The sequence below is a fragment of the Notothenia rossii genome (genome assembly GCF_949606895.1).
Source record: "Notothenia rossii genome assembly, chromosome: 1".
In the NCBI taxonomy this organism is placed as follows: domain Eukaryota; kingdom Metazoa; phylum Chordata; class Actinopteri; order Perciformes; family Nototheniidae; genus Notothenia; species Notothenia rossii.
Window position 1 is genome coordinate 9400469 of NC_136912.1, and position 118626 is coordinate 9519094.

The 118626-nt window shown below is 40.3% G+C and overlaps 8 protein-coding genes across 14 annotated transcripts in view; 5 read left to right on the forward strand and 3 right to left on the reverse strand.

The window, feature by feature from the left end:
• LOC307028421 (heterogeneous nuclear ribonucleoprotein L-like) overlaps positions 1 to 3727 on the forward strand; it is a gene marked incomplete at its 5' end in the record, with an annotated part of 23109 nt that extends 19382 nt beyond the window's left edge. Inside the window, 3 exon segments of the mRNA XM_079663418.1 lie at positions 179 to 277; positions 1705 to 1715; positions 1717 to 3727. Coding sequence (XP_079519544.1) covers positions 179 to 277; positions 1705 to 1715; positions 1717 to 1761 — 155 coding nt within the window. The 3' untranslated portion in view covers positions 1762 to 3727.
• Positions 3728 to 4991: 1264 nt separating this feature from the next.
• Positions 4992 to 26957, forward strand: LOC307028302 (atlastin-2-like). Of its 3 annotated transcripts, XR_013804927.1 has the most exons (15): positions 4992 to 5125; positions 13068 to 13345; positions 17014 to 17145; positions 18066 to 18170; positions 18290 to 18340; positions 19493 to 19549; positions 20366 to 20458; positions 21494 to 21632; positions 21716 to 21843; positions 22533 to 22589; positions 22990 to 23061; positions 23151 to 23582; positions 24019 to 24033; positions 24560 to 24738; positions 24769 to 26957. XR_013804927.1 is itself a non-coding variant. In XM_079663222.1 (14 exons), exons 1-14 carry the CDS (start codon positions 5065 to 5067, stop codon positions 24671 to 24673), a joined length of 1734 nt encoding a protein of 577 aa, XP_079519348.1. In that variant the 5' UTR covers positions 4992 to 5064; the 3' UTR covers positions 24674 to 26957. The 3 variants fall into 3 exon arrangements, 2 of the variants coding, with proteins under 2 accessions (XP_079519348.1, XP_079519349.1); XM_079663222.1 differs by having other exon boundaries at positions 24560 to 26957; XM_079663223.1 differs by lacking the exon at positions 24019 to 24033 and having other exon boundaries at positions 24560 to 26957.
• Positions 26958 to 33123: 6166 nt separating this feature from the next.
• Positions 33124 to 65304, forward strand: mark1 (MAP/microtubule affinity-regulating kinase 1). Its single transcript, XM_079668515.1, has 18 exons — positions 33124 to 33581; positions 45134 to 45337; positions 49403 to 49456; positions 50712 to 50760; positions 51223 to 51288; positions 51568 to 51638; positions 53127 to 53183; positions 53899 to 54033; positions 54760 to 54861; positions 55411 to 55530; positions 55988 to 56087; positions 56707 to 56819; positions 57234 to 57372; positions 58989 to 59122; positions 60337 to 60422; positions 61300 to 61446; positions 62952 to 63221; positions 64078 to 65304. Exons 1-18 carry the CDS (start codon positions 33528 to 33530, stop codon positions 64418 to 64420), a joined length of 2244 nt encoding a protein of 747 aa, XP_079524641.1. The 5' UTR covers positions 33124 to 33527; the 3' UTR covers positions 64421 to 65304.
• Positions 65305 to 68248: 2944 nt separating this feature from the next.
• Positions 68249 to 78833, reverse strand: LOC307031423 (creatine kinase, testis isozyme). Its single transcript, XM_079668525.1, has 9 exons — positions 78529 to 78833; positions 78127 to 78173; positions 77455 to 77653; positions 76499 to 76656; positions 75997 to 76129; positions 74985 to 75138; positions 73553 to 73676; positions 72826 to 73015; positions 68249 to 68642 (listed from the first exon to the last, which is right to left on the reverse strand). The coding sequence occupies exons 1-9, from the start codon at positions 78542 to 78544 to the stop codon at positions 68482 to 68484; spliced, it is 1182 nt and encodes a 393-aa protein (XP_079524651.1). The 5' UTR covers positions 78545 to 78833; the 3' UTR covers positions 68249 to 68481.
• Positions 78834 to 83201: 4368 nt separating this feature from the next.
• On the forward strand, positions 83202 to 88380 carry LOC307045539 (NACHT, LRR and PYD domains-containing protein 3-like; the record flags this gene model as incomplete). Its single annotated transcript, XM_079691249.1, has 4 exons — positions 83202 to 84644; positions 84763 to 84936; positions 87753 to 87926; positions 88206 to 88380. Exons 1-4 carry the CDS (start codon positions 83302 to 83304, stop codon positions 88378 to 88380), a joined length of 1866 nt encoding a protein of 621 aa, XP_079547375.1. The 5' UTR covers positions 83202 to 83301.
• A 128-nt stretch (positions 88381 to 88508) lies between these two features.
• LOC307038991 (NACHT, LRR and PYD domains-containing protein 12-like) lies at positions 88509 to 94424 on the forward strand. Of its 2 annotated transcripts, XM_079680684.1 has the most exons (6): positions 88509 to 88757; positions 89037 to 89207; positions 89415 to 89588; positions 89968 to 90138; positions 90403 to 90560; positions 93461 to 94424. In XM_079680684.1, exons 2-5 carry the CDS (start codon positions 89053 to 89055, stop codon positions 90551 to 90553), a joined length of 651 nt encoding a protein of 216 aa, XP_079536810.1. In that variant the 5' UTR covers positions 88509 to 88757; positions 89037 to 89052; the 3' UTR covers positions 90554 to 90560; positions 93461 to 94424. The 2 variants fall into 2 exon arrangements, with proteins under 2 accessions (XP_079536810.1, XP_079536811.1); XM_079680685.1 differs by lacking the exon at positions 90403 to 90560.
• Positions 94425 to 95191: 767 nt separating this feature from the next.
• On the reverse strand, positions 95192 to 104853 carry traf5 (Tnf receptor-associated factor 5). The gene is made up of 11 exons (XM_079640399.1): positions 104722 to 104853; positions 103014 to 103259; positions 102261 to 102324; positions 101982 to 102083; positions 100891 to 101055; positions 100455 to 100532; positions 99707 to 99781; positions 99013 to 99105; positions 97695 to 97835; positions 96938 to 97103; positions 95192 to 96428 (listed from the first exon to the last, which is right to left on the reverse strand). The coding sequence occupies exons 2-11, from the start codon at positions 103253 to 103255 to the stop codon at positions 95842 to 95844; spliced, it is 1713 nt and encodes a 570-aa protein (XP_079496525.1). The 5' UTR covers positions 103256 to 103259; positions 104722 to 104853; the 3' UTR covers positions 95192 to 95841.
• A 594-nt stretch (positions 104854 to 105447) lies between these two features.
• On the reverse strand, positions 105448 to 117110 carry rcor3 (REST corepressor 3). 4 transcript variants are annotated; one of them, XM_079679691.1, is made up of 12 exons: positions 116796 to 117110; positions 116641 to 116697; positions 115451 to 115528; positions 115319 to 115371; positions 114619 to 114780; positions 114184 to 114317; positions 113778 to 113856; positions 113174 to 113389; positions 112056 to 112133; positions 111871 to 111928; positions 108991 to 109235; positions 105448 to 108229 (listed from the first exon to the last, which is right to left on the reverse strand). In XM_079679691.1, the coding sequence occupies exons 1-12, from the start codon at positions 116917 to 116919 to the stop codon at positions 107846 to 107848; spliced, it is 1668 nt and encodes a 555-aa protein (XP_079535817.1). In that variant the 5' UTR covers positions 116920 to 117110; the 3' UTR covers positions 105448 to 107845. The 4 variants fall into 4 exon arrangements, with proteins under 4 accessions (XP_079535817.1, XP_079535819.1, XP_079535818.1 ...); XM_079679693.1 differs by having other exon boundaries at positions 114193 to 114317; positions 116796 to 117109; XM_079679692.1 differs by having other exon boundaries at positions 113174 to 113392; positions 114193 to 114317; positions 116796 to 117095.
• Between the last annotated feature and the right edge of the window lie 1516 nt (positions 117111 to 118626).

The following is a 118626-nucleotide window of genomic DNA, read 5'->3' on the forward strand; positions in this document are numbered from 1 at the left end:
GAAGCATAAATCTCAATAATGTTTTATAGATAAACACAGGTATTGTAAAATAGAGATCTTTCAACTGAGACATATTTTCTTCTGTTCCAATTTTTCCTGCTTCCTCATTGTTTTCCCCCTCCTCCTCCTCCTCCTCCTCCTCCTCTTCCTCCTCTTCTTATTCCCAGCATCCCAGCAGCCAGCTCTAAGACTCTATCTGGTCTGCTGGAGTTTGACAATAAAACTGAAGCTGTGGAGGCTCTGACCGTCCTCAACCATCATCAGATCAGAATACCAAGTAAGTTCTCGACTGACACATTCTGGTTAAACAGTAGGTTATGTTCTAGGCGTGGTGATCAATACAAACTAGTTATCCAAAAACGTTTTATTACTGAATCACCTTGACAAACACTAAACAATCGGTCTGCTCAGCAAATTCCACCTCACTGACAACAGGAACGATCTGCAGTCACTGCTGTTCTTTGAGAAATCTTTTTCAAATTGTTATTTTCTATCAGACAGAAAGAGAAGAGGCACATTTCCTAAAATATCAACTGTGGGTGTGATGATGCATTCAAATAATCTCTATTATCTTCTTGACCTTGGAGTCACTGCAATTATATACTTAGTGTGTTGACAACGAGTGAAATGATTGCATGCTAACATGTATTAGTATACTTTGCTGTATTTAGTAAATTAGTATGCTCACACAAGCATTCATCTTGACACACAGTTGGCCGTTGTTTTGAAGGATGAAGTGAAATGTTTTTTTACTTGGAGGACACTCAGAGCACATACTTCCATCAAAGCCACAATGCCCTTTGTTGAATATACACAAAAGTGAATATTAATTTGTGCATCAGAAATACTGTGCGCTCCGATATTTAATGGGCTGTTCCTCGGCACCTGCTACAACCTTTCACCTTGTCTAAAACAAATGCATTATCCAGCATACAAACAGACAACAAACTTAAACATGACCTCCACCAACAGTGAGAGTTCATATGATCACATGACCAAAACATATCTCATACTGGTGGAAAAAAAACATGTTATGAACTTTAGCTGCTGGCTGGACTCAGGAGGTGACGTCAACCAGCATCAAGCAGCACTACCTGTATTCAGCACTAGATGTCAGGCTCAAACAGACCTGGTATAAAACAAACAACAACAACAGGAACAGAGGGGGGCAACCTCTCTGCTGGGATGAAGGTTGAGCATGTTACATGATGTTTGCCTGTAAAATAGACTCATTGTGTTGATTGTATCTGACAAAAACATTTCACACAGGCACAATGAGCAGTTTTTTCCTTAAAAACATTGTATAGACTTGTGCAGAAACAAACCCACCCACCCAATCATCACCTTTGACCCACTAGACGTTTAAGGCTGTACTGTATCTGGATTTTCTAATTTCTTACATTTTATTCAATATAGATGTAGCTATAAGATGCCTTGTCCTAAGCAACAATCTGTATATTCAAAAAGCATAAACAAATGTAGAAGATACATATAGAGCACAATGGACAAACCGGTTACAAAGTGAATCTGGAGTTTTCTTTCACCTTTTGTCGAGCACCATAACACTTTTTGAGCCAGGAATAAGGGGCCAACTATTGAACATTTTGTATACAGCAACAGAAAATCCCTTCTCAATGTGCTTTTAACAGTGTTTTTTTTTTTTAATATGTATTTTTGTATACTCTCTCTCTCTATAACCTACAGACAGCTCAAACCCCCTTCACCCTGAAACTCTGCTTCTCCACCTCCTCCCATCTGTGAGCCCGAAACAAGATGGCCGCCACCGTTCAGCCGAGCCCTCTTTGACGAATCAGAGAGGAAGTTTAATTATTTCGAAAAAAAGAAAAAAAATGAGGGACAGAACATTTGAGATGTTGCTGTGAACTGTTTGAATGGTTGATATATGTGTGTGTTTATCATTTATTTGGGCAGGAAGTGATCTAGTTGTGACGATGCAGTTTTGAAAAAGAAAGCACCTTAATGACTGTGCAGTAGTAACAGTGTGATAAGCCTCCTTTGAAGCATGAGTGCTGTAAGTCACCTGGAGAAAAGAAATATTCTGCGAGGGCTATAATGTAAACAGACTTGTATGTCACTTTAACAGTTTGATTGAATCACAATCAAATCAATCAAATAACTTTATCATCCACAAACTGGCCCTTTCATATCATTGAGATTGTTATAAATAGATGAGTAAACACATTAATACTTAGTCACAGTGAGCAAGCTTTTAGACGGCGTTGTATTTGTTGTAGCAGGATGTTGAACAAAACTCAGGGAGGTATCAGTAAAAAGTGAAAATCCATCCGATATCAGAGTAACATTTGGCAATCCTGAAATATTTGTAATATTTTTTATCATGTCATTTTGGTTTTGCACTGCTGTGTGTTTATTTTATTGAACTTAAAGTTATTTTATTAACTAGGTTGTGTTACTGGTATATCAGTGCATTTAAGACAAAATGAGCTCAACGATTATTTATAGTTTTGTTTGATTTATTCAACTTCAGTGTTTATGTATGTTTTTATTTGTAGTAAAGGCAAAAGAAATGGAGGCCAAAAAAAAGGCCAAAAAAAACATGTGTTCAGGAAAGTGTTTTTTAATTGTTATTAACTGACAGTGTTAGAGAGGGTTGATTCTTGCTTTATTTTAATTTAATTTTTGTTATCAGTGGAGATGTCAATAGACAAGAAAACACAACATTATTTATTGAATTTATGTTTACAGATAAAATCCATTATGAGTATAAAATCATTGTTTTATTTTTGGTTGCTTAAACTGTGAATTTTTAAGTAACACTACTTTTCGTGTATATACTTATTCGTTGCATTCGATTCTCATATAGATGTGGAGAACATGTGTTATTGCAGTATAGCGAACTGTTTCTGCAACAAATAAACACAATGATATCTGACATATTTAAACCTTGACAGTAAGTAGCTGGTGAACAAACAACGTTCCAATGTGATGATCATGTCGTTCTGCGTCTTCTGGATGTTCACCAGGTCAGATGTTTGATATGAAGTTAGCCACAACTACTTAATAAGTTTGTATTTTCAGCTGCAAGCAAGTTTCCTTTAAAGATAAAAGCAATTAAATGCTGTTTTTAAAACATGCTGCTGGGGTTTACCATGACAGCAATTAGTGTAAATGACGTGTGTTGGAGAAGGTTTTGGCCTCACATGGCTAACAGCTAGCATTACACTAAAATGCAAGAACTGTATAACTGCTCAAAGCATTGACAGACTCACTGAAACCAATTTAGTTTAACAACAATTTCTTTGAATATAGGACCTTGAGGTCAATGCATAATAAGAATGACATGCTAAACATTCTAACAATGCAGCATGCTGTTAGCATGCTACCATGTTAGCATAAATCCATTTGAACGTTGCTAACTACAGGAATCCATTTCTTCTGCAGTCATCTGGGAAATTAGTTGTAAATGTAGTTCTTCGACGTTGTTAGTAGCACATACTAAATTTTGTAGATAAAACTTAACATTATGGACTGACACCACTAAAGAGAAGGGAGACTTTATTTGTGTGTAATTTGGGGTAAACAGCCCCTTTAAAATATATTAAAGCACAGATTTGTAATGGTGAATGATGCCGTAAACAGAAATATGTCCTTGTCTATGATTTTAATGAAAAAGAGAGACAATCACAAACTACTTGTCTGTATCTATTGATGTTGATCCTATTAAAAGTTGTTTATTTGTTGATCATGCAAGAGTCTGTAGCATTAATGTTTTCATCAATAATTCAGAGATTAAATAACTCCGGATCTAGATCCTAAGTGAAATTCCACCCTGCTTCGCTTTGCCCCAAAAGCATAGGAAATGTGCAGATGCAACACACTGCAAACTGCCTCATATGTCTTAAACTTTAATAACAGGGTTCTTTTCTTCGTTTCAACTCTAGCCTGAGATGCAACAGGCAGGTTGCAATAAAAATAAAAGTGTAAGTTGAATACTTACAAGTGTATTTCAACTGCAAATGTCTGCATGTTCAATAATAGCTGCTTTGCTTATTATCAGCCCGTTCTTTATAACAGCAGAATACAGACAGCAGAGAGCCAGTCTGAGCAGCATGTCATCACATAACACTCAACAACACTAACAACAAGAGTGTAGTTTGATCGAACCACCTGCAGGAGAAAACAAAGGAAACAAGGTAAAAGTTGGAAACAGCAGCATCCTGTGTCTTAAACAACTATAAATAATGACATGTTGCTGAAATGCCAGCATGCACAGGGTGAGAATGGATTCACTGAAACATTTCCCCACAGGAATCAGCTGACCGTCTCAACTCAAATCCATTTTCTACAGCTATATCACGAGATTTCAAAAACTATTTCTGACATTGAGGCTGAATTAGGTCTGGTTTGGTTTTTTTACATCAATTTAGATTCAGCAGAACTATTTCCTCTAAAAAATGTATTGAAGGAAAGTTGTTTAGTGAACTAGTATTGTGTAGTATAGATTACATAAAAAAACATGTCAACTATAATATAATCATACGGTTGGATTAGTGTCCGGATGACATACTGTCAAGTGATGCAGCTGCATTACTTGACAATGCCCAACAGAATTGATTTTACTGTCAATATATGTTTGATTTATGCACAAATTGCACCTTCTATATATTTGGGTCACAGAACAACTGATTCATCTCTGTTAAAATGGCAGTGTGTTAGAAAATGGTGAGTTAAACATTAGTCTTATGTTTTATATTTCATAAGGTAAGAAACAATATTCCGATTTGCTAGGCTACTTAAGTAAAAAGTATGCACTTAAGCAAAAGTATGTCCTAGTAAAATGAACAAGTAGATTTAAAAAGTGTGAAAGTGTATGTGTTCTAAAATCTTTGAACCCCCTGTGTCCTAACCACTTTTCAACACAGAGGGACGCCCTTGAGTACAAGTACCTCGCATGGGTGTACTCAGTACTTGAGTAAATGAACTGACAGGGGGTGGGGCTTCAGCTCTGTATTTAGGACCCCTCCACAGCTTCAAATACTGTGACGTCAACGCAGTCTGCTGCTATCAGCGGGTCAAAGAAAGATGGCGGCGGAGGAGAGCAGGTTGAAGCAGCGGAATCACAAAAACAGCATCTTCAAAGAAGGTAAATTCATATCGACAGTTAAAAAAAAATGATGATAGCGACGGGATAGATGACAGCAAACGTGGTCTATAAAGCCGTGTGTTTTTGTACACGGTTATGAAATGACACTGCAGGTTCGCCTCGTCGAATAATCGCATCTCATCCCGCTGGAATTAACGCGTTTTTATTGTTAAAAATGTCACTCAAAACATGGCACTCCCACTATTGACAGTGACCACGAAGAGTGCCTGGAGCGACTCCGACTCATTCCCGCTATGCACTTGTGTATTATCGTGGAAAAGCCTGTTTTTGTTAAGCCGCCCAGCTGTCATCACCTTCACCTGAATGTGTTTGTTGTTAGCGGACAAGCTAACATAGCTGCTAGCCTATTCGAGCCACTTCTTCATTGTTCTAATGTTAACATGGTTGTTACTAATAACGGTCGGTTGACGGCTGTTAGCTTCTGTTAACTACCATAGTTACAGAGGTGGGAAGTACCTAAGGACATTTACTCAAGTACTGTGCTTAAGTGCAATTTTAAAATGCTTGGACATTTCCACGTTGTGCTTTTACTCCACTACATTTATTTAATACATTTTTTAGTAACCTTGCAGATCTGGATGAATGATTTGAAATATAATCAACTCTTAAATCAGACTTTAGTTCCACCTGGAGTAAATCCACAAGCTACCCTGCAGTATACAAAGTCATTCAAACTAGCTGCACCTTCACCAGCTTTGATAACGCTTTAATGCATCAATACTTATAACACATATCATATATATTATTTTGAAATAGACCAAACTGCACAATGACTACTTTTACTTTTGGTACTTTAAGTATATTTTGATGCATGTTCTTGTACTTTTATTTGACTAACATTTTGATTGCTGGACATTTACTTGTAACAGAGTATTCCTACACTCTGGTACTTCTACTTTTACTTGAGATCAAGATCTGAGTACTTCTTCCACCCCTGAGCTCCTGTTCCCTCCTGTAGCTGATTTGAGTTGCCATGTTATCTGGGATAGGATAGTGCACTTTGCAAGGGCATAACGGGGTGGTTTAACACAACAGGCTTACACAATTGGCTCTGAGCTTCTCCTGCAGTCAACTTTACACTGAATTCTGTTTATAAATCGATAAGGTAAACCACTTTCCTCTCCTTTTTGGCAAGGATTAATAATGCTACCCTTTTCCCTCTCCATATTATTCAATATCAGTGGTGGAAAGTATCTAAGTTCATTTACTCAAGTACTGTTCTTAAGTACACATTTGAGGTACTTTACTCTACTCTTAGTATTTTAGTTTTTTACTTCTTTTCTACTACATTTTGGAAGCAAATACTGTTCTCTTAATCCACTACATTTATTTTAAAGATGTATTTACTAGTTACTTGGATACATTTAGATCTTGACTAACGATAATAAAAACGTTTTTTCGTTGTATAGATTATACCATCCAACATTATATTTGAGTAACTAAAACAAATGATTTGGAAGCTATTTTGCTAATAAGATTGTTGTTCAAAAATATTTTCACAGATCCAGCTTCTTAAACGTGAAGATATTTTTACTACTAATACTTTGAGTACATGTTATTAATCAGACTTAAATACTTTTACTTAAGTACCATTCTCGATGCCGTAATTTTACTTGTGTGGTATTAGTGCTTCTACTAAAGTTAAGAATTTGTTCAAGATTGTGGTTTCTCTGATAACCAGGTACCTGCTCTGAAGTCAAGCTAGCTGATGGTGAAATACCTAGCGTGCTGTTTTTCTTATCAGTCCTTTGTCAACGTGACGGCTGCTAAAATATTATCCACGGTCAAGTTTGAACTGTATTACAGTCAATATTGGAATATGTTTGACTGGGTCCCAAAAGCTGTTTATCAAATGTAAACTAACTTCACAATGTATTTATATCATTGGATACAAAGAGCGTGTGTCGCCTGTTTCTTTAACTGCAAAAACTCTGTTGACCTCGTGTGTGGAGAACTGCACACTGTGTGCTAAGACCCAAGTGGGGCAAACATTGAGCCATCTACCATGTGATGTGTATACATAGTTGCACTGGTGGGGTTATCCTCTTATTCCACATTCCCTTTTTGAGCTAAGTCTTCGGTTTCCCAAACTGCACAATGAAATACTTAAGGCTTAAGATTTGTTATTAGCCGCTTTCACACCGCAGGACTTGCCGTACTTTAGTGCCGGCACTAAAGTACCACGGCACTGAATCCGCCAGGGGGCTAGTGCCCATCGCATTCACACCGCAGTACTTTCCCTGAGGCAAGATTACGCTGACGTCACTTCGTCTTCTTCTTCTCTGGGTTTACTGGCAGGCCGCAAAACCACTTCACGGCGAGTACAAAAAAAAACTAGAGAAGAAGAATTACCCGGGGGAGGGGGTATAAAGCCCACCCGCTGTACATGATATATATATGTATATATGTATATATGTGTGTATGTTGGCTCAGCAGACAGACCGTAGTGCAAAGATAAAGTGTCACATGATTATCTACTAAATAGTGAATTCAGGATCAACTTCACCAAGATGAAGTTCATTCTTCCTAAGATACTTGTTACTTGATGTCCCTACTAGAATCCGAGCTCAAATGACTCAAACCAACAAAATGTCCAAGCAAAGAATCATGTGCACCATGAGGCTGGGTTATAAGGGTAATTTACAAATAGAATACCCCATTATAACAATGGACTTTATCTTTATGTATTTATTATATATTACCCCCTCAGGCTGATTTTGGAAAAGGGCATTAACCGTTGTTTGCTGTTTTTCCCTTATTTATCTAAAACAGATGACATGATAAATTACTTGTGTTTATGTGAGTAAGACTTGTGTTTTTGCCCCTGCCATTGCTGCACAAGGTTGCAACATTGTAGATAAATTCAACCACCGACACCTGTCTGCTCTCACATTCTTCTATTCTGCAAATTTGGGGTGGGACCATAGGGTGGGACACAATAAATAAAGCTTCGCCAGTTTGTTTGTTTTATTGCACATTCAACACATAACAATAACGGCATCACGCCGCTCAAGTAGCTTTTGCGAACATCGCTCAAAACATTTGGAGTTGGGAACTGCTTTCTGTAGAAGCTGCTGCATCCCGTCCTCAGAGTAAATTGCCAGAAGCGCCGACACTTCCTCATCATTCCACCGCTCCGGTGTTGTAGTACGTGTGGTCATAACTGCTTTAAAGTACAAAAAAACGACTCGCTCAGGTGTGGATGTGGTTTTGTAGCGAGGAAAAAAATGGCTGCCTAACAAAAACAATTCAGTCTAACGGGGCGTGGTTTGCTATTCGCCCAGCCAATAGAAATAGAATAGAAACTGGCACTCTCTTATCACCAGGTTCGTACCACCTCTCTAGCAGGGACTGAAAATGGCCAAAAGAGTTCCCGGCACTAAGTAGTCCCGGCGGTGTGAACGCGACATTATTGGTACTAACGGAACTAAAGTACCAGGGAATGTCCCGCGGTGTGACTGCGGCTATAGTAGAACTCTGACAAGGAAATTGCCTTTTCAATAAACTAGCAGCAGTGAATGGTGTAGAATATATTTTTCTTACACAAGGATAGCTAGCAATGGGACTGGTTGTCAGATACAGTTCAGGGGTGACCTGACAACTTTTATTCAGTAAGAAGAGTAAGTTATGTGTCTGAAACTGTTCTTGGATAGTTTTGCCTAGGTGAAAGTTGTGATAAATGTTGCTTAGTGTGAGCTTTAACATGTAATCATTTAGTTATGTATACTCTAGGTCAGGGGTGTCAAACTCAAGGCCCGGGGGCCAGATCCGGCCCGCGACTTCATTTTATGCGGCCCCACAAGAGCTTTCAAAGAATATAATATGTTTATTATACGATTACATACCGATTTACAGAAGCAACCATAAACTACATGTCCCACAATGCATCTCAAATATGCCTTTTTTTCTCAGAATTTGACTTTTTTTTCTTCAAAATATGACTTTTCTTTTTAAATCATTTTGTGACATTATCACTGAAGAGACTTGCAATTATTTGCTCTAGACTTCTGCTTTCAGACGTAGTTAATTATGAAGTTATTACCCTATCTGATAATAATCCAACGCAGAGGCAATAATGTAATATAATACATTATTTTTTATATATTAAATATTTATATATGTCTTTTTATATAGTCTTAAAGTTACAACCGGCCCTTTAAGTGTAACCATAATGCGAATGTGGCCCGCGACGAAATTGAGTTTGACACCCCTGCTCTAGGTACTACTTATGACTGACTCATGTGTGTAGCAAAAATCCCCAGGGCAGTAAGTCAGCAGTGCATGCCGGGTATGCTGTCTGTTGTGAATGCAGCCAGACCAGTCTATTCTGAATACTCCGACACTTTTAATGACAAATATTTCCTCATAACTCTCTGACCACGTTCCTCTGTTGAGCTGACAGGGGTGTAATGATGATCATAGGGGACATCATCTGCTATGAGGAAGTTTAAAATGAGGAAATGACCCGTCTGATTGGCGGAAACATATGAATATTCATTCCTGTGGTGTCGTAATGCAAGAGGTCACTTAAGGAGGCCGAAGATGAGCAGATGATCCATCCAATTTAAGTTGCTACTCAAAAGCCAGCCACATATTTGCTCCTGTCAGTGTTCACACTAGCTGCCACAATTGCTTGACAGAAAAATAGTCGGCAAATAATTAATTTGTAAAGTAATTTCTCTTCTTTTTTTTTACTGAATATCTTTGGGTTTTGGAAAGATGCAACAAGACATCTTGAACTTCGAGTAAACTGTAAAGTACACATTTCAAATTGTTCTGAATATCTACAGAAGTATCTGTCACCTTTTTCTCACTGTAAAATGACTATCTGATAAATACATTGGTTGGTACACAATGCATTAACAGTATTTATAAAAAATAAAAATAATCTTTGAATTCATCGCTGTTCAAGGCTTCGTCTTCTAATTTAATAATTTCACCTGACAAACCGTACAATATTCAGTTTTCAATAAATAAACCAGAGATAGTGTTCACATCCTTGCACAGGAGAAGTTGGAACAAGATCATATTTATCATTGATGAATAACTTGCTTGTTTCAGCTTCACACTGTAGAAGTATTTCCCCCCCAGGCGCCTCATGTCCTGTACAGAGAGAACAGTAGGAGACAGAGTTTACCGGATCACTGCTCTTTAAAGCACACATCGTTGTCAGTAAAAACATCCCAAAACTGTTTTTAATGTCGACCTGCGAATGAGTTACGTCTTACCCGGGGATGTGGTAACTGTGCATGTTACCCAGCGAGCTGTCTGCTGGATGTGTCGGAGGCAGATCATCATCATCATCGTGGTTGTTGTGTTGCTGCCTGCAGAGTGCTCACATGGCCCAGCAGCTCCACACTGACCTGAATGAAGGCTCCTCTTCCCATGAGGCCGCAGGCTGCTCAGTTAGCTGTGTAATCACAAGACAGTGTCTCAATAAGAGCTGCCACGTACTCACAAGGTCAACAGCCATTTTTCAGCATTGAAAACTTTGCATATAGGAACTCAAAGTGATATCGACACGTCATTTGTATTGGCAGATGAAAGCTTTAATATCGTCACCATCCAATAATGAATATTTCCTCCGATCTGACACCCCAATAAGATGATGCATTTGAGCACTTGAGCTGACGTCTCAGACGGCAAAGATGCTTTCTGCAATGATTGCTCAGCGTCATTTGGGGACGAGACAAATTGCGTTTCCTCACGATACAAGATTTCACAACAGAGATGACATTGTTTTGCAACTTGTGAAATGGGTCAAATTCCCCTGGTTGGGCCTATTCTAAGCAGCGACACTGTGACCGCACCATCCAGGCTTTTGAAAGTAGGGTGAATATTTCACTTAGTTAGAACATTTTTGCTTAAAAATAAATATGGCACCTTTTTTACGTTTAACCTTCGTTGAAGGGCCTTATTATCTTGAGCTGTGTACATTTTGGAAAGCATTGTGTTTTGTCTCCCAGTGGGCCATCATGATAACAATATGCATAGCATCATGCTAATGTAGTTGGTGTTAATTAAATGCCACTACAGAATTTAAAATATGTCTGGGTATTGGCTAGTACACAGTGTCATACATCCTTGGTTACAGTATTTACACACATCGTTACTTGCATCATCTGATTTTACAGGAAGAGATGACAAAAGGCTCGATTCTGACATTCGTTTGTTTGGCAAAAAGCATCCAAAATGAGTCGAATATGTCTCCTCCAGATGGCTGTAGATCAGTGAAGTGTAAACGCTGCCATACAAGGAGAGCTGAAGGCTTTACTAGTCCCAGAGACTGACTCTGTAGAAGAACACTGACTGATGGCTCTGTGTTTACTGTAAACCTGCAGCCAGTTCTCCCATCCTATAATGGCAGCAATTCCCCCCAGCCTTCCTATTGGCTGAGCTCCTTTGAAGCTGCACTAACTAGAGGAGGTCGGGAAAGTTTTTCATTCTAGAAGCCGCTATCGCTTCAGAGTTGATTGATTCCTGTGAGGAAACTGCCATGTAGTCAGACAGCAGATGGGAAAGAAAATAACATCTATTCTAAAGCGCCACCACTTTCTTTAGTGTTCAGTTTAAGCTGATAACACAATCCAGGTGTCAATGGCATGTGTTTCTTTCTGTTGTCATCTCACTTCAGTGTTTCCCCTAGGATGGAGTCATAGCAGCGGTGCTAAGGCACGCGGGCCCAGCAAAATGTGAGCGCGGCGCGCGTGGACATTTTAAGTGTGTGCGCGTGCGAAGTGCTTCCCGCCATTATGTTTCTATTTGTCTGCCAGCACAAGAAAGACACATACATCATTAAAGGTTTCAAATGTATTCAGTATTGTATGAACATAATTGGTGGTTGGACATCACATCCTCTAGGGGGGTCCGGGGGTATGCCCCCCCGGGAAGATTTGTTTTTACATTTTAATATAAAATGCTTCAATCTGGTGCACTTTGAGCACACAATGACTAGAGACTAGATCTAACTCGAAACACCCATATGAAAAAGATTGTTTTACATTTTAATAATCAAATAATTGAACATACCAATAAACTACCATAGCCAATAACACATATGTAATTTATTTTATTTTTGTTGTTCATTTACATCACTTTCATCAGGCAATTTTTTAGTTTAATATCAGGTGTCAAAAGAGCATGGCACCTAGTAATGAATGTGCCAAATGTCTCCACTTCGTTCCACTGCCCCAGTGACTTGAATATCTTGGGTTCTGCCACCCTTCATGCAGATCTAGATCCCTCCGCTTCGCGTCGGGATCCTGATCAGCCTGTCGGGTGTTCTTTTCCCCATAATGACCGCGTCGCTGCACATTATCCCTTACAAACTAGCTAAGTTAGCTAGATGTAATTCATTCTTAACTGTAGGCTTTTATCAAAGTATTAATTTACTTAATCTAAATGTAACAACATTTTAAATTATAATAACTTACATTTATGGCGTTATGACCTTCTTCTTGAGGTGATTGTGTCCAAATAAAGTTATGTCTGCTTCAACTTGCTGTTGTCTGTCTTGTCAGGCAGTTTTCCTTCAGCTCTGAAAATGACAGCTTTCCCGCGTATCGGTGGCTCGAAGTTGCCGCGAGCGCTAGGGGGCAGCACTTATAATTATTTTAATAAAAAAAAAAAATTTTTTTTTTTTTTTTTTTTAATCTGCTTGGGGGCTTGCGCCCCCTAGCAGCGGCGCGCATATTTCAGCAGCGGCGCAGCGCCGCTGCTGAAAACATATAGGGGAAACACTGCACTTCATTAACATTTTAGTTGAGGTAAGGAGAAGTCTGACATTTCAAATACAGATGTTGTGTTTTTCCAGATTGAAACAATGAATGCCCAAAGCTCGGCTGTTTCATCATCCCCGTTGAGACGGGTTAGTTGTGATTCTTGTAGTCCGTCAGACATTAAACACTGCTTTCCCTCTCAGGTGACCACGGTTTTAAATCTGACACGTCCCCGATGAGGTGTGAGGAGGAAGAGGAGGACCTGCTGAAGGGGGACGAGCCGGACGTAGCCAGGCCGGTGCAGATCGTGGTGGCGGACGAGGAGGAGCACTCGTTCTCGCTGCAGGAGGAGGCGCTGGAGCGGCTGCTGCTGAAGGAGGAGGTGCAGGACCTCAACGTGGTCGTGGTCTCCGTGGCCGGAGCGTTCCGCAAGGGGAAGTCCTTCCTGCTGGACTTCATGCTGCGCTACATGTACACACAGGTACACTGTCCACTGAACTCTGCTGAAACGTGTCTCTGCAGAGGCTTATCGGCTGTCTCAATATATTTATAAATGGAGCCCTATTATGTTTATTTTGTATCTTTTACTATGACATAGAAAAAGCATCATTTATAAATATCTTTTTAAGTGAGATTTGGGGTGCTAGTGGAGCACGCGCGTGAACTGTGAGCCCCGGAGCCTCGCAGCGGTTAAACTGAGGCTCCGTGGTAAACTGTGGAAACATGAAGAGCCGTTTGGGAGCCGGAATTCCCATCACTAATACGTGAAGAGATAGTATCGATAAGGGATGACTCAATTCAAGTCACGTGACACACCGTGGCGTCACACAACCCCCTCCCCCGTCCTCTCAGCCCTGGTCTGGCGGAAACACTGAGTACTATGGCATGTGGTGCAGTGGGTTGAGCGTTGGTATTCGGATCACAGGTTCAAACCCCACTGCAGTCAGCATGTCGTTGTGTCCCTGAGACACTTCACCCCAAATTGCTCCTGTGGGGATTGCCCACAGTATTGAGTATGTAAGCCGCTTTGGATAAAAGTGTCTAACATAGCCGTCATTGAACTGGTGTAGCAACATATGAAACATCCTGCCTACTGAGCAAAGTCCAGTTCAAATCTCTTGAAACGTATATCTTTTTTAATACTATATTTAGAGGTTGTAACTTTAAAAGAAAAGTAATGCTGCCAGACGATTATGTCTACTGAATGTTTTTGGGACGGTAGAGAGATGGACGTCCAAGTCTGAGATGAAAGTTTCTCAGCGACTGCAATTTCCAAGTGCAGAGCAATCTGTGTGACATATGGCAGTATGAAAGTCTCTGCAGCGCATTAAACATTGCCAGGTCGTTTTTCTAAATATCTGTGGAATTTAGAGCTACTAAAAAATTGCAATCCAAAAGTTATATAACGTAAGGCAGAACTTATTTTTCGTACTTGTGATCCTTCAGCAGAGCCGTCACATTTAGGGGATTTAACGGTTTTGTTATTGAGTGATGCTTCAACTTCTGAAATTACCTGTAGCGTTACTGTGGAAACGATCCCACCTCAAGGTGCTAGTGTATATACTTCTCTCAAACACTTGTCAGATTTCTTTAGTGCTTTATAGAATCGTAAAGGTCTAAAAGGTTGCATTTATTATTTGACAGACTGATACCACTGTGTTGTTTGTCTGCAGTGTTTCAGGTACTACAAACAAATAGCATTATATTGGTTTCAGTGTTAATTATACTTATTTGCCAAATTTAGGTTTTAATTGGAAGTGGTAGAAGTGTGTCACTGCAAAATTAAATAATATTCACAATGTTAAACTGTAAAACACTGGATAACAGTATTCATTCTCCCACTGGTACTCCTTTGATTGAAACAAACATCAGTGAACTTCCTTTAAAGGGGACCTATCATGCAAAATGCACTTTTTGATGTCTTTTATACATAAAGATGTCCCCGGTGCGTCGGGGAACTCACGCAGCGTTAGAAACTAAAACACTCTCTCTTTTCTTCCGTACCCACATCTTTTAAAAACGGGGGTACAACGAGCGGATACAGATTTGCTGCCGATATGAAGTAATTTCGGATGGTGGACCCACAGAAAGTTGCTATCAGAAACAATGCCTGACGTGTTTTGGACGTGATATGTGACCCGCTCTATCCAAATCAGTCGGAAGCCGCAACGGCTCATTTCAAAATAAACGTGGATTTGCGTAAAAAACTATTTTTCCGGGGTTCGGGTGTTTTGTTTGATTTTAAACAAACAAAGTCTTGGCTTTCAGAATATTAAACTTTTATTTCCAAACTCACACGATAAATACATTCTTTAAGCTTGTAAAGGGAAGATGACTGGCAATCTGCTTTTCCGCAGCGCCGCCCCCCTTCCCTCCGGCTGACATTATGAATGTAAGGCGTATAGTAATCATAAATAACACGGCAGGGTCCGTTACAGTTTGTTTTCATTTGATTTAAATTAAACAAAGTCTTGGCTTTCAGAATATTAAACTTGTTTCGGCAAATTCAGATGATAAATACAACTTTGAAGCTTGTGACGGCATAATTACAATCAGAGAACGGAGTAACTTGACGTCACAGCAGGCATAACAACAGCCGGTGTTTCTCGTGAGGGTTTTCCCCGGGAAACAAACGCAATACACACAAACGCAAAAACACACAAACACACACACGTATACACACACTCGCGAGCTTCTCCCAGACCAGTAATCCAAACGAAAATATCTTCCCTCTGTAGTATTTTTTGATCATTTGCTAATAACCAGTCAGATCGATGGATTCCAGAGAAGAGAAAACTTTAAAGGCCTTTTTCTCAAAATGATGACTCGGTGACAGTCATTATATAATGTGACATATTTTGCTTAATATTTGGAGCACAACAACAACCCTGATATCATTAGAAAGCTAGGACTCTCCTCTTTCCAACAGTGTATACAACTCAAAATGTGTCTTCGGGTCAACGCGACTGATTTCGATAGAGCAGGTCACATACGGTCTGTGTTTACATTAGCAAGCCTCGCTAACACTCAGCGCTAACCTGTACTGGAGAGCACTCAAAAAGCATTTGAGCTCCATACTGTTTCAGAAATAATCCTTGATGAGGTTTAGAACAGGATGGCGTTTTATCACAGCGGAATTTAACTTTATCTCCGGTAGAATTCTGATCAGGCATTAGCTCCGCCTAATTTTTTTTTTGAAAGCTAAGGACCCAAAATCTGCATTTCTCTAAACAGGGCTGGAATAGAGGGGTATGAGGGATGTCTAAAATGCATGATACATTTGTATTTTGAGAAACACATCAGACACATAATATAGGCCTTAAAATGGCATGATAGGTGCACCTTAAGCTATTTAAAAGCCTGCAGCAGGAATCCACTCCCTTTACCATGTTTCAGTTTGATAGTGTGACCCGGTTCAAAGGAAACTGAGTGTACCTTTTTGATTTGTGACTCGACCTTTGGCCGGGTTAATCTACGGTAAGCAGTGAGGTACATTCTGGAGGGTTTCACGATGCTGTAGAGGATTTTAGGGTCGACACAATGCCGGCTCTGTGGCTGGGCCCCTGCAGAGCTCGCTGCTGCTTATTCCACACATAAAAGCCATCTTTATGCTTTGAATAAGCCCTGCACGCACGTCGGGTTATAGTAGGGCTGCTGTTTCACACACCTCCTGCACAGGACTCAAAAAGGGAGTCTAGAAAATGGGTTTGGATCATACAGAAGCTTTTTCATGTTTAAGCTGAGAATGTATACCACGATGCGTTGAATTCAGCATCACTGTGATTGGTGTGAATTTGCTGTAATGTTACTGAACTAAAATAACCGTTTCTCTTTTAAAGAAATGTTACATCAAAGTAAGCTCATCTAAAAACAATAACAATGATCTTTGTGTCATAACAACTGATCTTACTAGCTGATGCATTTTCAGCCCACCACCCTTTTAACAGAGCATTTCAAGCAGCTCTGGTTTCCAACTGTTTCCTGTGGTTATAAACAAGTTGTGTCTCTCACCACATCCTCTGGTTCCACAGTAAATCTTCATCTATCAAATGAGGTCAATAACACACTTTCCTCATGTGATTTGTGTATCTAATATCAAAGTGGAGCAGGATCACTGATGTCCTCTCATCTCCTCTTGTCTCTGTGCAGTCGGAGTCGTGGGTCGGCACCGAGGAGGAGCCTCTGACCGGTTTCTCCTGGCGGGGGGGCTGCGAGCGTGAGACCACCGGCATCCTGGCCTGGAGCGAGGTGTTCGTGGTGAAGAAACCAGACGGCTGCAAGGTCAGTCAGTCAGTCAGTCAGTCAGTCAGTCAGTCAGCAGATAACCAGCCAGCATCTTCTTAACCTTTTTTAAATCAGGGGTGTCCAAACTTTTTTCACAGAGGGCCACATACAGACACGAAGGGCTGGGCCGCTCACTAGAGGAGAGATATTTTGTCTCATATGCCAAGTTCAATCAAATGTAGGTAAATTAAGCGTGATACTTGACAAAGCTGTTAGAAACACAACAGCCTTCATCCCAGCTCTCTATAGCAGTGGTTCCCAACCTGGGGGGTGCGCCCCCCCTTGCAGCCAAAGATTGCATGGGGGGTGCCAGGCCTCAGATGATTTGAGGCCAAATATCATATTTAGACTTTTTATAAAAAATAAATAAAAACAATTTAATTTTTTTTTACATATTATTGTAAAGCAATACATAATTGTCACTAAAAGCCTTGTCTCTACATTACAATAAAACAACTTCCAACCGGAGTCATTTGAGGGGGCTCCTGGGAAAATAGGTTGGGAACCACTGCTCTTTAGGGTTTCATTTATTTAGTTTGCAGCTCATGCCTTAAGACAGAAGCTTCAGATTACTTATAAATATGTGTTATGGAAAAAAGTGATTGGGCTTTTTATATCAACTAAGATTAGTTTGAAAACGTTTCCAACTTTAATTGAATTTATTTGAAAAGTGGGCACACATGAATACTGTGATGTATATTTAATTAGTACAATATATGAAAAGCACAAGTTTAATTTGCGGGCCATATTTCATTATACGATTTGAGTTAGCTGAGTTTCAAAATGGGCCGCATTTTGCCCCCGGGCCATAGTTTGGACACCCCTGCTTTTAAATCCTCCTATTAAAAACATGTTTAAGTTTTCTTCAGTGCCGTGTGCTTTCATCCCAACTAATTTGTGTTTTGATGTTGTTGCAGGTCGCAGTTTTACTAATCGACACACAGGGGGCGTTTGACAGCCAGTCCACCATCAAAGACTGTGCCACACTGTTCGCTCTCAGCACCATGACCAGCTCTGTGATGGTCAGCCGGATTTCATTGCCCCAACTGTTTTTTTTTTTATTAGTCCTGTGTTTGTAAAGCAATTGGTGTGATCGCATTAGCTGACTAACCGGTTGAGGTGTTTGCTTGTTTGCTTTTAGGTCTACAACCTGTCCCAGAATGTCCAGGAGGACGACCTCCAGCACCTCCAGGTCAGTGATCAGCCTGCACACAGTTTTACAAAAGACAAATATTACATTTTAAAGATTAAACATTTCAGAGCACCTTTTGGGTTTTTTTTTCCTGAGTGATTGAGACAAACAGCTTTCCTTGTGTTTGATCTGCAGACACTTCGGTCAGTTTGCACCATTTGACCACTGTGATAACAAAGCAACCAACCCCCAAAATGCTTCCTAGTCAAATTAGCTACCCACTGCTCCTAAAACTAGGATGGGTGAAATGCGGAGTCTACATTTTACGGAGTGTGCATTGCCGGTACATGTGTTTCTTTCAAAAAAAGTCAAGCGTAACCTAGAGCTGCTCAATTAATCACAACTACGATTTTGGCTTGCAACGATTATGAAAACGACATAATCAAAATAAAACAAATATTTTTATTTTTTTTAATTTTGTATTTGTTTTTCAGTTGAATTATACTTAAAGTTCAGGGTAATCAACTGTTAAAAACATACTTTTCAAATATTTTTTTTCAATAAATAGATGTTTTCAAAGTAAATGGATAATCGTCTTTTATAATCGTGATATCAATTATTGACCCAAATAATCAAATTATGATTTTTGCCCTAATCGAGCAGCCCTAGCAGAACCCTCCATTAACCATTTACGTTGTTTTTAATCCGTCAGATTTACAGCAGCATTTCTATTAAAGCTTTTCATTCTTGTGAGTGAGGATCTCCATATCAGGCGCTCTGTGGTGCGTTCAGGTCACGAATCACTGTCAACTAAACCCAGGCACCTTATGAGGCTGTAGGCAGCTCCAACTGAAAGTCTCTCACAGCGGAAACTTTTCTTCCATCTTTGGTGCCGACTGCTCATCACTGCACCTCACAAATCAGCTGTCAATCAAACCGTAAAGATGGGTTTTTTTCATTGTTCTATTATTGCATTAAGTTTGAATAATGCCCACATGGTCCTGCACACCTCTTCATTAAATGTAATCAGCTGAAATGAGGCAACCAACCTCAACCAATTCACACAAAACATCTCCTGCTGCAGCAGAAAAATATTATTTTAACGAGTCCTTTTAGAGCAGCGAATGGGAAAGCTTTCATGGACCGGATAATCAGATATGCACTCATTTGTTCCAACACTAATTGAGCCTAATGACTGTCTTCTCTCCTCAGCTCTTCACTGAGTACGGGCGACTGGCCATGGAGGAAGTTTATGAGAAACCATTTCAGGTGTGATCTGTTAACCACCCTTACTGTCTTCACAATTATATGTAGTTTGATTTTTAGAGACTTTGTTTACAGTCTAAGATATAAACAACATTTTGACTTAATCATCTAACGACTAAATTAGACTTTTGTTATGACTGGAATTCCACTCAGTTTAAAGAAATGTTCCCGTAGCTTTATTATTGATAGTTAAAAAGATCAGATATCCTTTAACTTGTCCCGCAGAGGGGGAATTTAGATAGATCTAATGGTTGATGGATAAATAAGATGTTTTTGTAAAACCTGGAAATAATCATTAACCTGTTAAACACAAGAGCCCTCGGTACAGGGGTCTGCAGGTTTTTTTCTTCACAAAACTGTGTCCCAGGGCTTCTTAACATTTAAAAACCTATTAATGTGTCATACGCACTTAACGGGAAGAAACTCAGCTAACTGACGATACGAACCATTTTTACCGAAACAAAACCCAAGTCTCACAAGAAGCGTCTAAATGAGCCCTGAGCGAAAAAATGCCATCGCACTTAGCACAGAACTCACTGCTTAAATACCCTTATTACTTATCGTATCTGCAAAAACAAGATATCGATTAGCAAACTGAGATTCCACAGATTCCAGAAATATTAGTATCATCGCTGAGCGATCCGAACTCGCGATAGGGGAAGTGAAAACACACATCACAAAACGTAGCTTCACGGCAGAAACAAAGAGATATTCTTACCTTTTTATTTATAATAAGATGATTTTGTAATACCTGGAAATAATCATTAATAACATTTTGAAATGTGTAATCACTAAACCTGAATTTGTCCGTCTGTTCAGAGTCTGATGTTCCTGATCAGAGACTGGAGTTACCCATACGAGCATCCGTACGGCCTGGAGGGAGGACGGAGCTTCCTGGAGAAGCGTCTGCAGGTCAGTGACAGCAGCCAGGCAGAAGTCTCTGGTTTGAAAAAAGAATTGATCGTACAAGTATTGGGATCTCAACCCGAAAATATCTGCAGCATCTTTGTCCCTGGGAAACTTAATGCCAGGTTTATAAGGCCCTGATCACAATGTTGTATTGAGTCCTTGGTCAGTTTGTATTCAATCTGTTGGATTACATCTCTCAAGGTCAAACAAAGAAATGTATTCACTTGGACGGCCAATGTCTGCAGCAAGATAACTGGCACTGCACTTTACATTCTGCAGGATCTTTACATCCATCAGAATCATTCCTCACTGTTCCCATCTTTAATGAACAGTTTCTGGTACCTTCCTCAGAGTTGGGCTCGCTAAAAACCTGTACATTCAAAAACTCCTTGAACCCTTAGGTGCACGAGTGACTGGACCCTACACTCTTCCATAAGTGGGTAAAAAGGACCCGTATTAGAATAATGTGTTTTTATGCCATTTTTGTCATTTTGGTTTAGAAACATCACTTGTATAATATTTAGTATTATACTTTGGTTCACACTAGAAATATTTTATATTTAATTTTTCACTATTAATAATTTTAGACATTCTTTTTATATTTTGAAAAAAACGTTTTCCCATAGGATTCCATAGAAAATGCATGCGGGTCATTTTTGACCCACTTATGGAAGCTTGGTGTAGTAATACAAAAAGTACAATTTCTTAAAATGTAAATTAAAAATTTGAATGGCATGATATCCTAAACTTTGTTGTTTTTTGATAAATAGCTGGAATGTGAAATGATAAAAAAAAATGTAATTACAAAGATACTTCAAGAAAACCACCTCACCGGGTCAAAAAAACTCACTTATGCATCTAAGGGTTAACCATTTCCCTCTTAAGTCTAGGAAAAAGCTATTTTCATAACCGTTAATTTGTACCCTGTGTTCTCGGTTTCCTCATAGTTTTCCCCCCCCCCCCCCATTTCTGCATAACCTTGTCCCCCCGCTAAGGAGAAATAAAGCAAGAAATGAATGCGTTGTCGTCTGTGTTCAGGTGAAACAGAACCAACACGAGGAGCTGCAGAACGTCAGGAAACACATCCACTCCTGCTTCTCCAACATCGGCTGCTTCCTGCTGCCTCACCCCGGCCTCAAGGTCGCCACCAACCCTCACTTTGACGGTCGGCTCAGAGGTAACGTCCACGGGCTCAGCAGCTCCTCAGACATCGTGAACAGTCAGGATTAATGACGTGTGTGTGTGTGTTGTGTGTGTCAGATATCGATGATGAGTTTAAGAAGGAGCTGGTGAACCTCGTCCCCACGCTGCTCTCTCCAGAGAACCTGGTGGAGAAGGAGATCGGAGGAGTCAAGATCACCTGCAGAGACCTGTTGCAATACTTCAAAGTGAGTTAATATTCCATCTGCCCATCATGGCCTTTCATTGGTTTACGGTCAGTAGGAGGAATGACTTGTTTACCAAATTACACAGGGGGGATATTTATTTGTTTAGGTCCATGATTTAAAAATACATTTCAAATGTCCCAAACGACAAAGCTTCTTAGTTTTAGGGGACAGAATGATATTGTTTTCATTCAAATTAAAGCATATATTTTTCCTCTATCTTCCCATTTTAAAATCCTGTTAGAAAGTTTGGGGTTTTGTGAATCCCCTGCTGTCGTTTTTAGTGAATTTATTGTTATAGTTTTAAGCCTTCAGAAAGAAAATGTTTGTTTATTAAGGATCCCCATTAGCTTTTGCTCTTGACAAAAGCTACTCTTCCTGGGGTCCGACACTTAAAACAATACAACAACATTCAAGACATCATTCCTGACATCATTAACAACATCACCAATATCATCAACAATCTCATCCACTTTCAATATCAACCTCAGCCAAGGATGAGTGCACTAGACACCCACCAGTACAAAGCATGAGATGAAATGAGGGTCCACAGCTCACAAGGGTACATGGTCATTAGTAGATGGCCCTTCAATCTGTTCTTGAAAGAGGCTCTGGACTCTATTTCAGCAATGAGTGAGACATGCTCCTGATTATCCTCCTTTCTCACCTACTCTTATGATTCTGTGTTTCAGGCTTACATGAAGATCTATCAGGGAGAGGAGCTGCCTCACCCCAAGTCCATGCTGCAGGTCAGCTCTGCTCAGACACATTATCATTCATGTATTGTGTTACTGTGAAACAGCGCCACCTACTGGACTGTCCAAAAACCAGATCATTCATTTTTAACTGAATAATAATCAGCTAATATGAATAGTTTCCTTTTCACTATAGAAAAAACCTTTTGAATGGTTCAGATGTTGTAGTTGATAAAGCATTATAATTGTTATAGTGCTTTTCCTGGTGCTCAAAGACACTTTATTTATGAATGGTTAACTTAAATATTATTATATATATTTATGAATGTCGTAAATCTTAGCTATCAGACCAGGCTGGGGCAGATCTTCGACTCGTAAATAGGACTCTCTGTTGATTTGTCATGTGTTGACTCAAATTCTACATCTTTAACCTGTTTTGTCATTTGTTACCTAGGCAACAGCTGAAGCTAATAACCTTGCAGCTGTTGCAGGAGCCAAAGGCTTGTACAACAAAGGCATGGAGCAGGTAACGCACCACAAACCTGTCGTTACTGGACATTACAGATCCAGGTTTTGGTCAATAACATAGATCCAATGAGCCTGTCCTCTGCACAGGTCTGCGGCGGAGACAAACCCTACATCAACCCGGCGGAGCTGGAGCGCCGGCACCTGGAGTTCAGGCAGGCGTCGGTGAAACACTTCCGAGGCGTTAAGAAAATGGGCGGCGAGGAATTCTGCCGGCGCTACCAGGAGCAGCTGGAGGCGGAGCTGGACCAGACGTACAGCAACTTCAGCAAGCACAACGACGGCAAGAACATCTTCTTCGCCGCGCGGACCCCCGCCACGCTGTTCGTCGTCATGTTTGTGATGTACGTGGTGTCGATGGTCACGGGCTTCGTGGGCATCAACTCCGTGGCAACGCTGTGTAACCTGCTGATGGGCGTCGCTCTGACGGCACTCTGCGTCTGGGCGTACGTGAAATACTCCGGAGAGTTCCGTGAGGTGGGAGGAGTCATCGACCAGGTGGCTGAAACCCTCTGGGAACAGGTGAGAGGACGATCAATATTTATTTTATTTATTCATTTTATATTTTTTAAACTGAAACGAGCAATAAAACCAACGCACTCATAAAGCCAATTAGTTAAAAGACAATATCTTGTAGGGTAGTTTTTATTACCTTGTTGGTACCACTTGTTGTTTATCAGCTTTAATTTGAGACATCAAAACGTGTATTGTATGTGATGGACGTGTTCTATAACAAACTAATAAGTGAGTCAGTTATCATTTGGAGTTAAAGAACAGACATTTAGATATTACGCTTAACCCTGAATTAAAATAAATATTTGAATAAAATGACATTGTGTAAAACAACTCTTAGTTTTTCCTCAAACGTTTAACTTGTCAAGATTTCTGTCATCCGTTGCTTTCTTTTGAACCTTTCTCTTCCTCCTTCCACTTTTACTTTGTGTCTTAATGCTTCCAGAGGACTCCACGAAAGGTATGTTTTCACTTCCTGTATAGGACGTGAGACTATTTTAGATTTGCCTCATGTTATCAGATGTAGCTTTCTGAATGTTAGCAAAATGCATACTGCTTCTTTACTTCTTAGTACTTCTTAGTTCTTTCACACCTGATGTTTATAAGGGAATTTTATTTATCTGAAAAAGTAAATTGGGTAACCCAGCGTTTCCGCCAGGGGGGCGTCTTGCGATCATTTAAAAAAAAAAAAGAAGTAATTTGAGAGAAGATCGAGAGTTTTTATCGATAGAAATTATGACAAGGACAAGGACATCCCTCTGTTGGAGGGGCAGAGGAGTCTGGTGGGATTATTCGGGGTGGACGCCCCTCTCAGCCCTGGTTTGGCGGAGACACTGGGGTAACCTCAGTTTAGTACTTGAAGGCAGGTATATGCTGTGTTTCCCACAGATGATATGGTTTTGCACAACTCTCCTCAGTACTGCCTTTCCATCTTCCTTCGCCCCCCCCCCCCCCCCACCTGACCGCTTCTCCTCCTCTTCCTACAGGTTTTCTCCAAACTCTTCGAAGTGGCTCGGAGTCGAGTCCCGTTGGGAAGTCTCATCCCGGCTCCTCGGCCCCGGCTCGCCTCGAACAACAACGTGAAGAAGAAAAACTACTAGCACGCCGTCGCTGTCTTTCCACTTTGAGCCTCTCCCCGCTCTGTTTTGAAACCACGTTTTTTAGTACGGTTTGAGACGGTTTGAGACGGTTTGAGACGGTTTGAGACGGTTTGAGACGGTTTGAGACGGTTTGAGACGGTTTGAGACGTGGAAATGGGTTTCTGTTCTCGGACTGTAGACAAAGGTTCCTCGCCGCGCTGGCTGTAGGTTTTAAGGACTCGCTGTAGACGCAGCAGTGTGATGTATTTTATTATTTGTCAGTGGGCGGTGTTACGGTATTTATTGGTGGGAGGGGCCATTATTCTATCACAGTGTCGTCCCAGGTGTGTGCGCTCGCCTCTCGGACGACGACATTAATGATTCCCGTTTTATGTGAATGTATGAATGATGAGCATGACCACAGCACTCCTCATGATTTCCCCCCCCCCCCCCCTTCCTGTCCTCTCAGTCGGGTTGTTTCTGTCGCTGGGCGGCGTCACGAGGAGGTGTCACGACCAAAGTTTACAGCTTTACTCACAGGCTCTCAGACTGAGCGACTGACAACAGGCAGGCTCATAAATCAGTCTAAGGAATTCAAAAAACAAGTTTGGTTTCAGGGAAATGTTGCAGTTTTTCTTACTCTGAATCACAAACTCATGGATGTGTTTGAACCTTTCTGTGCAGACTGAAGCGTGGTGAGCGGTTAACGGAAGCTCGACTCAAAACTGGGTGACCATGGCTGCAGCTCTGGTGAAATTAAAGGAAAAACGACTTTGTGCTTGAGCGTGGAGATCTCCAGAAGATATTCACTAACCAGAGCTTTTGATTGATCAGTGAATTGAACTTTTTCATTGAAGCTCTGTACAGCACTTAGGCTATGTGCCACACAGTCTATTGTAGAAGTGATCTCTGCATTACTCAATCAGTGATTTCTTATACTGTTTAAAACTTGATTCTTCGCACTGTAGTTAACGTGAAGACTTCCAGTATGTGACCACGAGTTAAAGCAGGAATCTGGGCGGTGTTGGCAGTCGTTTCAAGCTCTTGTAAGTTTTCAAATTAAGAATATTTTGGAATCATGACTGAAGAAGCTGTTCCTTCAGAAAGCTACTCTAAACATCCATGAGTTTGTCTGACCTTGTGAAAGTAGAGCTGTAAGTCAAATAAGCTAAATTTCCCCCGAAACCAGCTGACTCTTGAAGTAGCCGGCTAAAGTTGACCTTATTATCTTTATCTTGATTGATTCATCCATTATTTTTATATTATCAGTGTTGACTTGATCATGATTTTCAGTATTAAACCTATTATGTGTTTTTCTAGTTTACTTTAAGGCTAGTAAGTAAGTAGAGGACCTCGTGTTTTGAGTCAGGGAAGATTAGGAACTATTTCTTGACGGCGTATAATTCCACCTCAACTTAACGTAGAAAAATGACAAATATTGACGTCTGATCCCAAAACGGAAAGCACTACGAACCATTCCTTTAAATCTTGAACGATATCTGGGTTATTATTTTGGGGGATTTTTTAAACATTAACCTCACGATGAATCATTTTGATCTGACTGCCGGCGTTTCAGAGAACAAAGCTTTTTTTAAATTGTGTTCCTCCAGTTCAGCCGAGACCTTGTAGATAATATGTAATTGTTATTTAACTAGAGTGTTATTCCCTCTGTCATTCATCGTCACATCTAAAGGACTGTACCACCTCTTAATGTTGTTTTTAAACCACCAGGCACTACAAATCATTTCATCGCTTGCATTTAATGTTACCGTTTCCATTTTAAAGCCAAACTCTGATCATTGGATGACTGAACTTCATTCCAGACGTCGACCCCATCACGTTGTTGGTTTCCTGAATCTTATTTTCTTAATTTAATCACCATGATTCCATCCACAACATCACCACCGTGTGCTTTTTTGTTTTTGTACAGTTTAGTTTTTTACAGCCTCATCCACACATAGGGCATGTGTATGAATATATACATATATAAATATAAATTTTCTAGACCTTTTTGTAGCTGTAAGAACAACGGTTTGGGTGGTAGACCAGATTCAGCTCACTGGACGTAAAGGAATGCTTTCGTGATTTGTGGATATGTCTAACAAATTCCTTTTTTATATATATTTGTACATTTTATCTTACATGAGCACTGCGATTCCACCCCTGCTGGCGAAGAATGTTTATAATCTGGATTTAATTTTTTTTTCTTCTTCTTTATTCCTTTGTCTTTTGTTGCATTTTAAAGTTATTTTCGTTAATTTATTTTTCAATACAATAATAAACCAAACTCGTACAACACAAAGAACGGTGTCGCTTCATTTTTAATGTCTTTTTAAAATGTGTGTATTGTGAAGATGTTCACTGGGATTTAAGGAGTTAAGTTACATTTTTAAAATGTAAATAACATTTTAAGCATGTAGTTAATTAAAAAATCGTATTTCTTAATGTGTTCATCACAGCTGTAAACAGTGGAGCTGATGTATTTACTTTATATACTGCTGCTGGATATCTTAACTTCATATCAAAGTTTATGTATTATATATATATATATATTATGTTGTATTAACTTATAATGTGAATATGTAAAGTAACTAATGTTGTTAAATGTAGAGGAGTTAAAAGTACAATAGTGTACAGTGGAGTTAAAGTAATACAAGTAGCAATAAATGGAAATAGTTAAGTAAAAGTACCCCAAAATCGTAGTTAAGTAGGGTACTTGAGTAAATGTACTGGAAATGAGCCAAATAAAATGCCTCGTGTTATATTTGATAGCTGGGGTAAGAACTCTACACTTCTGAGGAGAAATGTAAACCGTATTTATGTATTTGTATCTAAACTCCTCAAGTTTGGAAACGTTATTTCGGCCAATTATTCCTCCCTTTTTAATAATACCAATTGGTATTGTATTTTATATCGTTGGAAAGCCTGATTAGTCACAACGAGGTACAACTTTTAAGGATCGTGCATTTGTGCAATGAGGAATACAGCTAACCATGTGGGTAGCGGCCCAAAAACATTTGCCAAAATTCCCTGCAATATTCTTCTGTTGGTATCACTCTCGTTTTGAGCTTCAAGTGCTGGCAGGTGCATGTAAGTAAATGGAGAGAGAAAGATTATCTTTCGATCCCGTTTGAATTGTGCCACGAATTACACATATACTGTTTGTCAATTTAAAAGATAATTTTGCAAGTCAAAAAGAAAAAGTGTCGTGAAGCTACTGTAGCATTCAGGATGAAGGTACGTTTTAACCGTTTGTTTTTTAGTTCTAATTTAAACACAAAAAAAACAGAAACTGGTCGTTTTTTTGTTTTTGAATTTTGCCCCAAAACGGAAAAATGGCAATTCAGCTCGTTTTTTCGCTCTTACTGTTAAAACAAGTATACCACTCAGTAGGCTTGTTTGAGACGCGTTGCAGCTCGCCTCGAAAGTAGACGAGAATAGCCGATCGCAGCCGGGGGAGGTCTCAAAAAGCTCGCCTGAAGTCGGACAGCTCCGAGTCGGCTTCTTCTTCTACTTCTTCGCCTTCTTCTTCTTCTTCTCTCGGTTTTTTGGCGGATTGCAAACAACTTTAAGGTGAATACCGCCACCTCCGGAGTCGGCTTGACTCGGTTTGCATTTATAAAGAATGCACGCATGTGTTTAATCGTTAATGTCAGATATGTACTAAGTAAATACATTTGTTCCTGCTCAAGATTAGATTCAACTGTATTGTTATTGCACATATTACAGGTACTGAGACAACGAAATGCAGTTTAGCTTCCAACCAGGAGTGCAACAAGCAGTAAAGTGAAAAGTAATGTACACAATCTATAGAATAAAATATAGAATGAATTGAATGATGAATAAACAGTGAGGGGTATGAATACACTAGATATACACAGCAGCCTGTGAGCAGTATGAACAGTGTGTAGGAATATGCTAAGATATATAAAGTATGAAAACGGTAAGCAGTGCAAGTATAGTATAACTTATATAGATATTAATTTCATGATGATAAACATTGTGGAACAATGATGAAAAATGTGAATGGAAGTGGCGATGTAAAACTGACACAAAACAACAATAAACTTTTGCCGAGCCAATTGGAGAGTTTCATCAGCAGCACGGGGTAAAAACCACCAATGAGCGCTCAGCTCGAGATACCAGCGAGTCGTTTCCCATCAAGCATTTCGCCTCCGCAGCCCGTGGAGAGGAACTGCGGCGCCTCGCCGCGCCTCGCTCTCAAGGCTGCGGGCGCCTTTGTCCCGCGAGATTTCAACGTCTCATGTGAGCGAGCCTCCAGAGCAAGTTGGACAAAATGACTAACCATCATGCAACGCACGAGAAAGACGTTGATCGAAATTGCGCAGGTCTGCGCAGGTCTCGCTTGTCTCAAACAAGCCTAATGTTTGTTTCCATCGAGAGGCGAAGTTCCGCCCATCTACTTCCGACCCATGGCCTTATTTCGGAACAATTATGTATTGAAGTCAATGGAGAGAGAAAGATTATCTTTCGATCCCGTTTGAATTGTGCCACGAATTATACATATGATGTTTGTGAATCTTAAAAAATAATTTCCATAAGACTATGAAAAGTACGCAACTAGAAAGACTACAAATCCCAGAAACCCGGTCCCGCATGCTGGCTCTTACGGAACCGACTAACTCCCCTTGTGTGTATGTACAGCTCTCAACATGCATCACTTGTAGTGATTTTCACCTCTTTTAATACTTTTCGCCTCATTCTGAAAGAAAGAAGTGTAATGTGCTAACGTGACGGCCATCTTGGTGTTGGTGACGTATGCAAGGCCAGAGTTGTAGTTCATTGAGCGGTTCACACATTGTTTTGTTACTTCACAGTTTTACGACTGTAACTAAAGTCTGATTTAAGGGTTGTTTATATTTCACATCATTAATCAATCAAGTAACTCAAATAAAATGTAGTGGAGTAAAAATACCAGGTTAACCTCTGAATTGTAGTGGAGTAGAATTACAAATTAACAATGAGCTGTCATGTGGGTATATATTAATGCTGCCCATTATGGACACAAGAGATTTTCACCCATTTATTAATTATATGTTTTACATTTGATAACACCAATGTGTTTAATACTGGCAACTTCTAATCGTGGGAAAAACGAAAACGTTCCCAGTAGAGACGTCCGATTAAACATTTTGAAAACACAATAGCCAACATGTGTAGTTCTGGGGGGGGGGTCTGGTCCCGTTCGATTCCAGTTTTGGACAGTCTGCCGTGGTTTCGTTCCATTTCAGAGAGCTGTTCGACGCTCGGCCGACTGTAGTGCCAAACGATAGCTGGGGGATTATGGGGTAGTGTAGTGTCTTCGGCCATCCTAAACTCCGAAATATTTTTCGGATTTCATATCGCATTAACACCATATCCCAACATGCATGGCGGCTAAAACATCCAATCACCGAGCTTAAACCATAGCTGAGGATCTCGGGTAATCAGTTCACTGGCTGTGTATCGCAATGATGCTCGAAATGTCCGATATAGGCCTACGTCTGTTTCCGGTTATTTTTATTTTGAAATTCAGTTCCTGACGGACGCCAAACAAGCCAGAGATTATGGAATTAAACAAATAAATAAAAACAAGGATAATTGTGTTTTATTGTTGAGTAAATAACAGTGTGTTATTTAGAAAATAATAACAAATTAGAAGGAAAAAAATATTTTTTTAAAATACAGATTTCAGTAGTTTGAGGCTCTGAGCCCCATTTCTTTTCCTCACAGACGACAAAAAAAGTCTGACATTAAACGATTTAAAATAAAAACAATAATCGTGGCTTGATATTGAGTAAGAAGATGTTTTTATGAACCCCACAGCTTCTGGTCTTCCAAGACACGACCGGACAAAAAGAAGTGTTGCATGCAAGAAACATACTTCCAATAGAAATACATTTCTTTTAAAATCGTTCTGTGTGACACGAAAAAAAGGGGAAAATCGTGATGGTGAACACGAATCAATAGATTAAATGTCGTGACTATAACACGAAATGCCGTGAGACTGGGTTGGAATATAACAAAAAGTGTTTCTGAAATAAATGACATACACCACATAAAGTACGCAGGGTTGACTTACCCAAGAAACTGCATTCATGGACGGTCTGTTTTAACCGCAGATAAGTCCTATATTTGCATGACGAATAGTCCATCAACACACCAAACACGGCCGAGTTCAAGTAGCATCACGGAGCTAATGGAGAACATTTAAACAGCATTTAAACAGTCCTTCGGCGCCAAAAAAAAGTTAGGACAACTGAAAATTTCAAGGCAACAGGCTGCACAAGATTTTTACGTTTTGAGGCCAACTCAAGTTTGTAAGTTTCTCTTTTCAATTGAGTCAACTAATTATATTTTGTCGAGATAACTCATTCAAATTTTGTACAACTTCAAGTTTGGAGTTCTGCATACTAACATTTTTAAATAAGTAAAGGTTGTGCTAACGTATTATCTTTGGTTTGGAAAATGTATCTTTCATATGTTTAAAAACTTCTAACTTTGAGTTCCACATACAAAGAATTCCATTAAGTGAAAGTTGTGACAAGTTATTATTTTTGGTCTAGAAAATGTACCTTTCATATGTATAGAAACTTCTTAATTTGAGTACTACATAACAATTCCATTAAGTGAAAGTTGTGCAAAGTTAATATTTTTGTTTCAGAAAATGTATCAAAGGTATACAAACTTCAGATTTGTATTACAAACTTAGAATTGCCAACAAATTCTGTTATAAAAATACTGTAAAAAACAAATACTAAGTTTGTTGAAATTCTTATTGTGCCATCCGACCTCTGCAGCTCATCCAGAATGCAGCGGCTCGTCTGCTCTTCCTAAATTCTCCCACACCACACCGCTCCTCCGCTCCCTTCACTGGCTTCCAGTAACTGCTAGAATCCACTTCAAGACAATGGTACTTGTGTACCATGCTGCGAATGGATCTGGCCCTTCCTACATCCAGGACATGGTTAAACTGTACACCCCAGCACGTGCACTCCGCTTTGCATAAGCCAAACGGCTCGCTGCACCAGCACTGCGAGGGGGACCCAAGTTCCCTTCACCAAAAACACGTAGGTTTGCTATCATGGCTCCAAAATGGTGGAATGAGCTCCCCATTGACATCAGGACAGCAGAAAGCACACATCTTCCAGCGCAGACTGAAAACTTATCTCTTTCGACTCCACTTCGAGCAATAAAATGGCTAACAAAACACTTATATCCTAATAAAGGACTGGCTAATCTAAAGCCAGTTGAGCACTTGAAATGTTTTGGTTCTATGAAACCTGATGTATGATTCTGTTTTCTTCAAGTTTGTATCTTCCTGTTCGAATGGATAAAAGCGTCAGCTAAATGCAATGTAATGTAATGTAAGTAGGTTGACACATTGCTTGAATTTGCTTTGGTTTATGTGGTACGTAAAAGAAAAAGAGAGAAGAATACGTAGCAAAATTAAATTAAAATAGGACTGTTATGACGGCTATTTAAAGAAAACTATTTCAAGACAAATTAACAATATTTTCACATGACAAATACTATATACTGTATTTAAAACGGAGAGCTGTGCTGCTTTAAAATAGGTAGTGTGGAGATTTTTTTTTACAAGATGTCGTTCACATGATTTGCATAATGTTTTTCTGGGTGGATAAAAGTCAGTGTCAGTGCCAGTGGGGGTCCCGGGCCTTGTTGATGAGGCCGGTAGCAGAGGGGAAGAAACATGTAACTTTATCATGGGTTAAAGTTACATTTATGAAAAAGACTGAATTGCAACAGAGCAGAGAAACCACCAGATGGCAGCAACATACAAACCAAACTTTCATAATTTCACAACCTTCAAGATTTAGTAATAACAAAAACGTTCCGTAATCATCTTTAATAATAATAATAATAATAATAATAATAATAATAATAATAATAATAATATAAGAAACGACAGAAGAGTTATATGGGGGCTATTGTATTAAAACACACAAATATTTTGTCAGAAAATACTGTTCAATGGTTCTATGGAAAAGTCAAATTAGAGACAAACTGAGAGATAGATAGATAGATAGATAGATAGAGATAGATAGATAGATAGATAGATAGATAGATAGATACTTTATTTATCCCAATTTAGGAAATTATTTTGTCACAGTATAATTTTGACAGTCAATCTACAGGCATTACAAAATTACTTAAATACAAAAAAATAGAGTTAAATAAAGATAAAATGAAGATAAACACGACACTGAACATGATAAAATATACAGAATAAATGAGAATACTTTTTAATAAACAAATCTACTGACCATATCGACATTACAAAAAAGGAAGTCTTTGTTCCGTTTCAGCTGATTCGCCATAAACACAAATAAATGTTATAAAATATAAAAGCGTCCGTGTTTGATATCCTCCAAAGGGAGTGTGCTTTAAAGTCTCGATAGGAGCAGCTGAGGATGCTGGGATATTTTTAGGATGACGATGAGGAGGATGAGGATGACGGGAAGGAGGAGCTCTGACGTCATATGTCCATGTTTTTTTTTGTAGCTCCGCAGTGCTGCTGTGTGAGCCGACAAAACCTCTGGAAGCTGCAGGAAGCTTTTTATACTTTTTTACACTTCTCCATTATTTTTCTTCTTCTTCTTCCTCTTCTTCTTCTTCTTCTTTCCTCCTGTCTTTATCGCCTTCTCTTTGTCTCCATGCGGGTGTTTCTCCAGCTCCAACCCAAACAGCGGGCCTTCCTGTAGCCGCCGCCCCGGCCTCCCTCTCCCTCCGGCCGGCGGAGCCTCCCAGCTGAGCCCCGCTGAGGTGGCCTGGTTCCCGGGGAGAGATGCTGTAGAGCAGCCGGTGGTGGAGATGCTTCTACCGGACTGAAGAGGAGCAGAAAGCAGGAAAGATGTCCGGCAGCAGGATGCCTCTGACCCCGGTGAGCGAGAGAGAAACCGAACAGGTAAGTGTGCTTCAACCCTGATTATTGATTATTGATTATTGATGGGAGTTTTGAATCGTTCATGCAGTGTCTTTACTTATATCAAGATTCAAAGGCTTTATTGTCATATGCACAGTAGCCACAGTGTAGATAGGGCAATGACAAACCTAAGTCCTAAGCTCCTCCAACAATGCAACATTATAGGACATTGTCGTGCCACAACATAACAAATAAAACACTTTTTAAAATGACATACTGGTGCAGGTAGAATGCAGGAATAAGTGAATAAGTGCCTTGCTCTGAAGGAATTTGATTATTGATTGAGTTTTAAATTATTCATTCAGTCTTTACTCATCGAGATTCAAAAGCTTAATTGTCATATACATAGTAGCTACAGTGTAGATATGGCTATGAACAACTTAAGTCCTAAGCTCCTCCAACAATGCAACATAACACAAGACATAAAGCACATTTAAAAATAAAAAGGACATACTGGTGCAGGAATAAGTGAACTATAAACATGTACAGTCTAGTGCCTTGCTCTAAAGGAATTTGATTATTGATTGAGTTTTAAATTATTCATGCAGTGTCTTATTTATTAGCCTATTATTGGTGGTTTCAGAATATTTGTAGTTATTATTTTTGACAGTTTAAACAGAGGTCACCTGTTGGGATCATCCTGATTGATCCACAGTGTTTCAGCAGATCAATAATATAAAGATCGGAATGCTTTATTGTTATATGCACAATAGCCAACGCATAGTTATTGGCAATAATAATCTTCCCAGACTCCTCTATCAGTCCAACATTACATATACTTAAAAACATGGAATACATATTTAAGATAAAGCCAGAAAATGTTCCAATGACATACTGGTGCAGGTAAAATGCAGGAATAAGTCAAATATATACAAGTTTGAGTGCCTTGCTCAAAGGGATGTTGGTAGCAGGCGTGTGACAACCTCATACTGTTAAATATCTTCATGCTGATGTTGACCACAGTGACACGTTTCTTGTCTTAGCAGTAACTGGAGATGGATGTCAAACGGGTCAGAGCACTTAAATTAACAACACCCATTTGTGAGAAACTCAGTGGCCTCAAAACTACACCAGAACTTGTTGTGCTCTAACCACACAGTTCCTTAAAGGGATAGTTTGGACTTTTTGGGGTTAATTATCCAGAGTTATTGTTTTACCTTTAGTAGATGGGATCCGTAAAGTGTAATATTGGCACGTCCCAGTTTGGAGAAACATGGAGATAGGAGTACCAGCACAGAAGGATGTTTTATTATATTATAAAGGATGACATAATGTATTGTAGCAACCTACAACTATCGATTTCAGTGTAGTTTATCTTGTACATGTTCACCTATTTACTGTGCCACCAAACAGCCTTATGCTACAGCAGGGTGTCCGCGGGGTCTTAAAAAGTATTAAAAGTTGATCAATCAATTTAGCGAAATTTGAAGGCTATTAAAAAGTATTAAACAGCATTTTCCAAGGTATTACATTTTGTAGCTTGTTTTCAATAAGTATATAAATTGTCCAAAGAGGTTGTATTCTACAGGGTGCCTGAATGTAATCATTGTGTAGGTGTGTAGTGTGATTCTGTGTAGTTTATTTATGGCATCCCGTTGGATTTGACGTCATCTGAACAGGACATCGCACGCTCACTGCTTGATAGCGCTCGGAGCTCCGTTTACGCCGGTTGTTAAGCAACATCGTTATGGGGAAATGCAAGTTTGCGTCCAAATGGTTGGAAGATAAGGAGGAAGGACAATCAATACTGTATATAGTCAATGTGAGGTAAAGTGTGTCGCCAAGGTAACCGGTTAGAACTCAAAGTGGCGATGAGGTCTTAAAATGTATGGAAAGGGTCTTAAAAAAGGTCTTAAAAGGTATTTCATTTGACTTCAGGATTCCTGCATATACCCTGTACAGGGAACCAAATATATGTACTTTTTAAAAAAACAACCAGAATCAATTCACAAAAACAGTCATTTGACTTTGAAGAACTCAGGAGTTGCTGGTCTACTTTTTCTCCCAGTTGGTTGGTTTGTTGTGTTTTTGTGTGACTTTGGTGTTTTTTAATGCTTTGTTTGGATTCTTCAAAGTCACACAATAAAAAAATAAAAACAATACAGGCAGCGTTAAATCACAACTCCATTGTCATCCGAGGTAACATTTACTGTTTTGTCAATGGAGTCTGGTAGCTTTGAAGAAAGTGTAGTTAACAGCGTAAGAGCCCCCCCCCACCAGAAAGTCATGTTGAAAGAAAAAGGGACAAGGCAAGATAGACCGTTATTCTACATAAATATACGTAAATATTATACTTATGTATCGTTTGTGGTTAGCTTTTGCAACAAAGGTACATTGCTTGTGGTACTCCAGAAGATACGATACTCAGTTTAAAAGAACAAGGATGATGCTGCAGAACCAAAGATATTTTCTTTTTTTATGCCACACATTCTTCCTCAAATTGTCATCATCTGGTGACTACATTACCCACAATGCAACTCTTCCCCTGGCAGTTATAGATTCAGGTGTGTTAAGCTGGACACGGCTAGCACTGCCTGCAGCCTCTGGTCTGGTTTATACATTTAAAAAGTTAAAAGAATGATTTCTTGTAACAGAGTATTTCTACACTGTTTGTATTTCTACTTTTACAGAAACAATAGTACTTTTCCCACTAGTTTCAGATGCAATAAGTTGAGTTGATACAGCTTCATGTTTTATTGTGGAGTCATGTAGCAGGATGCTAACAGCTACGATGAAATAGAAGATATATTAGCTTTGATTATTTAGTCCTGCAGCCACTATTGTGTTTACTAAAGAGTCTGTTTGTACTTTAATGTTGTGGATAACGCCCATGTGGAAACATTATATACAGTCTATGGTGGAAACACATGATGGAACAAGCTGTTAGCTGTGTTGTTGTGGACAGAAGTAGCTTCTACTTCTATGTTTTCATGTTTTCTCTCTCGTGTCATCTGTCAAACACTGAGAACTGTGTGATGTTTTTATGCCTCATGTTAGCAGAGTCTTCGGGTCTGATGGACCTTGAAGGAATTCTGGGTAAACGCAGCTTCCTTATTGTCATGCTAATGCAGGAATGCTAGCAGTGATCTGTTCTCAGGCTCCTGGTGCACATCCTCATCACTCTGTCTTAATGTTTCTCCATCTCAGGAATTATTTATTGATATGTAAGTATTAATGGGGAGGAGTGAGATCAGTATACTGCTTTATTTATTGATTCATCAGCTCACTATCTCTTGATAAATCCATTTGGTTTTTAAAGCATTTGAAAAAATCTCAACATTTAGTTTCCTATAAACCAAGCTGACGTCTTTGTGAGTTTGTTTTGTTCAACACAAATACATCAGATTATTGTGCATTTACACCAACAGTCTGGAGTAAGCTGTAATATTAAGGTGGTTCCTTTTTTCCTTCAATTAAAGCTAAAGTAAAAACGATATTACTAAGACGCCTAATGTATTATTGACACTTTGTAAATAGCTCCATTCAGTCGATGTCCACACAGTGTTGCATGGCAGGGGAAAACCATGTTGGATTTAAAAAAAATTCAGTCGTGGAAAAGTGACCCTCGATCATTATTGATCCACATTGGAATATTTGCTTTTATCATTTAGTTTTTCTTGGGTTTTTGAGCACTTTGCAGTCCATTCAATGGTTAGAGCAATGAGGTTTGAACTGTCATTTATGAATGTAATGTTTGTAAAGAGGACTTTCTACATGAAAAAACACATTCAAACATATTAATTATTCCTCTCAGACGTCAGAATTCTTCAAATCACGAAGGTGTTAATCTTGAAAAATTATTCTGCAGGTACATTTTCTGATGTTCAACTAATAGCATCATTGTGTTATCATTTGAACAGTAGAAACAGAAGTAGACGTTTTTGGCCGCTGCTTTTAGTATAACAACATTATAAATCTGACTTTCTTTTACTTTATCACTCACAGTATGACAGAGTATTGTCCTGCTGTCCGGTCATGTCTTTGTTTCTTTGTTTCCTCTGAATCCCCTTCACTTCAGTCAGACACTCAGTAGCTACAGCTGGCTCCTACTGTCTGTTTACTATTGATTGTTCCCAGAATACACTGCAGGATGTGATATCTGCAGCTCTGGGATGTCTTTTAGACTTCTAGAAGTCACTTTTAAAATCTTCAAGTGGGACAGGACAGCTTTACAATCACTTATACCAGTGGTGCGTTCAAGATCTATTGAGAAGTGCGAAATGTTGTCACACATTTGAACTGGTACACCCTGGAAGTAGGGTTGTCTGCTATGACTGAATTTAATGTGCAAGGTTTGAAATGTGTCCACTGGTTCTTTTGTATAATGTTTTTACTGTGGTAGGTTATTCTCGCGTGATCTTGTGATTCCCGCGTGATCTCACCGTCACAATCTCATTTATCTAGCTGTCTGGCAAAGTTACCTTAATGGGCAAACGTGCAGAAGGACATAGAAGTTCTAAAATCAGGACAAGGCAGAAGTTTTGTTAAATGACAACCAGACATTTGCACAGTTTGTCGTCATGTTTTTAAATGAAAAGTGGGCAAAACCTGCAGGAAAAGTCAAAACATTTAAGTGATGTTCTGTAGACTGAAGTCAGGCTTGTATGTATTCGCACCTGTTATTATAAACTATTTAGAGCTCAAGTACCGTATTGTGATATTTACAGTTTCCTTGATATCATATTACATATACTGGGTTGTAAAATACATTTGTCTTACCCTACTGCTACGTTAGCCATTAGCTAGTAGTGCTAACAAAGCTAACATTTTCAGACTTGTACTGTCAAAGGGGTCAACTCGGTTTCGATGTCATTCAGCTCCGATTTCTGACTTCCTAGCTTAAATGACTCAAGACAATCTGCCCCCTCCCCCTTCCTTGGTGGTGTGACCTTTGACCCCGGTCAGTGTGTCACGTGCAGTCCAACACACGGAGAGTTCAGGCTCTTCTCCACACACACACACACACACACACACACACACACACACACACACACACACACACACACACACACACACACACACACACACACACACACACACACACACACACACAGATCCTCCTCACAGATCAATCACTGTGAAATCAGCTGCTGGAGGCTTTAATTGTCTCCATGGCAACAGGCTTACTATGGGATTCCCCAAATGTGGGAGTAGAACCCCCCCCTCCCCATGAAGCCACACAGGGACTGAAATCCAACTAACGAGTCCAAACTAGTGTCTGAACCCTGACCTGTGTGTCCTCTTGACTTATCCTAGTTAGCACAGCGGCTAACCAATGCAACATTTAGTCTTGAGGGGTCTGTTTTAAGGCATAATATTTACATTTTCCATATAACAGGCCTAAAAACGACTAGATATGTTGAGTTGTGCACTATCAATATGTTTCCCTCAATTTTCAAACCTGGAGAAATACTTATTTCAACCAAGGTAACGGTCCGTTTCACCTCCCATTGGCCCATGCTTCAACAGTTGGATGACAGCTAGAAGATGTCAATTTGAAAACTTTTTTTTCATTTTAAGATTATTTTTTTTTACTATAAGCTTTTTAGATCTGTGTAGTTTTAAAAAAACAAAACTTTTACACTTTTTGGAGCCTTTTCAGACAAACAGCAACCAACACAATTAACAAGCAACATCAGCACAGCACAGTACAATGCAACATCATTGTTGTCCGCATGTGATGTAGAGGCCCTATTATTCTTTATGGGGTTTTCCCTCCCCTGTAGTGGGTCATATAGCTGTATGTGTATGTTAATGGTCTTGAAGCCAGCTAACCAATCAGAGCAGACTGGGCTCTGGTTTCAGACAGAGGGTGAAAAGAGGTGCTGCAGCACAGGCAGTATGAGAAAAATAAAGAGCTTTTTGAACCTTAAAGCATGGAGACATGTCCCAGTAGAGACACATAATTAAAATATGAACCTGAAAGTGAGCATAATAGAGCCCCATTTAAGAAAGTTATTTCCTGTGTTCTATGGAAACAAATGATCACGGTTAATAGAATTGGTGTTCCCAATAGCAGATGATGACGGTATGTCTACAATCATTCTCATTTTGAGATATATTTGAACCATCTTCCAGTGTGTAAGTCTGGTAGTTCTTAAAATTGTTGAGATTTTGCATCTGCCCCAACCTATCCGTCTAAGTTTTATTTAGAGTACTATTTCTTACTTCTGCAAATTAACTAGGTTTAGGTTTCACTTTATGTCTCTGAGGCATTTCTCTCTTCCCTTCTCTTTACTCTCTAGATCACTTTGGCAACGGCAAATAAAAGAAAGGAAAATATATTTTCTATTAACAGTATCTATCTTGGTTTTTGGATTTCCCTTTTCAAAATTACAAAAAAACAAACTGTCTCTGCTTTCATTCATTAACAACAAACAACAAACAGAGCAACAAATGATAGGCAGACCTCTCATTCTGTAAACTGACACGTAAATAAAAACAAGTTCCTGTTTTAAACTGGTGGTCTGTTCTTTACCAGAAGGAAGTGTAAGAAAGCTGAAAACTGAAAAGTAACCAAAGCTGTCAGACAAATGTTGTGGAGACTAAAGTACAACATGTTTCCTTTGAGCTATAGTTGTTCAAAGGCTTTATTGTCATATGCACAGATACAGTGTCCTTATGAAATGACATCTTAATGAAAGGCTCCTCCAACAACGCAAGACTATAAGCCGCGCCTTTTTCCCAATTTTTCGACGCTGCGGTTTATATAACGGTGCGGCTAATCTATGGATTTTTACAGCTAACGGCCACCACCTTTAACTCTATGGGCTCTATGGCCGGTCCGCGGACCCCCACCTTTAAGCGGCGGGTTCCAGCAGGAAAAGCTGGAGGCCGGAAAAGAGTGAAACAGGTAGCGCGCAAAAGTAAAAGTGGAACCGAGAGTGGTATGCCGCTGCTGCGGCTTATATTCAGGTGCGCCTTATAGTCCGAAAATTACGGTATATATATATATGACATTAAAAAATAAAATAATGCAGGAGAAGTTAAATATATGCAGAAGGGTTTTGACATGTGTCTGTGCCCTCATACCAAAATGCAGATTTTTAAGGGATGCCAAAAAACAATATCTCTGTTCGCCAAAAACTGTATAATCACCAAATTTAAATTTTTGAAAACCGTGTCAAAGAGAGCGCCAGACGACATAGACAGCTTTGTTTTTACGCATCTCTGACATTACGTTGTTTACGTCCTAGGCGCCATCTTGTATACGGGCTTCATGTTCAATCCAATCCACTTAATTTGTATAGCACATAATAAAAAAAGAGGGTTTACCAAAGGGCTTCACACCAAACATAACATTATAATAAAATATAATATTACAATAATAGATAAAAGGCAAACATGATAATTAATACAAGGTACATAAAAGCTATGGACAGACAATAAAAGCTTAAAAATCGCTAAAACAGCTCAGACTGAAAAGAGGGAAAAGAGGTGGGTCTTCAGGCGGGACTTAAAAGTGTGGAGGGCAGGTCGTTCCAGAGCCTGGTCGTTCTCTTAGTTTTAGGGACTACCAGCAGCAGCTGATCAGCCCACCTCAAAGCCCTTGAGGGGGTGTACACCTTGAGGAGGTCGGAGATGTACTGAGGGGGCCTGCCCATTGAGCGATTTAAATACAAACAATAACATCTTAAAATGAACTCTAAAATGGGCAGGCAGCCAGTGGAGGGAAGCCAGAATTGGTGTGATGCAATAATTGATATATCATATTCAAGATGAGCGCCACAGTATTGCCCTCATACTATATTTTTCTAGAAAAACTCCTTTGCAGGTAATGTAGAATAAAATGAGCTAAAAATAGAATGTAAAATGAAGTGCCGTACAGTTAAGAGTGTACTGTAATGTAGCATAAAAACAATAACATTGAAGTAAAAACAAGTAGCTGAAAGTTATGCATGAGTACAGCTCTTGAGTAAATGTACTTATTTACATATCCCCACTGCCTGCTAACTAACCCTGTGAGTAACATGTCTGACTTTCTGATGTGACCGGGATGTTAACACCAGATCTGCCTGTTTACGTTTTTCTTCCCTAAAATCATTTAAGGGATCAGTGTCAGCAGCGGGGGTGCAGTGTTACGTCAGTGTGTAGCAGTAGATGTGTGTGTCTCAGTGTCTAGCAGTAGATGTGTGTTCCTCAGTGTGTAGCAGTAGAGGTGTGTGTCTCAGTGTGTAGCAGTAGAGGTGTGTGTCTCAGTGTGTAGCAGTAGATGTGTGTGTCTCAGTGTGTAGCAGTAGAGGTGTGTGTCTCAGTGTGTAGCAGTAGATGTGTGTGTCTCAGTGTGTAGCAGTAGATGTGTGTGTCTCAGTGTGTAGCAGTAGATGTGTGTGTCTCAGTGTGTAGCAGTAGAGGTGTGTGTCTCAGTGTGTAGCAGTAGAGGTGTGTGTCTCAGTGTGTAGCAGTAGAGGTGTGTGTCTCAGTGTGTAGCAGTAGATGTGTGTGTCTCAGTGTGTAGCAGTATGTGTGTGTGTCTCAGTGTGTAGCAGTAGAGGTGTGTGTCTCAGTGTGTAGCAGTAGATGTGTGTGTCTCAGTGTGTAGCAGTAGAGGTGTGTGTCTCAGTGTGTAGCAGTATGTGTGTGTGTCTCAGTGTGTAGCAGTATGTGTGTGTCTCAGTGTGTAGCAGTAGAGGTGTGTGTCTCAGTGTGTAGCAGTATGTGTGTGTGTCTCAGTGTGTAGCAGTATGTGTGTGTCTCAGTGTGTAGCAGTATGTGTGTGTGTCTCAGTGTGTAGCAGTATGTGTGTGTCTCAGTGTGTAGCAGTAGATGTGTGTCTCAGTGTGTAGCAGTAGAGGTGTGTGTCTCAGTGTGTAGCAGTAGATGTGTGTGTCTCAGTGTGTAGCAGTATGTGTGTGTGTCTCAGTGTGTAGCAGTAGAGGTGTGTGTCTCAGTGTGTAGCAGTAGATGTGTGTGTCTCAGTGTGTAGCAGTAGAGGTGTGTGTCTCAGTGTGTAGCAGTATGTGTGTGTGTCTCAGTGTGTAGCAGTATGTGTGTGTCTCAGTGTGTAGCAGTAGAGGTGTGTGTCTCAGTGTGTAGCAGTATGTGTGTGTGTCTCAGTGTGTAGCAGTATGTGTGTGTCTCAGTGTGTAGCAGTATGTGTGTGTGTCTCAGTGTGTAGCAGTATGTGTGTGTCTCAGTGTGTAGCAGTAGATGTGTGTGTCTCAGTGTGTAACAGTAGAGGTGTGTGTCTCCTGCAGCTGGTTCAGACGCTGTCCGACTGGTTTCCATCAGATCCAGTTCCTCTGACAGCCGCCGGCCTGGAGCAGATATTACAGTTCACCCATTGTCCTGCACTCAGACCCTAGTTTGGTTCATACACTCTGGGAAATGATGAATTGCTGTTTCAACACTTCAGTTTGTTCGTAGATGACATATAATATGTTAATGAGGGAGCTTTGGAGGTGATAGAAGGAGGATTTTGTTACCTTTATACCGAGCCAGGGCAGCTGTTTCCCCTTTTTCAGTCTTCATGCTGAGCTATGCTAACTGGTTGCTAGCCTTAGCTTCGTTTTTCAACCATCAAAATGGGAACTTTAATAAAAAAAGAGAAAGTAATTAATATGAAGCTTGTCAAACTTCTCCTTTTGTGCAAATCTTATTAGTTCAGTTTTTGTCTGTTCTCTTTGGTCACAGAGAAACCCTAAACACACATGTCCTCCTATCAGTGTCACTTTGACCAGGTTGGTCTTCATGTAACAGGTAAAACTACATTTTAAAAGACATATCACGCACATTTTCAGGTTCATATCAGTATGTAGTGTCTCTCCTGTGACATGTCTCCATGCTCTAATGTTCAAATAGCTCTTTATTTTTCTCACACTGTCTGAAACCAGAGCCCAGTCTGCTCTGATGCTGCTCTGGTTTGCATTCCGCCCAGCCAATCAGACATAGGAACCTTTTTTCTCCCACGGAAGTACCTGCTCTCTAGCAAGGACTGAAAAGGGGGTAAAAAGGTTCTCATTAACTAATTTTAGTTCCGGCTCTTTTTGGTGTGAACGCGACATTTCGGAACTATATCGGAACTAAAGTGGGAAAAGTACTGCGGTTTGAACGCGGCTAATGTCTTAGAGCACTATCCTATAGAAGTGCGAGTGTGGAGGGAACTTTGGGATTTTAGCCTTTGCAGACCATTTACATGCACACAAACCTATAAACACATTACACTACACTTCTTTAAAGTGACTGCAGACTTGGTTGTTCTGTCAGCCAATTCTAGAAGTTTGTCTTTCTCAGATTGTGGTTTGCAAGGAGACATGCTGCTCTGTTTATCAATCATTGAACCTGCACTCACTGTGTTTTGTTTCACTGCAGTCGAGCTGGGATCCGTTCCACATTAATCTAAGTGAGTAGGAAGAAGGGAATTGTACACAGTGAGAAGTACTTTCCTGTTTACAGATATCCTTGCTCTGCTTATTGCACCCAAACCAGAAACTGATGTTATGATCTCGGTCGTATGTGGCCTCCACTGTAGGCGAGGGATCCTGTTTCACACCTGGTATTTAAACCAGAAGACATGTTAGTTGATATTATCCCAATCAATACAAGTCAAGGGGTCTCCTGTGCTTCTAAGGGTCAGAGATGTGTTATTTTTTGTGTTTAGGGACGGTTTCTAAACTCAGCAACGTCTCTCTTTTCACAACCTCTGTTAAGGTTTGCTGGTATAGTTGTTTTGCAAGGTGGTAAATGGCTATCATACATACATACGGATTGTGGTCGTCTTTCAACCAGAAGGTTATGAGTTTGATCCCAGCCTGTGCAGTCAACATGTCGATGGGCAAGATACTGAATCTTGAGTTGCTCCCGGTGTGTGTGTGTGTGTGTGTGTGTGTGTGTGTGTGTGTGTGTGTGTGTGTGTGTGTGTGTGTGTGTGTGTGTGTGTGTGTGTGTGTGTGTGTGTGTGTGTGTGTGTGTGTGTGTGTGTGTGTGTGTGTGTGTGTGTGTGTGTGTGTGTGTGTGTGTGTGTGTGTGTGTGTGTGTGTGTGTGTGTGTGTGTGTGTGTGTGTGTGTGTGTGTGTGTGTGTGTGTGAGAGAATGTTAGTTCCTAGAGCAAGCTACACTGCTCTGTATGAATGAGTGAATGACTCGTAGTATGTAAAGCGCTTTGAGGGGTTGAAAAGACTGGATAAAGCGCTTTATAAGCACAGTCCATTTACCTTTTACCATAGAGGTCAAAGTACGCTTCCCTGTGGAACTCCTATTCTGCATTTGGGCGAGTGTGGTGCGTTAACATCCTGTCTTGTCACAGCAGACCTGTTTTTTTTTTACTGAACATATTTTATATTTAATTTCAATATAAATACTGCTTTATTTTATTTTACTATTATTAAATTATTATTATTTTTTAATGTTATTCTAGTTTTCTTAAAATAGTTCTCTATCTGTGTTAATTATTGTTTTACTTGTATGGATATGCACCACGACACCAAGTCAAATTCCTCATGCGTGTCAACCTACCTGGTAATAAATCTTTTTCTAATTCTGATTCTATCGTTTAGTTCAGATTAATCTAATTGTTTATATGAAATCTGTTTCAGAAAAAGACTTCAGACGCTCTCCCAGATCCTCCGGCCCCTCCCACCAAATCAGCGAGTCGCCACAGTCTGCCGCCATGTCGCAGCGGCGTGACGTCCAGCGCAGACGAGCAGCCGCACGTCGGCAACTACCGCCTGCTGAAGACCATCGGGAAGGGAAACTTCGCCAAAGTCAAACTGGCCAAACACGCTCTGACCGGCCGAGAGGTGAGATCAGTCTGTTTGTATTACAGTATATGTATTAATCAAATCGAACCTTATTCACATAGCACTTTTCATACACAAAATGTAGCATCATGTGCTTCGCTAACCAAAAGAAAAACTATTCCCCCTCCTCATTCCCAGCTAATAATAATGTGATTGACAAAAAAAAATATCTTAATTCCAACAGAAGTAAAAAAACACAGGACTGAATAAAACGAGAATAAAATCATAAAATAAGAATAAATACAATTCAGTTATAATCTTAAAAAGCTACCCTTTTCTTCTGGGAGGCTGATCCACAATCACGGGCTGTAATAATAATAATAATATAATACATGATACTTGTATAGCGTTTTTCTAGACACTCAAAGACGCTTTGACAGAGAATTAAAAAAAACAAAAGAGAAACAAAACAGAAAATAGGGGGGGGGGTGGTCAGGGGTTGAATGCAGTGTTGAACAGGTGGGTTTTGAGCGTTTTGAGTGATGTTTTGAATGCGGTGAGGGAGGAAGAATCTAGGGCTGCTCAATTAATCATATTTGAATCGCAATTACGATTATGGCTTGCAACGATTACGAAAACAACGTAATCTAAATAAAATTATAACTTTTTTTTTATTTTTTTTTATTGGTTTTTCAGTTTAATTATACTTAAAGTTCAGGGTAATCAACTGTTAAAAACATACTGTTCACATTTTTTTCACCAATAAATGGATGTTTTCAAAGTAAATGGATAATCGTTTTTAATAATCGTGATATCAATTATTGACCCAAATAATCGAGATTATGATTTTTGCCATAATCGAGCATCCCTAGAAGAATCTCTTGATGGATTGGGGTAGTGAGTCCCAGAGGGTGGACGCAGCAACGGAGAAGGCTCTGCCGCCCCAGGACTTGAGGTTGGTCCGGGTGGGGGGTAGGGATGCCAGTGATTATTCGATTATTCGAATATTCGTTACAGTCTCCATAATCGAATATTATTTTTAAAAATTGATTTTATTGATATATTTTTTAATTATTATTTATGTTTTTTTTTTTTTTATCTGGCTTAGTTTCAACCAAAATATAGACTAATGCTAATAATAGTAATAGTATTAATAATTGTAAATGGCCATTGGTCACACCACCAGTTTGTTTTACTGTAAACTTGGAGGAAGCCTGCGTGCAGAGCAGACTGCTGCTGCAGCACGCTACACACCGCCCCCGCCCCCACCCCCCCTCTCCCTCACACGTGCGACTAAAGATGAACAAAGCGGCAGGTAAAAAGCGTTCATGGAGTTGCATCATGTTGATGTTGGTTTATTTGTCATTTATTTTGTTTGTACTGTTAAACATGTTCCAGTAAAGAAAACAATGGAATTCCTTTTGTCTGAGTTTTTTTTCTTTCTCTCCCGTGCGCGGGGGGGGTCGGTCGGTCGGTCGGTCGGTAAATCGATTATTATTCGCCAGGGCTGTCGAATAATCGATTTGATCATGGTCAGTTTCTGGCAACCCTAGTGGGGGGGGGGGGACGACGACGGGGGTTGGCTGCAGCAGAGCGGAGGGTGCGAGTGGGAGTGTGTCTGCGGAGGAGGTCAGTCAGGTGGGATGGGGCCAGGTTATGGAGGGCTTTGTACGTCATCAGGAGGATGCTGTACTGAATTCTCTGGGGGACTGGGAGCCAGTGGAGCTTGATGAGGATGGGGGTGATGTGTTCACGGTGTGGGTGAGTAGACGGGCGGCGGAGTTCTGGATGTATTGAAGTTTGTTGAGGATGTTTGCAGGTGAACCATAGAGGAAGCTGTTGCAATAGTCCAGACGGGAGGTGATGAACTAATATAAAGAAGCCTCAACATGGGTCTTTGTTATAACTTGAAAAACAAATGATTTGAAGGACAGTAGCAGAAGACCTAAAGGAACTTCAGGGTTCATAAGTCAAAAGCAAATCTCATAAATAGCAAGGACCAAGACCATTAAGAGCTTTATTGACTGACATTAAAGGGTTTGCAGTTGTGAGGCTTCCTGTTTGAGGTTTGCAGCGGAGGATCAGGTGCATGCAGCTCTTCTACAAACAACAGGAAGTCAGTTTTCTATTTGGTGTAGCGTCACATGGATCATTGAGGTGATTCAGGAAGTTCAGATACTTCTTTTATAATCATAATTGGAGGTTCAAGGTTCTTTATTTTGTCATACGAACATAGCTACAGTGTAGTTATGCCGATGAAATTCTTAGGTCACTTCTCCAACAGTGCAACACAGACACAGGATACCTATTTTTCCATTGCAAATAAACATCTGCAAATCCTCTTAGAAATATGAATAAAATAGACTGCACATATCTGCCTAACTTGCCTGAGAATTGCCTTGTTTTTAAGGTTTCTTTGGTTATAAAATACTTTGGTGATATTTCTCTGTACATCATGATTACACTGCAAACCAGCATACTTTTTTAACGAAGACAATTTGCAAATGTTTGCCCTCCAGTTGTCTTTATTTTGTCTTAAGGCATACTCACATAGAGCTAACGGTGGCTTGAGAATATGTCAAGTATAAATATATAAGCCAAAACGATATCCAACCCATCATAAAGTGTCATTACTCCTCACTCTATTTTTTACGACTGTTAATGTTTAACACATACTGCTTGTTGTGGGCAAAGTCAAGAAACAACACACACACACACACACACGCACACGCACACACACACACACACACACACACACACACACACACACACACACACACACACACACACACACACACACACACACACACACACACACACAGGCACACCTTTAATAAACTGGGAACTCATAAAAAGTGTGATTTTAAATCTGAAATTATAATAATAAATCTTCATATCGAAAGAAACAAATGACATCATACCTCACCATAATGCCCTCTAAACGAGTTATTTCCAACTGCTTTTATTACCGGATATTTTAATGATATCACAAGACGTTCTGATGCAGATTAAGACGATTGTATAAACTCCCTCAGAGTCTCTGTGGGGTTAAATCTGCTGGAAACGTAACCCTTCAAAATCAATTATTAATGTTGCAGACCTCAGCATCTGGGAGCCGATTGGTCAGGAGATCAAACGGAGCGTGTGTGTGTGTGTGTGTGTGTGTGTGTGTGTGTGTGTGTGTGTGTGTGTGTGTGTGTGTGTGTGTGTGTGTGTGTGTGTGTGTGTGTGTGTGTGTGTGTGTGTGTGTGTGTGTGTGTGTGTGTGTGTGTGTGTGTGTGTGTGTGTGTGTGTGTGTGTGTGTGTGTGTGTGTGTGTGTGTGTGTGACGTTTTACACTTATCTTAAGATTTGTTTTCCGAGTCCGAGCCGTCCAATCAGCTGCTGGGTTTCTCTCTGGAGACGCCCGGTGATGGTTGCTCTGAGAGGAGAAGCTTCATCTGCTGTCCTGCAGCCATTTTAATTGATTGATCATCTTTAAAGCATATTTTGGATCCGAGCCTGAAAATTAGAAACTCTTTCACCCTGCTGAGTCAGTGTGTTCCTGTAAAACACTTTCCATTTGCTCTGCAGAAATGATTTCAATGATTTCTTTCTGTTCATTTATCTCTTTAGTACTTCATATGATTGCAAATCATACCCTTTTTTCTAGTAACACTAAGCATCGGGAAGCGGGTTTGTTTAAAAGTTGGAACTACAATGAGCTTCATGTAAAAATGTATTGAAGTAAGCAATGTAAAGAGATATTCAATTATAGATAGGTGCATCCGAATAATTTGATAAAGGCGGTAAAGCGTATCGAAAGAGCACTTTAGTCTTTTGAGGAAAGTGCTCGGTCTTGTTTGATTGAATTCACTTGTGTTACCAGGAAGCCTTACTGAAAACACAACAATAAAACTCCCAACCAAACAGATAAATCAAAAAGTTACGACATCCAGCTTCATCAAAATGTCAGTTTTACATTGTGTGTGTGTGTGTGTGTGTGTGTGTGTGTGTGTGTGTGTGTGTGTGTGTGTGTGTGTGTGTGTGGGTGTGGGTGTGGGGGGGGTGTGGGTGTGGGTGTGGGTGTGGGTATGGGTGTGTGTGTGTTGTAAAAACTAAATGTTTTTATATTTTTTTTTTGCAGGTCGCCATCAAGATCATTGACAAAACTCAGCTGAACCCAACCAGTCTGCAGAAGGTACGTCTCATCTCTGACCTTTGACCTCCGTCTAAGCAAAAGCTATATCTTGAATTTGTGACCCTGGAGACTTAACTTCAGCTACGTCCTCACTACTCACACAAAAACTCAACTAAAAGCACCTCAAAATTGTACGTCACTGCAGTACTCCACAAAATGCAATTCACTACGTTGCACCGCTGTGTTTAAGGCGTTACAAGATGTTGTTTCAAAAGCAAAAGCTCCCACACATTTCAGTACAGGATTATATATGTACGCTTCGCTTTCTTTTTTCAGTTAATGAGTAACCTGCATCCGTTTTTCTTAACCCTTTGTTTGAACTCATGTCATAACCATGCAAACAAAGGCACAATGGGCGCTGGTCATTTTAAATATGTATTGTAATGAAGTAAATAAAGATACAGCTACTAATCTGACGTGTGTTAGTCAGTGAGGTAGAAGCGGATGTGTGAGCATAACGTGTAGTGTAAGCTTTTGAACTGGACAGAGTCATTGTAGAGAGGCGAAGTCACGCCCATCTACTTCCGCCCCATTGGACCTTATTTCTGAAAAATAATGTATTGAAGTCAATGGAGAGAGAAAGATTATCTTTCGATCCCGTTTGAATTGTGCCACGAATTACACATATGATGTTTGTCAATCTTAAAAAATTATTTCCATGTAAAAAAAGTCACAGTTTGTCTTAAAACTGTTGAAATATAACACGCAACTAGAAAGACTACAAATCCCAGAGTAAGTGAATTTAGGTAGCTGACATTAATGTTACACATTACACTCGTGTTACTCACCGAAACCTTGTAAAGCCGGTCCCGCATGCTGGAACCGACTAACTCCCCTTGTGTGTCTGTACAGCTCTCAACATGGCCAGACTTGTAGAGATTTTCTCCTCTTTTAATACTGTTTGCCTCATTCTTAAAGAAAGAAGTGAATTGTGCTAACGTGACGGCCATCTTGGTCTTGGTGACGTGTGCAAGACCAGAGATGTAGTTCATTGAGCGTTTCACACAAACAAAAGTGTTACTTCACAGTTTTACGACACATTTTTATTTTTTTGACTTGCAAAATTATCTTTTAAATTGACAAACATCATATGTGTAATTCATTGCACAATTCAAACGGGATCAAAAGATCATCTTTCTCTCTCCATTGACTTCAATATATGATTTTTCCGAAATAAGGTCCCATGGAGCTCCCCCGGAAAGGGAGGGACTTCGCCTCTCTATTAAATAATCATCTTCACTGATCCTTTTTACAGCTCTTCAGGGAGGTCAGTGTGATGAAGATCCTCAACCATCCAAACATTGGTGAGTCCACACCTCCTCCTCTTCCTCGTTCTCTTCCTCGTTCTCTTCCACCTCCTGCTTCATGTCTATATTCTCCTTTTTCTCCTCTTCCTCCTCATTTTCCTCTTCCTCAAACTGCTCTTCCTCATAGTCCTCCCTTCTCCTCCTTTAGTAGTGCTCAGTTTTAAGTAGCATAAGAGCTCAGTATTTGGCAGCAGATTACTCAGTATTTGGCTGACGGAGGCGTGTGGTGCAGTGGGTTGTGCGTTGGTGTTGGGATCAGAGGGTCACAGGTTCAAACCCCACTGCAGTCAGCATGTCGTTGTGTCCCTGACACACTTCACCCCAAATTGCTCCTGTGGTGATTACCCGCAGTATTGAGAATGTTAGTCACTTTGGATAAAAGCGTCTAACAAGTGACATGTAATGTAATTAGCGCTCAGTATTTGGCAGCAGCAATATATTTCTGCTTTTGTTCTTCAGTGAAGCTGTTTGAGGTGATTGAGACGGAGAAGACTCTGTACCTGGTGATGGAGTACGCCAGCGGAGGTAAGACCAGCTCACCTGTCAGTCATATATTAGAATATATAATGCACTTATACAACCACATTGTTAAATAGTGCTTAACACATAAATCACAACAATGAGAATAGAAAATCACGTTTGAATAACCTGGCAATTATAAGGAGAGAAGGAAAATAAACGTACAAACAGTTCATGATTCAAATGTAGTTGCAGTTTTAGTCATTTAAGGCTTTTTGATAAAGCTTGTTCTTCAAAAGTGATCTGAATAAGACACTGACGTCCGTCTGTCCTTCTTTGTTTCAGGCGAAGTGTTTGACTACCTTGTTGCTCACGGACGAATGAAAGAGAAGGAGGCCAGAGCCAAGTTTCGGCAGGTGAGATCATTTAATATCTACAAGACTATCTGGTCGTCAATATCCCATAATGCACTGGTCACTTGCTTAATAGTGCATTCAGGATGTGCCAATCAAACTTGTCTTGAAGTAGGTTCAAGGTTTGGATAGCTTACTGGTTAAATACATGAGATTTAAAAGAAACAATTCTGCATTTCCGTCTAAAGTCCACAATAACTTTATTTGTACTTATTATGTTGCCTTTATTAGATAGTGATGGTGGAGAGAAAGAGTGGGAGGGCTTAAAAAAACATTACATTATGTTTCATTGTTAAATATGCCAACAGCAAGACTTTTGAAAGAAATGTGTTTCCTTGCGCATGAAACTATTTGAAGGACCACCTCTGAGCACCCTGTCTCTAATGTAGACTATATAAGTGTTATTACAAGATGTTATGCTGCATTAAGTTCCATCTTCCTATTCCTTTTACCCCAAATATTTTTTTCATATTCTGTTATTTATGATTTGTGAGCAAGCTAAACTCTCCTGGTGTTTTTCGGTGATATTTTGCACACTTCCCTGCAGTTTCCTGTCTGTTGCAGCAGGTTTAGTGTTGGGCAGCAATCTTTATATTGCAGTGTCTCATCCGTCATGTTAGAAACCAGACCACAACGGCCCCCCTCAGGACAATTCAGCCTGCCGGTGTAACCGCTAATAAAACACATCGGCTTCATTATGGTCCATTAGCGTAGCGGCTAACAAAGCTGTTAAAACTGCCGAGCCGTGGTCAGCAAACAAAACCTCTCTGCTGTAATGTTATCTTTATGAGCAGCTTCCTATTTTATTCAGTTTATTATTCTTTCTCAGCTGTTCCTCAAGATTTTTGTAATCAATTCTGTTTGTGATGTTTTGACTGATATCATATCTGTAAACTGTATCAGAGCTCAGTTTCTATATGTTATGAGTTAGTTGATCCCGTCTTTAGTCAAACACTTTGGTCCCTGTGAAATATTTGGGACAGCTATCAAATAGATGGCATTCATGGTCCCCAGAGGAGGAATCCTAATAACCTTTTTGTCTCCTCTACATAGTCCTTAGCAACGGATTGTATATAAAAGACATTTCAATATTCACATTGATGTCTCCTTTTGGTTTGTGGACAACCATTTGAAAGCCTGGAGTTTGGCTTTTTGGCTTTTGTAATGCAAGCTAACTAACACATGTATGCTCAAGTGAAAGCTCATCCTGACTACAGCCTACTCCGAGATGTCCCAGGACTATAAACCCTAACAGGTTTAGATTAGATTAGATATACTTTATTGATCGCACATTAGAAAATTGTTTTGTTACGGCAGCTTGCTGACAAGGCAAAACATGAGCTTTTATCTGGTGCCCATTGCAACAAACAAACGGGATAGACTTTAAAGAAATCAACTAATAGAGAAGTTGTCTGTGTGTCTGTGTTGTTGTTGTTGTTATTATTTTCTAATGATTTTGCATCTTCTTCTATCACTCTGTGTTTGTGTCAGATTGTGTCAGCAGTGGAGTACTGTCACCAGAAGAGGATTGTCCACCGAGACCTCAAGGTACAGACAGACAGACAGACAGACAGACAGACAGACAGACAGACAGACAGACACACAGACACACAGACACACAGACACACAGACAGACAGACAGACAGACAGACAGACAGACAGACAGACAGACAGACAGACAGACAGACAGACAGACAGACAGACACACAGACACACAGACAGACAGACACACAGACACACAGACACACAGACACACAGACAGACAGACACACAGACACACAGACAGACACACAGACACACAGACAGACAGACAGACAGACAGACAGACAGACAGACAGACAGACACACAGACACACAGACACACAGACAGACAGACAGACAGACAGACAGACAGACAGACAGACAGACAGACAGACACACAGACAGACACACAGACACACAGACACACAGACACACAGACAGACAGACAGACAGACAGACACACAGACACACAGACAGACACACAGACAGACAGACACACAGACAGACAGACACACAGACAGACACACAGACAGACAGACAGACAGACACAGACAGACAGACGAACACGTTGTGTTTCTAATCCAGCTATTCTCTTTTGTTTACTTGCTTCAATTTCTATAACTGCTTTATTATAACTGATGATGTCTGACTTATTTTGATTAATTATTGATGAATAAAGTGTTTAATAATTAAACTTATTATTCTCTCTCTCTCTCTCTCTCTCTCTCTCTGTGTCTTCCAGGCAGAGAACCTGCTGCTGGACGCCGACATGAACATTAAGATCGCAGACTTCGGCTTCAGTAATGAGTTCACGCTGGGCAGTAAGCTGGACACCTTCTGTGGGTCCCCTCCCTACGCTGCTCCTGAACTCTTCCAGGTAAACACTCAGCTCCACCACATGTTGGACGGACACATTTACGTCATGTTGCATTTATGTCACGCTTGACATTTAAGATGCCCTTTTTATGGCTCATTGGTTCCCTCAGAGCACATACACATATTCTAGATGTGAAGATAGATATGAGAATACGTAAGGAAAATTATGGAAAGTTAAGATGACGGCTTGGATGTGACAAGAGTATATAAAATATGGGAAAATGATTAGATTCAAGAAAATGAAATGAAAAGAAAGAAGGTTGAATTTGACCAGAAGGGCAAGAAAAACTCACTGCTATTGTGAGAGCAGTTTAGGTTTGTGTGCAGAGGCAAAGCTTTAATAACAGTTCATGTTTTTAGTGTTGTTTATCATTTTAATATGAAAACTGTGAATAGCATACCCAACGTCATTAAGTTATAGATTGACTTTGCATTTCATTCATGTTATTTAAAAAGAAACAATGCTTTTGAGAGAATAGGAGACGCCTTTGACTAAGGAGTTTTATTGTATACAATCGTTAAAATGGAAGAAGATGGATGAAAATGTGTCCCAACATATTTAAGATAATATTTTCTAGCTGAAGATGGAAATATAACTTTTTAAACCAAATTCAAAATGTATTTTTTAAGAAATCATCCTGAAAATGCAGCACCTGAAGACAGTAAGGTGTTTTAGGGTGTCGTAGAACTGTGGGCTGCTGGGTAATGTAGTTCTGTACCTCTTTAGGGGAAGAAGTACGACGGGCCGGAGGTGGACGTCTGGAGTCTGGGAGTGATCCTCTACACGCTGGTCAGCGGCTCGCTGCCGTTCGACGGACAGAACCTGAAGGTGTGGACAAAATAGTAGAAACACATTTCAATAATGTTAAAAACTTCCAATTCACCGCTCACTGGTTAGAAACAGGAGTAAAATACTGCTAAGTCAAGAATAAACCTTTACATATGAACTCAACTCGGTGTTATTTCAGTGGTTGGAAGTAATTAAATACATTTACTAAAGTACTGTATTTTTTACGTACTTGTTCTTAAGTGTTTCTGCAGCTTAGTGTACTCAAACACATCTATTTCATTTGAAGTTTTAACAATTGAGGAGTTATAACAAGACATTTTTTTTTTTTTTAAATATCAGAAAACAGTTTATTAATTATCAAAATTGTTGACAATGAATTTTCTTGTGTGTGTGTGTGTGTGTGTGTGTGTGTGTGTGTGTGTGTGTGTGTGTGTGTGTGTGTGTGTGTGTGTGTGTGTGTGTGTGTGTGTGTGTGTGTGTGTGTGTGTGTGTGTGTGTGTGTGTGTGTGTGTGTGTGTGTGTGTGTGTGTGTGTGTGTGTGTGTGTGTGTGTGTGTGTGTGTGTGTGTGTGTGTGTGTGTGTGTGTAGGAGCTGAGGGAGCGTGTTCTCAGAGGAAAGTACCGGATCCCCTTCTACATGTCGACTGACTGTGAGAACCTGCTGAAGAAGCTACTGGTGCTCAACCCGGGGAAACGAGGCAGCCTGCAGGTAACCCCGGCAACAGGGAGTAGCACCAGCAACCAGAAACCCTGCGTTGAAAACTCATAGACCACCAAAATAAAAATAAATGGTGTCATTCTGGATCCCACACCATAACTTCCTGAATCGACTTCACAATAAAAGCTTCTGAGTGGTTTCCTGTCGGCAGGTTTTTACTTCCACTTCAGAGGTTGTGTTTTCTGCTAGGTTTGTTTGTAGCGGTGTTGTGCGGTCACGTTGTGTGGCTCTGCATTGTTCAGACAACCATAGGATTTTAGGAGAAGTGTCTTTACATTTGCTGAATCATTTAGGTCATTGTTATTGACTCAACTCATTCAGCACTAGGGAGCAGTAATGGGACTTCCACATACACAAAGCAATACACACAGTTAGTGAACCCTGATTATAACTGGACCCCGAATGTCATCTAAATGAAACCGCTCCTGTATTGTGTTTTGTTTCTCAGCAAATCATGAAGGACCGATGGATGAACGTCGGCTACGACGAGAAGGAGCTGAAAACATACAACGAACCAGAACAAGACTTCAACGACCTCAAACGCATAGGTCAGACACACACACACACACACACACACACACACACACACACACACACACACACACACACACACACACACACACACACACACACACACACACACACACATACACACAATACATTCCTGTGAGGCTGCTCCAGACGTCCCATAATCCTCTTTGTTTGATCATGTTACTCTATTATCTGGAGGCAGCCAATCGATGGAATTTGATATATTTAAGTATCTAACTTATTCAACTTAATATACTACATTGCGTACATATGTTGTCATTGAAGTGCACAGAAACGGACCAATCACAACTCACAACAGTTCATGTATTGCTGTATCTGCCATTAGAGCTGTCAATGTCTTTTGGTTGACTGCAATATCTCAACAAAATGTGGATTGTAAGGAAGACAATATTCCCCCTCAGGATGAGCTGTAATAACTTTAATGATCTTCTGGTTTTTCATGTAGTGCCATCAACTTCTCAACATTTAAACGTGTTCACGACTGGTTTTTGACCCAATTATGAGCTCTTGAACTCTGTTAAAATATGCTAATTTGAGCATGCTAACACCTTTAACTTAGATGGTGATGATGGGAATTATTAATAAAATCTTCCTTTGTGTTTTCTGACCAATCAGAGCTGATGGGGACGATGGGCTTCTCTCAGGAGGAAGTGAAGAAGGCGCTGGAAGGTCAGAAATACAACGAGATGACGGCGATATACCTGCTGCTGGGGAGGAAAACTGCTGAGGTTTGTTCAATAAACCGTTTCTACATTTAGTCAAATCTAACTGGTTGCTCAAGAATCTCACATTTTGGTCATCACTTAGATTCTGGATACAATTTAGATACATTTCTGTTAAGGCTAGGTTAGCACAAACACTAGAAGTAAGCCTAACTTCATCCAGTACTGTGTGTTGCATGTTTTTATTTGATTATATTTACTTGTTTAAACATGAAATGTGTCTTTAGGTTGACTTCCAACATCTGTCCAGGGACTACAGATGACAAATAGAAATGTTACAATAACAACAGTGTTACAGAAATGTTGATTGATGTGCACTGTCCCTGTTAAAAATCAAAAGAAGAAAAATCGACCTTCTAAGCACTCTGTCTGTAACTGAGCAGGGCTTTTACCCAGAATCCTCTGCTGTGTCTCTCTCAGTCTGAAGGCGGTGATACTCTGTCCAGTAACCTGCTCCAGAGGTCACGGCCCAGCAGCGACCTCAACGGCTCCAGTCAGTCGCCCGCACACTCTCGCAACACATCGACCAATCAGAAGCAGCGGCGCTTCAGCGACCACGGTGAGTTTCTGTCCAGGCGTCAAAATCTCATAAAGGGTTACAGCGGATCTTTAAAAGTCTTAACACGTGTTGAAACCAAAAAGACACACGTGTAAGCCAAAACAAAAGGCAACATTGGTTTTAAAATATCTCTGAAAGAAAGATAAAAAGTATTTTAAAATGCTGACCAAGTAGAATGGTATTTATTTACTTATTATATGTGACCCGCTCTATCGAAATCAGTTGGAAGTCGAAACGGCTCATTTCAAAAATAAACGTGGATTTGCGTAAAAAAAATTGTTTTTCGGGGTTCTGGTGTTTTGTTTGATTTTAAATAAACAAATTCTTGGCTTTCAGAATATGAAACTTTTATTTCCAAATTCACATGATAAATACATTTTTGAAGCTTGTAAAGGGAAGAGGACAGCTCTCCTCTCACTCTGCTGTTCCGCAGCGCCGCTCCCCCTCCCTCCGGCTGACATTATGAATGTAAGGCGTATAGTAATCATAGATAACACGGCAGGGTCCGTTACAGTTTGTGTTCATCTGATTTCAAATAAACAAAGTCTTGGCTTTCAGAATATTAAACTTGTTTTGGCAAATTCAGATGATAAATACAGCTTTGAAGCTTTTAGCGGCATAATTACAAGCGGAGAACGGAGTAACTTGACGTCACAGCAGGCATAACAACAGCCGGTGTTTCTCCTGAGGGTTTTCCCCGGGAAACAAACACAATACACACACACACACACACGCACGCACGCACGCACGCACGCACGCACGCACGCACGCACACACACACACTCGCCGGCTTCCCCCAGACCAGTAATCCAAATGAAAATACCTTCCCTCCGTAGTACTTTGATCATTTGCTAATAACCAATCAGATCGATGGATTCCAGAGAAGAGAAAACTTTGAAGGCCTTTTTCTCAAAATGATGACTCGGTGACAGTCATTATATAATGTGACATATTGTGCTTAATATTTGGAGCACAACAACAACCCTGATATCATTATAAGCTAGGACTCTCCTCTTTCCAACAGTGTATACAACTCAAAAAGTGTCTTTGGGTCAATGCGACTGATTTCGATAGAGCAGGTCACATATTCTTTTGTTAGTAATCCACAAAATTCCTCTTGCATTATGATCACACAGATCAGGACAGCAGAACTAACAATATATTTGCAAACTAAAATAAGAATACAATTGGCTATTTAAGCAAAGAGTGTAGGGCTTGTCTGAAAGGGTTAGGGGCAGGTAGAGGCACGATTTAGGTTGCTTTAAAAGTCTCTCATGGGAGAAACCTGTCTCTGAGAAATAGAAATTGCTGCATCAAGTCCAGATCGAATCGTTTTGGAAAGTCTTAATATCTCTTTCTCCCTGTTAGTCTTTATTCTGCACTAATAATAAAGGCAACAATATTTTGAAGTCTTAATGTAACTTGCCAAAAGCTTTTCTCTTTATTAACGTCACATCATATTTTATACATATTTTTATATATACTCGTATGTTTGTATTTGGGATTGTGGGAAACGGTATTTCGATCTCTCTGTCTGTACACACAAAGTGAAAGATTGACAATAAAGGTGACTTTGACTTGACTTTGACTTGATCTGTATTCTCTCTCTGTCTCAGTGGCGCCCTCTATCCCCCCTCCTGTGTCCTACACCAAGCGTAGTCATGCCAACAGCGTAGAGAGCGACAGGAAGGAAGGGGCCGCGTCGCCCACGGGGGCTCCGGACCGCCGGAGGTCAGCCACCGCCTCAGGGGTGAGAGGAGTCACTGTTTCTGCTCCAAACCTGGTCCTCGTACATGTTCTGTTCTTTATAAGGACATTAGCACTAGCATGGGCATTGGCTATTCTTCCTGGGGTCCTCACACACACAAAACATACAGAAAACAAATCAAAATCATTTCAGGCAATTTACAATGCTATACGAGGTGAAAACTAAAATCGTCATCCAATTTCAGCCATCATAAGGCCAAACAAAAAAATACTAATAAGTGTACATAATATGACATACTTGGCCAGAGGCTTCAACCTTTTGAAATATACAGATACCAAGTTTAAAAGCAGTGTTACAAGTCAAACAGTTATGTTAGTACCCTCTGTTGTTGAATCAGGAGATCACACGTACATGTCTACTTTCTTGTTAACGCAACATCTAAGGAACACTTTGAGTGCATTTATTCCACATTTGGCTAAATGGTCCTCTTAGGGGATCAACGATGAACTGATTACTACTTGTTGGTCAAAGATTGAGATTACTGCGACCTCACTAAATATGTTTTGGGGTCATGACTCAATCATTAATATATGCTAATGTAGACATTGCACTCAGATGTTTAATGTGAAAAAGCAAGCCGTCATTGATGGACATGAACACACAAGCTGGTCATTCTGAATTCTGTATATATGTATACATTCCTACATTTGGGCTCTTTAAATAAATAATTAGCTTACAGTAATCAAGCTCTTGGTAACATGCTTGTTTATGAATAAAAAAAAACGTCATTCCCCTTATCCTTGTTGATAGAGGTTACAAAAGAATATCAAAACAACAACATCCATGACAGCACATAGCTTAAAATAACAACAGAGAAACATCATTTGGAAAAGGAATAAAGGAAATCAGGTGCAAATATGAACCTCATGGGATATGAGCTTAAGCAGCTAAATACCAAGATCAGATCATTCTGATTAAAGTCCTGTTATATCTGAGTTTGTGTCCAATCAAATCGTTCCATTGACTTTGTATGCCGTCAAGCCGCCTTTTGAAATGTGCCTCGTGTTGTACAACGCAGGTCAAGTGTTATCCACACTTATGTCTATTTCTGTCAGTCTGTAGATTAGACTTTCTACCAAACATGATTCTGTATCTCTCTCGGCGCTGGAGGAGTGGAGCATTCATGTTCTGTCTTTGTATCGTCCCTTTTACTGCTGTGTTGTTGGATCAGTGTGATAAAGCTGACTGTGTTACAGAACATAACTCGGAGGAACACGTACGTTCACGAGAGGACGAGCGGCGACCGCCACTCGGCTGCTGTGACCAACGGGAAGGACAGCAGGTGAGAGGGATTCTGGGAGTTTGATCACATTGCTGTTATCCTGTATATCAATAAATACATTTCAAAAATAGTGCATTTTGGAGGGCAGGAGCTCAAGTGAGAAAAAGGGCACTTCTCATAATCATTTATAAAAAAATGTTTTAGAACAAAAAGTGAAATATAGTTGCACATCTCAGACTTACTGACCAATTTATTTTAATACCCTCACACTCACGCAATTGTTTAATACTCAACAGAATTCTACAAAATAATCAGCTCACACGGAGACAATGGCCTTTCTTCACTAAGCACAATAGCAGACAGCAACAAAGGAAACTATGCCACAATGTGCATGTTTTCTATGCTACTTGTTAAAATTGCTATAATAATTAGTTTATTTTAGCACAACAATAAGTCCTTTGAATTATTTTTGTGGTATTAAAATGAATAACACTTCAAAATAGGGAGAGAGAGGGAGGGTAGATAGAGCATCGGAACTTGACAGTCTAATCTCCCGACCTGATTTATTTATTTTTTTATTCAATATATTTTTGGAAAAGGGAAACTGTGCGCAAACAGGAGTAGATATATATTCAATAATAATTAAAAAAGCACCCCAAAAAAGGGCACTTTCTTTGGAGGAAGAAAAAGGGCAGGGGCTCAAGCCCACTTTGATGACTATGTGTGCACGTGCCTGTCAATAACTAACGTGTGTGTGTGTGTGTGTGTGTGTGTGTGTGTGTGTGTGTGTGTGTGTGTGTGTGTGTGTGTGTGTGTGTGTGTGTGTGTGTGTGTGTGTGTGTGTGTGTGTGTGTGTGTGTGTGTGTGTGTGTGTGTGTGTGTGTGTGTGTGTGTGTGTGTGTGTGTGTGTGTGTGTGTGTGTGTGTGTGTGTGTCAGTCTACCTGAGGTTCCTGCAGCGTCCCCCTCTCCATCGCCGGGGAAAACCATCTCCACTCGTCCCCGCCACGTCAAGTCCATGTCGGCGTCGGGACATCCCATGAAGTCCTGCCTCCCCCCCATCGACGACAACGTGGAGTATCAGAGGTCAGTACAGCTGGGGAGTAATATACATGTCACTTTGGTAACATTGTATTTATTTAAATATATTTACATTACATTTCTTTAAGCTGAGGATTTCATCCAAAGCGATTTACAATGATCAGAGATGGCAAAAGTCCACACATCCTTTAGTCAAGCAGAAGTACAGATACTCATGTTTAAAAATATTCTGGTGAAAGTAGAAGTACTGACTAAACTTCTTCACTCAAGTAAAAGTAAAGAAGTATGGGCTTTGAAATGTCCTTAATTTAAAAGTACCCATAACTAGCAGCTGTTTTAAAGAGTACCTGACCTCCCTTTATATTAATAGAACAATAATGTCATTGTTAGCTAATGAATGTTTCCATGCTGAACAACGGCAACATGACAACGTTTTCATTGGTCCCTCTTCTTTAGAGAAGACCAGGAAATGATGGATACACGGATCGTGTTCAAATCAATAGGCACGCAATGACTCTAAATAATAATGATCAGGCCACCAAACACACATTCAAACTAAAGGAACCAGCCTGTTTGGAAAATGTGAGAAGTAGAAAGTTCAGGTATTTGGGTTCAACATGTGAGAAGTAGAAAGTACAGGTATTAGTGTTCAAAGTGTAAGAAGTCAAAGTAAAAAGTCGTCAGAAGAATAAGTAGTAAAGTACTGATACCAGAAACATGTTCTTAAGTACAGTAACAAAGTATTTGTACTCCTCTACTTCCCACCTCTGACAATGAGTGAAGCATAACGATGAACAATACATGAATCGTGCTCGTACATTAACTTTGAATGAGCCAAACTATGTTAACTACATATAGGAATGGGAAGTAAGTAAAGTAAGAAGGAGGATTTCAGTCTGCGAGGAAAGATTTAGACTTCTTGATGTCCCAATGTTCAAAGGGAGCTTGTTTCACTATGGCTCATTTTCCGTCCCTACCCACTTCCTCTGCAGTTGTGTGTGTGCATGGAGTGTTTGCCGTTCCAAGCCAACTAGTAGGAAATGGAAGTTATTACACCCTCTAACAGGAAGTCTGCCTCCGACCTGAACATGTGCCACGCTGTTTGTGTCCGTCATGAAACAAGCAGTGTACAAAAATAAGACAGACATGTTTTATTGGTGTAAACAACTTGAAGGCTATATAGTATTTCATTTTTTTAACTGAGGATCATAGATACCTTTGTCTAAACTAGAACATATTGGTTCAAAACACACACACAGAAATAGACTTACAGCTAAAAAACAACCTGAAAAGTGTGAAAATGTACAAATATAAATACATACTAAAAGTGTCCAGCGTTTCTCGTCTCCTTCAAGAATGGCTAACAGTGATTACAAATCTCCCAGGCTCCTCCTACAATGCAACACAATAACACAGATCAAATAGAATGGAATAGTGTAAGGAGAGTCTATATACAAGTCATTGGAATATGATATTAGATCAATAATTTGTAAGTTGCAAACAGATGAATGTTATGGATAACCTCCCCCTCTCTCCCCCCCCCCCCGCAGCTCCCCCCAGCAGCCCCCCCCCTCCTCCCCCTCAGCGTTCAGCATCACCAGCAGCAGCAGCACCACCCCGGATCGGACCCGTTTCCCCCGCGGATCGTCCAGCCGCTCCACCTTCCACGGCGCTCAGCTGCGAGACCGCCGCTCCGCCACGTACAACGGCCCCCCCGCCTCGCCCAGCCTCTCCACGCACACCGCCGCCTCGCTGGCCTCCGCCCGCCGCGGCACCTCCACCTCGCTCATCGGGAAGATCACCTCCAAGTTCGTACGCAGGTGAGTGAGAGCCCAGAAGCTGCAGGAGTGTTTCCGTTGACTCCTTTAAAAGCCTTTCCATCACCTAGTTTCCATCAGCATCACTTCAGTCACATGCTTTTATCACATGGCAATACTTACGTTGATGACGTATAATGTTTTTATCATTTTTATGCTTTGACGTTTTTATTTTGTGTTTGTCTTTGCTTTTGTTTGCTTTGTACAGCCCTTTGAGGCATGTCTTGTGATTTGGGGCTATAATACATTTTGATTAGATTTGTACTAACAGTAGTAGTAGTAGTGGTGGTGGTGTAGTAGTAGTAGTAGTGGTGGTGGTGTAGTAGTAGTAGTGGTGGTGGTGGTGGTGTAGTAGTGGTGGTGGTGGTGGTGGTGTAGTAGTAGTAGTAGTAGTAGTAGTAGTGGTGGTGGTGTAGTAGTAGTAGTGGTGTAGTAGTAGTAGTGATAGTGGTGGTGGTAGTGGTGTAGTGGTAGTAGTAGTGGTGGTGGTGGTGGTGGTAGTAGTAGTAGTAGTAGTAGTAGTAGTGGTGGTGGTGGTGGTGTAGTGGTAGTAGTAGTAGTGGTGGTGGTGGTGTAGTGGTAGTAGTAGTAGTGGTGGTGGTGGTGGTGGTAGTAGTAGCAGTAGTAGTAGTAGTAGTAGTAGTAGTAGTAGCAGCAGTAATAGTAGTAGTAGTAGTAGTAGTAGTAGTTTAATTGTTATTGTACAATGCCATATCTTTTTATGCTGCTGCAATGCAAACATTTCCCAAATTGGGTTCAATAAAGTACTCCTATCTAAACGATGACGTCACTCTTTGAAGTGAGGTGCCCCCTTTAACGCTGTGTCTTTTGTTGTCTTTGTTGCGTCTCTGTCCTCCAGGAGTTTATCAGGAGAGCCTAAAGAGGAGGGGCGGGACTCCAAGCCTCGTGCGCTGCGCTTCACCTGGAGCATGAAGACCACGTCCTCCATGGAGCCGGGCGACATGATGAAGGAGATCCGCAGGGTCCTGGACGCCAACAACTGTGACTACGAGCAGCGCGAGCGCTACTCCCTGTTCTGCGTGCACGGAGACGCGCGGCAGGACAGTCTGGTGCAGTGGGAGATGGAGGTGTGCAAACTGCCCCGACTCTCACTCAACGGCGTGCGCTTTAAGAGGATCTCCGGCACGTCCATCGCCTTCAAAAACATCGCCTCCAAAGTGGCCAACGAGCTCAGGCTGTGAACAACTTCCAGTTATTCATCGAAGGAGGAAAAGCCTCTGTGGTCCTCTTTCTGCTCAGAATGACGCCCCACCAAGTGACGGCGGCCATGTTGTGTTCAGCGACTCTCTAACTGCTGTATGACTCAGAGAAAACACACATTATTATACTCTACACACTTACTATTTAATGTTATCACTAAATGTTTGCCAGTGAAACCAAATATTAAAGCTGACGGTGCAGATTTCCAGCAGGTTGTAGTTCACCCCTCAGTGATGAGATCCAGAGCAAACAGCAGGAGGACGTTTCCATCTGTCCTCTCCTGCTGCGGCGACACTCTGTTGGTTTATCACTGTTTACATGCACTTCAGATTTTTACGAAACCTTGGAAACTGAATTTTAAAACATTGTGTAAAGTGGAAACACGTCACGCGAGCTAAAGCTGATTAAACAGGGAGAGTTTTGTGGGAGAAACCTGAAGACTTCCACTTTTACTTTGCGATTTGCATGTGGGAATATTAAAGAAGCTGTTCGCATCAGTGTTTTTAAAGAAGACCAAGCTATGTCATCTGGAGATTTAGAGGCTTAATATCATTGCTGTGCATGTAGACATATTATCAGCTTTCGCCTTCGGTTGGCTAACAGTACCTTTGTCTCTGGAGTGCAGGTAAACAGTGGAACGTGACCTCCGCTCTACCTGTGCAACTCTCCTGCTGCAACAGAAGAACACTAACTGTGAGTCCGCAGCTACAGAGTCAGCAGGCCAAGTGTGTGAACTCATGCAAGGAATTTAACTGCGATTTTTCATTGCTCTCAATACATACACACACAGAACAGCTAGGAAACAAAGCTGGAAAAGGTGAAAATGTTACCCCTATGTACAGATATAAATACATACTAAAAAGTGTCCAGCGTTTCTCGTCTTCCTTTGACAATGGCAAACAGAGATTAAAGAAAAAAAACAGTATGATTCAGACACCTAATGTATTTGAAACGACTAATTGAATGATATACACCTCCCTTAATTCAATGTTGCATGATAGGGGAGAATACTGTTTGAGCTTGGATTGGGAATTTGTGTGCATGTCCAGAAAAGCACTAGTGACCCTCAATCATGATCAAGCCGCAACGGTAGCCCCCAAAAAGATGTCATCGGGCCATCAAAGAAATGGTTGATGATCATTATGGAACCACAACGGTGCAATCGGGCCTTTTGCACTCTACTCAGCGGTTAGATTACATTTTGAGCAAAAGTGTCTGATCTATAGGTTGGCTTTTTGTTATTGGCATATGAAGTTCACAGAAATAGATTCAGCTGGAAACTAAAAACAAATGTCTTTGTTTTTAATTGACGTGCAATTTACTAAAAAAAAAAATCAAACTGGATCTGAAGAGTAGAAGTGAAGATCTTGCAAATCTTGAGGTTTTTTATCTTTGAATTCATGACACAGAAAAGGAGGAGAGCGGAGACCCTTGACCAAGACCACCCTCTATATCGCAATGTTGACAGTACTTTTTGTATCCACCTCGTGATCCGGACCCGGTCCAAATTTGATGCGTTTCTTTTTTTGCCAATGCTTCACACTTTGACAAAATGTCTTGAGAATGGGACCAGTCGTTTTTCTGTAAACAACAGACAAACCACCAAAAATAAATGTACTGAAAACACGACTTCCTTGTCGTAGGTAATAAGACAACAAACTGAAGATTCTGGTGATTTTAGGACCAACAAAACAGACGGACACACAAAGACACACCATTACCCAGTTGTATGTTCTTTATCTGTCAAATCAGTATTTCAGCTTTAATTTGTTGTGAATTAAGTCAAACAGTTAAACCTTCAATTCATTCAAACAAACTCTAACTCTTGCATACTTAGGCAGGTTTAATGAAGTTTCTTTCTCGCAAATGTTTGTGTCACCTGGTCATTGTATTGAAAAGCTTTTTAAAAAAATAACATTGTTGGTTTTTCTCCTGATTTTAAAGTCCATCATTCGGGTTCTTTATGTGAACCATTATCTTGACGCTGCAGTTCTCCGTTTGCACAGTTGAGTTGCACAGTTTACAGTGGAGGTTATGAAGAGTGGTAAACAACCAATACAACATCCTCCCTGTTGGTTGAGAGCCTGTGACCTCTGACCTCCCCTGCTGGCTCATGTTATTACTATTGCAATAATACCGGAGCTCTTGGTAAATGATGTCAGTGGTTTAAACTCAACCTGTAACGCTTTATTAATCTTTGTATTTTACACATTTACAGCTGACAGACCGAATGTGTTTTTATTATTTTGTTATTATTGCTGTGTACAACGATACCTGTCAAGGTGAATATGTGCAGGTACAGTATTGATTAGTCTGTTTATTTGGTCCACACTGTCTCCATTCTGTGTTGGTTTTCCACCTCTGAAAATACAACCTTATTATTATTGTTCCAAAGCCTTTAGCAGTGAGATAAAACTTGGAGCATCAAAACATTGAGCAAACACATTTCCCCTGTTTTAGGATCAGTCTGGTGTTTTCAATCTGTTTCTGAAATTGTCCTTTAGGCTGATTCCTGGTAGATATTTCTAAATGTATTCCACCACTAAATGCCTTCTGAATGTACTGCTTTGTATTTCTGATTGCATTCAGTTGTACCAGAGGAAATGGAGCAGTTTGTGGTTTTAAGTTGTATATTTTGAGTTGTTCCCCACTAACAGAGCCTCTAACTAGCTCTATTGACTCTACAGTCTCGAGGTCCTGAGGGTTCACCGTGCAATGGTTCTCCATCACTACTGAAACTGGAGAACACTTTGTACTGTATGTTGTAGCACTTAAAACCAGGAAGGGAACAAACAATGCAAACCTCACGTCCCTGTCTGACAGGGAAGAGAGAGGTGACAAGGTGTGAATATGACGCTGCCTTCATGTCACCTTGGGAAGGACTGTAAATCTGAGCCTCTTACTTGAAAATAGCCTTCGCCTCAGCTTCCAGATAGAAACTCTTACCATGTGACCGGCAGGTTTGTCAGTCACGTCATTAACAGGAAAGTAGCAGAAGTCCAGTGTAGCCATGTTCATTTCATTTTAAATAAAAAACACAAATAAAACATGTTCGGAGTCGTTTTGTAATCGCCGCTGAAGGATGACAATACTGTTTTTGTATAATATTTAATGACATCATTTTAAAAGTGATTATTTCTACATTTGATCCCACTGTAGCAAAAACATTACAGATGTCAATAATGTTTTAACTGTTCGAGTTCTTCATTAGGCTTTCCTTCTGCAGCAGGTCCAGTGAGTTGAGCACTAAATGCATATTCAAGTACTTAACTTCTCTCTTATATTTTAGAACAACAATTCTAGAAATATTCTAATATTTCCTTGGAAACATCACTGTTTTTTTTAAATATTGACAGGCTAGATGCAGACTGTTGTAAGGCCTAGCCTCCGTAACTGATGCCTAGTTTTGCAAGGCCTTGAATGTAACAGACATATTTTTTTTACATAAAAGTTCCACAATTCCAGCGTTAAGCATAATGGATAAAAGTATCCCCTCATGCAAGGTGAGTATGTGTAACAGGGCTGGCCTTATACTTTATTTTCTAATATGTTTCATGAGTTTGAGCAGTAAAATGATTGGTTAGCTAAATTGCTAATGGCTAGCCAGTATGCGAAACGGGCTCTAGAAAGGGAATAGTTTTTAAGTGTGTGTGTGTGTGTGTGTGTGTGTGTGTGTGTGTGTGTGTGTGTGTGTGTGTGTGTGTGTGTGTGTGTGTGTGTGTGTGTGTGAGTGAATATTTCGTTGCTAACTTGCCCGTAAACTATGCTATTTAATATGTATTTTTAATAATGTCATAACACACAAAATGTGCCACATTAGAAACATCATTTTATATTATGTAAATAGAAAGATACATTTTTTTATCAATAATTATGACATTGTTTTAGTGTTTTTTCTGTGTTACATTAATATTGTTAGGAAAATAAGACACACTCTTTTGACTGAATTAGTATTTAGTATATTTGTCTTCCTAATTAAACATATTTCAGTGTTTGGTTGCTAAATCCTTCCTTCCTCCTCACTCAAGCTAGTCATCCAGATCTACTTCTGTGCAGGGATGAGCCCCTCGATGTCTCCATTGACCTCCAGCCTCTTCTCCATGGCGATGAGCAGTTTGACCCCGTCCACCACCAGCTGGGTCAGACCCACCTCGCTCAGGCCGAAGGTCGCTGTGTTGCTCACACAATACAGTGCCGGGGAATCTGCAGAATATGAAAAGGCAAGTCATAAACAAGAGTTTTCTGTTCAACTGTGAGTTGTTCAAAAAGTACTTTAGGTTTGATCACTATGGGGGAGTTCAAGTCCATTGTAAAGTACAGAGAACAAGAAACCATTGGCCGATGTGTTTGCTCTTGTTATATCCCCTAATTGAAGTTGTTTTAAAAGTATGCCAGTTTTATAACAGTTTATTTTATTTGCATATGGTTAATGTGCTATTTCATTTGTGTTTTACGACCGCTCTATTCGTCTGCCTGTATTGTTTTGTGTTCATTTGATGGAACATTGTTCATTTTGCCCTCTTGGCCAGGTCGCTCTTGAAAAAGAGATTTTAATCTCAATGAGACTTTTACCTGGTTAAATAAAGGATATATATATCTATATATATATATATATATTTATATCAACAGAAAACATGTAAGATGTCGAAAGTCAGTAGACAATGAAAGAAGGAATTAACAACCCTTGTGTTCGCTTTCTTCCTGGGATTAATTGTCAGACCGCATGTCGGCAAAACTGACGGGTTGCCTCCCAGCAATATCTCTATTCACTTCGGACTTTCAGATGGTGGAACCTCTGGAGCGCTGACTCCATCGGATAGTTTTTACCAAAAGCTGATGTTTCATGGCACGAAATGCGCTCTCCCGTTTGCCCTATTTACTCTGGACTCGCTAATATCGAAGGATTGGAGCAGCCCCGCCCCCCCGAGGAGCGACGCGTCCAGAGCCCATGTGAAAAAATCATCTTCCAGACTGTTAATATTGTTACTGCTACTACTCTCTGGTAACGTTAACATTAACCCTGGTCCTGAGTGTTTCTCTGCTTCCTTGCATAATTTGCCAACTCCGAATGAGTTTAGCTGTAGGCAAGGATTGGGTTTTCTGCATGTTAATGCTAGAAGCCTAGTGCCCAAATTAGATGTTTTCAAGACCTGGTTTTTAGTTGCTAAACCTGATATTGTTGTAGTTTCTGAAAACTGGTTAAAACCGTCTGTCACTGACACTGTTATTCACATTGATGGATATAATGTATTCAGAACGGATCGTAAGGGCAGAGCTGGTGGTGTTGCAATATACACTGCTGAGAAACTACAGTGCTCAGTCCTTCACTCTATTTCAATTCCAAGGCAATTTGATTTGCTAGCAGTCCAAATAACTATAGCAAATGCTCCTCTCACTGTTATTGGCTGTTATAGGCCTCCATCGGCCATCATGGATGCAACTACTAGCCTTACTGAATTGTTGTCTATGTTTTCTTCTGAAATCATATTAATGGGTGATTTAAATTGGGACTGGTTGAGTGATAAATCTTCACAGTTTAAGCAGGTTTGTGATTCTTTGAACTTAACTCAGCTTATTGATAGTCCCACTAGAATAAACCCTGCCAAACCCAATAACGATACCCTTATAGATGTCATTCTAACAAATGCAGCTCATAAGTATGTGTCTGTTGGTGTTTCTCCTAATGATATCAGTGACCATTGCACTATTGCTTGCGTTAAGAGCACTAAGTTGCCCAAAGCCAAGGGCCTTATTGTCCTCAGGCGCTGCTTCAAACACTTCTCTGAGCAGGCTTTCCTACACGATCTGGCGGAGGTTAAATGGCACTTCATAGCGTTAATTCCATCTGTTGATGTTGCCGTCCAATTTTTTATTGATCACTTTTTATCGATTATTAATAGACATGCCCCCCTTAGAAAATTCAGAGTCAAGAATAGGAACACTCCATGGTTTACTAGAGAACTATCTGATCTAATTCATGATCGAAATAAGCGATGGTCTTTAGCTAGAAAGTCTAACACTAGTGATGACTGGCTTCTTTTTCGTGTCCTCAGAAATAAATGTTCAGCCCTTATTAAAAAAGCTATAACTGATTACTATCTGAGCTTAACCACTGATTGTTTTAATGACCATTCTAAGTTCTGGAAAACAATTAAATCACTTCAGAACAAGAATGTTTCTAGTTTCCCACAAAAACTGAAGGGCAGTGATTATTTTATTTCAGATTCAGATGGTATGTCTAATGCTTTCAATGCTCACTTCCAAAAGGCTGGTCACATTTTTGATGAGCAAAGTCATGGCTCTCTAAATGGTCGTACTCACAGCCCTAGTCAAGAGATGAGCTCCCCTGTTTTTGATTTTGCTTCTTTCTCGGTCTCTGAAGTCTTACAGGGTTTGCACTCAATTGATCCTAAAAAGTCTGCCGGGCCTGACGGCCTCGACCCATTCTTTTTAAAAATTGCAGCTCAGATTATAGCACAACCAGTAACTGATATTTTTAATCTCTCCCTGTCCACTCACACACTGCCAGCTCTGTGGAAGCAAGCTCTGGTATCGCCCGTCTTGAAAGCTGGTGATCCCACTGAGTTAAATAATTATCGTCCTATCTCAAATCTTTCTGTGTTATCAAAGATTCTTGAATCCCTAGTTTCTACTCAGCTAAAACTTTTTTTAAATTCACACAACATCCTTAACCCTATGCAATCTGGATTCAGATCAAAGCACAGTAATGTGACTGCCAGTCTGAAAGTCTTAGATGATATCAAGGCTGCTTTGGATAAAAAATCTGTTTGTGTTGCATTGTTTATTGACCTAGCCAAAGCATTTGATACTGTAGATCACCACATTATGTCTAATGTTATGTTGGTGTCTCGTTTCGGTCATAATGCCATTTGTTGGTTTCAGAGTTATCTAACCGACCGTACTCAATGCGTCAGGTTGGGTAGCACTGTCTCTGACCCTGTCACCTTGGAGAAGGGCGTTCCACAGGGCTCTATTTTGGGGCCTTTGCTCTTTTTATTATATGTAAACAATATTTGTAATCAGATGCAATTTTCTACCTATCATATGTATGCTGATGACACTATTGTATATTCATGTGCTCCTTCTCTGGACATGGCCGTTTCCAATTTAAAATCTGATTTTATCACGCTGCAGCATGCACTTCTTGATTCCAAACTGCTTTTGAACAGTAAGAAAAACAAAGCAATGCTTTCTGGTCCCAAGTCAGCGTCCTCTTGCCTCTCCATTGACACCCTTGATGGCGTCTCTGTGGAGTTTGTTGATATCTACAAATATCTTGGCTTTTGGTTGGACAGTAATCTGAACTTCAAACACCATATCGAAGTTCTAACAAAGAAATTGAAATTCAGTCTTGGCTTCCTTTACAGACTTAAATGTTGTTTTTCAACTTCATCCCGTAAAAGGTTGGTCTCTGGCTTATTCCTGTCCCAGCTGGACTACGGTGATACCATTTATAGATTTGCCTGTCCCACTGTCTTGGCCAAACTTGACCCACTCTACCATGCTGCACTGCGTTATATATCAAATGCACCCTATAGGACTCATCATTGCACACTGTATAGCCTAACTGGATGGTCCTCACTCACTATGCGTAGGATGCAGCATTGGTTTTTATTAATGTATAAAGCCATTTTAGGAAATCTTCCACTCTACATATGTGCCAGATTTGCTCCAGTTTGTGACTTTTACAACCTCAGACCCAGTGCCTTGATACGGTTCCAGGTTCCTGCTGTGCGGACTGAGGCTGGAAAAAGGAGTCTCTTTTATTATGGTCCTTGGTCTTGGAATGACCTTCAATCACGCCTCAAACTGACGGCACTTGTTTCTATAGCCTGTTTTAAATTGAAGTTGTCAGAAGTCCTTACCACCAGCTGCTCTTGCAGTAATAAGTAGTGCCTTTCTTACTGTCCTAATGTGCACAATGTAGTAACTGCTTTTTTTCGTCTTTTGTTTTCTTGGTTATGTTCTCTGTATTTTATATGTTTGTGTTATGTGTTATGTGTAACGTTGCTGCCTTCTTGGCCAGGTCAGCATTGTAAATGAGATTTTATCTCAATGCTTTTTATCTGGTTAAATAAAGGTTAAATACAACAAAAACAAAAACAAAAAAACATTAATGGTTTAACTTTTCATTATAAAGTAAAAGTTGATTCCACAAACTAATGGCTTAACAATTAGGACACAGTCCGCCTTTACAATGTCTCCCTATTAGCCTATTGCTTTTTCAGGATGAGATTGGGTTTACCGGTGGGTATTGTTTTCCCCTTCAAAATAAAATAAAGAGTACATTTCTGATAGAGAGCTAAACACTGACCTGCAGTTCATCAGGTTATGTGATGAAACATGTCAGGTCTGCTCTGGTTACCTGTGGTGTCCATGCAGAGCCTCAGTCTCTTCAGGACGTCCTGCAGGCGATTGTGTTTGGGGAGGAGTTGCAGTTTGAGATTCACTCTGATCCTCAGACCTGTTCCCACATCAGCTGGAGAGCTGCTGACCCAGCCCAGCTGCTGCTTCCAGGTGAACGGGTGTTTGAGTTCCCTGTAAAGATCCTCCAGCTGGAAACAGAGAGAGGAGCAAACAGTTGGAGACTCAAAGGTCCGGGATGTCAAAGGTCATTTTTTTTACTGAAGTAATTTTTTCAAGAACTCCTCCTATTGGAAGACAGAAAGATATTCTCCACCACTAACAGTATTTTGAATGTGAAGATGTTTGTGGTTTTTCACTTTGCTTATTGGTAAAACACTGTGAAAACGTGCATTTGCAAATACTGGGAAGCCAAACCCTTACCCATACTGTGTGTCATTACTTGGAGGTTTATCGTAAATAAAGTAAATCATAATTTTTAACACAAACAATGTTGATACAGATCTCTTTGATATTTACTGGGACATCTGACAGGGATACATCAACTTGTCAGTGATCACTGGTGGATGAACTAGATTGGGATTTCTTTGCTGCTATTTCTTGTTATCGGCCGCCATTAAAGATGCTAAAGTTGAGATTTCATTATATCTGGGATAAAGGGATTTCCTCCACACAGCTGAAGCGTTGGCTACCTGCCAATGATGCTAAAAATCAGACCCATCACTGACCTTCTGCAGGTTGATGCACATGCATTTGAATGCCTCAGTGATGTTGGCGTCGTCTCGTGTGGACACAAGTCTGAGGTGGTCCTCCATGTTGACCCAGACCACCAGGCTGCCATCTTTACTCACCCTGCAGCAAAGAATAGTGTGGCATAACATGTATGACAAAAACATCTTATCAAACATGTTCCTGGAATATTGAAAAACGCATCCATAAACAATACAGGTTGATAGTGGCAGATTAACTTAGTATTCTTAAGAAGTGTGACATTTGGCGTCTTGCAGGAGTTAAATTGCTGATTTCTCTGATAACTTTACGATTTACTGTGAGAGTCATGGTTAAAAATAGTAATGCTGGATATGGAACTGTTTTTAGCCAATATCGTTAACCAATATCAGCTGTTTCTCATGATCGACTGGTGAAAAATATCTAGACATGCTCTCTAGTAGTGTTGTAGTCGAAACCAAGACATTGTCAAGACCGAAGAGTAGCAAGACCAAGACAAGACCAAGACTTTAAGAGGTCGAGACCAAGTCAAGACCAAGACCAAGGCAGGGCGAGACCAAGTCAAGACCGGAACCAAACTGCTGTGAATCCAACACTACATGATACACTTACAATACCGTGTGTAAGATACCATAGACAATTTGATCTGAAAGATCCACATCATAAAAAGACACATATACAGTACGTAACATATAAATTAAATTCCCTCATATTTATTCAAAAAGTTATCCTTTTCATATAAAAACAGTAACATAGTAAGAACATAATATAAAACAACATAATATAAATGTTATGGTATATAGGTCTAAGCAACAAACCACCTTTGTAAAATGTGTAGCCAAATTGAATGATTGATGCATTTGCAACGTGTTCACTGCAAGACCGTTTGAGTGTCGCAGCTGGTATAAACCAGTGCCATGTTAACAAACATTGCAGCGCATGAGGGCAAAGATTCGGAGTCACGTTATTGGTTGCATTTTTGAAACAGGGCGTTTTACATCCAGTCACATCCCCAGCAACAGCCGTGGTCTCGACCATGGATGTATAATAAGAACGGTCTTAACATAAAATCTCATGACCTATAGGACCAAGACCGAGACCAAATACAGTCGATTCCGAGACAAGACCAATACCTGTATCAAGTACTACAACACTACTCTCTAGTCAAGCATGCTGATCTTTTCTTCTTCTTTGAGTATATTTGGAAATTGCAAACCAATTGTAAAGGTGCATTCCCACCTCCTACTACTTGTATATCTTAGTGTGAAGCTACTACGTTCTTTAGTCAAGGAATAGGGTTTCGTATTATCAACAGGTAAATCATTGCCTACAAAGACAGTTGGCTACATATCTATAGACTATTCCAATGATCTGCAACACAATAATCAGCACGGATATATTTTGTGCATCCTGAGCAGAAACCGGACAGACCAGACTCCCCGGGCGTCAGGCCAGTCTCGCGCCACACCGATACGGAGCTGAGAGTCAGAAGGCGGGTCAAAGTCCAGCTCCCTCTGCTGATCCTGGTTCAGATCCTCCAGTAAGAGGAGTCGACCCGGCAGATCCTCCTCCAGACTCTGCAGAGCTGAGAGCAATAGGACAACACACTGGTCAACTGGTTAGTATAGGTCCATTTTTACACCGGGTTCATAGTCCCGCCTCCCCCATGCTTTTCTGATTCCATTCGTTGTTCATTGTATTATTTCTTCATAAGACTCCACCTGGTCTAAAATCTAAATCTGAAAAAGTTATCAATTTTCTAATAGATCAGATTTGAAAAACCTAATTTGGTCTTTGTGGTGGCAAAATAAAGGGTCTTTTTTTTCTGTTCCTATACATCCAGTGCGATTCCCGCTATGTTTTCAGGTTGATAGATTTAAATGTATTGACCAAGGACGATATTTGTTTTACAGAAACTTCACATATGCATCCATACTGGGTCAATGAGGCAGCTTGTTCAGGGAAGGGCCACTACTGCAGATGTCACAACACATTTTAGTGTCATTTGATATTGTGCATGCTTTCATATCTGATAGTGTGTGGGAAGGCAGATGATTTTGGAGACTGTAACGTCCCGTACACACGGCGGCGTGCGTTGAAGCTTCAACGCAGCTTCCCATTCACTTTGAATGGGGTGACGTCACGCTTTGCCGAACTGCATTGTGGTTCCGTCGCGTCGCTTTGCCTCCGTTGCTCGCTTCAAAAGTTGAGAAAAGTTCAACTTTTCAAGCTTCGACGGAAGCGTCAGCCAATCAAATCATATGCCAGTGCAAGCGCTAGCCAATCAAACCGTGTGCTTGTGTCTCCGGGGCGGGAGATGAATGTGATTGGTTGTTGGTCGCGAGCCAGACACGCCCACCGGCAAGCTTCAACGCACGCTGCCGTGTGGACGTACCGTAAAGGTAGCTATGAATGAACTGAGATACTCTGAGATATGCAGTACCTCTTCTGGCCAGTGTGAGGAGCTCTCTGCGCTCTCCTCGGCTGCAGTGTGTCGGGAAACAGAAGCCCTCGACGCCTCGAACAACGCTCACCTCACAGCGTACAGCGTATGATCTGTCCAAGTCCTCACCCCCCTGCATACACACAGAAACATATCGGTAAAAAGGTGACACTGACATTGAGCTTGTAAAGCTGACGTGCAAGCATTGAATTTTTTTTTGTTGTTCAGCATTTTCTTTTTCCAGAACTTTGTGAGCTCAAACAAGCATTTCTCTTATACAGACTGTTCTATTTGGACTAAATTGTGCGCTGGACACATGGATGTCACACATGTTTGTTGGCTTGTTCAGTTCAAAGAGTCAAGTAGACAGACTCCATTGACCCTTGCCTTCCATTGACCCTTGCCTTGCAGATGTAGGCAGATGACAGACGCCAGACACCAAATGCAAAGCAGGCTTTAAATTGGGTTTAACCGCAGTGAGAGTTTTCTTTTGACCAGCTACCTTCAGGTTGTCACAGTTGAAGTCACTCTCTGGCGTCTGGCTGGTGATTTTGTGTCCGTGATGCGCCTCGATGACACGGTCGAAGAAGTCGCAGAACATGATGTAGGACTCAGCGTCGCCCGCCACACAGCCCACAGAGGCAGGACTGCACCAATCACCTTCATACACACACACAGAGACATACACATATAATCCTACCAGATCGGATAAATTGTTTGTAGAGTTTTCTTACACACTTTTTTGCAAGATTAAATGATCAGGTTTTTTTTCTCAGCCATCTAGTGGCTACAAAAGGAACTGCAGGTTAACGCACAAGAAACGCATACCTATAGCTGCTATCCTGAAAACGTAAAAAAAAGTTTCCCTCACATGCATTATCTGCCATTATTTTCGTCTGGAATAACTGTAATTATGATAGTTACTTTTGTCTAAACGTTGCTTATAATTAAACCAATCGAACATCGGTAGGTCTTAAACATAGAGAAAAAGATTCAAAACATGTACTATCTGTTGTCAAAACTTGTTACAAATTCAGAAGACCATCGCTTTGGAACAACCTACTTTTCAACATCTACATTACCGTTATTCTCGACTCTGAAACATATACTGCATTTCGATTAACTTTGTATTTCTGCTTTGTCTTGAATTTGTGGAATTAAGCACTCTTTGTTTTTGTGTTTTGAAACTCTTTCAATTGTTTACGTTTGACAATTGATATCTTATTAGGGACGAATGTTCATAAGCTATTTCTGGCATCTAACTTCTCCTGCTCAATGTTCCTACTTTTTCTTGAATACAATACTACAATATTACAAAATTGGACATACATGTATACGTGTTAATAAGTAAAATGTCCATGATGTCCTTCTATCAGTTCTTCCGTATTTTAATCCCACTGTGATTCTCTTCACAGCCTCCATCATTCTGACATCACTCTGACAGCATGCTGACATCACCTGGTTCCTCGAGGCCCGGGCGGATGACATCATCAAAGAGCACCCCGCTGTGGGTGCAGCGGTGAAACTGGCGGCGGTACATGGCCGCTGTGAGGATCCGGCCCATCCAGGTGTGGTTCCTGCTCAGGTCAGGGAACTCCTCGTCAGGGGAACCTCTCCTCAGGGGGAACTGGGACATGGGGTCGGGGGGGACCAAACTCTGAACAGGAAGTTGTTGTAGATTCGATTAGGAAGAGTTATTATAGATTTAATAATGGCCGAACGATATTTCTCATGTGTTTATTTGGATCAAGAGATCAAGTTAGATTTCAGGAGCTTACTTATCTTCATATAAATCCAGTTTAAAAATAAATAAACAAATGATGATCCAGGGAATTCACTGCAAGGATCAATTTTCACTTCTTGGAGATAAAGCCATAATTCAAAGTTTGTCTTCAGTGTTAGATATCTATGACTACATTACTTCCACTGTTTCAAGGTTTTTATTTTTCACACACTCAACATCTTGCAGTGAAATGCTTTGTTGAGTACTCCAGGACTGAGTTAAGATATACATCTTATTCTACAATATAAACAACAAAGATAAGAAGATGTGTGTAGAAAGATGATATGTGCAATATTAACTATGAAATATATGGCACAATAATATTAGATATTCATGAGATATGTTACCTCCAAAGTTGCCCGGTACCTCGTCTCCATTGGATAATAGACTGGAGCTGGATACATACAAACAAAACAAGAAAAAATACTTGTTGTGAAATTGTGATTAATGCAAAGATAAAACCAACATAAAAAATACTAAAAAGGTAGCTGCTCTCCTGTCTAAAATGTTAATGGCGTTACATTAATGAATCAGCCTTCTACACAAGGTTGATATTATACAACTGTATCTGTGAGATTATCCCCATATCAAAAACTCTTCATCTAAATCTTGTGTAGAGTCTGGAGAAAAAGAGAACTGAAGGACAGTTAACCACAGGATACAAAGGTTCATAATAATGTTGATCTAGCCATGCTCACTGAGTTATTTTACGGAGTGAAAAACACGAGTCATGCAGTGAAAACACTCACGTTTGACCTTCCACATGTTTTCAGCGTGACGACCGTCAGCACAACAAAAGGTCTAAGAATAGTTCTGTTGGTGCTGAGCAGCTCATCCTGCAGGAGTCCAGTTACAGTCCAAACACTGTCGACCTTTTTATAACTGCTCACTGCAGCTGCGTCTCACCCTCCATCAGTGGAGACACTATGACATGATTTCACTCATATCTTTGTTTTCCTTCGCACATTCCTCTGAACATTTCTCATATTTCTTCTTCCTCTTTTCAAACGGCAAAGCTCTTCCACTTTTATATTCATTCACTTTTCCCCTTCCTTCTATAACTCATATTTTCCTTTCATCCCTTCTTACCGTCTCAACACTGGAAACATAGGAAATAGTTTCAGCTTTTTGAAAAAAGGATAACACAACAGTGTGCATAGAACTCAGAGAAATCAGAAATAAAACTCCCCCATTGTCTGCCTTATTGAACTGCACTGCATCCAATCAGCCAGCAGATGTCCTCCAATACATTCACTGTGCTTTAAGTAGTAACACATTTATAAAACAATCTGCTTAAAAACATACACACGCACAATCTCTACAGCATGATGGCACCTCTTTTAAAGATTATTTTTACTATTCTTCTGCACACGGTTGTTTAATTAAATAATTTTATTTAAAACATGTGTGCCTTTTACACATCCACACCACAGTTTCAAATGGCTGATTTTGTCCCTATTAGTGTTAAATAATTGAATTGTATATACAAATTGTCTGAACAAAAATCAAACTTCTATTTTACCTTGATGATGACACTCTAAACTCAATAGTTTACCAGATAGGGGGTTGGACATTTGTGTGGCAAATTGCGAAAGCCAAGCCCATAACCAGTTTTCAAAGTAAAAGTCCCCACCTTAGAATTTCACGATGTATTCAAATTTCGTGGGCAAATGAAGACGTACGGTGGGACATACAAAACAGCCCTTGAAGTTGTATTGTTAATACAACAGCAACCTTTCTGAGACAACAACTGTTTATTATGTTTAACTAGCATTACATTATTTTGTCACTACTTTTCATTAGATAACATTCAACTTGCAATGTTCAACATGCACACATTAATTTGGACTAAATACTTTTAAATGTTCCTACCTACTTTTTGTCTGCTATTATAATTATGCTTATCATTTTTACATTTGCTGGAAAACACCATTTAAAAAAATAAAATGCATTCTGCTAATGCTTTGTTTTCTTTAAGACTGGTTAGTAGCGACACGCAGGTGTGTCCGCACTGAAGAGGCGTGATAAATAATCACAAAGCAGCATCGCTTCCTGCTTCCTCACATGATCTAAGGCAGGCAAAACAGGGTGGCAGTTGAGCAGTAACACCGTAAAGGTAACTTACCTGGTATTTTAACTATCATTAAAAAGTAGGCCGAAAATACAGCTGTAACTAAGTATGGAAGAGGGTTAATGATATTAAATGACGTTTCTTAACTCAGCTATGGTGATGTTTATCCTTGACTTTTAAAGTCAGAGGAGCTGGGTGAAGAAATGCAAAATGGAAGACTTCTTTACGACCGGCCAAGCTTTGGATCCGGAGACAGCTAAGTTTGGTAAGATGATTCCTTTTTGTGTCTGTGCCCTCTTTTTCCAAAAGTGAGAATTATTTTTGTGAATCAGTTCAGACTTCAATGTTCAGACTTTGTGACACAGACCATTACATTAGATAATGTATGAGGGTGGAAACCGGACCATTGCATACCTGTTTCCTGACTCATTACATAACATTTAGCTTACGCTTTTATCCCAAGTCACTCATATCAACACAATCTCAGATGTCTTACAGGCCTGTAATAAAGCAGGTGTCTCGGGCATTGTACAGTATAGGCCTAATGCTCCTAATGTTTATAATTTGATTAAAAGCAAAGATCACATTTCTGTACATTTAGCTGTGTCTGACTAACTGTGAAAAAAAAACTAAACAAATTAAATGTATTGTCAATTCAAGCCTAGTTTTATTAATATAGTGTCAGAGTAAGTAGTTATATCAAAACTATTTTCATATAGTACAGGCCTTGACTGTAATCTTACAGTAGCGAACGTCCCCTTCAATAATAGCACAATAAAAGTATGACTAATAACGAGAAGGTAGCAGTGTGCATCAAGTAGAACAGGTGCAGCCACAATCTTGGCCAAACAATGACTCATGGCTACCTGCAAAACAAGAAAGGTAAAGAAAATGTGTTTCGCTGCAAGAGTCTAAGCCGGAATGAGGGTTTTGCATGCTCTACATACTTTAAAGCCCCCTGAGAAAAAATGTCGATATCAGGGTATATACAACAAATTATAATAATGTGATGTAATATCTTGGCGAATGTCATCCATCTTGGCATTGAGGAGCTTTTCGACTACCATATACCTCATTCAAACCAACGGTGTTTCAGGGCCGGTTCGGAGCTGGAGCTTGAAAAGCACTGGGTTTTCCGGTTCACACCGCAGCGGAGCAGCCTCTTTCAAGCACCAAAAAATTGTCCGGCTAGACTAGGCCACAGGGGTCCCTCAGGGCTCTGTTCTTGGTCCCCTCCTCTTCTCTTTGTACACAAACTCGCTCGGATCAGTCATTAGCCCGCATGGTTTTTCATACCATTGCTACGCTGACGACACCCAATTAATTCTGTCCTTTCCCCGCTCAGAGACCCAGGTCGTCGCACGCATCTCTGCTTGTCTAGCTGACATCTCTCATACCTCATTCACACCAACGGTGTTTCAGGGCCGGTTCGGAGATGGAGCTTGAAAAGCACCGGGTTTTCCTCTTCACACCGCAGCGGAGCAGCTTCTTAGCTCCGGAATCCGGTTCATTTCAAGCACCAAAAATTGGCCGGCCAGAGCAAAAGCACCGCATACGTCACGCTTACGTCGAGGCGGGGGTTAGGGCAGGGGTGGGATCAACTCCTGAACAACAACAAAAAGCCGGCGTTTTATCCAGTTTGTACACAACGATGGAGAAACTTAACAAGCAGCAGTGGTCCACTGAAGAGACCAGCTACCTACTGGGAATCTGGTCTTCTGAAGAGGTACAGAGGAAGCTGGAGCACAATCGGCCATTGTTGTCGGTGTCAGCTGTGAGGGGTTTCTGCGCGGTTTGGCTTTATGAAGCAGGCACGCAAACGGTTACGTCATGACGCAAACGATGACGCAATGACGCAGCACCAGTCGGACTCTGGGCAGTGTGAAAAGAGCCGGACCTAAACCAAAGAACCAGTTCTGAACCTGAAAAGCTCTAGCACGGAGCTTGAACCGGAGTTGCGTTGGTGTGAATGAGGTATTAGTGTCATCTACCAAATAATTGGACAGGGCCTACCATCAGCCCTCATCAAGTTATTTATCCTCCATGGAAAACATTACAAAACATTACATTTCATTTAGCTGATGCTTTTATCCAAAGCGACTAACCATGGTTGCATTTAAACATAAAGATACAAAAACAAAAAAAGCAATCCTTCCCAAGTGCTGTGTTTTTATTTTATTCATTATCTCTAAGTTTTAGTCGAAACCAGTGTGTTGACAGTCTGCAACGGACGATTTGAAGTCTTTCATCTGTCCTTGATATCAATGGGGAGCTTGTTCCATCAACAAAACAGAATCCCGACCCTTATTAACAGTTCAAATGTTGACGGGTTTTGATTCTTGGTTCTTTTTTGTATCTTTTCTCAATCAGCTGAAAACCAGAGAGGAGCAGTAAGCACAACAGGTATTGCCCAGGATAGAAGTGTTGTCAACCAAACTCAGCTATCAGATGTTTCTGCAAAAACAGTAAACATCAACATATATGGTATGTTTCTCTTACATTTATAAATCAAATACAATTTCATCTTGCTGTCTAACTATTCCAATCCCTAAAATCTGACCAAACATGCCTTAAATTATTTTCATTTCACACATGATGTTGCATGTTTGTGTTTTAGTCCAGGGTCCTGATAGGACGGACAACACAAATTCCAGTTCTTCACAAAACAAAGGTATTTTCCGTGAAAACAGATATTTCAAAACCAAATGTACTTTTTTTTCTTTCTTTCATTTCTGTCATCTGTCCATTCAATGTGATGTTTTATGATATATGCTAACCTTTGATATTTATTATCCATCCATTTAGGGTGCTGTGTTTAATTTTTTTTGTTTACAAATTCTGCTAGCACTTGTACTGACCGAAGATTTGTCCTAGTCAATCTGAAATATGATCTGGTCAGGTTCTTCTGTTTTGCCTGCCGTAGTTTGTCTGAAAACCTAGTACTTAAAATAAACAAAACATACTGTATTTTTTATCTTGTAAAAGTACAGGAAAATAATGACTTTATGATGTTTTTCATCTTTTAGCAAACATAAAAAAATGCCAAGCTGAACTGAAATCTTACATTGAAAATTCAACAAAGAATCTCTATCAAGGAACAAAGGATGATGGATCATTGACACCTTTAAAAGAGATCTATACAGAGCTTTACATCACAAAAGGTGGCAGTGGGGAGGTCAATAATGAACATGAAGTGATTCAATTAGAATGCAGAAGGAATTTGTTTGAGGAGGACAAAATCCAGCTCAATGATATTTTGAATGCTTTTTCAAATGAAGAAAACCCTCCACAAAGAGTTCTGACGAATGGAATCGCTGGCATTGGAAAATCTGTCGCTGTGAAGAAATTCCTTCTAGACTGGGCATCAGGAGAAGCCAACCAAACCACTCAGTTCATATTTCCATTCACATTCAGAGACTTGAATTTGATAAAAGATAAGCCTTGGAGTCTTATGACGTTAATAGTTAACTATTTTGATGAAGTGAAGGACTTCTCAGACTCAGACTACTGCAATTCAAGTGTTTTGTTTATCTTCGATGGCCTAGACGAAAGCAAACTACCTCTTGACTTTGAGAACAATGAGATGTGCCGCAGCGTTACAAAGATCACAACAGTGGACGTTCTGCTTACCAACTTAATCTCAGGGAAACTGCTGCACAAAGCTTCGATCTGGATCACCGGGCGACCAGCTGCAGCTGCTAAGATTCCTCCCGAGTTCATCGACAGAGTGACCGAGGTACGAGGCTTTAATGATGAGCAGAAGCAGCAATACTTTCAGAGGAACGTTTGCAACGACGACACAGCTCAGAAGATCCTCGATCATCTGATGTCAAAGCCATTAAGAAGTCTGTACGTTATGTGCCACATCCCAGTCTTCTGTTGGATTACAGCCACAGCTCTTGAAAATCTCCTTAACAAAACTGACACAGATGAGTTGCCCAAGACTGTAACTGAAATGTACACACACTTCCTGGTCATTCAGACAAAGCTGAACAACCAGAAGGATTATCAGGAAGTTGAAATGGACAAAGATGTGATCATGAAATTGGGAAAGCTGGCATTTGAACAGCTACAGAAGGGCAACATAATCTTCTATGAGAAGGACTTGGAAAGTTGTAAGATTGATCTGACACAAGCAGCAGTTTATTCTGGAGTTTGTACACAGATCATAAGAAAAGAATATGGGGGGCTTCACAAACAAGAAGTTTACTCTTTCATACATTTAAGTGTTCAGGAGTTTCTGGCAGCTCTGTATGTACTAGAGACCTTCTTAAATTGTGGAGAAAATCTGCTTTCCGGTCAGACATGTGTACAGGTGGCACCAGAGACAGCAGGAATTTTTATCTTCCTCCTCCACATGCAAGCTGTGGATACTGCTTTGGCCACTGATGGACTATGGGACTTGTTCCTGCGCTTCCTGCTTGGTCTGTCTCAGGATTCAAATCAGAAGCTTCTTCAGAAAGTATTTGGATTCAAAGAAAGACTTCAACAAAGCACCAATGTGACAATCAACTTAATTCATCAGAAAATCGGGAGACTGTCGAACACCGACAAAACAATTAATCTGTTCCAATGTTTAAATGAGCTGGGAGACCAGTCTCTGTTAGAGCAATACCAAAAGTACCGGGGGTCAGGAGATGTTCGTAAAATCTTACCTAAACATTGGTCTGCCCTGGCCTTTACTCTGCTTGTCTCCAACGAAGACCTGGATGTCTTTGACCTAAAGAAATACAACAGATCAGATGAAGTTCTGGAGAGGCTGCTGCCAGTCGTAAAAGCATCAAGGGTAGCTTTGTAAGTAGTTTACCTTAATGAACAGAACTTATCTGAAGCTCTCAGATTGTGTAAAGATATCAAAGGACAGATGGGCGCATCTGCAAAATGTTAAAAGGCCTTTTGTTTTTCACTTTAGGCTAAGTGACTGTAACCTCACTTACCGATGTTGCAAGTACATTTCAGAAGTTCTCAGCTCGAAGTTTTCTGGTCTAGAGGAGTTAGACCTTAGCAGAAATGGTCTGCATGACTCAGGAGTGAGGCTGCTCTCTGACGGACTAAGAAGTCCCAACTGCAAACTCAAGATTCTCAGGTAAGGAGATGCATATGCACAGTATCCATGTGGTGATTTATGATATGATAAATAAGGACTATGGGACACTTAGGTTTAAACCTCACATTATAATTCAGTTAAAAAAAAAACCTCAGGTCTGTTTGCCTGGTTACTACAGTTTGTTTTGGTTGTTATAAATATGGACTCAGAACAGTCTCATAATACACACATGCACACAGAAGGATTCACACTTGTGTTTTTCAATGCACACACAAATGTGTTCCGTTTCATATACATGTAAATAAAATCCAAATACAGAAAAAAGTTTTACATATGTATTTTTGATCCTCACATATTTGTTTTCCGTTTAAAACCTCTGCACCTACAAACACAAACCGCTTTCTGTGTCAAAAGCAACTTCAGATGGCCAGTCCGCCCCTGCCGGTACCGAAGTGGGCTGGTCGGAGTGACCCGACCGGCCCACTTTGGTACGTCCCGATGGCCAGTCCGTGACTGCTTCGGCATACAGTAGGCTATAAGTGTTGCACGGCCAGATACGGCTCGAGAAGCTGAATCAGATGAATGAGGGGAGTAAACACAGCTGACAGCCGGCAAGAAACTCGAGCGATTATTCGCATCGCGTCCGGTGTGAACGCACCATTATTACAAGTATTATATAATTACAAAATAAAATCGCCACTCAGCGATTAATTTAGTCAACATTGGACCTTGACACCGTCCACATAGCTATAGTGAAATAATATAATTAAGAAAACATTAAGCCTCTTTGATTTAATAATCGGAGCTGAAACCTCTCTGCCATCTCATATAACACACACTTCCTTATTTATCTTTGAATAATAATACCGTAAAAATAAAGACCACTATACTACGGTCCTTCGGTCCTGAGATTAGCGCCTGCAGGCAGGCTCCATGGAGCTGTCGGCTCCAGACAGCGCAAAATGCGTCCATGAAGTGCTACGTCATGAACGCAATAAATCATACCCTCGTGGGGGCGCGCTCATGTGATTGGCTTACAATAGAGGAGACATCTGATTGGCTATAGATAGAAAACATTACAAGTACGAATCGGGTGACCGTCAGGGGAGTCTCAAAAAACCCACACACGAATGCACAGGGATCCGTGCACAGAAAGTGGTTTGTGTTTGCAGGTTCAGAGTTTTTAAACAGAAAACAAATATGTGAGGATCAAAAATATATCTATAAAACTTTTTTCTGTATTTGGATTTTATTTACACGTATATGAAACAGAACACATGTATGTGTGCATTGAAAAACACAAGTGTGAATCCTTTTGCGGATCATGAAATACAAGTTTGAATCCTTCTGTGTGCATGTGCGTATTATGAGACTGTTCTGAGCCCATATGTACAAGTTTTCAATTGAACCCTACAGACCAAACACCTAAGTCAGGGTCTGCTGATTGTGAAATCTGTTCAGGAAGCAATGATAGGTGAGCAGGTGAGGTGATGATACTTTGAGGAAAGGGCAGAGTTCCTGGGTCAGAAGTGACAAAATAGTTGGTAAGAGCAGCATTCATGAATGTATTGGTGGATGAGTAATAAAGCCAGGGATTAGTCTAGTTACTATCCTCCAGGATGGTGGTGTGGTCTTTGACCTTGGCTTTCAGCTGCTCTTTTGCTCTCAATGAGCTCGACATGAGCTTCAACTGCCTGAAGGACAAGGGGTTTCTGCTTTATCTTTGGCTGGGGAACCCCAAGTGTAGACCGGTGATCCTGAGGTGAGACATCTATAAGATGATCTCTTTTAATTATTTTTTTCCCTGGAAACGTGCTGGGTAATTAAAGGTATTTACTTTTTTTAAAGGTCCCATGTCATGCTTTTCCGGTTATTACCCGTCCCCTTGAGTGTTATGAAGGTTTTTATGCATGTAAATGGTCTGCAGAGTCAAAACCCTCGAAGTACACCCTTTGGGAGTAAAACTCTAACACAGACAATACCTCCCCAAAACGCCTCGTTGGAGATACGTCACTGTCCATTGATTCTTCCGGGTACCGCATGATGTCATGTGTTACCCGGAACCAAATGGACCAATCCGTGGAGCCGTTACGTTACGTCCGCGGGGCCGTTATGTTAAGCTCCCACTGATTGGTCCAAATTGACCAATCCACGGACTTCCTCACACACACACTCAGTGCATGCAGCTCTGCTGATTTCTCCTCCCTGGCTGCAGGCTGATAACTGACAGTTGGGAACGCGGCGAAATTCTCTCTGCAGACCCATTCTCACAGCGTTTATCAACCTTTTTCTTACTCAATATCAAGCCACACTTATTGTTTTTACTTCGGCTGTGACTTTGTGTGTGCTCAGGGTAAGTCCTGTCGCAAAACAAGGAAACCACACCTCCACGGAGCTCAGCGCGATTCACAACGTCCCGACCAATCAGAGCACACTGTGCTCACAGGGAGGGTGGGGGCTGGAGCTATTGGAGCTACAACGAGCCGTTAAAGGCAGAGAGTGAAATTCAGTGAATACACATACTTTACAGAGATGCTTTATGAGAAACCAAAGTGATTTTGGAAAATTGCACAATATAAATCTATTCTAGTAGACCTCAACAATGGAATTATGATCAGTGGAAATGGCCATGACATGGGACCTTTAAATAATATATTAAATCAGACTCAAACTGCAACTGCTAACCCACTGGGACAAAGGTCAAAGTCTGACTGTATGATACCACTAATTTTTGATTTGAGATAAGTTAATTTTTGGTCAGACTGGAGCTACTATTTAGCCACTGGGTGAGTTGTCTGAATCTGAGGCTGCCACCACAGGTTATCATGTATAAATAATACTGTTCTCCCCGACAGACTGGTTGACTGTGAGTTTACTGAGAGTGGCTGTGCTGCACTGGCTTCCAGTCTGAAGTCAAACCCCACCCACCTGAGAGTCCTGGATCTGGCATACGATTTCCTCCAGGATGGTGATGTGGAAAACCTTTCTGAGTTCTTGGAAGAGCCACTTTGTCAACTGGAGACACTGAAGTTAGTTTTGTTTCCATTATCACACTTCTCTATTATTTTATTTTTATTTTATTACATGCGTTTCAATGTGTTATCAGAAAATGTGTTCATTCAGCAGCTTCCCCATGGTCTTCACAGGAATTATTTTGGTTAACAAATACTTTATTCACAAATCTACTGAAAAATACCTCATACTGTGTTATTAACCATTTCCTTTTTTCCCTTCCTTCTGTATTTATACTCTTTAACAAAAAGTGAAAAACTGTAACAAAAAAACGTTATTTAAATGTCTACTTCCAGTTTGAACAACAACAAGATGACGGCAGTCGGCTGTGGGTCTTTGACTTTTGCTCTCAGCGGCTCATCTGCTATCAAAGAGCTCAACTTGAGCTTCAACAAACTGATGGACGAGGGGGCCATCCGGATTTCAGATTTGCTGAGGAATCCACAGTGTAGACTGAAGATACTGAGGTGAGACTTTTCAGATCATTTCCAGTAATGCTTACTTTCCTGGCCACCTTTTATGTTGATAATATACCTGTAGTGTCTAGTTTTTTATTTAAGATAACTTTGTTGTTGGTCAGAATGGAGCTGCTATTTAGCCACTGGGTGGGTTGTCTGAATCTGAGGCTGCCACTACAGGTTATCATGTATAAATAATACTGTTCTCCCTGACAGACTGGTTGACTGTCAGTTTACTAAGAGTGGCTGTGCTGCACTGGTTTCCAGTCTGAAGTCAAACCCCGCCCACCTGAGAGTCCTGGATCTGGCACAAAATTACCTCCAGGATGGTGATGTGGAAAACCTTTCTGAGTTCTTGGTAGAGCCACTTTGTCAACTGGAGACACTGAAGTTAGTTCTGTTTGCATTATCACATTTCTCTATTATTTGTATTTTATTTTATTACATGTGTTTCAATGTGTTATCAGAAAATGTGTTCATTCAGCAGCTTCCCCATGGTCTTCACAGGAGTTATTTTGGTTAACAAATACTTTATTCACAAATCTACTGAAAAATACCTCATACTGTGTTATTAACCATTTCCTTTTGTCCCTTCCTTCTGTATTTATACTCTTTAACAAAAAGTAAAAAACTGTAACAAAAAAACGTTATTTAAATGTCTATTTCCAGTTTGAACAACAACAGCATGACGGCAGTCGGCTATGGGTCTTTGACTTTTGCTCTCAGCGGCTCATCTGCTATCAAAGAGCTCGACCTGAGCTTCAACTACCTGATGGACGAGGGGGCCATCCGGATTTCAGATTTGCTGAGGAATCCACAGTGTAGACTGAAGATACTAAGGTGAGACTTTTCAGATCATTTCCAGTAATGCTTACTTTCCTGGCCACCTTTTATGTTGATAATATACCTGTAGTGTCTAGTTTTTTATTTAAGATAACTTTGTTGTTGGTCAGAATGGAGCTGCTATTTAGCCACTGGGTGGGTTGTCTGAATCTGAGGCTGCCACTACAGGTTATCATGTATAAATAATACTGTTCTCCCCGACAGACTGGCTAGCTGTCGGATTACTGAGAGTGGCTGTGCTGCGCTGGCGTCCAGTCTGAAGTCAAACCCCGCCCACCTGAGAGTCCTGGATCTTGCACAAAATAAACTCCGAGATGGTGATGTGGAAAACCTTTCTCTGTTCTTGGCAGAGCCACTTTGTCAACTGGAGACACTGGAGTGAGTATTGTGTTCATTATCCCAATTTATGTAAAAGGGAAAAAATGCATTCCCCACTAAAGTTCCTACGTTAAGTTTATTAAGACAATACAATCATGTTGAACACACATGTACTGTAACAACACTTTCAAGTGTTTTGTTAAGTTTTTGTCATTATTATTATTTCTCTTTCAAAGACATATTCTATGTTATTACAACAGTTTTTTACTATGTTCTCATTAATTATCTCTGTCGATACATAAAAAACACTAAATCTGGTCAGAATAACAATAAAGCATATTATAAACCCTAAATTATTTAAATTATTTTATTTATACTTCTCCGCAATAAAGTAACCACAGAAAACTATCACTGATTTAAAAACTGTATATCTTTCTAGCCTGAATTCCTGCACGTTAAATGTTGCATGCCTCCAGTCTTTGACCTTGGCCTTCAGCGGCTCCTCTGCTCTCAAAGAGCTCGACCTGAGCAACAATCATCTGATGGACGAGGGGGCAATCCTGCTTTCTGATTGGCTGAGGAAAACCCAGTGTAAACTGAAGATACTGAGGTGAGACTTATCTAGTTAGTCAGACTCAGACTGCTCAGCCGGCAAGAGATCGGCATGTGACCATTTTTTATTTAAAACCTCTCTTTTTTTCAACAGACTGGTCTACTGTCAGGACATTTTAATGTGTTTAGTTTTTTCAAATAAAATATCATATTAAATCAGACTAAAACTGCAACTACAGCTCAGCCACTGGAACCCACAGGTCCGGGTCTGAAGGTGCCACAACATGTGACCACTTGTTAAACTTTTTTTTTATCTCAACAGACTGGGTAACTGTGAGATTACTGAGAGCGGCCGTGCTGCACTGACTTCCAGTCTGAAGTCAAACCCCGCCCACCTGAGAGGCCTGGCTCTGAGATTCCAATGTCGTAAAGTTGAAAGAATGTCTGAGGTCTTGGGATGTCCACAGAGCTGAGACTGAAGTGAGTGCTGTTGCCATTGTCACCCTTTGAATAAAAGGGAAAAAAATGGTGTCACACATTCAAGTGTGTAGAGAAAGTTTTGGGGTATTTGGGATCATTTTCAAATTTCAGTCTGATAACTCACATTTGAAATACTTATACTGCAAGTATTGAGCAGTGATGATTAAATAACCTTCCCCCAAAACTGCAGGGCCTAAGAGCCTTATGGCGCCGATGTAAGACTGCCATGTGTAGGCCCATTTAGGGCTTTAAAAACAAATAAAAGGAGTTTAAAATCAATTCTGAACCGAATTGGAAGCCATTGGAGTGAGGCCAGAATTGGGGTGATGTGGCCACGCTTTTTATGGCCAGTGAGAAGACGTGCAGCTGCGTTCTGCACTAGCTGCAGGCGTCTAATTGATGCCTGGTCCATACCCACATACAGAGCGTTTTAATAGTCCAGTCTCGAGGTAACAAAGGCGTTAATGACCCTTTCTAGGTCTTTAAAAGATAAAAACGACTTGGTCTTGGCCAATAGTCGTATTTTTAAAAAGCAGGTCTTGACTACGGTGCTGACCTGCTATAAAAGCGCTATTGAAGGTCACTCCAAGGTTCGTGACAGAGCGGAGGATGTTTTTATTGAGGGAACCCATAATTTCAACTGGGGAGGCTGGAGGTTGGGGTCCAAAAAACATGAACTCGGTCTTGCTCTCATTGAGGTTGAGGACATTTTGGCTCAGCCAGGATTTGATTTCTGTTAAAGTGGACCTATCATGCTATATTTGAATAATATAGTGTAGGACCATACCTGTAGGAGCCATATGTTAAAATGTATATTTGAATATTATAATCCTTTGTTATTAGTGCTATCATATCATTTATTTGAACCAGCCATGTGAAATTGACGGCATAGACGACCGCAGCTGTACGTGATTACGAGACGTTATAGCCAACGGCAGCTGCTGGTGATTGGAGGGTGAGAAGGAGAAAGAAGCACCGAGCAACATAGTTTTTTGACCTGAGAGAATATGTTTGTATTTTTTACCTTTTTGTCTATGTAAAAAAACAAACTATCCTGAGACGTATTTTGTCTGAGTCAAGCTTATTTGCTATCTGTGAGCCGAATTTTGGATTACTGGAACTACAATACCTATATAAGGCATATTTATACTTTTTATTTTTAAAAATGTCACTGTGTATCGCTAAACAAGGAAATCACACCTCCACGGAGCTCAGCGCGATTCACAACGTCCCGACCAATCGAAGCACACTGGGCTCATAGGGAGGGGGGGGGGCAAGAGCTGCAACGAGCCGTTTAGTGGAGAGAGTGAATACTGCTGAATACACATAGTTTACAGAGATGCTGTATGAGAAACCAATGTGAGTTTGGAAAATTGCACAGTATAAATCTATTTTAGTAGACCTCAACAATGGAATTATGATCAGTGGAAATGGCCATGACATGGGACCTTTAAAAACATCAGAAAACTGAGAGGCAGTCAAGGGGTTAATTGAACGCAGACGACACGCAGGGGCACGTGATTCGACTCCTGCGGAAGGGATCGAAGTTGTAAACAGAACCGGTAAATGGTCTGAGATACCTGTTGCTGCACAGATTTCATCCACAGAGACAGAAAGTCCAAACGATAATACTAAGTCCAAAGTGTGTCCTTTTTCGTGTGTTGGGCCAGCCACGGACTGAATGAGACCGAAAGAATCGAGGAGATTTAAAAAGTCCATAACCAGAGGTTTGGACTCGCAACACACATGGACATTGAAGTCTCCGTAAATCAAAACACGATCATATTTCACCATGATCCCGGACAGAAAGTCAGAAAAGTTATTGTTGAAATTCTTATTGCACTTTGGTGGACGAAACACGACTGCGCAGAGCAATATCTGGTTTCCGCCCAAAACACAGCACCAAAGCAGCCCTGGTCAAAATCACCAACAACCTCCTCCCTGCAGCTCACTCTAGACTGCTCACCATCCTTATCCTCCTCGACCTCACAAGTGCCTTTGACACCATCTCCCATGCACTACTCATCAAACGCCTGGCTGACATTGGCATCAATGGGGTTGCACTCACATGGTTTTCTTCATATCTCACTGACAGACAACATCGTCTACCCCCCTTCCCCTTCACACTTTCCTCCGTCGCTATGCAGATAACACACAGGTATACATCACCACCAAACCCAACACTGACCTGCCCCCCACCTTTCTCACCACCTGCCTCCAGGACATCAGGAGCTGGAGGAGCAGGAACTTTCTGAAGCTCAATGGAGGCAAAACAGGAGACCTGCTTATCGGCTCCAAAACCACCCTCAACAAAGTTCAATCCTACCCTTCTCCCAACATAATCATCGATAGCTTCTCCGTACCGTTCTCCAGTCAAGTAAAGATCCACAGTGTCATACTGGAAAGCACCCTCTCCTTTGCACCTCACATCAAAAATATTATTATTATTTAGTGGGACTACTTACTTATAAGTAGGCCTGGGACCAGCAACAAGCCCATTCCCCGTAGGCTCCTCGGCCATGAGTGGAAAATACTATCTATAAAACAGCAAACCTTCTGCAAGCATATAGACAACATATAAGCAAGCTTGGCTTGGTTGATCGATAATCAACCAAGCCACCCTGATTTCCAGAGTCCTCAAAAGAACTTCACAGAGACTGGAGGAACTTTGCAAGTATTGCTGCATGTTGCCAGCATTGAATTAATACAAAGTGATTTCAAGTAAACCCCAGTAGAAGCATGTAATATGGAAAATAGTATGGGACCTAAGATGGAGCTGAGAGGTTCACCACATAAGACAAAATAGGGAGAAACAAAAAGTACACACCAACATTTTGTGAGGTATGATTTTTAACAGCCTTTTTTTATATGACATTAAACCAAATTCTTTCTCTTTGTAGATGTCAGATGGCTCAGAGAGAAGACGTGATTTTCTGGCTTCACTCCAGGATAATTCGCTTTGAAGCTGTCTCATTTACAGGAGAAAAAAAGTTACAAACTAAACACACCAACTGTGACAAAGTGATTTATTGGTGATATATGAACTGTACCAGAACTTAAATACAATAACAGCAAATGTTCTTCCTTTGGTATGGACCAAATGAACTGAAACACAGGTGTTAATACTTCTGTTACTTCAGTGTTAAGGATTTGCTGGAATCTATTGCAGTTACAGATTGCACCCAAATGAATACCCTGCAATGTACAAAACGTAGAGTGCTAATCAGTGGTATCTTTGAGGATCTTGGCCTCACTTAAACGCTGTCCTTATAATACCACTGTTTAGCGTATCAGGGAACAACTGTGGGCATCATGTAACATACAAAGAAGACATCTCTAAAAGAGGATCTGCTCTCTTTGAAGGTTTCATTGTGGAAAAAGCCCTTACATTTACAAGTGTTAAGTATGGTTGCCTAAAGAGTGCTTTTACATGTAATGAACTGTTATATTTTTTGTTGTGGTAATCCTAGAGACTTTTTTTACAAGTGATCTGTATATATTTTTTTCTTTATTGTTTTATGTCTTATATATATTTATATATATTATATTTTTATATCGCTACGTCACTTTACTCAGGAAGACAAAAATGGAAAAAGAAAAGTCTCCAACGAGGCGTTCTGGGGTAGCATGGACACATTTTTTCTGTGTTGGAGTTTTACTCGCTACAGGGTATACTTTGAGGGTTTGTGACTCTGCAGACCGTTTACACGCAGAGAAACCTACATAACACACAAGGGGACGGGTAATAACCAGAAAAGCATGACATGTGACCTTTAAGATTTGCATTGCCATATATCTACACTCAAGCTACTGTGCATATTACAATAAAGCCTTTGTATCATTGAGTGTTTATCCACTGTATAACTTGTTCAATTGTTGTATTGTATGTCTTTGTGTTGATGCAGCCATAGATAAGTTCTGTGTTGGGCATGTTATTAAATCTGGTTTGATGCACAGGAGTTAACTTCTTAGTACAGCGGATCCTGATGTGCAATGTATACAGTTATTATTGCGGTTATTACTTGTTGTTCATAGTGTTAATGGTTGAGCTGAAACAAGAATAAATGTGTAATGTCTCACTGTTACCTGAACTGCTAATGAAACTTGATGACTAGATAGACAGGATATAACATGCCTGTACGGTTTTCCTAATTAAACATCTTGATGGTAAGTTTAAACAAAAATAACTTGATGTAAGTTATTACAGTACACTGTTTCGACATCCTGTTTTAGTGTAAAAGGACATTAATCTAACTGTAGCCATCAGTGTTTTCTTTGTACAATTATCTGAATGAAGGAACGTTGTAATATTTGTATCAGTGCTGATTATTGTTCAAATTTGATTAAACCACAATCATATCCGATCATTAACAACAAGATGGTACTGCAAGTCTGGATACCTGTATCCCTGCAAATATAAAAAGTTAATGAACACTAAACACCAGACCGATCATATACCTTTATCTCCACTGCACTCATTCCAAGGAAACCATTTTAAGTCATTATGAACTATTGAAAACATAGTGATGAGTATTATATTCTATTCAAAGGGGAAATGTTCAAAAGTCGTGAATCACAACACATCGTCATTTCATACACTGTTAAACAATATTCAAATAAGTTCAGGCAAGTTTACTCTTTGACCGTGTTCAGTTTAATCAACCAGTTCTATTGCATACAACAACAAAAAAATCAATCAGTCTTCTTGAATAATACATTAGCTGCCACATTAACATGTCATCTCACTTTCTTTATATAACAAATGTTCCCAAAAGAGAATTTCTTAACTATTCGTTTGAGATAATACACAGTACTGATGATAAATGTCCGTGTTGAATATTCTCCTGGTTGTCAGAACAAAGACACTTTTAAGTCCTGACCGATACCAAATATCTGCAGATGTCCTGATCATGTGGAAGATGGATTTAAATAACCTCGTCTGAGCAATAGTTTTTCACAGACAACAAATTTATGATTTGAAGATAACGGACATTAAATAAATGATGAGTTACCACAGTTTGTGTGGGTGCTGGACCTCTAGACGATCCCTGAAATGATCCTAAAGCTTAAAGGAATAGTTTACAATTGTTGGCAAAAAGAGGTGTATCAATCCGTCAGAAAGAAAGATAACATTTCCTGAAATGTCAAACTAATACTTTAAATAACACTTTTCTATAGAAAAATAAAACAATCAGTGAAAATTGCATTAGTTATGACCACCAGAGGGCGCAACAGTAAATTATAAAAACTAATCGTTCACACGGTAATTAGCGCCGAACGACTACAGCTGCTCTAAACCCACCATGTCCACCTTCACTTTAACAAACATCGTGTCCTCTTTGACATACGTAGCATTTTGAGGCTCTTCCAGCTTGATGAGCGGAATGAAGCACGAGAATCCAACAGCGACGTTACCGGCCTTCTCGTCTGTCGGTCGCTGGAAGCTTTTGGACGTCAGGTCGGGTTTGAAGCTCAGACTTTGATGGTTTCCGGCACCGCTTTGATCCAAAACCGACAGAGCCACGGTTTGTCTGAAAGGCCACGGCAGCAGAGCGTCAAAGTCTCCCACCATCAGGACCACATAAAGAGAAAGGTGAGTCCCTCTTCCTTCCCCGTCCCCGTTCAGATAGATCTTGGAGGCCATTTTGTATCCGCACGGTCCGGTGTGGAACGGCACGCTGCTCAGGCAGGGCGGATGACCTTTGACCTCGGATTCCCTCTTGTTCCTGAAGTCCTCGATCTTCCAGATGAGTTTTCCGTCGTTTGAAGTGGCTTCGAGCTCATGCAGGTGCTCACTGTGGGTTCTGAGCTGAGTGGCGTGGATATCCAGGAGGCCCGAGTGACGCTTCATCTTCTCCTCCAACGTCCCTGGAAGAAGGAAAGGAAAGCAGTTTTTAGTGAACTACAAGGTCTTAAACCTCGGACAGTGAACTACATCTTCTTGCAACAGGAAACATCTCATGTTTGGGGTATAGGGAAATAATATCTGCCCCTTTAAAAATATACTGTGAGTAACTTATACTGTACTGTACTGCAGTTTAGCACTTCTGGTTCCGTTGTCTTGAAGTCGATGGGTTTTTGAGTAACAATAACTTAGGAGACTTTAATGTTTTGTTCCTTCACATAAAATATGTTAAGTTTATACCTCACTTGTGAATTTTGAAGCTTTTATGTGTGTTAAACATAGCAACAATTGGCTTAATGGAACTGTTAAACTTCATCAGGGTGAAAACGAGTCTGCCTTTAGATGTTTCGACCACCATTTCTAGTAGTTATTTGACTTTGGTATAGTTCGTATCTAGTATCTATTAGCTTTTTTACTTTTACCGATTTGAAAACACGCTTCAAAAATGACAAAAGTGTTTTTGTTTTGTTACCCAGGTGTTCTCTGAGGGCCTCGGCTGCAGACACTTCCTGAATCACAGCATCCAGAGACTTCCTGAGGTCCTCCAGCTCCTGCAGACCAGCACCTAGACCCCGAGATATCTGCTGCACGTCCAGCTGCAGCGTGGAGAGGACGTCCTCCTGCCTGCTCAGCGTCCTCTGAAGACAGACAGACAGGTAGCATGATCAAAGGGATGCAGGATCCAGACTAACTCTTTCTACTGTCTCACTTTCAATCATACACAGGCAGCTTCAACAGAGGCCATTACCTGGATTGCACAAGAGGTACTGATTGAACTGCAGCAGTCATTTGAACAAAAGGGACGACTGTGACCTATCATGTGTGAAAGGATTTATTCATCGTTCTGACTAAATAATCTGTCAAAGCCTTGGAAGGGTCTAATCTTTTATTTCCAACGTAAGTCTTGTTTTTCTTTGACATGATTTGTAAAGACTCCAGGATGTGTAGAATAAACAGTTTTTTGATCTTGTGGATTTGAGAGGTCATAATGAAAGATTCAAGGGTTTTTGTTTCACTGACAGCCAACTTATATTTGATGTGATTTGTGTGTGGACATGTTTGTTAAACATTCACCCTCCAGACTTCATGGTTTAAAAAAGATGTTCTGTTTCTCTGAGTTGGATCAATGTTCAGTTGCTTTGTTTCTCTTTATCAGTATTTCACAGACTCACAGATGAAATCATGGTGTTGCTAAATAATGATCAGTAAGAGTGTATCTGTGTATGGACCTGCGCTGCAGAGACGATGTGTTCCTGGCTGCTGTTGTGTTGCAGCAGCGGTCTGATTTGCTTCTGCAGGCCAGCGAGCAGCAAGCTGTCCGTCTGCAGCTCGTTCTGCCTCAGCAGCGCCGTCTCCTGGAGAACCTCCACCTGACCAGAGACAGCAGAGATGAACACTGAGTCCGAAATATAAACACATGTTTGCAAAAATGCAATCTGTGCTGAGCAAAGGCTTTAGACTGCGATGTGTTTGCTTCATAGAGTATGTTTTAAGTTCAGATTGATAAAATAAGCAAGTGTTATTACGGATTGGATGGATGATACATTTGCCAAAATCTCATCGTGAGCATTAACCCTCCTATTGTCTTCGTTTAACCCCCCCCCCCCCCATTACTTTCGTCTTCGCGGTCAAATTTGACCGGTCCTGTTTTAACTGCTATTACATTAACACAAAAAACATTAATCATCACCAAATTTCATTTAACACCCTTTTTCAAACTGTAAATATTGTATCAGACTACTGGTATACATGAAGCACTGCAGTAACTATACAAAGAATAGACACTGAACATGTATTGCGTGTGCCAGGTGTGATCCATGTGGGGGGATGGGCACATACGAGCGGGAAAAAAAACAAAAAACTAAATCATCCAAAATTCAATGAAAGTGGTGATCAGCAATTTGACATGTTCAAATGTCTACTGTGAAGGATATCATAAAGCCTTAATGCAATCCAATGTAAAAGTAAAAAGTTATGATTGATGAAAGTCAGATTTGACCCGAGGACAACAGGAGGTTTAAATAAAACTTAATACCATATAAAACACATTATCTGGATTTTGTTGGCTTCAGTGTCCTCTCTATTTAGGCACCGACTGAATCTCACACACATTTTGTGAAGAAAAGAAAGAAAATAATTCATCACAATATATCTAGATAAAGGGATGTACTGTTGATATACCAAAAGCATTTATTGGCCAAACTTAATATTGTTTATGAAGTTACAACATACATTTGATTTTTTTTAAACCAGAAATGTCCTCATTGTAATGAGAAAATGAATCTTTTTTTTAAAAACTTAACACTTTATTTAGCTAATAAAATTTGTAAAAGACAAAATCAGTAATGAGTGTAAAACAGATTTTGATAGTCCTTGTGTTAAATCCTGTATAAATTATCCTCAACAAATCCAATATTCTGGGTATTCCTTTTAAAAAGCACATTCATTTTCCAGTGATGTTGAAACATGGACAAAAACATCTTGTAATATAATTTAAAATGTAACATATTAATCTGCAGCTGTTTGAGGTGTGTTTGTTTGTCTCACCTGTTGCTCCAGGTGTGTGTTGCTCCTCAGGACGAGCAGCATGTGATGGCTGACGGCAGAGTCTTCGTGCAGCTTCACTCTGCCTCTCTTACCCTGCAGGAAACACAGCTGTGGTCAGAGAGTCAGAGCTGCAGTGTGGAGCTTCACTGTGGAGCTTCACTGTGGAGCTGCACTGTGGAGCTGAAGTGTGGAGCTTCACTGTGGAGCTGCACTGTGGAGCTACACTGTGGAGCTTCACTGTGGAGCTTCACTGTGGAGCTGCAGTGTGGAGCTGCACTGTGGAGCTGCAGTGTGGAGCTTCACTGTGGAGCTGCACTGTGGAGCTGCAGTGTGGAGCTTCACTGTGGAGCTGCAGTGTGGAGCTGCAGTGTGGAGCTGCACTGTGGAGCTGCAGTGTGGAGCTGCACTGTGGAGCTGCACTGTGGAGCTGCACTGTGGAGCTGCAGTGTGGAACTTCACTGTGGAGCTTCAGTGTGGAGCTGCACTGTGGAGCTTCACTGTGGAGCTACACTGTGGAGCTGCAGTGTGGAGCTGCAGTGTGTAGCTACACTTTGGAGCTTCACTGTGGAGCTACACTGTGGAGCTGCAGTGTGGAGCTGCAGTGTGGAGCTGCACTGTGGAGCTGCAGTGTGGAGCTTCACTGTGGAGCTGCACTGTGGTGCTGCACTGCTTCACCTCAAACTCTTAAACTCACCTGCACCGAGCAGCCCAGCCTCTGATAGGAGCAGTCGACGTGGAGCTCAGGACACGAGTCTCTGTGCTCCGTCAGCTGGAGGACCAGAGAGAGAGAGAGAGAGTCAGGTGATTAAACATTTTTTTGGGGGTTAGTTGAGTCCTCCTAACTTCTATATTCTAACTTATTTTTAGTTTTCTTTGTTTTGTTTCTATTCTGATTGTATGTAAAGCGTATTTGAGCATTAGGAAAAGCGCTATAAAAATCCCATATATTATTATTATTATTATTATTATTATTATTATATATATGAATCATTAACTGATCCCATCAGTGTGTTGTTCGGCTTGTGCATGCCAAAGCGGGTGACTTGATACAAGTAAAGTATTGTATTTGAGAGGTTATCTAAAGTGTTTTCGGATGAGCTTTATTCGGCGAGTATTTCTATAGTTTTGTATCTTCATCATTCTAAATTGAGTGTACAATTAAGCTATATTGATGTATTTTGTATGCATGAGGACGATTTTATGGCTTATTTACTCAAGATACCAGCATGCATGAGAGCCCTGTGGTGCAAATTCAAAAACTTTACGCACTTAAATTCAATATTGTCAATCTGAACTCCAGTATCTGTGAGACATGTATCACAATAAACTCTAGAATATCATCATCTGTAGACTTTGCCCTGGATTGATACATGGGTCAGAGGTTTGTAGCCCCTCTGTGGTATACTTTGCACCCTGTCTACAGATGCTGTAGATAACCTCACCATGTGTCTGGGAACCTTCAGGGAGCAGCTGTAGGGACAGTCCACCTCCACCTGAGGACAGGAGCTCTGCACGTGATCCTGCAGAACAGAGTCATCGTCACAAACACATCAGCATCACCAGGACTTCAGCTTTTACTTCAATTAGCGCTGTTGGATCTACAACCTAAAAGATCTCTTCAGAATTACATTCAGGTTAAATGATAGAAATCTTATCCTGAGATAAAGTAATGGATCCCAGTGTAAGAATCTATTTCAAACTTTTAAACATTATTTTCGAATCAAATCCTCGAGTTTAGGAAATCTTCCTAAACTTGTTTTCTTGCACTGAACAAGCAGTCTGAAAGCTGCACAAAGCCGTGAGTGAATCATCATGTGCATTAGGTCCAGTTGTGACTCTCTGCATAGTGTATTACACTCTGTGAGGGCTGGACTGTACCTGGAGGAGGCTGAGTCTCTGCGGCTGCTGGCAGTGCGTGCAGGGCTCCAGGCGGTGAGCACAGGTGAGGCTCAGGTGCTCCTGCAGCTCTCTCCTCTGCAGCGCCGCCCTGCAGCCTGGGTTGCAGCATGGCAGCGTCTCAAACTGACACAACCTCAGGTGCTCCTGCAGGGGAGGAAGACATGGGAGATAAAACACACCTTCAAAGAGCTCCACGCGACCAGAGGTGGGATTCATGTGTGCTGATAAAGCGTGAGCGTCTGGGTCTCAAAAGTGAAGCCAATGCAGAAGTTTTATCCTTTCGCCTGTGTCTACTTGTCTTTCATCCTTTCTTTATAACTAATGCTGTTGATGTGATTTTAAAAAGGTGTCCACTATCATCTGGCCGGGGACAACAGCTGAAAATTAGCCATGTTGGCTAAAGCTGCTCCATTTACAGTTTTTTTGTGACAGTTGATCAATGGGGACTCTCCACGACACTATAAACAAATAAACTGAAGTGTCTTAAACCTGCAGTCTTTCATTTGGCCAGAAGGGGGAGACTCCACTGGTTGCAAAGAATAAATCCAATTGCCTAGAAGTCTATGAGAAAATAATCCTACTTCTCACTTTATATATCACCTCAGTGAACATTTTCCTGACAATTGTATGATCTCAATCGCTAGTTTCAAGTCTTCTTTAATTCCGCATGTTGTTTGTTTTGTACATTTTGGTCCAATTTAGAGTAAAATAGACAATAAAATCGATGTATATTTAAGGGTGAGGGTACTTGTTATTTAAGGTCGCTAGTACTCACTACCTTGATGTTGGGTTTGGGATTCTCTATGCTTACGTCTTTAACTAAAACACTCTAACAGTGTTTTCAGTTCTTGTGTAAAAGTGTAGTCACCTAAACATGCCTTATTCAGCATCCAGTTTGTGTCACTATTAGTTCTAAAAATGCTAAACGTATGGCTTCAAAACCGCTGTCAACAAACTGACATCACAGTGACTACGTCCACTTCCCACATTCTTTGCTCCGTACATATCCACACATAATGATCCATACACATCAGGTTTCAGACTGCACTGTTGATTATTTGTTTGTCCACCTGCAGGTGGCGTAATGTGACGACAGAGGTGCATTCTGGGGAGTTGGTGCAGTACACGTCTAAACAGGCGATTTCTCTTTTGCAGCAGTTATCCTGGAAAACCTGCAGGGAGGAAATGTGTTTGTTATTTAACAGAGAGAAAGTAAAACCGTAAACTTAGTCTGTTAGTTCTGGATGTGGAAATACATTAAACATTCAACTTAAAACCTGACGATGTTTAAATGTTGTTCACTTCTTTTGACTAAAGTACTTGTGGTGAGCTGAGTGAATGGGTCTGACCTCTGATGGTGTGATCACAGCTGCGTCCACGGGACAAACTGGGCTGGACGGAGATGAACTCTCTCTGAAACACAAAGCACATTGATGTTCGGACAAATACGTTTTTACTTCATTAATTATTTTGGCTGTGTTATATGGCATACATTTTGACAAGAGTGTGATCTTTGGTTTGAATTTTGAGAGTTCTGCTGCTACAATAAGTCTGTAAAAACGTTATCACCAAAATACAGACTATCGGATCCTTAAAGTCAAAATGTCCCACCCCAATAACATCTTTAATTATGTCAGGCTTTCAATCGGCCCTCGCTTCAAAATCGTGTATTTTAGTATTTTTCACCCGATTCAGACCTTTTCTGATATGGGGTAATTACATGCTATTTCCCTGGTTTCCTGTAAGGTCATTTTTGCAGTGTTATGTGTTAAATTAATTTAGTTGAATTTGATAGAATGTAAAGAAAAATCTTTAGGTTTTTCCTGTTATTTATGGGGATTTTCCATTTTGGCATTATGTGGAAAAAAAACTGGCATTTAAAAAATATTCTGGATTTTCTGAACTCTGAAAATTTGAAAAAGCAATTATGACCAAGACTGAAGTTGGGCATTTTCTTTTTGACATGGTAATTTTTACCTCTAAGGATTTACGAGCAACATTTGATTTCAATTTGAGACCTTAAGGGTTAAAATAGAGTTGAAATTGCTATCACTGTAAGAAACTGTGTCTAATATGATTGAACATTGTGTATTTGCTCCTACAGCAGGTGTTGGAGGCAGAGGAGGCAGAAGATGTGTCCGCAGGAGTTCTGCTGGGGGTTCAGGACCACTCCTCTGCAGATCGGACACACAAACTCCTCCTTCAGCTCCAGCACAAACTTCAGGGAGTGCTGGAGGGAGGGCAGCTCCGACTCCCAGGAGCTCAGCTTCGACTCCTCCGACCGCCTCACTGAATCCAAACTGGACTCCTCGGATCCTCCCAGCTTTGTGTCTGCTGTCGCCATGAGTCTGCAGAGAACAACCTGCTCTTATTACCATGTGAATATCATAGGAATACAGTTACAGGGCTGTATTCAACAGATCTTATACTTGATTAAAAGTTGAAGTACCAGAGTGTAGGAATACTTTGTTACAAGTAAAAGTCCTGCAATCAAAATGTTCCTCAAGTAAAAGTACAAAATGATAAGCATCAACATTAAAGTACCAAAAGTAAAGTAGTCATTATGCAGATTGGTCCATTTCAGGATATGTTCTGATTATAATGATTGATGCATTAAGGTGCCATGAGTCTGCAGGAGGCACAATCACAACAGGTGATGAAAACATAATGATAATTCTTATTTGAGTGTTTTTAAATTATACATTTAATCCATCTGTTGTTTCTGAGATGGGACACATGGAGAAATTTGGGCTGATTGTAGTAATTAAACATCTTTGAGATCTCCACTTTCCACATTATATGATTTTAATTTCTCTTGTCACCCTAACTTAGGCAAAGTAACAGCAACTGCTTACAGATGTTTGCCCTGCGTTTTGCCTCTAAGGCTACACAAAGGCTATACTGTCTTATATACAATTAAGAGTATTCCTTATGCGTAATAGCCCATTTCAGAATAGTACATATTGAGTTAATGGTTACGATGATGTTATTGAGGTTTTTGTATTACAACTGGTAAATATAGAGGTAATTTATATAACTTTGTATACTGCTGCTGGATATCTTAAACTATAAATATATGTCAAAGTCTATCTTATAATTGATTTAGATTGTGTATGTGCTAATAATCTTAACCTAAACAAGTAACTAGCAACAAAAGCTGTCAAATAAATCTAGTGGAGTAAAAAGTATACCATTGGCTTCTAAAATGTAGTGGAGTAGAAGTATAAAGTTTAGCATAAGCTGAGAATACTCAGGTAAAGTACAAGTACCACAAATTGTACTTAAATACAGTGCTTGAGTTAATGTACTTTGATACTATCCACCACTGCCAGCAACTGTGTCAGCAAAAAAATTGTTATACTATAAAAGTGAAAGTAGCTTACTCAGCAGCATGGCTCCTGTCAGTGCTGTCACACGTGCAAATGATGCACGTGCAATCATGCGTGCAGTTAGAAATTATTGTGTAATAATATGTTTGCATTATCATTATAACTGCGACATAAATCAATTTATTCAGTAAAGCACGTTACTTGTGTGTGTGTGTTTTTTGTGTTTGAATGAGATCAGTCTGCAGGGGAATCCCCGCAGCGACCTCTCTAAACAATTAAAACCTCAAAATGAAACTTTAAACTGACATAAATAATTGATTGATTGCACTTTAATGACTAACTAACTGCATGTGCGTTTTAAACAGTTTAGACGTTGACCCTGTGGTTAGTTGTAAAGTCCTTGTGATATCGGAGCTGCTTTACTTTCACTTTCCTCAGACATAATGTCATACAGTATGTCAAGTTTGGTGCATTTTCTTACCTCAGTTTCTGAAATATCAGTGAAGTCCCTTGAAAACATCACACACTGCAGTCTGTGAGTCACTGCAGATCAATATGTCCGATCGTAATCGATTATCTGCGGTCCATACGCAGCGGCAGCGGAACAGGAAATTATAACTCCAGGAAGTGACTCAACGTCAACAACCTGCTCTATTTACTACTGAGTGATTACCATAGCCATAGGAATAAAGTAAACGGGCTGTATTCAACAGAGGTGGAAGAAGTACTCAGATCTTTAAGTAAAAGTAGAAGTACCAGAGTGTTGGAATACTCTGTTAGAAGTAAAAGTCCTGCAATCGAAAATGTCACTCAAGTAAAAGTACACAAGTATTAGCATCAAAACATACTATAGTAGCCTACTCATTGGGCAGATTGGTCCATTTCACAATAATATATAATATGTCTATATATTATTGATGCAAGTGTTATCAAAGCTGGTAAAGGTGCAGCTAGTTGTATTGACTTTACTCCAGGTATAACTAAAGCATTATTTAATTTTCATTCACTTTTACTATTTTACTGGAATATATTTTTAAGTGGATAAATCATTATATTGTTAACAATGTTATGGGATTGTGTGTAATTTGACTTTCTTTCTTTCAAGCACAAATGGAAATGTTTATGTATCTCACATATTGCAATAATTGCTTTTCAAATTAAGGGAGAAAAGGAAAAAGAATACAGATGTGAAAAATAGAAACAGTGAGATGGTACAAATGTTGTTTTTTAATGAGACGTCTCAGCAGCGTTATTTTAACAGCAATATTTCACAAGTGCTACTGAAACTCCAAGGACTCGATGACTCCTGAAACATTTAACGTGTTTGTCCAAAAAGCATTAAGAGCACTTTCACAATGATATTTTACACCAAGTCCAAACTGGTAGCACCAGGATGAAGAAGAATAAATAATGAAAGGACAGAAAGACAACACATCTGAAGCCCAGATGACATTTAGAATTTAAAAATTATGAACAACCTTTCGGAAAAACCACAGCTACTCTGAGAACATAACTACAGAACACTTAGCGAACAGTGAGGAACATTTTAAATTTGGCTGATGGAGACTTTTCTACACTGAAGGGGGGAAACTTTAGTGTTTTAAAAAAGCATCGAATCAAATACAAGTTAACAAATAGTGACAGCTGATTGGATGGATAGCAGGTTAGAAATTATTAAGAGAAACCAAACTGTACACGTAGATGCTAATGCTAATGTAATGTACACAACACTGCGGCATTCAGTTCATTACTTTACGAGAAGTGATTTACCAACCATGGATAATTATAATAATGGTTATATTTCATGTTTCTTCGACTCAAACTACGGTACTAAAATAGTATTATGTGTATCAAAGCGTAGTTTATCTTGTACCACTGAAAATACTCCCTACAAATGTACCTTTTCCTCCCCTTTGTTTGTCAAAAACATGACAATTTAGATATATAGCTGTATGATGTAGCTGAGAGCCACAAACTGAAAGTAAAATAGTATTTAGAGGCGTACCAACACATTCTTGGTTTGAGTCTAAACATGATATTTGACGACAGAAGGAATAATACACCAGACTGATTCTTTAAAACATGAGCCCCAAGTTTCTCCTTATTTATTCTAAGTTTTAAGATCCAATGGATTAAAGATCATAAAACCCTTTGGAAAACATCAGACGTTTTCGAGTGATGATTAAGAAACTAAAATGTCACCAGAGACTAAATATACAGGGAAGGTGGAGGATACATAAATAACAAAATCTATAACGATGTTGAGTTTCTTAATGTAAGAAATGCCACTGATTCAAGATCCTAAATTAAAGTTATTTTATTCTTTTAGATTACTTTAGCTTTAGAAAATACTACAACATCAAGCTTTAAGTATCTACTCTGCTACCAATTAGAGCTGATAAATAAATATCTCAATCTGAAATGTTTTTACAGGTCCAAGTGGAGGGATGATGATGGAGAAAAAAAGAAGGGGACCCAGGATTGAACCCTGTGGGACGCCACATGTGCGGTGACCGAAAAGGCAACATTTTTACTGTAAAAATCTACACACATTTCAGTACTAAAGATCTAACAGCGGGCCGGCTTCATGTAAGTCCTATAAGAAAAATAAAACTTCCCTAAAATACTGTTCTTCTAATAATTACCCTCAGATTTGGATTTAGTTTTTGTTTGTAAATGGTTGTTTAGTGCTCGTTATTTTACCATGCACAGCTCTCTGAGACTGCATTATATTTGTAGGTTAAAGGTGGGCTATGTAATTTTGGAGAAACCAGCTCGAGTGCGCTAGAATTTGAAAATACACAACCGGAAAAAATCGTCCCCTTCCTTCAGACTCCCTTACACACACAAACGCGCACATGACCAATGAGGGCACGAGATAAGTTTGTGCACAGATGGAAGGCTGACAGGCAGGTAGGCCATCCAGTTACTTTAGCCGGGCCGGCTCAGATGATTGGTCGTGCTTTTTACAGCGCCACGCCTTCCACAGATAAAATATTTTATGTATTTATTGTCAAAGCATTTCATATATTCATTGCTATCGGGATGTTAAGAGCATTCCATGGAATATAACAAAAAGTGATTCTGAAATCAATTACATACCCCACCTTTAACTAATAGTATATTCATAACAATTGTCAGCTTTGTGTAGACTGGTCTTCATTATTTAGATTATATATAAAGTTAATGTTCCTACGTTTTTTTAAGGTGATCTTGAAGATGATTTAGTAAAACCCAGAATACTATCTCTATACCCATCACCTAAATAACACGCACATTAAAAAAAAGCACGAGGTATGAACATATATATGTGGTTCGAAAATCGAGGTTTGAGAACTGCAACACCCTTAATGTGTCACCTTTACAAGTAAACAAAAAAGGAAATCAGAAGCCTGAAAGAAATCTCTCATTGTTCTGAAGACTCAAGATTTCCTCAGTGTCTTTAACAAATATGCTAAACGGACTGTATAGCGCTTTATCCAGTCTGTACGACCCCTCAAAGCGCTTTACAAACTACAAGTCATTCATTCATCAACTTGTTTTGCCGCTCAAGGAATCTAGCATTCACACACATTCACACACAGTCGCCTGTAGCTGTTAAACCGTCAGTGGAGGGAGGAAGATGAGGCCTCTGATTGGTGGACGGCCAGGCCTGGGGGCTGCTGGGCGGAGCTTGGACCCGACCCGCCGGGGTTAATACCGCCGAGGCTCATGGGAGCTGGAGGTCGAGGGTTAAGACGAGGAGGAAGAGGGTTGGACGGGCGGATTAGAGGCGGCGGCTGCTGGAGGGTCGGACGAGGCTGCAGGAATCGAGCCTGTTGTTGGAGGGGTGGAGGCTGGCGGTGCAGGGAGGGTGTAGCGGGGAGAGAGGGCCTGAGGAGGGGAGGAGGCTGGTGGAGGGAGGAAGAGGAGGAGGAGGACGTCACGGGAATCTGAGCCGAGGAGGAAGAGGAGGCAGCAGGAGACGCACCTGAGGAGGTCACCTGACCCTGCAGAGAGAAGAGAGGGCGGGGTTAGAAATACCTCACTGTCAATCGTTAACAATCACATGTCAATCATCTCAAACTGCCACTTAGAGCAGAGGTTAACAACATCAGGGACTTTGCATGATGATCCATAGGTAAAGTTAAAGTCAGAAACAAGTACTTTTTTTGAAATATCTGCTAGTTTTAAGCCCTTCAAACTTATGAGAACTATTTATACCAGTCTCTCTTCATCTCTCAATGCCCAAAGAGATTTGTGTAGTTGTATTTATTGATAGGATATACACTAGAATAAATGTTGCCTCAGTTAAAACAAATGTATTAATCGTTTTAATTGCTTGCAGGTTTTATGGTTGATTTGTCAATCAATCACTCATACACGATTTCATGGACAGAAAGCAACAAAAAAACATGAGCATGGTGAAATGGATGATGGGAATTAAGTCTGTTTTACATTCAAACAGTTGCTTCTCAGCAGCACACTGATGTACTTCAGTATTATATAGTCTTTCGGAACCACTATACACTTTTTTGATTGCTATTTTCAACATCAGAGGGCAACGTAAAAAAGGAATTAGATGTAATGTTGACTGCAGTAAATAATCTCTCTAGAAGTTAGTTTTCATTAACAAATGTGAAGTGAAATCTGGAGTGAAAGAAGTCAATCTAAAAGCAGATGGATGGAAGAAGATCAGCAGGATTGTGGGTATTATCATTGATCCATTAGGCGCTCAATATGGGATATATATCATTTAAACCCTCCTCACCTCTTCGTCTTCTTCGTCGGTGCTCTTCCCTGACGGGGGGGTGGAGCTGGTCTTCCCCTCCTCTCCAGAGGTGGCGCTGTCTCCGTTGGGAGCGTGCGTTCCCTGCTCCGCCTCCCACTCCTGAAGCACCTCGTCCAGGTTGAACCGCCGCCGGTAGTTCACAAAGAAGTTCTTCACCTGGCCCACCGTCTTGTTACCGATGACGTCAGCGATGGCCTGGAAGTCTTTCCCATATTTCCTCACACCTGAATGCAGAGATGGCAAAAGCACACACATCCTTTACTCTAGTAGAAGTACAGATACTCTTGTTCAAAAATACTATAGAAGTACTGACTAAACCTCTTTACTCGAGTAAAAGTAAAGAAGTATGGGCTTCTAAATGTACTTCAGTAAAAAGTACCCATAACTAGCAGCTGTTTTAAAGAGTACCTGACCTCCCTTTATATTAATAGAACAATAATGTCATTGTTAGCTAATGAATGTTTCCATGCTGAACAACGGCAACATGACAACGTTTTCATTGGTCCCTCTTCTTTAGAGAAGACCAGGAAATGATGGATACACGGATTGTGTTCAAATCAATAGGCACGCAATGACTCTAAATAATAATGATCGGGCCACCAAACACACATTCAGACTAAAGGAACCAGCCTGTTTGGAAAATGATAGAAATAGAAAGTTCAGATATTTGTGTTCAAAATGTAAGAAGTAAAAGTGAAAAGACGTCAGAAAAATAAGTAGTGGAGAAAAGTACTGATAACATAAACAGGGTATATGCAGGAATCCTGAAGTCAAATTTAATACCTTTTAAGACCTTTTTTAAGACCCTTTCCATACATTTTAAGACCTCATCGCAACTTTGTGTTCTAACCGGTTACATTGGCAAAACACTTTACCTCACATTGACTATATTGATTGTAAGATAGCACAACTAAACAGAGTGCCGACAGACTACTGAAGCCTCCTCTCCACATGAACTTCAACCTCTCTGTGAAGGTCAGGTTTAATGCAGTATGCTGCTTTTTTGCTTCTGTAGACTCTGTGCTCTTTCATTCCAGTAAAACTCCTCAGAAAACATTAGAAACCAGTATTTGACCAATAAACAAAACAATTGACAAAACTTTGAACTATGAAATATGTTAAACTTTGGTGAGCTTCAGCGGGGTAATGCCATATAGGAGCTCCCTCACACATACCCAGGGGTTAAATTGGGCTGGGGCTGTCCGGGGCTAAGCCCTGGCACATAGGACGATGCTCTGACGTCATCACCCTCACACATTTGTCATATGTTTACAAAAAAGGATATATATGTTAAGACTTTTCTCGTTCTTAATATAGACTATATTTAGGGTCTATATGCAGGGGTGCACATAAGTGGTACGCAGGTACGCATGCGCGGCAACAATCTGAAATGCGTACCGTCACTTGTGTCACAAAGCGCATTTGCGTACCGACGTACTTGTGAAGCTTTTCCAGAAGGCGGTTAGATCCCCGGACGACAGTCGGTTTCCGTGTGCACAGACAGGGCTGCTGTTAACGTCGGCCTGTACAGCAGCACTGCGCTAAAACAGCTGATCACAACGTTCACACGCTCTGTGGTCCCCCCCCCCCCCCGTTGACATTCGCGATACAGAGGGCTTCATGGGAACTTTGAGGGGAGCCAGAAGTTGGAGTACCAAACACTGACTCCAGGTACTCATCTGAGTACCTCACTGAGAAAGTTGTGTGCACCCCTGTCTATATGAGTTGACTTTACTTTAAAATAGCAGATCTCTGTGACCGGATATAGTTTGGCTTAGACCCCGGCATACGCAAGCGCAAAAAAGGCTTCCGTTCACACGCATTCGATTCATTAACGTGTCCGTTCACACTAGACCGCTGGAAATGCTGGAAACGATGTAGTACATATGTCAGGCCTGTAAGTGGCGCTGCTGCCGCCCGAAATACACCAAAAGCAGCAAAGAAGACCCCGGAGCATGGTTGCCATGGTTGCCCTTCTGTTTATTCTCAGCGGTGGACGGCGTGTTCTCCTGCTGTATCTCTCAGGTAGTCCACCAGCAGATGAAAAACACCCACCTCTCCGCCTCTTCCAAGGAACGAGGGGACCGTGCGGCAGTTTCCGTAAAAAAAATGTTCCGCCGGTCAACATGTCCATTAAAGTTTAAATCTTCCGTACAAAATTAGGAAAGTGCCGGTCAGAGGTCTTCTTTGTTATTTATTGAGCTTTAAAACAAATTGATAACGACTCTGTTCTCTGTATAATAATATAATAATATTTAATAAACGGTGCCGGCCTCTCTTTTTCTCCCCCTCTTCTGACAGCCCAGCAGCAGCAGGAGACGTGGGGAGAGGCAGGCGGGCTATTTCATCGTTATCAGAAAATGATCATATAGGGCACACATGGAGCCGTTGGACCCCCAGAGCGTTGCGTATGCCGGTCTACCCACCTTGGGACCCGTTACCGTAGTCGTTTATTTCCCCCCCCCCACACACACACAGAGCGGAGCAAGGCAACGAAACTTAAAATAATAAGCAGCATTTTACGGCGCGCTATGCATGGGGCCGCCTTGTGGGGTTTCCCGACATGTCGTTTCAGTAAATGAAAGGGTGTTTCATGTTGTCGTTGCTGTGAATCTTCTTAATACCTTGGAAAATGCCGTTTAATACTTTTTAATAGCCTTAATTTTCGCTAAATTGATTTATCAACTTTTAATACTTTTTAAGACCCCGCGGACACCCTGATAAAAATGTACTTGAGTAACGAAGTATCTGTACTCCACTACTTCCCACCTCTGCCTGAAGGACATCACAAATAGCTTGTAAAGGACTTTTCAAGCTCCTTTTAACACCCTTCTAATAGTAACCTGTGACCAAACTCACCTTGAACAGCCAGCAGCTGCTCGTCTGTGGTCCAGCGAGCGTTTACCTTCTGGTTACCCTGTAAAAACAACCACTGACAGTTATCTAATGTGTACAACCAAAGAGGAATTACAGATTTAATTTTTTTTTTTTTTTTGATTTAATAGAGAAATAAATGTGTTCAATGTTTGGTGGTGTCAATGTACCTCAGCCATTTTGAAATCTTCAATCCCAGTCTCCAAACTGTGTTTCATGCCGCTGTTCATCTGTTTGGCGTTCTGCACCTGAAAAAAACGAGACAGAAACAATCAGCTGAGCTTCAACAAAGCTCACAAGTTTGACTCTCACTGATTCTCTGCTTTAAAGTGTAGCTTTAAAACCCTTTAAATGTAATTTGAATGCCTTTTATTCAACTTTCTTCAACTGTGTACTGATACCTTCAGGTATAACCAGTAGGGGGCGGTATACAGTAACATACAGGCACTGCACAGGACGACTCAGGGACTCACCTGGGGTCTTTCACCTGTACTCCAACAGATTTAGCTAACTGGTTCATTGACCGTTTGTTAATGTCGAGTAAAGCTGCTCCAGAGCCACTATTCCAAGCATACTACGTCATCGAGTGGCGCCGAATTACTGTTTAAATGCCCAGCTAACATGTGCTACCAAGCAAGCCTCCTCGACTTTGAGAAACGGCCACTGCTTGAGTTTAATGAATGAATCAATGAGCAGCAGACATGTTTCCTGTGATGATCTCTGACTGTCTGGTGAGTAACTCTGTCTGTCAATAAAACATCCGTCTTAAAACGTATGCTCCTCATGAGCAGCAACATGCTAATGTTAGCATGCATTTTTTTATTCATGTTTATGTGGTCTGGTTCTTTTTTGTGAAATGATTTAAAGGGAATCTCAGGAGATGTTCCAGAGCTTCATCATATGTAGATTTTCACATGTACATTTCTTCTGGGCACTTTTGTCAAATTCCTTATTTAACTACTTTAAATCCTAGGACAAACATTTCTTAATATGCTTAAAGAAAGACCGATGTACAATCCCAGGTTGACTGGTAAAACTGTACCTGCTGATTTGCTGAAGAACAACAGCGACTTTATTAATTGGTAAAATTGTTTTGTAAAATCAACAACATAATCTAATAAAACAACGAATTGTCACACAGTAAGTCACACTGGATCCAACCTGGTCAAAAATAAACCCTTTCCATTCTGCTTCAGTTGCTTCGTTCTTACCCTGTTGCTGCTAAACTACTGAATTTCCCCACGGGGATTAACTTATCTTATCTCTTATCTTATTGGGCGCCTCCTACCTGTCTCTTGAGGGACACCAGCTCCATGTCCAGCTGTCGGAGCAGGGTGTTTGCTGCGGAGGCGCTGCAGGACACGGCCCCCACGTCCTCCTGGGTCAGGTACATGCCTTTGGGGGGGCGGCAGCGGGAGCGCTGGTGGTGTCGGTGCTGCAGCGTCTGATGCTCCCGCCGACCCAACGCCACCTTAGAGCCCGGGACCACCGGCTCCACCTGGTTCTGCTGGGAGACACAGAGCGGCTCCATTAAACTGCAGCCTCCCCCTCCCTCTGGAACTCCCTTCCCAGTCACATCCGAAAGGCCAAAACTCTTGAACCCTTCAACAAAATCTCTCAAAACTCACTTATTCACTCTAGCTTTCAAACTCCGATCAACAGCCCTTTTTACACAGAGTTTTGAATATTTAACTAACAATATGTTGAACAATATGAGTATCCTTCCTGTTTAGTAACTAATGGACTATTTCAGTATTATTCCTTGACATGAAAATATTTAAAAATATATATGAGAAAAGTATTAAAGTCCCATCATAGTTTAACTTCCTGTAATGAGTGTGTCAGGTGTGTCTATTTGTCATGGCAACAGAAGCTCAGGTGTGTCCACGTACCTCTTTCTTGGCTTCCTTGTTGGGGTCGTAGTCGCTGTCGTGGGCTTCGATGGGAGCGGCCTCCTCCATCTCCTCCTCACTACGGTTACAACAAAAAGAAGTCAAACATAAGTAGATACACTTTATTATAACAACAACATAAACACAGACAGCTTTGAACCAAAACGGAAAAAAGCCACACCAGAGAAGAAGAACAATTGTAAATCAGATGTTGTCAAATACTATTACTACGGTTTGAAGTATACAAAAATACACAATTTCATACCAAAAAAATTTACGTTTGATCATAATTTACAATTTCATGAAATCACAGAATTGTGTCAATGGCAACAAGTTCCTTTTGTACAAATAGACCTGAAGCATCAAAGCTTAATTCATAGATTTAAATAAAAAAATCACCACTGACAGTGAATACCTGTCGTCCTGGTTGCTCCGGTTGGCCAGTTTCCGAGCCTGCCGGTCCATCAGACTGGTTCTGGAGCGAGTCTTCTTCCACGAGTAGTAATACTTCACCAGACTGGAGATGGACTTATCCGGTAACTGAAGGAAACACGATCAAGTTTAACACTCTCAATCTCCATGTACAATCTAAAGAGGTCTCTCTCTTCAGAACAGAATTAAGTCGGCAGCAGCAGAACGCCTTAATAACCTACTTTTCAATGATGCCATTCTTTATATAGCCTTCCTTCGATTAGTTTTAAGCTCAATAGTAAACACCGATAATATTTGACCGGAATATCTCAAATTTTTCCGGGACATTGAAATCTTCCTGGACACGTTGACCTGCAACACATATTTTTAAACGCTGGTAATAACTCTGTACTTCAGACCAAGTGTTTACCATCTGCTGGATGCGGTGGAAGCTCTTCCCGTGGAAGCTGAAGGCCTGCTCGAACAGAACCTTGTCCTCCACCGTCCACTCGTCTGGAAACGGGGTGAAGTTGGGCAGGTCGGCCAGAGACTTCTCTATGTTGTGTTTGTGCCAGAACAGCATGCCGAGCGCCTGAACACACAATAAATACACAATAAACACATCGGAACGTTTCTGCAACCCATCAGAGCAGTACCATCTAGTTCATCATCACAATTATTATTAAACGTCAGAGGGATTATCAATGATTTATGTTCAGGGTGGCTTCACAAGGTGCTTCAGGATCAAATTAATTGTTCATCAAAAAGGAAGATGATGGCTGAAATGTTAATTAAAAGAACAATTAAATTCATAACTCAGTCATTTTTTATTTAGTTTATCATTTCACCGTTGGTTGATATTTTATGGAACACTTTGGGACCTAGGCCTGTGCAATAATTCAAAAATGATTGTGTTTCAGTACACTTGAAACATGGTGAATTCATATATCGAGGTATATTGCGTGAAATAAATTGAGGGAATATAATTTTAAGCCTTTCTTCAATCTATTTTTTTTCATCTAGCTCTACATTTCTTAATTAAATGACACATTGCCACATACTTATCATTTATCAATTATTTAATTCACACCAGAGGATTCAACATGAGGCTCTGCTGTGCCGGCGCTCACCTGCTCCACGTTGTATCCATGTTTCTCTTTAGCTAAAGCGATGTATTCGTCCACTGTGGAGGAAAACACACACCGTTAGAGTCTGATCTGAGGACCTGATAGAGGACTGTAGAAAACAGGAAGTTAACTTACATTTTGAGTCGATGATGTTGTGATATGGAGACCAAACCAGCATCCCCCCGCTGTCTTTATCCGTGTACTTAGTGGAACCTGTACACACATAAAAAACATCACATTGATGAAACTTTTTAAAGTCTAAAAAACACATTCAATTCAGTTTGCTCATCACCACTCGGCTAGTGAACACTTTGTAAAATATATTTTTATGCTTTGGTTGGGGCAGTTAAAATGTTTTTAAAAAACAACGTGTTGCATCTTGGGAAATGTAGTATCCCTTGTTTTGGGGCACTTGGGTTTGACCCATAATGCTCACATTTCTTTGGTTTCTGTCAAATAAAGTACTGCCAGTGTGATCAGGACATTTCCAGAATGATTGTATTGCTTCAATTTGAAATATGTTTTATACAAATACACAGAATACGTTTTCATAATAAGAAATACATTATTTAGTCAAGGAATACTGATTGTACCTTTAGCAAATATAATAAATGTAATATTTAGAGCATTGACATGTTCATGTTGACACTGTAAACGGGTCCAAAATCCACAAACTTAAATATGTAAATGTCCCAATTGTTAAAAAGCAAGGGATTCTTATAAGATCACTATTTTCTTTTCAGATTATTTTAAACACAATTATATATCACTGTTGTTCACCTTCAGAACGTTGTCACGTGTCTGTGTTGACAGCTAAAGTAAAGTAATGAAAAACAAATATATAATAAGAAAAGCCATTTTTTGTAATTGTCAGTGCGGGAATGAAAATGTTAACTAACTGTCTTTTGTAAAAGTAGTAGTTGTTTTTTATTATTATTGTTATTACATTTTACCCGAGGCACTTTCATTTCACTCTGCTACACAACATATTATACAAGTATTAAGTATATAAGGTGGGAAAATAGAGAATAACAATGTAAACAAACCAGCTCAATCAAGCTTCAATAATTACAAATGTATAAATATCACAAGTTGTCAGTGAGAAGTTGAGATATAGCCTCGGTTCATGTATCTGTCCTCAGGTTATAACACAGTTTAATAAAACTGATTTAATGAACAAACAGCTGATTTTAAGTGTTTTAACCGCCTTTTAAACGCACCAAAACACGCATGAAGCTGTGTATGTGTGTAGTTAAAGGCTGTGTGTACATGTTCGAGGCTACCAACGTCCGTCACTCAGGTTGAAAACAGTAAAAAAAACTCACCGGGCTCAAACTCGGGAATGTTGGCCTGATAGTCTGCTCCAACCCGCATCCCGACATCTGAAGAAAAAACCTTATCAGCATTCACATTTTTAATTTTTTTGTTCAAAAACGCGCACATTACGGAGCGATAAAAGGCTGTTCGAGGCTATACTGACCGTGTTCGTCGTCGCTGCCACTTTCGTCAGAAAAATGTCCATTAGAAGCGTTGGATGGACTCTTGGTGCCGTTTGATCGACCTTTCCCCAAATACTCCGAGCCTTTATCCATCATCCCCGGCATTTTACCGATCAAATTGATCGTTTTAGAGCCTCTGTGTCTGGGTATAAAATGTCAGCAGGACCTGGAGGTTTTTCAGCTGCAGTTCCTTCAGCGGCCGCATCGTCGTCCATGTCGCTGTCGAGGCATTTCTTATCTTTCACCGCCTTTCATACATTCATTTCATGCTTTTAGAAGTCATAGATGACAAGAATAGGCTCTTCTTAATTCTAAATATTTTAATGTATATAATTATTCATTTGAAGGTGATGTTTTTACCCGTTTAAAGAGGTTGCTGAGTGGGGTCTAACCACCATAGCGGAAGGCTTTTTACGCACCGTGGGGCAGTAGTGTGACTCCAGCTGCTGCGGCGCCTGACAGCAGATCCTTCCGCCGTCAAAAAAATAATAAACTGAAATTAAAAATGTAAACACAATTCCCATTTCAAACTGAAATTAAACAGTAAGAAAACGTAAAATAAAATCAACAAAAGCAAAATTGAGTCTCAATGATGTGAACATTAAAGAAAATGCACATAAACCAACATGTAAACATCATAATTTCATATGATAAGATCTCGGATGTTTTTTCACATTCAATATGCAGACATTATAAAACGTTGTGAACTAAAACTAGTTGAATGTGGATAATTCAGCGTGTATTTTTTTTTTTTTTCTGCTTGTTTAACTGTCCATGTCCCTGCACTGACGCTTAATGACCAGCAGGGGGAGACACAGTTCAACAATCAGCAGAGAAAACCTTCAATTGTATTTAACACTAAACTCCTGCAGACACTGTTTATTCTGTCAGGCATGGCCATGGGACAGATATTCAAACTCATTGTCATTGAAATGCTCATTAGATCAATTCTATATTATCTTTACAGGTACATATAACTCATAAAAACAAACATTACCAAACTTCTTCAGTTATGCAGGTAGTTGTTCCCGCTCAAAGTATTGGAAATAACGTATTTTTGTAAGTATCATATCTTTGTAAGAATGTATGCATTTAGAATAAGCCCCTTGAGATGGGTCATTGTTTTTCTGTAATGAAGTAGTCTAAAAAAATACAAGAATATAAGCAATTTTTGTTTGCATTCATCAGAATATAACATTTTAAATATTCTATATTTAATCAAAGTATGTAGTGGAGTAGAATCATGATTTGAGCATGATGGTTTTAGATGGCTTTGTTAAGCAAAGTGCAGAAAGGACAGTGTCTGTAGCAGCGACAATAACGGTCAATATGTATCAGCTTTCACCGGTCATCTTTCAGGTGTTTAGCAAAGGAATAAAGCACACACAAAATATAAATACCCTCACACTGCCAAATGATGGGTATAGAACAGCGTTCAAAGGACCTACACAACTTGCCACCGACCATTGTTACTGATGTCGGTGCCTCTCTTGTGTTTCGAGTCGGTGCCTACATCTGTCGGCAAATTTAAAATGTTAAAATGTAAACCCATGTCTAAATTACAAACTGGTGTGTTCGCGACCTTCAAATCTAGAGGCCCAATGACAACTAAACAATCATCCCGACAGAAGAATGATAGCTAATGTTTTGCTAACCGAATGCTAAGAAAGCGGTGGTTTAGCATAAGTAATCTAGAAGTATATTTATAAGTACTTTGACTTTTCATGTTTTAAATCGTATTCCCTCAGTGGTGGTTTGTGTTATTGTAGTTCAGCAATTCTTTCTGACTTGGCTCCCTGGTCTCCTTCGTAA

Bases quoted from the DNA above. Each gene is read 5' to 3' on its own strand.
- LOC307031423 (XM_079668525.1), bottom strand. The intron at 77,654-78,126 runs GTAACATATCTC...CTTCCTGTTCAG, and splicing joins GGTACCGGGCAACTTTGGAG to AGTTTGGTCCCCCCCGACCC. The intron at 73,016-73,552 runs GTCAGTGATGGG...CTCTGTTTCCAG, and splicing joins TGTGCATCAACCTGCAGAAG to CTGGAGGATCTTTACAGGGA.
- rcor3 (XM_079679690.1), bottom strand. From the start codon at position 116,919: ATGCCGGGGATGATGGATAAAGGCTCGGAGTATTTGGGGAAAGGTCGA. The intron at 114,318-114,618 runs GTAAACACTTGG...TGTTTCCTTCAG, and splicing joins TCCACCGCATCCAGCAGATG to TTACCGGATAAGTCCATCTC. The intron at 113,857-114,183 runs GTCAGTGGTGAT...TTGTAACCGTAG, and splicing joins CAGGACGACAGGTATTCACT to TGAGGAGGAGATGGAGGAGG.
- LOC307038991 (XM_079680684.1), top strand. From the start codon at position 89,053: ATGACGGCAGTCGGCTATGGGTCTTTGACTTTTGCTCTCAGCGGCTCA. The intron at 89,208-89,414 runs GTGAGACTTTTC...TCTCCCCGACAG, and splicing joins TGTAGACTGAAGATACTAAG to ACTGGCTAGCTGTCGGATTA. The intron at 90,139-90,402 runs GTGAGACTTATC...TTATCTCAACAG, and splicing joins TGTAAACTGAAGATACTGAG to ACTGGGTAACTGTGAGATTA.
- mark1 (XM_079668515.1), top strand. From the start codon at position 33,528: ATGTCCGGCAGCAGGATGCCTCTGACCCCGGTGAGCGAGAGAGAAACC. The intron at 55,531-55,987 runs GTAACCCCGGCA...TTTGTTTCTCAG, and splicing joins GGAAACGAGGCAGCCTGCAG to CAAATCATGAAGGACCGATG. The intron at 63,222-64,077 runs GTGAGTGAGAGC...TCTGTCCTCCAG, and splicing joins ACCTCCAAGTTCGTACGCAG to GAGTTTATCAGGAGAGCCTA.
- LOC307028302 (XM_079663222.1), top strand. From the start codon at position 5,065: ATGGCGGCGGAGGAGAGCAGGTTGAAGCAGCGGAATCACAAAAACAGC. The intron at 17,146-18,065 runs GTCAGTCAGTCA...ATGTTGTTGCAG, and splicing joins AGAAACCAGACGGCTGCAAG to GTCGCAGTTTTACTAATCGA. The intron at 19,550-20,365 runs GTGTGATCTGTT...CCGTCTGTTCAG, and splicing joins TTTATGAGAAACCATTTCAG to AGTCTGATGTTCCTGATCAG.
- traf5 (XM_079640399.1), bottom strand. From the start codon at position 103,255: ATGGCGACAGCAGACACAAAGCTGGGAGGATCCGAGGAGTCCAGTTTG. The intron at 102,084-102,260 runs GTCAGACCCATT...TCCTCCCTGCAG, and splicing joins CTGTGATCACACCATCAGAG to GTTTTCCAGGATAACTGCTG. The intron at 101,056-101,981 runs GTGGACAAACAA...CCTCCCCTGCAG, and splicing joins TCACATTACGCCACCTGCAG to GAGCACCTGAGGTTGTGTCA.